General features: G+C 43.8%; 2 protein-coding genes across 2 annotated transcripts; one reads left to right on the top strand and one right to left on the bottom strand.

Annotated features, from left to right (window-relative positions):
• Positions 1 to 85,507: 85,507 nt before the first annotated feature.
• On the top strand, positions 85,508 to 87,410 carry LOC308610601 (leucine-rich repeat-containing protein 37A3-like; the record flags this gene model as incomplete). The annotated part of the gene is made up of 3 exons (XM_081259675.1): positions 85,508 to 85,577; positions 86,205 to 86,800; positions 87,220 to 87,410. The coding sequence occupies 3 exons, from the start codon at positions 85,508 to 85,510 to the stop codon at positions 87,364 to 87,366; spliced, it is 813 nt and encodes a 270-aa protein (XP_081115801.1). The 3' UTR covers positions 87,367 to 87,410.
• A 16,479-nt stretch (positions 87,411 to 103,889) lies between these two features.
• LOC308610600 (E3 ubiquitin ligase RNF157-like) lies at positions 103,890 to 126,403 on the bottom strand (the record flags this gene model as incomplete). The annotated part of the gene is given in 18 exon segments (XM_081259674.1): positions 103,890 to 104,011; positions 109,749 to 109,859; positions 111,966 to 112,014; positions 112,905 to 112,976; positions 113,263 to 113,435; positions 113,911 to 114,022; positions 116,180 to 116,288; positions 117,000 to 117,238; positions 119,500 to 119,612; positions 119,746 to 119,749; positions 119,753 to 119,905; positions 120,401 to 120,472; positions 122,374 to 122,421; positions 123,037 to 123,080; positions 123,383 to 123,449; positions 123,906 to 124,023; positions 124,876 to 125,080; positions 126,310 to 126,403. Coding segments are annotated over 18 exon segments (1,905 nt in total).
• Positions 126,404 to 144,179: the final 17,776 nt, after the last annotated feature.

Genomic DNA, 144,179 nt, shown 5'->3' with positions numbered 1-144,179 from the left:
TCTCACTCTTGTGGCCTCTCCCGTGGTGGAGCACAGGCTACGGACACGCAGGCTCAGCGGCCATGGCTCAGGGGCCTAGCCGCTCCGCGGCATGTGGGATCTTCCCGGACCGGGGCACGAAGCCATGTCCCCTGCATCGGCAGGCAGGCTCTCAACCACTGCTCCACCAGGGAAGCACGGTACACTTTTGTTTTATTTATGCAGTTGGCTCTCTTGCATTGATTTACATTTTATTGATAATAAAGCTCAACTGCTTTGGATTATGATGTGTTTACAAGGCTACACAGATAATCTTGAAGGGAAAATGAAGAAATACAAATGACAGAAAATGTTTTATAATAATAAAATTTTCTTGGCAAGCAGAAACCTTTTCTCAAAGTCAGTGTTTTAATATAATTTGCTTGCTTCATAAATATGGTTTTTTTTGTTTTTTCATATCTTTATTGATTAGTAAGCATGTTAAATGACTTGGGAGGAATCTCACTCTCTTCAAGAAATAATTTGGAATTCTTGATCTAGAATGCTGAGAATTCTCAAAAATGGGTCAGGAAAATCAATGTAATAGATGGAAAAAAAATCTCAATTTTAGCTGTTGATATAACTTTTCTTAAATTTAGGGGTTTTTTATAATTGAAGTTACTAAAACAGATGGTGGAAGGTCCATCAAGATATTTATTTTATGTAATGAAAGCATTTTACTTTGCTGTATTGAATTCCATTCATTCTGGAACTTAGGAGCATTTACCTCTTTATGAAAGAGATGATTCCAAGTAGAAAATGATTGATGACCTTCGCTTCCAGTTTTCTTCTCAATAGACTTAGTCTCTCTTCTAATGCTTCTTGCATACTCAGTAATTGTATAAGTTTTAGAGAAAACTGCAGGTCTGGCTGAATATTAAGCACAGTACGATAAATAAAGCTTTTTGACTTTGCAGAATATTTTACATGTGTGTCCCATAGATTCATCAGAGATTCTAGTTTTGGATAAAGGCAAGTACATTTCAAGACAATACAACATCCCTGTGTATGACATTGGCATTCGAATGAGAAGTGAATTTGGTTCAGGACGGTTCTTGGAATGCTTGGCATTTAGGTTATTTTAGGTCAACTCTTTGGGAAACTCAATTAGAGTGTTTATTGAATGGTTTTAGTGTGCTGAATGGTTGCCATGTCATGTCATAGATGGTCTAAAACATGACTCTTATTTCTAAACTAGTTGTGTTGGTCAGATAAGGCATCTTACATGATGTATTTAATCCAAGATAATGATGGATGAGTAAGAGGCAGATCATTCTAGAGGAAGAAATTTTGGTTTTGAGAGAGGCATTCTTAGGGAAATAGGCCTTGGTGTGTTCATTTAGAGCTGGGCAGGATTGAGTTCCGGAGAGAGGAGGGAAAGGATATTTGGGTAGGGGGAAGGGCATTGGCAGAGCCTCAGAGGCCTGACGGTTCCTGGGGCCTTTGTGGGAATGGTGGGAAAGTTGGGTTGCAGTCAGCCTGTGGGTAGCCTGGACGTTGGGTAATGAGCGTGGCCATCAGTTGATGGGCGCCCTCTCTAGAGTGGTCTGTAACTTGCTTCCTCCCTGAGGAAGTGTGACACGCTTCTGCTAGCTGCAGTGTCTTCCCCACAGCTGTGCTGTCCATTGAGGAGAAGGGGGCCTGCTCTGCCATGGCTTCCTTACTCCTCAGGGTATGGCGTGTGAGTTATTTTAATAATGTATCAACCTGCCTTTTCTTTCTTTTGTCACGATGCATTTGCTTTCTAAAGTGGTCTTGTTTTCAGGATAATAACTGGGTTTCCACAGGGAAAATCATAATGTATGAGGCAAATTACTGACTAAAGGCAAATTCCTGACTTAAAAAATGAATCTCTAATATTTTTCTAGTAGTTCTTCTTTTGTTTCAATTTTTGTTTTGTTAGTTTTGTAAAGAAACTTATGGATAGTAATTTCTGCTCAGGTGGATAGTGGTACTGTTTAGCACAGCTCATTGGTCTTATGAAATTTTACAAATGCAGTCTGATTCATTCCAGCCAAGTTAATGATGAGGTACGTAATTTTTTGCCCCAATGGAGACAAATGTAAAAGACAGAGATACAGAAATCATCTTCAGTTTAGATTGAAGAAATTTTAGTTACTACTGTTTGTTCCTGCTATTTGATCACAGTTTATTTTTATTTTTTGAAGCCTGTCTCTAATCAAATAAGATTTAATGATTTAGAAGTAATAGAGGACCCTGACTAAACTGACAAGAAAAGTTAATTTAAGGACAAGAATTGATTTTTAAAACTATAAAAGTACATTTCATGACTTGATTTCAAGATGATCTGGTGGTATCCTTATACTGTCGCAGAAGGAAGTCCACAGTGGGACGAGAATGATGCTTACAAATCAGCACCCTTATTATCTATTACTGAAGATGTCTTAGTCCAGGCCAGTCTGCCTACCACCTGTGTGGTACACTGTTGATTTCATTTTTCTTCCAGTATTTACTTTTGGTTCGGGACCAATTATCTAGCTGTGATGGGATTCTTGAAAAGTATCCTACATCTTGTACTTAGTGAACTAGTGATTGTCCTGTTTGCAGACATTCTTTCTGAGGCTCTACTCTTGCCTCGAAAACCTACATTTGCAGAAAGGGAAATGTATAGGTTTTCCTTTTAAATGTACTTATTTTTATTTATTTTTTAATTTATTTTTGGCTGTGTTGGGTCTTCGTTTCTGTGCGAGGGCCTTCTCTAGTTGCGGCGAGCAGGGGCCACTCCTCATCGTGGTGCGTGGGCCTGTCACTGCCGCGGCCCCTCTTGTTGCGGAGCGCAGGCTCCTGACGCGCAGGCTGAGTAGTTGTGGCTCATGGGCTTAGTTGCTCTGCAGCATGTGGGATCTTCCCGGACCAGGGCTCAAACCCGTGTCTCCTGCACTGGCTGACGGACTCTTAACCACTGCTCCACCAGTTATTGTTTTTTGAAAACATTATTTCCTCTTTTGTTTTTATGTGAGGATGCCTTTATTTATTTATTTTTATTATTGTTTATATTTGGCTGTGTTGGGTCTTTGTTGCTGCGCGCGGGCTTTCCCTGGTTGTGGCAAGTGGGGGCTACTCTTTGTTGTGGTGCGTGGACTGCTGATTGTTGTGGTTTCTCTTGTTGCGGAGCACGGGCTCTAAGTGTGCGGGCTTCAGTAATTGCAGCAGCTGGGCTCAGTAGTTGCGGCACACAGGCCCTAGAGTGCGTGGGCTTCAGTAGTTGCGGCGTGTGGCCTCAGCAGTTGTGGCTCGCGGGCTCTAGGGCGCAGGCTCAGTAGTCGTGACGTACGGGCTTAGTTGCTCTGCGGCATGTGGGATCTTCCCAGACCAGGGCTGGAACCCGTGTCCCCTGCATTGGCAGACGGATTCTTAACCACTGCACCACCAGGAAAGTCCCAGACTTTCCTTTTCTTAATGACAATTTTGCAGAGTCCTGGTTCACGTATTTCATAGACTGTCCCTCAGCTTGGGTTTGTGTGATGTTCTCCTCGTGACTGGAAGGGAGTTAGGGTTTTGGGGAAGGAGATGTTTACTTTTAATATTTTGTTTCATCTCTATCTCTTGGCTTTTTATATAAGATATTCAATGCATTTAGATATATAGTTTAAAAAGCAGGCTTGTAGACTATTATTTTATAATCTGCTTGCTATATTGTAGTCTGCTTGGGATGATGCTGGTATGCTTTCTTTTTTTCGGTACACGGGCCTCTCACTCTTGTGGCCTCTCCCGTGGTGGAGCACAGGCTACGGACACGCAGGCTCAGCGGCCATGGCTCAGGGGCCTAGCCGCTCCGCGGCATGTGGGATCTTCCCGGACCGGGGCACGAAGCCGTGTCCCCTGCATCGGCAGGCAGGCTCTCAACCACTGCTCCACCAGGGAAGCACGGTACACTTTTGTTTTATTTATGCAGTTGGCTCTCTTGCATTGATTTACATTTTATTGATAATAAAGCTCAACTGCTTTGGATTATGATGTGTTTACAAGGCTACACAGATAATCTGGAAGGGAAAATGAAGAAATACAAATGACAGAAAATGTTTTATAATAATAAAATTTTCTTGGCAAGCAGAAACCTTTTCTCAAAGTCAGTGTTTTAATATAATTTGCTTGCTTCATAAATACGGTTTTTTTTGTTTTTTCATATCTTTATTGATTAGTAAGCATGTTAAATGACTTGGGAGGAATCTCACTCTCTTCAAGAAATAATTTGGAATTCTTGATCTAGAATGCTGAGAATTCTCAAAAATGGGTCAGGAAAATCAATGTAATAGATGGAAAAAAAATCTCAATTTTAGCTGTTGATATAACTTTTCTTAAATTTAGGGGTTTTTTTATAATTGAAGTTACTAAAACAGATGGTGGAAGGTCCATCAAGATATTTATTTTATGTAATGAAAGCATTTTACTTTGCTGTATTGAATTCCATTCATTCTAGAACTTAGGAGCATTTACCTCTTTATGAAAGAGATGATTCCAAGTAGAAAATGATTGATGACCTTCGCTTCCAGTTTTCTTCTCAATAGACTTAGTCTCTCTTCTAATGCTTCTTGCATACTCAGTAATTGTATAAGTTTTAGAGAAAACTGCAGGTCTGGCTGAATATTAAGCACAGTACGATAAATAAAGCTTTTTGACTTTGCAGAATATTTTACATGTGTGTCCCATAGATTCATCAGAGATTCTAGTTTTGGATAAAGGCAAGTACATTTCAAGACAATACAACATCCCTGTGTATGACATTGGCATTCGAATGAGAAGTGAATTTGGTTCAGGACGGTTCTTGGAATGCTTGGCATTTAGGTTATTTTAGGTCAACTCTTTGGGAAATTCAATTAGAGTGTTTATTGAATGGTTTTAGTGAGCTGAATGGTTGCCATGTCATGTCATAGATGGTCTAAAACATGACTCTTATTTCTAAACTAGTTGTGTTGGTCAGATAAGGCGTCTTACATGATGTATTTAATCCAAGATAATGAAGGATGAGTAAGAGGCAGATCATTCTAGAGGAAGTAATTTTGGTTTTGAGAGAGGCATTCTTAGGGAAATAGGCCTTGGTGTGTTCATTTAGAGCTGGGCAGGATTGAGTTCCGGAGAGAGGAGGGAAAGGATATTTGGGTAGGGGGAAGGGCATTGGCAGAGCCTCAGAGGCCTGACGGTTCCTGGGGCCTTTGTGGGAATGGTGGGAAAGTTGGGTTGCAGTCAGCCTGTGGGTAGCCTGGACGTTGGGTAATGAGCGTGGCCATCAGTTGATGGGCGCCCTCTCTAGAGTGGTCTGTAACTTGCTTCCTCCCTGAGGAAGTGTGACACGCTTCTGCTAGCTGCAGTGTCTTCCCCACAGCTGTGCTGTCCATTGAGGAGAAGGGGGCCTGCTCTGCCATGGCTTCCTTACTCCTCAGGGTATGGCGTGTGAGTTATTTTAATAATGTATCAACCTGCCTTTTCTTTCTTTTGTCACGATGCATTTGCTTTCTAAAGTGGTCTTGTTTTCAGGATAATAATTGGGTTTCCACAGGGAAAATCATAATGTATGAGGCAAATTACTGACTAAAGGCAAATTCCTGACTTAAAAAATGAATCTCTAATATTTTTCTAGTAGTTCTTCTTTTGTTTCAATTTTTGTTTTCTTAGTTATGTAAAGAAACTTATGGATAGTAATTTCTGCTCAGGTGGATAGTGGTACTGTTTAGCACAGCTCATTGGTCTTATGAAATTTTACAAATGCAGTCTGATTCATTCCAGCCAAGTTAATGATGAGGTACGTAATTTTTTGCCCCAATGGAGACAAATGTAAAAGACAGAGATACAGAAATCATCTTCAGTTTAGATTGAAGAAATTTTAGTTACTACTGTTTGTTCCTGCTATTTGATCACAGTTTATTTTTATTTTTTGAAGCCTGTCTCTAATCAAATAAGATTTAATGATTTAGAAGTAATAGAGGACCCTGACTAAACTGACAAGAAAAGTTAATTTAAGGACAAGAATTGATTTTTAAAACTATAAAAGTACATTTCATGACTTGATTTCAAGATGATCTGGTGGTATCCTTATACTGTCGCAGAAGGAAGTCCACAGTGGGACGAGAATGATGCTTACAAATCAGCACCCTTATTATCTATTACTGAAGATGTCTTAGTCCAGGCCAGTCTGCCTACCACCTGTGTGGTACACTGTTGATTTCATTTTTCTTCCAGTATTTACTTTTGGTTCGGGACCAATTATCTAGCTGTGATGGGATTCTTGAAAAGTATCCTACATCTTGTACTTAGTGAACTAGTGATTGTCCTGTTTGCAGACATTCTTTCTGAGGCTCTACTCTTGCCTCGAAAACCTACATTTGCAGAAAGGGAAATGTATAGGTTTTCCTTTTAAATGTACTTATTTTTATTTATTTTTTAATTTATTTTTGGCTGTGTTGGGTCTTCGTTTCTGTGCGAGGGCCTTCTCTAGTTGCGGCGAGCAGGGGCCACTCCTCATCGTGGTGCGTGGGCCTGTCACTGCCGCGGCCCCTCTTGTTGCGGAGCGCAGGCTCCTGACGCGCAGGCTGAGTAGTTGTGGCTCATGGGCTTAGTTGCTCTGCAGCATGTGGGATCTTCCCGGACCAGGGCTCAAACCCGTGTCTCCTGCACTGGCTGACGGACTCTTAACCACTGCTCCACCAGTTATTGTTTTTTGAAAACATTATTTCCTCTTTTGTTTTTATGTGAGGATGCCTTTATTTATTTATCTTTATTATTGTTTATATTTGGCTGTGTTGGGTCTTTGTTGCTGCGCGCGGGCTTTCCCTGGTTGTGGCAAGTGGGGGCTACTCTTTGTTGTGGTGCGTGGACTGCTGATTGTTGTGGTTTCTCTTGTTGCGGAGCACGGGCTCTAAGTGTGCGGGCTTCAGTAATTGCAGCAGCTGGGCTCAGTAGTTGCGGCACACAGGCCCTAGAGTGCGTGGGCTTCAGTAGTTGCGGCGTGTGGCCTCAGCAGTTGTGGCTCGCGGGCTCTAGGGCGCAGGCTCAGTAGTCGTGACGTACGGGCTTAGTTGCTCTGCGGCATGTGGGATCTTCCCAGACCAGGGCTGGAACCCGTGTCCCCTGCATTGGCAGACGGATTCTTAACCACTGCACCACCAGGAAAGTCCCAGACTTTCCTTTTCTTAATGACAATTTTGCAGAGTCCTGGTTCACGTATTTCATAGACTGTCCCTCAGCTTGGGTTTGTGTGATGTTCTCCTCGTGACTGGAAGGGAGTTAGGGTTTTGGGGAAGGAGATGTTTACTTTTAATATTTTGTTTCATCTCTATCTCTTGGCTTTTTATATAAGATATTCAATGCATTTAGATATATAGTTTAAAAAGCAGGCTTGTAGACTATTATTTTATAATCTGCTTGCTATATTGTAGTCTGCTTGGGATGATGCTGGTATGCTTTCTTTTTTTCGGTACACGGGCCTCTCACTCTTGTGGCCTCTCCCGTGGTGGAGCACAGGCTACGGACACGCAGGCTCAGCGGCCATGGCTCAGGGGCCTAGCCGCTCCGCGGCATGTGGGATCTTCCCGGACCGGGGCACGAAGCCGTGTCCCCTGCATCGGCAGGCAGGCTCTCAACCACTGCTCCACCAGGGAAGCACGGTACACTTTTGTTTTATTTATGCAGTTGGCTCTCTTGCATTGATTTACATTTTATTGATAATAAAGCTCAACTGCTTTGGATTATGATGTGTTTACAAGGCTACACAGATAATCTGGAAGGGAAAATGAAGAAATACAAATGACAGAAAATGTTTTATAATAATAAAATTTTCTTGGCAAGCAGAAACCTTTTCTCAAAGTCAGTGTTTTAATATAATTTGCTTGCTTCATAAATACGGTTTTTTTTGTTTTTTCATATCTTTATTGATTAGTAAGCATGTTAAATGACTTGGGAGGAATCTCACTCTCTTCAAGAAATAATTTGGAATTCTTGATCTAGAATGCTGAGAATTCTCAAAAATGGGTCAGGAAAATCAATGTAATAGATGGAAAAAAAATCTCAATTTTAGCTGTTGATATAACTTTTCTTAAATTTAGGGGTTTTTTTATAATTGAAGTTACTAAAACAGATGGTGGAAGGTCCATCAAGATATTTATTTTATGTAATGAAAGCATTTTACTTTGCTGTATTGAATTCCATTCATTCTAGAACTTAGGAGCATTTACCTCTTTATGAAAGAGATGATTCCAAGTAGAAAATGATTGATGACCTTCGCTTCCAGTTTTCTTCTCAATAGACTTAGTCTCTCTTCTAATGCTTCTTGCATACTCAGTAATTGTATAAGTTTTAGAGAAAACTGCAGGTCTGGCTGAATATTAAGCACAGTACGATAAATAAAGCTTTTTGACTTTGCAGAATATTTTACATGTGTGTCCCATAGATTCATCAGAGATTCTAGTTTTGGATAAAGGCAAGTACATTTCAAGACAATACAACATCCCTGTGTATGACATTGGCATTCGAATGAGAAGTGAATTTGGTTCAGGACGGTTCTTGGAATGCTTGGCATTTAGGTTATTTTAGGTCAACTCTTTGGGAAATTCAATTAGAGTGTTTATTGAATGGTTTTAGTGAGCTGAATGGTTGCCATGTCATGTCATAGATGGTCTAAAACATGACTCTTATTTCTAAACTAGTTGTGTTGGTCAGATAAGGCGTCTTACATGATGTATTTAATCCAAGATAATGAAGGATGAGTAAGAGGCAGATCATTCTAGAGGAAGTAATTTTGGTTTTGAGAGAGGCATTCTTAGGGAAATAGGCCTTGGTGTGTTCATTTAGAGCTGGGCAGGATTGAGTTCCGGAGAGAGGAGGGAAAGGATATTTGGGTAGGGGGAAGGGCATTGGCAGAGCCTCAGAGGCCTGACGGTTCCTGGGGCCTTTGTGGGAATGGTGGGAAAGTTGGGTTGCAGTCAGCCTGTGGGTAGCCTGGACGTTGGGTAATGAGCGTGGCCATCAGTTGATGGGCGCCCTCTCTAGAGTGGTCTGTAACTTGCTTCCTCCCTGAGGAAGTGTGACACGCTTCTGCTAGCTGCAGTGTCTTCCCCACAGCTGTGCTGTCCATTGAGGAGAAGGGGGCCTGCTCTGCCATGGCTTCCTTACTCCTCAGGGTATGGCGTGTGAGTTATTTTAATAATGTATCAACCTGCCTTTTCTTTCTTTTGTCACGATGCATTTGCTTTCTAAAGTGGTCTTGTTTTCAGGATAATAATTGGGTTTCCACAGGGAAAATCATAATGTATGAGGCAAATTACTGACTAAAGGCAAATTCCTGACTTAAAAAATGAATCTCTAATATTTTTCTAGTAGTTCTTCTTTTGTTTCAATTTTTGTTTTCTTAGTTATGTAAAGAAACTTATGGATAGTAATTTCTGCTCAGGTGGATAGTGGTACTGTTTAGCACAGCTCATTGGTCTTATGAAATTTTACAAATGCAGTCTGATTCATTCCAGCCAAGTTAATGATGAGGTACGTAATTTTTTTCCCCAATGGAGACAAATGTAAAAGACAGAGATACAGAAATCATCTTCAGTTTAGATTGAAGCAATTTTAGTTACTACTGTTTGTTCCTGCTATTTGATCACAGTTTATTTTTATTTTTTGAAGCCTGTCTCTAATCAAATAAGATTTAATGATTTAGAAGTAATAGAGGACCCTGACTAAACTGACAAGAAAAGTTAATTTAAGGACAAGAATTGATTTTTAAAACTATAAAAGTACATTTCATGACTTGATTTCCAGATGATCTGGTGGTATCCTTATACTGTCGCAGAAGGAAGTCCACAGTGGGACGAGAATGATGCTTACAAATCAGCACCCTTATTATCTATTACTGAAGATGTCTTAGTCCAGGCCAGTCTGCCTACCACCTGTGTGGTACACTGTTGATTTCATTTTTCTTCCAGTATTTACTTTTGGTTCGGGACCAATTATCTAGCTGTGATGGGATTCTTGAAAAGTATCCTACATCTGGTACTTAGTGAACTAGTGATTGTCCTGTTTGCAGACATTCTTTCTGAGGCTCTACTCTTGCCTCGAAAACCTACATTTGCAGAAAGGGAAATGTATAGGTTTTCCTTTTAAATGTACTTATTTTTATTTATTTATTTATTTATTTTTGGCTGTGTTGGGTCTTCGTTTCTGTGCGAGGGCCTTCTCTAGTTGCGGCGAGCAGGGGCCACTCCTCATCGTGGTGCGTGGGCCTGTCACTGCCGCGGCCCCTCTTGTTGCGGAGCACAGGCTCCTGACGCGCAGGCTGAGTAGTTGTGGCTCATGGGCTTAGTTGCTCTGCAGCATGTGGGATCTTCCCGGACCAGGGCTCAAACCCGTGTCTCCTGCACTGGCTGACGGACTCTTAACCACTGCCCCACCAGTTACTGTTTTTTGAAAACATTATTTCCTCTTTTGTTTTTATGTGAGGATGCCTTTATTTATTTATCTTTATTATTGTTTATATTTGGCTGTGTTGGGTCTTTGTTGCTGCGCGCGGGCTTTCTCTGGTTGTGGCAAGTGGGGGCTACTCTTTGTTGTGGTGCGTGGACTGCTGATTGTTGTGGTTTCTCTTGTTGCGGAGCACGGGCTCTAAGTGTGCGGGCTTCAGTAATTGCAGCAGCTGGGCTCAGTAGTTGCGGCACACAGGCCCTAGAGTGCGTGGGCTTCAGTAGTTGCGGCGTGTGGCCTCAGCAGTTGTGGCTCGCGGGCTCTAGGGCGCAGGCTCAGTAGTTGTGACGTACGGGCTTAGTTGCTCTGCACCATGTGGGATCTTCCCAGACCAGGGCTGGAACCCGTGTCCCCTGCATTGGCAGACGGTTTCTTAAGCACTGCACCACCAGGAAAGTCCCAGACTTTCCTTTTCTTAATGACAATTTTGAAGAGTCCTGGTTCACGTATTTCATAGACTGTCCCTCAGCTTGGGTTTGTGTGATGTTCTCCTCGTGACAGGAAGGGAGTTAGGGTTTTGGGGAAGGAGATGTTTACTTTTAATATTTTGTTTCATCTCTATCTCTTGGCTTTTTATATAAGATATTCAATGCATTTAGATATATATTTTAAAAAGCAGGCTTGTAGACTCTTATTTTATAATCTGCTTGCTATATTGTAGTCTGCTTGGGATGATGCTGGTATGCTTTCTTTTTTTCGGTACACGGGCCTCTCACTCTTGTGGCCTCTCCCGTGGTGGAGCACAGGCTACGGACACGCAGGCTCAGCGGCCATGGCTCAGGGGCCTAGCCGCTCCGCGGCATGTGGGATCTTCCCGGACCGGGGCACGAAGCCGTGTCCCCTGCATCGGCAGGCAGGCTCTCAACCACTGCTCCACCAGGGAAGCACGGTACACTTTTGTTTTATTTATGCAGTTGGCTCTCTTGCATTGATTTACATTTTATTGATAATAAAGCTCAACTGCTTTGGATTATGATGTGTTTACAAGGCTACACAGATAAGCTGGAAGGGAAAATGAAGAAATACAAACGGCAGAAAATGTTTTATAATAATAAAGTTTTCTTGGCAAGCAGCAACCTTTTCTCAAAGTCAGTGTTTTAATATAATTTGCTTGCTTCATAAATATGGTTTTTTTTTGTTTTTTCATATCTTTATTGATTAGTAAGCATGTTAAATGACTTGGGAGGAATCTCACTCTCTTCAAGAAATAATTTGGAATTCTTGATGTAGAATGCTGACAGTTCTCAAAAATGGGTCAGGAAAATCAAAGTAATAGATGGAAAAAAAATCTCAATTTTAGCTGTTGATATAACTTTTCTTAAATTTACGGGGTTTTTTTATAATTGAAGTTACTAAAACAGATGGTGGAAGGTCCATCAAGATATTTATTTTATGTAATGAAAGCATTTTACTTTGCTGTATTGAATTCCATTCATTCTAGAACTTAGGAGCATTTACCTCTTTATGAAAGAGATGATTCCAAGTAGAAAATGATTGATGACCTTCGCTTCCAGTTTTCTTCTCAATAGACTTAGTCTCTCTTCTAATGCTTCTTGCATACTCAGTAATTGTATAAGTTTTAGAGAAAACTGCAGGTCTGGCTGAATATTAAGCACAGTACGATAAATAAAGCTTTTTGACTTTGCAGAATATTTTACATGTGTGTCCCATAGATTCATCAGAGATTCTAGTTTTGGATAAAGGCAAGTACATTTCAAGACAATACAACATCCCTGTGTATGACATTGGCATTCGAATGAGAAGTGAATTTGGTTCAGGACGGTTCTTGGAATGCTTGGCATTTAGGTTATTTTAGGTCAACTCTTTGGGAAATTCAATTAGAGTGTTTATTGAATGGTTTTAGTGAGCTGAATGGTTGCCATGTCATGTCATAGATGGTCTAAAACATGACTCTTATTTCTAAACTAGTTGTGTTGGTCAGATAAGGCGTCTTACATGATGTATTTAATCCAAGATAATGAAGGATGAGTAAGAGGCAGATCATTCTAGAGGAAGTAATTTTGGTTTTGAGAGAGGCATTCTTAGGGAAATAGGCCTTGGTGTGTTCATTTAGAGCTGGGCAGGATTGAGTTCCGGAGAGAGGAGGGAAAGGATATTTGGGTAGGGGGAAGGGCATTGGCAGAGCCTCAGAGGCCTGACGGTTCCTGGGGCCTTTGTGGGAATGGTGGGAAAGTTGGGTTGCAGTCAGCCTGTGGGTAGCCTGGACGTTGGGTAATGAGCGTGGCCATCAGTTGATGGGCGCCCTCTCTAGAGTGGTCTGTAACTTGCTTCCTCCCTGAGGAAGTGTGACACGCTTCTGCTAGCTGCAGTGTCTTCCCCACAGCTGTGCTGTCCATTGAGGAGAAGGGGGCCTGCTCTGCCATGGCTTCCTTACTCCTCAGGGTATGGCGTGTGAGTTATTTTAATAATGTATCAACCTGCCTTTTCTTTCTTTTGTCACGATGCATTTGCTTTCTAAAGTGGTCTTGTTTTCAGGATAATAACTGGGTTTCCACAGGGAAAATCATAATGTATGAGGCAAATTACTGACTAAAGGCAAATTCCTGACTTAAAAAATGAATCTCTAATATTTTTCTAGTAGTTCTTCTTTTGTTTCAATTTTTGTTTTCTTAGTTATGTAAAGAAACTTATGGATAGTAATTTCTGCTCAGGTGGATAGTGGTACTGTTTAGCACAGCTCATTGGTCTTATGAAATTTTACAAATGCAGTCTGATTCATTCCAGCCAAGTTAATGATGAGGTACGTAATTTTTTTCCCCAATGGAGACAAATGTAAAAGACAGAGATACAGAAATCATCTTCAGTTTAGATTGAAGAAATTTCACTTACTACTGTTTGTTCCTGCTATTTGATCACAGTTTATTTTTATTTTTTGAAGCCTGTCTCTAATCAAATAAGATTTAATGATTTAGAAGTAATAGAGGACCCTGACTAAACTGACAAGAAAAGTTAATTTAAGGACAAGCATTGATTTTTAAAACTATAAAAGTACATTTCATGACTTGATTTCAAGATGATCTGGTGGTATCCTTATACTGTCGCAGAAGGAAGTCCACAGTGGGACGAGAATGATGCTTACAAATCAGCACCCTTATTATCTATTACTGAAGATGTCTTAGTCCAGGCCAGTCTGCCTACCACCTGTGTGGTACACTGTTGATTTCATTTTTCTTCCAGTATTTACTTTTGGTTCGGGACCAATTATCTAGCTGTGATGGGATTCTTGAAAAGTATCCTACATCTGGTACTTAGTGAACTAGTGATTGTCCTGTTTGCAGACATTCTTTCTGAGGCTCTACTCTTGCCTCGAAAACCTACATTTGCAGAAAGGGAAATGTATAGGTTTTCCTTTTAAATGTACTTATTTTTATTTATTTATTTATTTATTTTTGGCTGTGTTGGGTCTTCGTTTCTGTGCGAGGGCCTTCTCTAGTTGCGGCGAGCAGGGGCCACTCCTCATCGTGGTGCGTGGGCCTGTCACTGCCGCGGCCCCTCTTGTTGCGGAGCACAGGCTCCTGACGCGCAGGCTGAGTAGTTGTGGCTCATGGGCTTAGTTGCTCTGCAGCATGTGGGATCTTCCCGGACCAGGGCTCAAACCCGTGTCTCCTGCACTGGCTGACGGACTCTTAACCACTGCCCCACCAGTTACTGTTTTTTGAAAACATTATTTCCTCTTTTGTTTTTATGTGAGGATGCCTTTATTTATTTATCTTTATTATTGTTTATATTTGGCTGCGTTGGGTCTTTGTTGCTGCGCGCGGGCTTTCTCTGGTTGTGGCAAGTGGGGGCTACTCTTTGTTGTGGTGCGTGGACTGCTGATTGTTGTGGTTTCTCTTGTTGCGGAGCACGGGCTCTAAGTGTGCGGGCTTCAGTAATTGCAGCAGCTGGGCTCAGTAGTTGCGGCACACAGGCCCTAGAGTGCGTGGGCTTCAGTAGTTGCGGCGTGTGGCCTCAGCAGTTGTGGCTCGCGGGCTCTAGGGCGCAGGCTCAGTAGTTGTGACGTACGGGCTTAGTTGCTCTGCGGCATGTGGGATCTTCCCAGACCAGGGCTGGAACCCGTGTCCCCTGCATTGGCAGACGGTTTCTTAAGCACTGCACCACCAGGAAAGTCCCAGACTTTCCTTTTCTTAATGACAATTTTGAAGAGTCCTGGTTCACGTATTTCATAGACTGTCCCTCAGCTTGGGTTTGTGTGATGTTCTCCTCGTGACAGGAAGGGAGTTAGGGTTTTGGGGAAGGAGATGTTTACTTTTAATATTTTGTTTCATCTCTATCTCTTGGCTTTTTATATAAGATATTCAATGCATTTAGATATATATTTTAAAAAGCAGGCTTGTAGACTCTTATTTTATAATCTGCTTGCTATATTGTAGTCTGCTTGGGATGATGCTGGTATGCTTTCTTTTTTTCGGTACACGGGCCTCTCACTCTTGTGGCCTCTCCCGTGGTGGAGCACAGGCTACGGACACGCAGGCTCAGCGGCCATGGCTCAGGGGCCTAGCCGCTCCGCGGCATGTGGGATCTTCCCGGACCGGGGCACGAAGCCGTGTCCCCTGCATCGGCAGGCAGGCTCTCAACCACTGCTCCACCAGGGAAGCACGGTACACTTTTGTTTTATTTATGCAGTTGGCTCTCTTGCATTGATTTACATTTTATTGATAATAAAGCTCAACTGCTTTGGATTATGATGTGTTTACAAGGCTACACAGATAAGCTGGAAGGGAAAATGAAGAAATACAAACGGCAGAAAATGTTTTATAATAATAAAGTTTTCTTGGCAAGCAGCAACCTTTTCTCAAAGTCAGTGTTTTAATATAATTTGCTTGCTTCATAAATATGGTTTTTTTTTGTTTTTTCATATCTTTATTGATTAGTAAGCATGTTAAATGACTTGGGAGGAATCTCACTCTCTTCAAGAAATAATTTGGAATTCTTGATGTAGAATGCTGACAGTTCTCAAAAATGGGTCAGGAAAATCAAAGTAATAGATGGAAAAAAAATCTCAATTTTAGCTGTTGATATAACTTTTCTTAAATTTACGGGTTTTTTTTATAATTGAAGTTACTAAAACAGATGGTGGAAGGTCCATCAAGATATTTATTTTATGTAATGAAAGCATTTTACTTTGCTGTATTGAATTCCATTCATTCTGGAACTTAGGAGCATTTACCTCTTTATGAAAGAGATGATTCCAAGTAGAAAATGATTGATGACCTTCGCTTCCAGTTTTCTTCTCAATAGACTTAGTCTCTCTTCTAATGCTTCTTGCATACTCAGTAATTGTATAAGTTTTAGAGAAAACTGCAGGTCTGGCTGAATATTAAGCACAGTACGATAAATAAAGCTTTTTGACTTTGCAGAATATTTTACATGTGTGTCCCATAGATTCATCAGAGATTCTAGTTTTGGATAAAGGCAAGTACATTTCAAGACAATACAACATCCCTGTGTATGACATTGGCATTCGAATGAGAAGTGAATTTGGTTCAGGACGGCTCTTGGAATGCTTGGCATTTAGGTTATTTTAGGTCAACTCTTTGGGAAACTCAATTAGAGTGTTTATTGAATGGTTTTAGTGTGCTGAATGGTTGCCATGTCATGTCATAGATGGTCTAAAACATGACTCTTATTTCTAAACTAGTTGTGTTGGTCAGATAAGGCATCTTACATGATGTATTTAATCCAAGATAATGATGGATGAGTAAGAGGCAGATCATTCTAGAGGAAGAAATTTTGGTTTTGAGAGAGGCATTCTTAGGGAAATAGGCCTTGGTGTGTTCATTTAGAGCTGGGCAGGATTGAGTTCCGGAGAGAGGAGGGAAAGGATATTTGGGTAGGGGGAAGGGCATTGGCAGAGCCTCAGAGGCCTGACGGTTCCTGGGGCCTTTGTGGGAATGGTGGGAAAGTTGGGTTGCAGTCAGCCTGTGGGTAGCCTGGACGTTGGGTAATGAGCGTGGCCATCAGTTTATGGGCGCCCTCTCTAGAGTGGTCTGTAACTTGCTTCCTCCCTGAGGAAGTGTGACACGCTTCTGCTAGCTGCAGTGTCTTCCCCACAGCTGTGCTGTCCATTGAGGAGAAGGGGGCCTGCTCTGCCATGGCTTCCTTACTCCTCAGGGTATGGCGTGTGAGTTATTTTAATAATGTATCAACCTGCCTTTTCTTTCTTTTGTCACGATGCATTTGCTTTCTAAAGTGGTCTTGTTTTCAGGATAATAACTGGTTTTCCACAGGGAAAATCATAATGTATGAGGCAAATTACTGACTAAAGGCAAATTCCTGACTTAAAAAATGAATCTCTAATATTTTTCTAGTAGTTCTTCTTTTGTTTCAATTTTTGTTTTGTTAGTTTTGTAAAGAAACTTATGGATAGTAATTTCTGCTCAGGTGGATAGTGGTACTGTTTAGCACAGCTCATTGGTCTTATGAAATTTTACAAATGCAGTCTGATTCATTCCAGCCAAGTTAATGATGAGGTACGTAATTTTTTGCCCCAATGGAGACAAATGTAAAAGACAGAGATACAGAAATCATCTTCAGTTTAGATTGAGGAAATTTTAGTTACTACTGTTTGTTCCTGCTATTTGATCACAGTTTATTTTTATTTTTTGAAGCCTGTCTCTAATCAAATAAGATTGAATGATATAGGAGTAATAGAGGACCCTGACTAAACTGACAAGAAAAGTTAATTTAAGGACAAGAATTGATTTTTAAAACTATAAAAGTACATTTCATGACTTGATTTCAAGATGATCTGGTGGTATCCTTATACGGTCGCAGAAGGAAGTCCACAGTGGGACGAGAATGATGCTTACAAATCAGCACCCTTATTATCTATTACTGAAGATGTCTTAGTCCAGGCCAGTCTGCCTACCACCTGTGTGGTACACTGTTGATTTCATTTTTCTTCCAGTATTTACTTTTGGTTCGGGACCAATTATCTAGCTGTGATGGGATTCTTGAAAAGTATCCTACATCTTGTACTTAGTGAACTAGTGATTGTCCTGTTTGCAGACATTCTTTCTGAGGCTCTACTCTTGCCTCGAAAACCTACATTTGCAGAAAGGGAAATGTATAGGTTTTCCTTTTAAATGTACTTATTTTTATTTATTTATTTATTTATTTTTGGCTGTGTTGGGTCTTCGTTTCTGTGCGAGGGCCTTCTCTAGTTGCGGCGAGCAGGGGCCACTCCTCATCGTGGTGCGTGGGCCTGTCACTGCCGCGGCCCCTCTTGTTGCGGAGCACAGGCTCCTGACGCGCAGGCTGAGTAGTTGTGGCTCATGGGCTTAGTTGCTCTGCAGCATGTGGGATCTTCCCGGACCAGGGCTCAAACCCGTGTCTCCTGCACTGGCTGACGGACTCTTAACCACTGCCCCACCAGTTATTGTTTTTTGAAAACATTATTTCCTCTTTTGTTTTTATGTGAGGATGCCTTTATTTATTTATTTTTATTATTGTTTATATTTGGCTGTGTTGGGTCTTTGTTGCTGCGCGCGGGCTTTCTCTGGTTGTGGCAAGTGGGGGCTACTCTTGGTTGTGGTGCGTGGACTGCTGATTGTTGTGGTTTCTCTTGTTGCGGAGCACGGGCTCTAAGTGTGTGGGCTTCAGTAATTGCAGCAGCTGGGCTCACTAGTTGCGGCACACAGGCCCTAGAGTGCGTGGGCTTCAGTAGTTGCGGCGTGTGGCCTCAGCAGTTGTGGCTCGCGGGCTCTAGGGCGCAGGCTCAGTAGTCGTGACGTACGGGCTTAGTTGCTCTCGCATGTGCGATCTTCCCAAACCAGGGCTGGAACCCGTGTCCCCTGCATTGGCAGACGGATTCTTAACCACTGCACCACCAGGAAAGTCCCAGACTTTCCTTTTCTTAATGACAATTTTGCAGAGTCCTGGTTCACGTATTTCATAGACTGTCCCTCAGCTTGGGTTTGTGTGATGTTCTCCTCGTGACTGGAAGGGAGTTAGGGTTTTGGGGAAGGAGATGTTTACTTTTAATATTTTGTTTCATCTCTATCTCTTGGCTTTTTATATAAGATATTCAATGCATTTAGATATATATTTTAAAAAGCAGGCTTGTAGACTATTATTTTATAATCTGCTTGCTATATTGTAGTCTGCTTGGGATGATGCTGGTATGCTTTCTTTTTTTCGGTACACGGGCCTCTCCCTCTTGTGGCCTCTCCCGTGGTGGAGCACAGGCTACGGACACGCAGGCTCAGCGGCCATGGCTCAGGGGCCTAGCCGCTCCGCGGCATGTGGGATCTTCCCGGACCGGGGCACGAAGCCGTGTCCCCTGCATCGGCAGGCAGGCTCTCAACCACTGCTCCACCAGGGAAGCACGGTACACTTTTGTTTTATTTATGCAGTTGGCTCTCTTGCATTGATTTACATTTTATTGATAATAAAGCTCAACTGCTTTGGATTATGATGTGTTTACAAGGCTACACAGATAATCTTGAAGGGAAAATGAAGAAATACAAATGACAGAAAATGTTTTATAATAATAAAATTTTCTTGGCAAGCAGAAACATTTTCTCAAAGTCAGTGTTTTAATATAATTTGCTTGCTTCATAAATATGGTTTTTTTTGTTTTTTCATATCTTTATTGATTAGTAAGCATGTTAAATGACTTGGGAGGAATCTCACTCTCTTCAAGAAATAATTTGGAATTCTTGATCTAGAATGCTGAGAATTCTCAAAAATGGGTCAGGAAAATCAATGTAATAGATGGAAAAAAAATCTCAATTTTAGCTGTTGATATAACTTTTCTTAAATTTAGGGGTTTTTTTATAATTGAAGTTACTAAAACAGATGGTGGAAGGTCCATCAAGATATTTATTTTATGTAATGAAAGCATTTTACTTTGCTGTATTGAATTCCATTCATTCTGGAACTTAGGAGCATTTACCTCTTTATGAAAGAGATGATTCCAAGTAGAAAATGATTGATGACCTTCGCTTCCAGTTTTCTTCTCAATAGACTTAGTCTCTCTTCTAATGCTTCTTGCATACTCAGTAATTGTATAAGTTTTAGAGAAAACTGCAGGTCTGGCTGAATATTAAGCACAGTACGATAAATAAAGCTTTTTGACTTTGCAGAATATTTTACATGTGTGTCCCATAGATTCATCAGAGATTCTAGTTTTGGATAAAGGCAAGTACATTTCAAGACAATACAACATCCCTGTGTATGACATTGGCATTCGAATGAGAAGTGAATTTGGTTCAGGACGGTTCTTGGAATGCTTGGCATTTAGGTTATTTTAGGTCAACTCTTTGGGAAACTCAATTAGAGTGTTTATTGAATGGTTTTAGTGTGCTGAATGGTTGCCATGTCATGTCATAGATGGTCTAAAACATGACTCTTATTTCTAAACTAGTTGTGTTGGTCAGATAAGGCATCTTACATGATGTATTTAATCCAAGATAATGATGGATGAGTAAGAGGCAGATCATTCTAGAGGAAGAAATTTTGGTTTTGAGAGAGGCATTCTTAGGGAAATAGGCCTTGGTGTGTTCATTTAGAGCTGGGCAGGATTGAGTTCCGGAGAGAGGAGGGAAAGGATATTTGGGTAGGGGGAAGGGCATTGGCAGAGCCTCAGAGGCCTGACGGTTCCTGGGGCCTTTGTGGGAATGGTGGGAAAGTTGGGTTGCAGTCAGCCTGTGGGTAGCCTGGACGTTGGGTAATGAGCGTGGCCATCAGTTGATGGGCGCCCTCTCTAGAGTGGTCTGTAACTTGCTTCCTCCCTGAGGAAGTGTGACACGCTTCTGCTAGCTGCAGTGTCTTCCCCACAGCTGTGCTGTCCATTGAGGAGAAGGGGGCCTGCTCTGCCATGGCTTCCTTACTCCTCAGGGTATGGCGTGTGAGTTATTTTAATAATGTATCAACCTGCCTTTTCTTTCTTTTGTCACGATGCATTTGCTTTCTAAAGTGGTCTTGTTTTCAGGATAATAACTGGGTTTCCACAGGGAAAATCATAATGTATGAGGCAAATTACTGACTAAAGGCAAATTCCTGACTTAAAAAATGAATCTCTAATATTTTTCTAGTAGTTCTTCTTTTGTTTCAATTTTTGTTTTGTTAGTTTTGTAAAGAAACTTATGGATAGTAATTTCTGCTCAGGTGGATAGTGGTACTGTTTAGCACAGCTCATTGGTCTTATGAAATTTTACAAATGCAGTCTGATTCATTCCAGCCAAGTTAATGATGAGGTACGTAATTTTTTGCCCCAATGGAGACAAATGTAAAAGACAGAGATACAGAAATCATCTTCAGTTTAGATTGAGGAAATTTTAGTTACTACTGTTTGTTCCTGCTATTTGATCACAGTTTATTTTTATTTTTTGAAGCCTGTCTCTAATCAAATAAGATTGAATGATATAGGAGTAATAGAGGACCCTGACTAAACTGACAAGAAAAGTTAATTTAAGGACAAGAATTGATTTTTAAAACTATAAAAGTACATTTCATGACTTGATTTCAAGATGATCTGGTGGTATCCTTATACGGTCGCAGAAGGAAGTCCACAGTGGGACGAGAATGATGCTTACAAATCAGCACCCTTATTATCTATTACTGAAGATGTCTTAGTCCAGGCCAGTCTGCCTACCACCTGTGTGGTACACTGTTGATTTCATTTTTCTTCCAGTATTTACTTTTGGTTCGGGACCAATTATCTAGCTGTGATGGGATTCTTGAAAAGTATCCTACATCTTGTACTTAGTGAACTAGTGATTGTCCTGTTTGCAGACATTCTTTCTGAGGCTCTACTCTTGCCTCGAAAACCTACATTTGCAGAAAGGGAAATGTATAGGTTTTCCTTTTAAATGTACTTATTTTTATTTATTTATTTATTTATTTTTGGCTGTGTTGGGTCTTCGTTTCTGTGCGAGGGCCTTCTCTAGTTGCGGCGAGCAGGGGCCACTCCTCATCGTGGTGCGTGGGCCTGTCACTGCCGCGGCCCCTCTTGTTGCGGAGCACAGGCTCCTGACGCGCAGGCTGAGTAGTTGTGGCTCATGGGCTTAGTTGCTCTGCAGCATGTGGGATCTTCCCGGACGAGGGCTCAAACCCGTGTCTCCTGCACTGGCTGACGGACTCTTAACCACTGCCCCACCAGTTATTGTTTTTTGAAAACATTATTTCCTCTTTTGTTTTTATGTGAGGATGCCTTTATTTATTTATTTTTATTATTGTTTATATTTGGCTGTGTTGGGTCTTTGTTGCTGCGCGCGGGCTTTCTCTGGTTGTGGCAAGTGGGGGCTACTCTTGGTTGTGGTGCGTGGACTGCTGATTGTTGTGGTTTCTCTTGTTGCGGAGCACGGGCTCTAAGTGTGTGGGCTTCAGTAATTGCAGCAGCTGGGCTCACTAGTTGCGGCACACAGGCCCTAGAGTGCGTGGGCTTCAGTAGTTGCGGCGTGTGGCCTCAGCAGTTGTGGCTCGCGGGCTCTAGGGCGCAGGCTCAGTAGTCGTGACGTACGGGCTTAGTTGCTCTCGCATGTGCGATCTTCCCAAACCAGGGCTGGAACCCGTGTCCCCTGCATTGGCAGACGGATTCTTAACCACTGCACCACCAGGAAAGTCCCAGACTTTCCTTTTCTTAATGACAATTTTGCAGAGTCCTGGTTCACGTATTTCATAGACTGTCCCTCAGCTTGGGTTTGTGTGATGTTCTCCTCGTGACTGGAAGGGAGTTAGGGTTTTGGGGAAGGAGATGTTTACTTTTAATATTTTGTTTCATCTCTATCTCTTGGCTTTTTATATAAGATATTCAATGCATTTAGATATATATTTTAAAAAGCAGGCTTGTAGACTATTATTTTATAATCTGCTTGCTATATTGTAGTCTGCTTGGGATGATGCTGGTATGCTTTCTTTTTTTCGGTACACGGGCCTCTCCCTCTTGTGGCCTCTCCCGTGGTGGAGCACAGGCTACGGACACGCAGGCTCAGCGGCCATGGCTCAGGGGCCTAGCCGCTCCGCGGCATGTGGGATCTTCCCGGACCGGGGCACGAAGCCGTGTCCCCTGCATCGGCAGGCAGGCTCTCAACCACTGCTCCACCAGGGAAGCACGGTACACTTTTGTTTTATTTATGCAGTTGGCTCTCTTGCATTGATTTACATTTTATTGATAATAAAGCTCAACTGCTTTGGATTATGATGTGTTTACAAGGCTACACAGATAATCTTGAAGGGAAAATGAAGAAATACAAATGACAGAAAATGTTTTATAATAATAAAATTTTCTTGGCAAGCAGAAACATTTTCTCAAAGTCAGTGTTTTAATATAATTTGCTTGCTTCATAAATATGGTTTTTTTTGTTTTTTCATATCTTTATTGATTAGTAAGCATGTTAAATGACTTGGGAGGAATCTCACTCTCTTCAAGAAATAATTTGGAATTCTTGATCTAGAATGCTGAGAATTCTCAAAAATGGGTCAGGAAAATCAATGTAATAGATGGAAAAAAAATCTCAATTTTAGCTGTTGATATAACTTTTCTTAAATTTAGGGGTTTTTTTATAATTGAAGTTACTAAAACAGATGGTGGAAGGTCCATCAAGATATTTATTTTATGTAATGAAAGCATTTTACTTTGCTGTATTGAATTCCATTCATTCTGGAACTTAGGAGCATTTACCTCTTTATGAAAGAGATGATTCCAAGTAGAAAATGATTGATGACCTTCGCTTCCAGTTTTCTTCTCAATAGACTTAGTCTCTCTTCTAATGCTTCTTGCATACTCAGTAATTGTATAAGTTTTAGAGAAAACTGCAGGTCTGGCTGAATATTAAGCACAGTACGATAAATAAAGCTTTTTGACTTTGCAGAATATTTTACATGTGTGTCCCATAGATTCATCAGAGATTCTAGTTTTGGATAAAGGCAAGTACATTTCAAGACAATACAACATCCCTGTGTATGACATTGGCATTCGAATGAGAAGTGAATTTGGTTCAGGACGGTTCTTGGAATGCTTGGCATTTAGGTTATTTTAGGTCAACTCTTTGGGAAACTCAATTAGAGTGTTTATTGAATGGTTTTAGTGTGCTGAATGGTTGCCATGTCATGTCATAGATGGTCTAAAACATGACTCTTATTTCTAAACTAGTTGTGTTGGTCAGATAAGGCATCTTACATGATGTATTTAATCCAAGATAATGATGGATGAGTAAGAGGCAGATCATTCTAGAGGAAGAAATTTTGGTTTTGAGAGAGGCATTCTTAGGGAAATAGGCCTTGGTGTGTTCATTTAGAGCTGGGCAGGATTGAGTTCCGGAGAGAGGAGGGAAAGGATATTTGGGTAGGGGGAAGGGCATTGGCAGAGCCTCAGAGGCCTGACGGTTCCTGGGGCCTTTGTGGGAATGGTGGGAAAGTTGGGTTGCAGTCAGCCTGTGGGTAGCCTGGACGTTGGGTAATGAGCGTGGCCATCAGTTGATGGGCGCCCTCTCTAGAGTGGTCTGTAACTTGCTTCCTCCCTGAGGAAGTGTGACACGCTTCTGCTAGCTGCAGTGTCTTCCCCACAGCTGTGCTGTCCATTGAGGAGAAGGGGGCCTGCTCTGCCATGGCTTCCTTACTCCTCAGGGTATGGCGTGTGAGTTATTTTAATAATGTATCAACCTGCCTTTTCTTTCTTTTGTCACGATGCATTTGCTTTCTAAAGTGGTCTTGTTTTCAGGATAATAACTGGGTTTCCACAGGGAAAATCATAATGTATGAGGCAAATTACTGACTAAAGGCAAATTCCTGACTTAAAAAATGAATCTCTAATATTTTTCTAGTAGTTCTTCTTTTGTTTCAATTTTTGTTTTGTTAGTTTTGTAAAGAAACTTATGGATAGTAATTTCTGCTCAGGTGGATAGTGGTACTGTTTAGCACAGCTCATTGGTCTTATGAAATTTTACAAATGCAGTCTGATTCATTCCAGCCAAGTTAATGATGAGGTACGTAATTTTTTGCCCCAATGGAGACAAATGTAAAAGACAGAGATACAGAAATCATCTTCAGTATAGATTGAAGAAATTTTAGTTACTACTGTTTGTTCCTGCTATTTGATCACAGTTTATTTTTATTTTTTGAAGCCTGTCTCTAATCAAATAAGATTTAATGATTTAGAAGTAATAGAGGACCCTGACTAAACTGACAAGAAAAGTTAATTTAAGGACAAGAATTGATTTTTAAAACTATAAAAGTACATTTCATGACTTGATTTCAAGATGATCTGGTGGTATCCTTATACTGTCGCAGAAGGAAGTCCACAGTGGGACGAGAATGATGCTTACAAATCAGCACCCTTATTATCTATTACTGAAGATGTCTTAGTCCAGGCCAGTCTGCCTACCACCTGTGTGGTACACTGTTGATTTCATTTTTCTTCCAGTATTTACTTTTGGTTCGGGACCAATTATCTAGCTGTGATGGGATTCTTGAAAAGTATCCTACATCTTGTACTTAGTGAACTAGTGATTGTCCTGTTTGCAGACATTCTTTCTGAGGCTCTACTCTTGCCTCGAAAACCTACATTTGCAGAAAGGGAAATGTATAGGTTTTCCTTTTAAATGTACTTATTTTTATTTATTTATTTATTTATTTTTGGCTGTGTTGGGTCTTCGTTTCTGTGCGAGGGCCTTCTCTAGTTGCGGCGAGCAGGGGCCACTCCTCATCGTGGTGCGTGGGCCTGTCACTGCCGCGGCCCCTCTTGTTGCGGAGCACAGGCTCCTGACGCGCAGGCTGAGTAGTTGTGGCTCATGGGCTTAGTTGCTCTGCAGCATGTGGGATCTTCCCGGACGAGGGCTCAAACCCGTGTCTCCTGCACTGGCTGACGGACTCTTAACCACTGCCCCACCAGTTACTGTTTTTTGAAAACATTATTTCCTCTTTTGTTTTTATGTGAGGATGCCTTTATTTATTTATCTTTATTATTGTTTATATTTGGCTGTGTTGGGTCTTTGTTGCTGCGCGCGGGCTTTCTCTGGTTGTGGCAAGTGGGGGCTACTCTTTGTTGTGGTGCGTGGACTGCTGATTGTTGTGGTTTCTCTTGTTGCGGAGCACGGGCTCTAAGTGTGCGGCCTTCAGTAATTGCAGCAGCTGGGCTCAGTAGTTGCGGCACACAGGCCCTAGAGTGCGTGGGCTTCAGTAGTTGCGGCGTGTGGCCTCAGCAGTTGTGGCTCGCGGGCTCTAGGGCGCAGGCTCAGTAGTTGTGACGTACGGGCTTAGTTGCTCTGCACCATGTGGGATCTTCCCAGACCAGGGCTGGAACCCGTGTCCCCTGCATTGGCAGACGGTTTCTTAAGCACTGCACCACCAGGAAAGTCCCAGACTTTCCTTTTCTTAATGACAATTTTGAAGAGTCCTGGTTCACGTATTTCATAGACTGTCCCTCAGCTTGGGTTTGTGTGATGTTCTCCTCGTGACAGGAAGGGAGTTAGGGTTTTGGGGAAGGAGATGTTTACTTTTAATATTTTGTTTCATCTCTATCTCTTGGCTTTTTATATAAGATATTCAATGCATTTAGATATATATTTTAAAAAGCAGGCTTGTAGACTCTTATTTTATAATCTGCTTGCTATATTGTAGTCTGCTTGGGATGATGCTGGTATGCTTTCTTTTTTTCGGTACACGGGCCTCTCACTCTTGTGGCCTCTCCCGTGGTGGAGCACAGGCTACGGACACGCAGGCTCAGCGGCCATGGCTCAGGGGCCTAGCCGCTCCGCGGCATGTGGGATCTTCCCGGACCGGGGCACGAAGCCGTGTCCCCTGCATCGGCAGGCAGGCTCTCAACCACTGCTCCACCAGGGAAGCACGGTACACTTTTGTTTTATTTATGCAGTTGGCTCTCTTGCATTGATTTACATTTTATTGATAATAAAGCTCAACTGCTTTGGATTATGATGTGTTTACAAGGCTACACAGATAAGCTGGAAGGGAAAATGAAGAAATACAAACGGCAGAAAATGTTTTATAATAATAAAGTTTTCTTGGCAAGCAGCAACCTTTTCTCAAAGTCAGTGTTTTAATATAATTTGCTTGCTTCATAAATATGGTTTTTTTTGTTTTTTCATATCTTTATTGATTAGTAAGCATGTTAAATGACTTGGGAGGAATCTCACTCTCTTCAAGAAATAATTTGGAATTCTTGATGTAGAATGCTGACAGTTCTCAAAAATGGGTCAGGAAAATCAAAGTAATAGATGGAAAAAAAATCTCAATTTTAGCTGTTGATATAACTTTTCTTAAATTTACGCGTTTTTTTTATAATTGAAGTTACTAAAACAGATGGTGGAAGGTCCATCAAGATATTTATTTTATGTAATGAAAGCATTTTACTTTGCTGTATTGAATTCCATTCATTCTGGAACTTAGGAGCATTTACCTCTTTATGAAAGAGATGATTCCAAGTAGAAAATGATTGATGACCTTCGCTTCCAGTTTTCTTCTCAATAGACTTAGTCTCTCTTCTAATGCTTCTTGCATACTCAGTAATTGTATAAGTTTTAGAGAAAACTGCAGGTCTGGCTGAATATTAAGCACAGTACGATAAATAAAGCTTTTTGACTTTGCAGAATATTTTACATGTGTGTCCCATAGATTCATCAGAGATTCTAGTTTTGGATAAAGGCAAGTACATTTCAAGACAATACAACATCCCTGTGTATGACATTGGCATTCGAATGAGAAGTGAATTTGGTTCAGGACGGTTCTTGGAATGCTTGGCATTTAGGTTATTTTAGGTCAACTCTTTGGGAAACTCAATTAGAGTGTTTATTGAATGGTTTTACTGTGCTGAATGGTTGCCATGTCATGTCATAGATGGTCTAAAACATGACTCTTATTTCTAAACTAGTTGTGTTGGTCAGATAAGGCATCTTACATGATGTATTTAATCCAAGATAATGAAGGATGAGTAAGAGGCAGATCATTCTAGATGAAGAAATTTTGGTTTTGAGAGAGGCATTCTTAGGGAAATAGGCCTTGGTGTGTTCATTTAGAGCTGGGCAGGATTGAGTTCCGGAGAGAGGAGGGAAAGGATATTTGGGTAGGGGGAAGGGCATTGGCAGAGCCTCAGAGGCCTGACGGTTCCTGGGGCCTTTGTGGGAATGGTGGGAAAGTTGGGTTGCAGTCAGCCTGTGGGTAGCCTGGACGTTGGGTAATGAGCGTGGCCATCAGTTGATGGGCGCCCTCTCTAGAGTGGTCTGTAACTTGCTTCCTCCCTGAGGAAGTGTGACACGCTTCTGCTAGCTGCAGTGTCTTCCCCACAGCTGTGCTGTCCATTGAGGAGAAGGGGGCCTGCTCTGCCATGGCTTCCTTACTCCTCAGGGTAGGACGTGTGAGTTATTTTAATAATGTATCAACCTGCCTTTTCTTTCTTTTGTCACGATGCATTTGCTTTCTAAAGTGGTCTTGTTTTCAGGATAATAACTGGGTTTCCACAGGGAAAATCATAATGTATGATGCAAATTACTGACTAAAGGCAAATTCCTGACTTAAAAAATGAATCTCTAATATTTTTCTAGTAGTTCTTCTTTTGTTTCAATTTTTGTTTTGTTAGTTTTGTAAAGAAACTTATGGATAGTAATTTCTGCTCAGGTGGATAGTGGTACTGTTTAGCACAGCTCATTGGTCTTATGAAATTTTACAAATGCAGTCTGATTCATTCCAGCCAAGTTAATGATGAGGTACGTAATTTTTTGCCCCAATGGAGACAAATGTAAAAGACAGAGATACAGAAATCATCTTCAGTTTAGATTGAGGAAATTTTAGTTACTACTGTTTGTTCCTGCTATTTGATCACAGTTTATTTTTATTTTTTGAAGCCTGTCTCTAATCAAATAAGATTTAATGATTTAGAAGTAATAGAGGACCCTGACTAAACTGACAAGAAAAGTTAATTTAAGGACAAGAATTGATTTTTAAAACTATAAAAGTACATTTCATGACTTGATTTCAAGATGATCTGGTGGTATCCTTATACTGTCGCAGAAGGAAGTCCACAGTGGGACGAGAATGATGCTTACAAATCAGCACCCTTATTATCTATTACTGAAGATGTCTTAGTCCAGGCCAGTCTGCCTACCACCTGTGTGGTACACTGTTGATTTCATTTTTCTTCCAGTATTTACTTTTGGTTCGGGACCAATTATCTAGCTGTGATGGGATTCTTGAAAAGTATCCTACATCTGGTACTTAGTGAACTAGTGATTGTCCTGTTTGCAGACATTCTTTCTGAGGCTCTACTCTTGCCTCGAAAACCTACATTTGCAGAAAGGGAAATGTATAGGTTTTCCTTTTAAATGTACTTATTTTTATTTATTTTTTTATTTATTTTTGGCTGTGTTGGGTCTTCGTTTCTGTGCGAGGGCCTTCTCTAGTTGCGGTGAGCAGGGGCCACTCCTCATCGTGGTGCGTGGGCCTGTCACTGCCGCGGCCCCTCTTGTTGCGGAGCGCAGGCTCCTGACGCGCAGGCTGAGTAGTTGTGGCTCATGGGCTTAGTTGCTCTGCAGCATGTGGGATCTTCCCGGACCAGGGCTCAAACCCGTGTCTCCTGCACTGGCTGACGGACTCTTAACCACTGCCCCACCAGTTAATGTTTTTTGAAAAAATTATTTCCTCTTTTGTTTTTATGTGAGGATGCCTTTATTTATTTATTTTTATTATTGTTTATATTTGGCTGTGTTGGGTCTTTGTTGCTGCGCGCGGGCTTTCTCTGGTTGTGGCAAGTGGGGGCTACTCTTTGTTGTGGTGCGTGGACTGCTGATTGTTGTGGTTTCTCTTGTTGCGGAGCACGGGCTCTAAGTGTGCGGGCTTCAGTAATTGCAGCAGCTGGGCTCAGTAGTTGCGGCACACAGGCCCTAGAGTGCGTGGGCTTCAGTAGTTGCGGCGTGTGGCCTCAGCAGTTGTGGCTCGCGGGCTCTAGGGCGCAGGCTCAGTAGTCGTGACGTACGGGCTTAGTTGCTCTGCGGCATGTGGGATCTTCCCAGACCAGGGCTGGAACCCGTGTCCCCTGCATTGGCAGACGGATTCTTAAGCACTGCACCACCAGGAAAGTCCCAGACTTTCCTTTTCTTAATGACAATTTTGCAGAGTCCTGGTTCACGTTTTTCATAGACTGTCCCTCAGCTTGGGTTTGTGTGATGTTCTCCTCGTGACTGGAAGGGAGTTAGGGTTTTGGGGAAGGAGATGTTTACTTTTAATATTTTGTTTCATCTCTATCTCTTGGCTTTTTATATAAGATATTCAATGCATTTAGATATATAGTTTAAAAAGCAGGCTTGTAGACTATTATTTTATAATCTGCTTGCTATATTGTAGTCTGTTTGGGATGATGCTGGTATGCTTTCTTTTTTTCGGTACACGGGCCTCTCACTCTTGTGGCCTCTCCCGTGGTGGAGCACAGGCTACGGACACGCAGGCTCAGCGGCCATGGCTCAGGGGCCTAGCCGCTCCGCGGCATGTGGGATCTTCCCGGACCGGGGCACGAAGCCGTGTCCCCTGCATCGGCAGGCAGGCTCTCAACCACTGCTCCACCAGGGAAGCACGGTACACTTTTGTTTTATTTATGCAGTTGGCTCTCTTGCATTGATTTACATTTTATTGATAATAAAGCTCAACTGCTTTGGATTATGATGTGTTTACAAGGCTACACAGATAATCTGGAAGGGAAAATGAAGAAATACAAATGACAGAAAATGTTTTATAATAATAAAATTTTCTTGGCAAGCAGAAACCTTTTCTCAAAGTCAGTGTTTTAATATAATTTGCTTGCTTCATAAATATGGTTTTTTTTTTGTTTTTTCATATCTTTATTGATTAGTAAGCATGTTAAATGACTTGGGAGTAATCTCACTCTCTTCAAGAAATAATTTGGAATTCTTGATCTAGAATGCTGAGAATTCTCAAAAATGGGTCAGGAAAATCAATGAAATAGATGGAAAAAAAATCTCAATTTTAGCTGTTGATATAACTTTTCTTAAATTTAGGGGTTTTTTTATAATTGAAGTTACTAAAACAGATGGTGGAAGGTCCATCAAGATATTTATTTTATGTAATGAAAGCATTTTACTTTGCTGTATTGAATTCCATTCATTCTGGAATTTAGGAGCATTTACCTCTTTATGAAAGAGATGATTCCAAGTAGAAAATGATTGATGACCTTCGCTTCCAGTTTTCTTCTCAATAGACTTAGTCTCTCTTCTAATGCTTCTTGCATACTCAGTAATTGTATAAGTTTTAGAGAAAACTGCAGGTCTGGCTGAATATTAAGCACAGTACGATAAATAAAGCTTTTTGACTTTGCAGAATATTTTACATGTGTGTCCCATAGATTCATCAGAGATTCTAGTTTTGGATAAAGGCAAGTACATTTCAAGACAATACAACATCCCTGTGTATGACATTGGCATTCGAATGAGAAGTGAATTTGGTTCAGGACGGTTCTTGGAATGCTTGGCATTTAGGTTATTTTAGGTCAACTCTTTGGGAAATTCAATTAGAGTGTTTATTGAATGGTTTTAGTGAGCTGAATGGTTGCCATGTCATGTCATAGATGGTCTAAAACATGACTCTTATTTCTAAACTAGTTGTGTTGGTCAGATAAGGCGTCTTACATGATGTATTTAATCCAAGATAATGAAGGATGAGTAAGAGGCAGATCATTCTAGAGGAAGTAATTTTGGTTTTGAGAGAGGCATTCTTAGGGAAATAGGCCTTGGTGTGTTCATTTAGAGCTGGGCAGGATTGAGTTCCGGAGAGAGGAGGGAAAGGATATTTGGGTAGGGGGAAGGGCATTGGCAGAGCCTCAGAGGCCTGAGGGTTCCTGGGGCCTTTGTGGGAATGGTGGGAAAGTTGGGTTGCAGTCAGCCTGTGGGTAGCCTGGACGTTGGGTAATGAGCGTGGCCATCAGTTTATGGGCGCCCTCTCTAGAGTGGTCTGTAACTTGCTTCCTCCCTGAGGAAGTGTGACACACTTCTGCTAGCTGCAGTGTCTTCCCCACAGCTGTGCTGTCCATTGAGGAGAAGGGGGCCTGCTCTGCCATGGCTTCCTTACTCCTCAGGGTATGGCGTGTGAGTTATTTTAATAATGTATCAACCTGCCTTTTCTTTCTTTTGTCACGATGCATTTGCTTTCTAAAGTGGTCTTGTTTTCAGGATAATAATTTGGTTTCCACAGGGAAAATCATAATGTATGATGCAAATTACTGACTAAAGGCAAATTCCTGACTTAAAAAATGAATCTCTAATATTTTTCTAGTAGTTCTTCTTTTGTTTCAATTTTTGTTTTGTTAGTTTTGTAAAGAAACTTATGGATAGTAATTTCTGCTCAGGTGGATAGTGGTACTGTTTAGCACAGCTCATTGGTCTTATGAAATTTTACAAATGCAGTCTGATTCATTCCAGCCAAGTTAATTATGAGGTACGTAATTTTTTGCCCCAATGGAGACAAATGTAAAAGACAGAGATACAGAAATCATCTTCAGTTTAGATTGAAGAAATTTTAGTTACTACTGTTTGTTCCTGCTATTTGATCACAGTTTATTTTTATTTTTTGAAGCCTGTCTCTAATCAAATAAGATTTAATGATTTAGAAGTAATAGAGGACCCTGACTAAACTGACAAGAAAAGTTAATTTAAGGACAAGAATTGATTTTTAAAAATATAAAAGTACATTTCATGACTTGATTTCAAGATGATCTGGTGGTATCCTTATACTGTCGCAGAAGGAAGTCCACAGTGGGACGAGAATGATGCTTACAAATCAGCACCCTTATTATCTATTACTGAAGATGTCTTAGTCCAGGCCAGTCTGCCTACCACCTGTGTGGTACACTGTTGATTTCATTTTTCTTCCAGTATTTACTTTTGGTTCGGGACCAATTATCTAGCTGTCATGGGATTCTTGAAAAGTATCCTACATCTGGTACTTAGTGAACTAGTGATTGTCCTGTTTGCAGACATTCTTTCTGAGGCTCTACTCTTGCCTCGAAAACCTACATTTGCAGAAAGGGAAATGTATAGGTTTTCCTTTTAAACGTACTTATTTTTATTTATTTTTTAATTTATTTTTGGCTGTGTTGGGTCTTCGTTTCTGTGCGAGGGCCTTCTCTAGTTGCGGCGAGCAGGGGCCACTCCTCATCGTGGTGCGTGGGCCTGTCACTGCCGCGGCCCCTCTTGTTGCGGAGCGCAGGCTCCTGACGCGCAGGCTGAGTAGTTGTGGCTCATGGGCTTAGTTGCTCTGCAGCATGTGGGATCTTCCCGGACCAGGGCTCAAACCCGTGTCTCCTGCACTGGCTAACGGACTCTTAACAACTGCCCCACCAGTTATTGTTTTTTGAAAACATTATTTCCTCTTTTGTTTTTATGTGAGGATGCCTTTATTTATTTATTTTTATTATTGTTTATATTTGGCTGTGTTGGGTCTTTGTTGCTGCGCGCGGGCTTTCCCTGGTTGTGGCAAGTGGGGGCTACTCTTTGTTGTGGTACGTGGACTGCTGATTGTTGTGGTTTCTCTTGTTGCGGAGCACGGGCTCTAAGTGTGCGGGCTTCAGTAATTGCAGCAGCTGGGCTCAGTAGTTGCGGCACACAGGCCCTAGAGTGCGTGGGCTTCAGTAGTTGCGGCGTGTGGCCTCAGCAGTTGTGGCTCGCGGGCTCTAGGGCGCAGGCTCAGTAGTCGTGACGTACGGGCTTAGTTGCTCTGCGGCATGTGGGATCTTCCCAGACCAGGGCTGGAACCCGTGTCCCCTGCATTGGCAGACGGATTCTTAACCACTGCACCACCAGGAAAGTCCCAGACTTTCCTTTTCTTAATGACAATTTTGCAGAGTCCTGGTTCACGTATTTCATAGACTGTCCCTCAGCTTGGGTTTGTGTGATGTTCTCCTCGTGACTGGAAGGGAGTTAGGGTTTTGGGGAAGGAGATGTTTACTTTTAATATTTTGTTTCATCTCTATCTCTTGGCTTTTTATATAAGATATTCAATGCATTTAGATATATAGTTTAAAAAGCAGGCTTGTAGACTATTATTTTATAATCTGCTTGCTATATTGTAGTCTGCTTGGGATGATGGTGGTATGCTTTCTTTTTTTCGGTACACGGGCCTCTCCCTCTTGTGGCCTCTCCCGTGGTGGAGCACAGGCTACGGACACGCAGGCTCAGCGGCCATGGCTCAGGGGCCTAGCCGCTCCGCGGCATGTGGGATCTTCCCGGACCGGGGCACGAAGCCGTGTCCCCTGCATCGGCAGGCAGGCTCTCAACCACTGCTCCACCAGGGAAGCACGGTACACTTTTGTTTTATTTATGCAGTTGGCTCTCTTGCATTGATTTACATTTTATTGATAATAAAGCTCAACTGCTTTGGATTATGATGTGTTTACAAGGCTACACAGATAATCTGGAAGGGAAAATGAAGAAATACAAATGACAGAAAATGTTTTATAATAATAAAATTTTCTTGGCAAGCAGAAACCTTTTCTCAAAGTCAGTGTTTTAATATAATTTGCTTGCTTCATAAATATGGTTTTTTTTGTTTTTTCATATCTTTATTGATTAGTAAGCATGTTAAATGACTTGGGAGGAATCTCACTCTCTTCAAGAAATAATTTGGAATTCTTGATCTAGAATGCTGAGAATTCTCAAAAATGGGTCAGGAAAATCAATGTAATAGATGGAAAAAAAATCTCAATTTTAGCTGTTGATATAACTTTTCTTAAATTTAGGGGTTTTTTTATAATTGAAGTTACTAAAACAGATGGTGGAAGGTCCATCAAGATATTTATTTTATGTAATGAAAGCATTTTACTTTGCTGTATTGAATTCCATTCATTCTGGAACTTAGGAGCATTTACCTCTTTATGAAAGAGATGATTCCAAGTAGAAAATGATTGATGACCTTCGCTTCCAGTTTTCTTCTCAATAGACTTAGTCTCTCTTCTAATGCTTCTTGCATACTCAGTAATTGTATAAGTTTTAGAGAAAACTGCAGGTCTGGCTGAATATTAAGCACAGTACGATAAATAAAGCTTTTTGACTTTGCAGAATATTTTACATGTGTGTCCCATAGATTCATCAGAGATTCTAGTTTTGGATAAAGGCAAGTACATTTCAAGACAATACAACATCCCTGTGTATGACATTGGCATTCGAATGAGAAGTGAATTTGGTTCAGGACGGTTCTTGGAATGCTTGGCATTTAGGTTATTTTAGGTCAACTCTTTGGGAAACTCAATTAGAGTGTTTATTGAATGGTTTTAGTGTGCTGAATGGTTGCCATGTCATGTCATAGATGGTCTAAAACATGACTCTTATTTCTAAACTAGTTGTGTTGGTCAGATAAGGCGTCTTACATGATGTATTTAATCCAAGATAATGAAGGATGAGTAAGAGGCAGATCATTCTAGAGGAAGTAATTTTGGTTTTGAGAGAGGCATTCTTAGGGAAATAGGCCTTGGTGTGTTCATTTAGAGCTGGGCAGGATTGAGTTCCGGAGAGAGGAGGGAAAGGATATTTGGGTAGGGGGAAGGGCATTGGCAGAGCCTCAGAGGCCTGACGGTTCCTGGGGCCTTTGTGGGAATGGTGGGAAAGTAGGGTTGCAGTCAGCCTGTGGGTAGCCTGGACGTTGGGTAATGAGCGTGGCCATCAGTTGATGGGCGCCCTCTCTAGAGTGGTCTGTAACTTGCTTCCTCCCTGAGGAAGTGTGACACGCTTCTGCTAGCTGCAGTGTCTTCCCCACAGCTGTGCTGTCCATTGAGGAGAAGGGGGCCTGCTCTGCCATGGCTTCCTTACTCCTCAGGGTATGGCGTGTGAGTTATTTTAATAATGTATCAACCTGCCTTTTCTTTCTTTTGTCACGATGCATTTGCTTTCTAAAGTGGTCTTGTTTCCAGGATAATAATTGTGTTTCCACAGGGAAAATCATAATGTATGAGGCAAATTACTGACTAAAGGCAAATTCCTGACTTAAAAAATGAATCTCTAATATTTTTCTAGGAGTTCTTCTTTTGTTTCAATTTTTGTTTTGTTAGTTTTGTAAAGAAACTTATGGATAGTAATTTCTGCTCAGGTGGATAGTGGTACTGTTTAGCACAGCTCATTGGTCTTATGAAATTTTACAAATGCAGTCTGATTCATTCCAGCCAAGTTAATGATGAGGTACGTAATTTTTTTTCCCCAATGGAGACAAATATAAAAGACAGAGATACAGAAATCATCTTCAGTTTAGATTGAAGAAATTTTAGTTACTACTGTTTGTTCCTGCTATTTGATCACAGTTTATTTTTATTTTTTGAAGCCTGTCTCTAATCAAATAAGATTTAATGTTTTAGAAGTAATAGAGGACCCTGACTAAACTGACAAGAAAAGTTAATTTAAGGACAAGAATTGATTTTTAAAAATATAAAAGTACATTTCATGACTTGATTTCAAGATGATCTGGTGGTATCCTTATACGGTCGCAGAAGGAAGTCCACAGTGGGACGAGAATGATGCTTACAAATCAGCACCCTTATTATCTATTACTGAAGATGTCTTAGTCCAGGCCAGTCTGCCTACCACCTGTGTGGTACACTGTTGATTTCATTTTTCTTCCAGTATTTACTTTTGGTTCGGGACCAATTATCTAGCTGTGATGGGATTCTTGAAAAGTATCCTACATCTTGTACTTAGTGAACTAGTGATTGTCCTGTTTGCAGACATTCTTTCTGAGGCTCTACTCTTGCCTCGAAAACCTACATTTGCAGAAAGGGAAATGTATAGGTTTTCCTTTTAAATGTACTTATTTTTCTTTATTTTTTATTTATTTTTGGCTGTGTTGGGTCTTCGTTTCTGTGCGAGGGCCTTCTCTAGTTGCGGCGAGCAGGGGCCACTCCTCATCGTGGTGCGTGGGCCTGTCACTGCCGCGGCCCCTCTTGTTGCGGAGCGCAGGCTCCTGAAGCGCAGGCTGAGTAGTTGTGGCTCATGGGCTTAGTTGCTCTGCAGCATGTTGGATCTTCCCGGACCAGGGCTCAAACCCGTGTCTCCTGCACTGGCTGACGGACTCTTAACCACTGCCCCACCAGTTATTGTTTTTTGAAAACATTATTTCCTCTTTTGTTTTTTAATGTGAGGATGCCTTTATTTATTTATTTTTATTATTGTTTATATTTGGCTGTGTTGGGTCTTTGTTGCTGCGCGCGGGCTTTCTCTGGTTGTGGCAAGTGGGGGCTACTCTTTGTTGTGGTGCGTGGACTGCTGATTGTTGTGGTTTCTCTTGTTGCGGAGCACGGGCTCTAAGGTGCGGGCTTCAGTAATTGCAGCAGCTGGGCTCAGTAGTTGCGGCACACAGGCCCTAGAGTGCGTGGGCTTCACTAGTTGCGGCGTGTGGCCTAAGCAGTTGTGGCTCGCGGGCTCTAGGGCGCAGGCTCAGTAGTCGTGACGTACGGGCTTAGTTGCTCTGCGGCATGTGGGATCTTCCCAGACCAGGGCTGGAACCCGTGTCCCCTGCATTGGCAGACGGATTCTTAAGCACTGCACCACCAGGAAAGTCCCAGACTTTCCTTTTCTTAATGACAATTTTGCAGAGTCCTGGTTCACGTATTTCATAGACTGTCCCTCAGCTTGGGTTTGTGTGATGTTCTCCTCGTGACTGGAAGGGAGTTAGGGTTTTGGGGAAGGAGATGTTTACTTTTAATATTTTGTTTCATCTCTATCTCTTGGCTTTTTATATAAGATATTCAATGCATTTAGATATATATTTTAAAAAGCAGTCTTGTAGACTATTATTTTATAATCTGCTTGCTATATTGTAGTCTGCTTGGGATGAGGCTGGTATGCTTTCTTTTTTTCGGTACACGGGCCTCTCACTCTTGTGGCCTCTCCCGTGGTGGAGCACAGGCTACGGACACGCAGGCTCAGCGGCCATGGCTCAGGGGCCTAGCCGCTCCGCGGCATGTGGGATCTTCCCGGACCGGGGCACGAAGCCGTGTCCCCTGCATCGGCAGGCAGGCTCTCAACCACTGCTCCACCAGGGAAGCACGGTACACTTTTGTTTTATTTATGCAGTTGGCTCTCTTGCATTGATTTACATTTTATTGATAATAAAGCTCAACTGCTTTGGATTATGATGTGTTTACAAGGCTACACAGATAATCTGGAAGGGAAAATGTAGAAATACAAATGGCAGAAAATGTTTTATAATAATAAAGTTTTCTTGGCAAGCAGCAACCTTTTCTCAAAGTCAGTGTTTTAATATAATTTGCTTGCTTCATAAATATGGTTTTTTTTTGTTTTTTCATATCTTTATTGATTAGTAAGCATGTTAAATGACTTGGGAGGAATCTCACTCTCTTCAAGAAATAATTTGGAATTCTTGATGTAGAATGCTGACAGTTCTCAAAAATGGGTCAGGAAAATCAAAGTAATAGATGGAAAAAAAATCTCAATTTTAGCTGTTGATATAACTTTTCTTAAATTTACGGGGTTTTTTTATAATTGAAGTTACTAAAACAGATGGTGGAAGGTCCATCAAGATATTTATTTTATGTAATGAAAGCATTTTACTTTGCTGTACTGAATTCCATTCATTCTGGAACTTAGGAGCATTTACCTCTTTATGAAAGAGATGATTCCAAGTAGAAAATGATTGATGACCTTCGCTTCCAGTTTTCTTCTCAATAGACTTAGTCTCTCTTCTAATGCTTCTTGCATACTCAGTAATTGTATAAGTTTTAGAGAAAACTGCAGGTCTGGCTGAATATTAAGCACAGTACGATAAATAAAGCTTTTTGACTTTGCAGAATATTTTACATGTGTGTCCCATAGATTCATCGGAGATTCTAGTTTTGGATAAAGGAAATTACATTTCAAGACAATACAACATCCCTGTGTATGACATTGGCATTCAAATGAGAAGTGAATTTGGTTCAGGACGGTTCTTGGAATGCTTGGCATTTAGGTTATTTTAGGTCAACTCTTTGGGAAATTCAATTAGAGTGTTTATTGAATGGTTTTAGTGAGCTGAATGGTTGCCATGTCATGTCATAGATGGTCTAAAACATGACTCTTATTTCTAAACTAGTTGTGTTGGTCAGATAAGGCGTCTTACATGATGTATTTAATCCAAGATAATGAAGGATGAGTAAGAGGCAGATCATTCTAGAGGAAGTAATTTTGGTTTTCAGAGAGGCATTCTTAGGGAAATAGGCCTTGGTGTGTTCATTTAGAGCTGGGCAGGATTGAGTTCCGGAGAGAGGAGGGAAAGGATATTTGGGTAGGGGGAAGGGCATTGGCAGAGCCTCAGAGGCCTGACGGTTCCTGGGGCCTTTGTGGGAATGGTGGGAAAGTAGGGTTGCAGTCAGCCTGTGGGTAGCCTGGACGTTGGGTAATGAGCGTGGCCATCAGTTTATGGGCGCCCTCTCTAGAGTGGTCTGTAACTTGCTTCCTCCCTGAGGAAGTGTGACACGCTTCTGCTAGCTGCAGTGTCTTCCCCACAGCTGTGCTGTCCATTGAGGAGAAGGGGGCCTGCTCTGCCATGGCTTCCTTACTCCTCAGGGTATGGCGTGTGAGTTATTTTAATAATGTATCAACCTGCCTTTTCTTTCTTTTGTCACGATGCATTTGCTTTCTAAAGTGGTCTTGTTTTCAGGATAATAACTGGGTTTCCACAGGGAAAATCATAATGTATGATGCAAATTACTGACTAAAGGCAAATTCCTGACTTAAAAAATGAATCTCTAATATTTTTCTAGTAGTTCTTCTTTTGTTTCAATTTTTGTTTTGTTAGTTTTGTAAAGAAACTTATGGATAGTAATTTCTGCTCAGGTGGATAGTGGTACTGTTTAGCACAGCTCATTGGTCTTATGAAATTTTACAAATGCAGTCTGATTCATTCCAGCCAAGTTAATTATGAGGTACGTAATTTTTTGCCCCAATGGAGACAAATGTAAAAGACAGAGATACAGAAATCATCTTCAGTTTAGATTGAAGAAATTTTAGTTACTACTGTTTGTTCCTGCTATTTGATCACAGTTTATTTTTATTTTTTGAAGCCTGTCTCTAATCAAATAAGATTGAATGATATAGGAGTAATAGAGGACCCTGACTAAACTGACAAGAAAAGTTAATTTAAGGACAAGAATTGATTTTTAAAACTATAAAAGTACATTTCATGACTTGATTTCAAGATGATCTGGTGGTATCCTTATACTGTCGCAGAAGGAAGTCCACAGTGGGACGAGAATGATGCTTACAAATCAGCACCCTTATTATCTATTACTGAAGATGTCTTAGTCCAGGCCAGTCTGCCTACCACCTGTGTGGTACACTGTTGATTTCATTTTTCTTCCAGTATTTACTTTTGGTTCGGGACCAATTATCTAGCTGTGATGGGATTCTTGAAAAGTATCCTACATCTGGTACTTAGTGAACTAGTGATTGTCCTGTTTGCAGACATTCTTTCTGAGGCTCTACTCTTGCCTCGAAAACCTACATTTGCACAAAGGGAAATGTATAGGTTTTCCTTTTAAATGTACTTATTTTTATTTATTTTTTTATTTATTTTTGGCTGTGTTGGGTCTTCGTTTCTGTGCGAGGGCCTTCTCTAGTTGCGGCGAGCAGGGGCCACTCCTCATCGGGGTGCGTGGGCCTGTCACTGCCGCGGCCCCTCTTGTTGCGGAGCACAGGCTCCTGACGCGCAGGCTGAGTAGTTGTGGCTCATGGGCTTAGTTGCTCTGCAGCATGTGGGATCTTCCCGGACCAGGGCTCAAACCCGTGTCTCCTGCACTGGCTGACGGACTCTTAACCACTGCCCCACCAGTTATTGTTTTTTGAAAACATTATTTCCTCTTTTGTTTTTATGTGAGGATGCCTTTATTTATTTATTTTTATTATTGTTTATATTTGGCTGTGTTGGGTCTTTGTTGCTGCGCGCGGGCTTTCTCTGGTTGTGGCAAGTGGGGGCTACTCTTGGTTGTGGTGCGTGGACTGCTGATTGTTGTGGTTTCTCTTGTTGCGGAGCACGGGCTCTAAGTGTGCGGGCTTCAGTAATTGCAGCAGCTGGGCTCACTAGTTGCGGCACACAGGCCCTAGAGTGCGTGGGCTTCAGTAGTTGCGGCGTGTGGCCTCAGCAGTTGTGGCTCGCGGGCTCTAGGGCGCAGGCTCAGTAGTCGTGACGTACGGGCTTAGTTGCTCTGCGGCATGTGGGATCTTCCCAGACCAGGGCTGGAACCCGTGTCCCCTGCATTGGCAGACGGATTCTTAAGCACTGCACCACCAGGAAAGTCCCAGACTTTCCTTTTCTTAATGACAATTTTGCAGAGTCCTGGTTCACGTATTTCATAGACTGTCCCTCAGCTTGGGTTTGTGTGATGTTCTCCTCGTGACTGGAAGAGAGTTAGGGTTTTGGGGAAGGAGATGTTTACTTTTAATATTTTCTTTCATCTCTATCTCTTGGCTTTTTATATAAGATATTCAATGCATTTAGATATATATTTTAAAAAGCAGGCTTGTAGACTATTATTTTATAATCTGCTTGCTATATTGTAGTCTGCTTGGGATGATGCTGGTATGCTTTCTTTTTTTCGGTACACGGGCCTCTCACTCTTGTGGCCTCTCCCGTGGTGGAGCACAGGCTACGGACACGCAGGCTCAGCGGCCATGGCTCAGGGGCCTAGCCGCTCCGCGGCATGTGGGATCTTCCCGGACCGGGGCACGAAGCCGTGTCCCCTGCATCGGCAGGCAGGCTCTCAACCACTGCTCCACCAGGGAAGCACGGTACACTTTTGTTTTATTTATGCAGTTGGCTCTCTTGCATTGATTTACATTTTATTGATAATAAAGCTCAACTGCTTTGGATTATGATGTGTTTACAAGGCTACACAGATAATCTGGAAGGGAAAATGAAGAAATACAAATGACAGAAAATATTTTATAATAATAAAGTTTTCTTGGCAAGCAGCAACCTTTTCTCAAAGTCAGTGTTTTAATATAATTTGCTTGCTTCATAAATATGGTTTTTTTTGTTTTTTCATATCTTTATTGATTAGTAAGCATGTTAAATGACTTGGGAGGAATCTCACTCTCTTCAAGAAATAATTTGGAATTCTTGATGTAGAATGCTGACAGTTCTCAAAAATGGGTCAGGAAAATCAAAGTAATAGATGGAAAAAAAATCTCAATTTTAGCTGTTGATATAACTTTTCTTAAATTTACGGGTTTTTTTTATAATTGAAGTTACTAAAACAGATGGTGGAAGGTCCATCAAGATATTTATTTTATGTAATGAAAGCATTTTACTTTGCTGTATTGAATTCCATTCATTCTGGAACTTAGGAGCATTTACCTCTTTATGAAAGAGATGATTCAAAGTAGAAAATGATTGATGACCTTCGCTTCCAGTTTTCTTCTCAATAGACTTAGTCTCTCTTCTAATGCTTCTTGCATACTCAGTAATTGTATAAGTTTTAGAGAAAACTGCAGGTCTGGCTGAATATTAAGCACAGTACGATAAATAAAGCTTTTTGACTTTGCAGAATATTTTACATGTGTGTCCCATAGATTCATCAGAGATTCTAGTTTTGGATAAAGGCAAGTACATTTCAAGACAATACAACATCCCTGTGTATGACATTGGCATTCGAATGAGAAGTGAATTTGGTTCAGGACGGTTCTTGGAATGCTTGGCATTTAGGTTATTTTAGGTCAACTCTTTGGGAAACTCAATTAGAGTGTTTATTGAATGGTTTTAGTGTGCTGAATGGTTGCCATGTCATGTCATAGATGGTCTAAAACATGACTCTTATTTCTAAACTAGTTGTGTTGGTCAGATAACGCATCTTACATGATGTATTTAATCCAAGATAATGATGGATGAGTAACAGGCAGATCATTCTAGATGAAGAAATTTTGGTTTTGAGAGAGGCATTCTTAGGGAAATAGACCTTGGTGTGTTCATTTAGAGCTGGGCAGGATTGAGTTCCAGAGAGAGGAGGGAAAGGATATTTGGGTAGGGGGAAGGGCATTGGCAGAGCCTCAGAGGCCTGACGGTTCCTGGGGCCTTTGTTGGAGTGGTGGGAACGTTGGGTTGCAGTCAGCCTGTGGGTAGCCTGGACGTTGGGTAATGAGCGTGGCCATCAGTTGATGGGCGCCCTCTCTAGAGTGGTCTGTAACTTGCTTCCTCCCTGAGGAAGTGTGACACGCTTCTGCTAGCTGCAGTGTCTTCCCCACAGCTGTGCTGTCCATTGAGGAGAAGGGGGCCTGCTCTGCCATGGCTTCCTTACTCCTCAGGGTATGGCGTGTGAGTTATTTTAATAATGTATCAACCTGCCTTTTCTTTCTTTTGTCACGATGCATTTGCTTTCTAAAGTGGTCTTGTTTTCAGGATAATAACTGGGTTTCCACAGGGAAAATCATAATGTATGAGGCAAATTACTGACTAAAGGCAAATTCCTGACTTAAAAAATGAATCTCTAATATTTTTCTAGTAGTTCTTCTTTTGTTTCAATTTTTGTTTTGTTAGTTTTGTAAAGAAACTTATGGATAGTAATTTCTGCTCAGGTGGATAGTGGTACTGTTTAGCACAGCTCATTGGTCTTATGAAATTTTACAAATGCAGTCTGATTCATTCCAGCCAAGTTAATGATGAGGTACGTAATTTTTTGCCCCAATGGAGACAAATGTAAAAGACAGAGATACAGAAATCATCTTCAGTTTAGATTGAAGAAATTTTAGTTACTACTGTTTGTTCCTGCTATTTGATCACAGTTTATTTTTATTTTTTGAAGCCTGTCTCTAATCAAATAAGATTTAATGATTTAGAAGTAATAGAGGACCCTGACTAAACTGACAAGAAAAGTTAATTTAAGGACAAGAATTGATTTTTAAAACTATAAAAGTACATTTCATGACTTGATTTCAAGATGATCTGGTGGTATCCTTATACTGTCGCAGAAGGAAGTCCACAGTGGGACGAGAATGATGCTTACAAATCAGCACCCTTATTATCTATTACTGAAGATGTCTTAGTCCAGGCCAGTCTGCCTACCACCTGTGTGGTACACTGTTGATTTCATTTTTCTTCCAGTATTTACTTTTGGTTCGGGACCAATTACCTAGCTGTGATGGGATTCTTGAAAAGTATCCTACATCTTGTGCTTAGTGAACTAGTGATTGTCCTGTTTGCAGACATTCTTTCTGAGGCTCTACTCTTGCCTCGAAAACCTACATTTGCAGAAAGGGAAATGTATCGGTTTTCCTTTTAAATGTACTTATTTTTCGTTATTTTTTATTTATTTTTGGCTGTGTTGGGTCTTCGTTTCTGTGCGAGGGCCTTCTCTAGTTGCGGTGAGCAGGGGCCACTCCTCATCGTGGTGCGTGGGCCTGTCACTGCCGCAGCCCCTCTTGTTGCGGAGCACAGGCTCCTGACGCGCAGGCTGAGTAGTTGTGGCTCATGGGCTTAGTTGCTGTAGAGCATGTGGGATCTTCCCGGACCAGGGCTCAAACCCGTGTCTCCTGCACTGGCTGACGGACTCTTAACCACTGCCCCACCAGTTATTGTTTTTTGAAAACATTATTTCCTCTTTTGTTTTTATGTGAGGATGCCTTTATTTATTTATCTTTATTATTGTTTATATTTGGCTGTGTTGGGTCTTTGTTGCTGCGCGCGGGCTTTCTCTGGTTGTGGCAAGTGGGGGCTACTCTTTGTTGTGGTGCGTGGACTGCTGATTGTTGTGGTTTCTCTTGTTGCGGAGCACGGGCTCTAAGTGTGCGGGCTTCAGTAATTGCAGCAGCTGGGCTCAGTAGTTGCGGCACACAGGCCCTAGAGTGCGTGGGCTTCACTAGTTGCGGCGTGTGGCCTCAGCAGTTGTGGCTCTCGGGCTCTAGAGCACAGGCTCAGTAGTCGTGACGTACGGGCTTAGTTGCTGTGCGGCATCTGGGATCTTCCCATACCAGGGCTGGAACCCGTGTCCCCTGCATTGGCAGACGGATTCTTAAGCACTGCACCACCAGGAAAGTCCCAGACTTTCCTTTTCTTAATGACAATTTTGAAGAGTCCTGGTTCACGTATTTCATAGACTGTCCCTCAGCTTGGGTTTGTGTGATGTTCTCCTCGTGACAGGAAGGGAGTAAGGGTTTTGGGGAAGGAGATGTTTACTTTTAATATTTTGTTTCATCTCTATCTCTTGGCTTTTTATATAAGATATTCAATGCATTTAGATATATATTTTAAAAAGCAGGCTTGTAGACTATTATTTTATAATCTGCTTGCTATATTGTAGTCTGCTTGGGATGATGCTGGTATGCTTTCTTTATTTCGGTACACGGGCCTCTCACTCTTGTGGCCTCTCCCGTGGTGGAGCACAGGCTACGGACACGCAGGCTCAGCGGCCATGGCTCAGGGGCCTAGCCGCTCCGCGGCATGTGGGATCTTCCCGGACCGGGGCACGAAGCCGTGTCCCCTGCATCGGCAGGCAGGCTCTCAACCACTGCTCCACCAGGGAAGCACGGTACACTTTTGTTTTATTTATGCAGTTGGCTCTCTTGCATTGATTTACATTTTATTGATAATAAAGCTCAACTGCTTTGGATTATGATGTGTTTACAAGGCTACACAGATAATCTGGAAGGGAAAATGAAGAAATACAAATGACAGAAAATGTTTTATAATAATAAAATTTTCTTGGCAAGCAGCAACCTTTTCTCAAAGTCAGTGTTTTAATATAATTTGCTTGCTTCATAAATATGGTTTTTTTTGTTTTTTCATATCTTTATTGATTAGTAAGCATGTTAAATGACTTGGGAGGAATCTCACTCTCTTCAAGAAATAATTTGGAATTCTTGATCTAGAATGCTGAGAATTCTCAAAAATGGGTCAGGAAAATCAATGTAATAGATGGAAAAAAAATCTCAATTTTAGCTGTTGATATAACTTTTCTTAAATTTAGGGGTTTTTTTATAATTGAAGTTACTAAAACAGATGGTGGAAGGTCCATCAAGATATTTATTTTATGTAATGAAAGCATTTTACTTTGCTGTATTGAATTCCATTCATTCTGGAATTTAGGAGCATTTACCTCTTTATGAAAGAGATGATTCCAAGTAGAAAATGATTGATGACCTTCGCTTCCAGTTTTCTTCTCAATAGACTTAGTCTCTCTTCTAATGCTTCTTGCATACTCAGTAATTGTATAAGTTTTAGAGAAAACTGCAGGTCTGGCTGAATATTAAGCACAGTACGATAAATAAAGCTTTTTGACTTTGCAGAATATTTTACATGTGTGTCCCATAGATTCATCAGAGATTCTAGTTTTGGATAAAGGCAAGTACATTTCAAGACAATACAACATCCCTGTGTATGACATTGGCATTCGAATGAGAAGTGAATTTGGTTCAGGACGGTTCTTGGAATGCTTGGCATTTAGGTTATTTTAGGTCAACTCTTTGGGAAATTCAATTAGAGTGTTTATTGAATGGTTTTAGTGAGCTGAATGGTTGCCATGTCATGTCATAGATGGTCTAAAACATGACTCTTATTTCTAAACTAGTTGTGTTGGTCAGATAAGGCGTCTTACATGATGTATTTAATCCAAGATAATGAAGGATGAGTAAGAGGCAGATCATTCTAGAGGAAGTAATTTTGGTTTTGAGAGAGGCATTCTTAGGGAAATAGGCCTTGGTGTGTTCATTTAGAGCTGGGCAGGATTGAGTTCCGGAGAGAGGAGGGAAAGGATATTTGGGTAGGGGGAAGGGCATTGGCAGATCCTCAGAGGCCTGAGGGTTCCTGGGGCCTTTGTGGGAATGGTGGGAATGTTGGGTTGCAGTCAGCCTGTGGGTAGCCTGGACGTTGGGTAATGAGCGTGGCCATCAGTTGATGGGCGCCCTCTCTAGAGTGGTCTGTAACTTGCTTCCTCCCTGAGGAAGTGTGACACGCTTCTGCTAGCTGCAGTGTCTTCCCCACAGCTGTGCTGTCCATTGAGGAGAAGGGGGCCTGCTCTGCCATGGCTTCCTTACTCCTCAGGGTATGGCGTGTGAGTTATTTTAATAATGTATCAACCTGCCTTTTCTTTCTTTTGTCACGATGCATTTGCTTTCTAAAGTGGTCTTGTTTCCAGGATAATAATTGTGTTTTCACAGGGAAAATCATAATGTATGAGGCAAATTACTGACTAAAGGCAAATTCCTGACTTAAAAAATGAATCTCTAATATTTTTCTAGGAGTTCTTCTTTTGTTTCAATTTTTGTTTTGTTAGTTTTGTAAAGAAACTTATGGATAGTAATTTCTGCTCAGGTGGATAGTGGTACTGTTTAGCACAGCTCATTGGTCTTATGAAATTTTACAAATGCAGTCTGATTCATTCCAGCCAAGTTAATTATGAGGTACATAGTTTTGTCCCCTAATGGAGACAAATGTAAAAGTCAGAGACACAGGAATCATCTTCAGTTTAGATTGAAGAAATTTTAGTTGCTACTGTTTGTTCCTGCTATTTGATCACAGTTTATTTTTATTTTTTGAAGCCTGTCTCTAATCAAATTAGATTTAATGTTTTAGAAGTAATAGAGGACCCTGACTAAACTGATAAGAAAAGTTAATTTAAGGACAAGAATTGATTTTTTAAAATATAAAAGTACATTTCATGACTTCATTTCCAGATGATCTGGTGGTATCCTTATACTGTTGCAGAAGGAAGTCCACAGTGGGACGAGAATGATGCTTACAAATCAGCACCCTTATTATCTATTACTGAAGATGTCTTAGTCCAGGCCAGTCTGCCTACCACCTGTGTGGTACACTGTTGATTTCATTTTTCTTCCAGTATTTACTTTTGGTTCGGGACCAATTATCTAGCTGTGATGGGATTCTTCAAAAGTATCCTACATCTTGTACTTATTGAACTAGTGATTGTCCTGTTTGCAGACATTCTTTCTGAGGCTCTACTCTTGCCTCGAAAACCTACATTTGCAGGAAGGGAAATGTATAGCTTTTCCTTTTAAATGTATTTATTTTTATTTATTTTTTATTTATTTTTGGGTGTGTTCGGTCTTCTTTTCTGTGCGAAGGCCTTCTCTATTTGTGGCCAGCTGGGGCACTCCTCATCATTGTGCCTGGGCCTCTCACTGTCGTGGTCCCTCTTGTTGCGGAGCACAGGCTCCAGACGCACAGCTTGAGTAGTTGTTGCTCACGGGCTTAGTTGCTATGAAGCATGTGGGATCTTACCGGACCAGGGTTCAAACCCGTGTCTCCTGCACTGGCAGGCGGACTCTTAACCACTGCCCCACCAGTTATTCTTTTTTGAAAAATTTTATTTCCTCATTTGTTTTTATGTGATGATGCCTTTATTTATTTATCTTTATTATTGTTTATATTTGGCTGTGTTGGGTCTTTGTTGTTGCCCGCGGGCTTTCTCTGGTTTTGGCAAGTGGCGGCTCCTCTTTGTTGTGCTGTGCAGACTTCTCATTGAGGTGGCTTCTCTTGTTGTGGAACATGGGCTCTAAGTGTGCGGGCTTCAGTAATTGCAGCACCTGGGGTCAGTAGTTGCGGCACACAGGCCCTAGCATGTGCAGGCTTCTGTAGTTGGTACGTGTGGCCTCAGTAGTTGTGGCTCGCGGGCTCTAAGGCGCAGGCTCAGTTGTTGTGACGTACGGTCTTAGTTGCTCTGCAACGTGTGGGATCTTCCCATACCAGGGCTGGAACCCATGTCCCCTGCCTTGGCAGACGGATTCTTAACCACTGCACCAACAGAAAAGTCAAAGACTTTCCTTTTCTTAATGACAATTTTGAAGAGTCCTGGTTCACGTATTTCATAGACTGTCCCTCAACTTGGGTTTGTGTGATGTTCTCATCATGACTGGAATGGAGTTAGGATTTTGGGGAAGGAGATGTTTACTTTTAATATTTTGTTTCATCTCTATCTCTTGTCTTTTTATATAAGATATTCAATGCATATAGATAGATATTTTGAAAAGCAGGCTTCTAGACTACTATTTTATAATGTGCTTTCCTTTTTGTAATCTGCTTGGGATGATGCTTTTTTTTTTTTCACTACGTGGTCCTCTGACTGTTGTTGCTTCTCCCGTTGTGGAGCACAGGCTCCGGATGCACAGGCTCAGCGGCCTTGTCTCATGGGCCTAGCCACTCCACGGCATGTGGAATCTTTCTGCACCAGTGCACGAACCCGTGTCCCCTGCATCGGCAGGCAGACTCTCAATCCCTGTGCCACGATGGAAGACCAGTATACTTTTGTTTTAATTATGCAGTTTGCTGTCTTGTGATGATTTGCATTTTATTTATAAAGGTTAACTTCTTTGGATTATGATATGTTTACAAGGCTACACAGATAACCTGGAAGGGAAAATGAAGAAATACAAATGACAGAAAATGTTTTATAATAATAAAATTTTCTTGGCAATCAGCATAATTTTCTCAAAGTCAGTCTTGTAATATAATTTGCTTTCTTCATAAATATGGGTTTTTTGTTTTTTTCATTTCTTTATTGATTAGTAAGCATGTTAAATGACTTAGGAGGAATCTCACTCTATTCAAGAAATAATTTGGAATTATTGATCCAGAATGCTGACAATTCTCAAAAATGGGTCAGGAAACTCAAACTAATAGGTGGAAAATAATTTTCAATTTTAGCTCTTGATATAACTTTTCTTAAATTTATGGTGTTTTTAAATAATTGAAGTTACTAAAATAGTTGGTAGAAGGTCCGTCAATATATATATTTTATGTATTAAAAATATTATACTTTGCTGTATTTAATTCCATTCTTTCTGGGATTCAGGAGAATTTACTTCTTTATGAAGGAGATTATTCAAAGTAGAAAATGATTGATGACCTTAGCTTCCAGTTTTCTTCTCAATAGATTTACTCTCTCTTCTAATGCTTCTTGCATACTCCGTAATTGTATATATTTTAGAGAAAAATGCATGTCTGGCTGAATATTAAGCACAATACAATAAATGAATCTTTTTTACTTTGCAGAATATTTTACATGTGTGTCCCATAAATTCATCAGAGATTCTAGTTTTGGATAAAGGCAAGTATATTTAAAGACAATACAACATCCCTGTCTATGACATTGGCATTCGAATGAGAAGTGAATTTGGTTCAGGACGGTTCTTGGGATGCTTGGCATTTAGGTTATTTTAGGTTAACTCTTTGGGAAATTCAATTAGAGTGTTTATTGAATGGTTTTAGTGAGCTGAATGGTTGTCATGTCATGTCATAGATGGTCTAAAACATGACTCTTATTTCTAAACTAGTTGTGTTGGTCAGATAAGGCATCTTACATGATGTATTTAATCCAAGATAATGATGGATGAGTAAGAGGCAGATCATTCTAGATGAAGAAATTTTGGTTTTGAGAGAGGCATTCTTAGAAAAATAGCCCTTGAAGTGTTCATTTATAGCTTGGCAGGACTCAGGCCCAGAAAGAGGAGGGAAAGGATATTTGGGTAGAGGGAAGGGCATTGGCAGAGCCTCAGAGGCCTAACGGTTCCTGGGGCCTTTGTGGCAATGGTGGGAAGGTTGGGTTGCAGTCTTCCTGTGGGTGGCCTGGACGCTGGGTAATTAGTGTGGCCATCAGTTTATGGGCACCCTCTTAGACTGTTCTGTAACTTGCTTCCTCCCTGAGGAAGTGTGACACGCTTCTGCTAGCTGCAGTGTCTTCCCTACAGCTGTGCTGTCCATTGAGGAGAAGGGGGCCTACTCTGCCATGGCTTCTTTACTCCTTAGGGTATGGCGTGTGAGTTATTTTAGTAATGCATCAATCTGCCTTTTCTTTCTTTTGTCACAATGCATTTGCTTTCTAAAGTGGTCTTGTTTTCAGGATAATAATTGTGTTTCCACAGGGAAAATCATAATGTATGAGGCAAATTAGTGACTAAAGGCAAATTACTGACTTAAAAAAATGAATCTCTAATTTTTTTTCTAGTAGTTCTTCGTTAGTTTAAATTTTTGTTTTGTCAGTTATGTAAACAAACTTAAGTATAGTAATTTCTGCTCAGGTGGATAGTGGTACTGTTTAGCATAGCTCATTGGTCTTATGAAACCTTTACAAATGCAGTCTGATTCATTCCAGACAAGTTAATTATGAGGTACATAATTTTTTCCCCTAATGGAGACAAATGTAAAAGACAGAGATACAGAAATCATCTTCAGTTTAGATTGAAGAAATTTTAGTTACTACTCTTTGTTCCTGCTATTTGATCACAGTTTATTTTTATTTTTTGATGTCTGTCTCTAATCAATTCAGATTTAATGTTTTAGAAGTAATAGAGGACCATGACGAAACTGACAAGAAAAGTTAATTTAAGGACAAGAATTGATTTTTAAAAATATAAAAGTACATTTCATGACTTGATTTCCGGATGATCTGGTGGTATCCTTATACTGTCACAGAAGGAAGTCCCCGTTGGGACAAGAATGATGCTTACAAATCACCACGCTTATTATCTATTACTGAACATGTCTTTGTCCAGGCCAGTCTGCCTACCACCTCTGTGTTACACTGTTGATTTCATTTTTCTTCTAGTATTTACTTTTGGTTCTGGACCAGTTGTCTAGCTGTGATTGGATTCTTCAAAAGTATCCTACATTTTGTACTTAGTCAACTAGTTATTGTTCTGTTTGCAGACATTCTTTCTGAGGCTCTACTCTTGTCTCGAAAACCTACATTTGCAGAAAAGGAAATGTATAGGTTTTCCTTTTAAATGTATTTATTTTTATTTATTTTTTATTTATTTTTGGCTGTGTTGGGTCTCCGTTTCTGTGTGAGGGCCTTCTGTAGTTGCGGCGAGCGTGGGCCACTCTTCATCGTGGTGCGTGGGCCTATCACTGCCGTGGACCCTGTTGTTGCAAAGCACAGCCTCCAGACACACATGCTCAATATTTGTGGTCCCGGCCCCTGTTGCCCCGTGACCCGTGGTATCCTTCCAGACTAGGTCTCGAACCCGTTTACCCCCCATCGGCAGGCAGACTCTCAACCACTGCACCACCAGGGAAGCCCAGGTTTTCCTTTTATTAACAAAGTTATCCTTCTTTATTTCTTTCCAGTGTTTAATAACCGTGTCCATTGTGACATTGAGTTTCATATTTAAAAATAATTTTAAAATTTTATTCTTAAAATTATCGGACGGTAAAACTAACTTTTTCTTTTATTCTGTTAATTTAGAACGTGTAGTTTGTGCAACCATCACTTCAGTCAGAATACAGAATAATGTCACCCCGCAGAATTCCCTGATGCTATCCTTTTATAGTTAACTGTCCCCATCCTATAACCTCTGCAACCACTGACCTTTTCTCCATCCCTATATTTTTGTCTTTTTGAGAATGTTCTATAAATGGAATCATACATGTAACCTTTTGAGATTGGGTTCTTTTACTGTGTTTTTGATATTCCTCTACGTTATTGCATGTATTTTAAGTTTATTCCTTTTTATTACTGAGTAGTTTTCCATTGTCACTCATTAAAGGACATATGGGTTGTTTCCTATTTTTAGCATTTAGGAATAGAGACGCTGTAAACATTTGTGTACAGACATTTGTGCAAACATAGTTTTCATTTCTCTATATCTAGGGTAGCTGTCTCTGGGGAGAGGGGATTGCTGGGTGATATAGTGAGTATATTTTTAACTTTATGAGAAACTGTCAACCCTTTTTCCAGAGTGTCTGTACCATTTTTTATTCTCCCACTAGCAATGTATGAGAATTACACCTGTTCCACATCACTGACACTATCAGTGATTTTAATTTAGCCATTCTAATAGGTATGTGGTAATATCTTATCATGGTTTTAATTTGCATTTCTCTGATGACTAATGCCATTGGACATCTTTTCATGTGCTTATTTGCCATCATTAGGTCCTCTTAGTGAAGTGCCATTGAAATCTTTTGCGCAGCTTTTAATTGGGTTGTTTTCCTACTGTTGAGTTTTGAGCATTCTTTATGTATTTGGATACAAATCCTTTTTCAGGTATGTGATTTGCAGTTGGTTTTTTCTGTCTTTAGCTTGGCTTCGTATCCTTCTAACATAATAGTGTCTTTCAAAGAGGAAAAAGGTTTAATTTTGAGAAAGTCCAATGCATACATTTTTTCTTTTTTTGTATTATACTAAGATGGGTAGATTTTAAAATAAGTTTCTGTTCTACAAAAGTGGTGAAATGTAACTTAGTGATGGGAATGTCCTCATAAAGTTGACTTTGTGGAAGGTGCAAATGTTATTTTCTGGAAAGGTAGTACTAATTAATATACCTCTTAGTCTTGGGAACATCTAGGACTTTTGTTTAACCGAAGGATGCAATTGGTTGAGGTTTGTGAGGGTTTTCACACTTTTTAAAAAAATGATAATCACTAATGTGGTTAAATATGTATACTTTCATAATGCAGAACTATGTAGGAATTAGTCCTTAAGACTCTTCCAGGGTTAAAATAGTGGTATATTACATTCCCATTTGATGCTTTGGGGAGTGCCTGAGTTTGAGTTTCTGCTTCACTGGAACAGCATTAGAGCTCTGAGTGTAGGTTCAGACTCAGTGTCATGGCTAAAAGCACGAGCTGCATCAGAATGTCTGCATTTGAATCCTGCCTTTTATTTACAGTGTAACTGTTGGGTGAGTAAGTTAAATTGTCTGTGCTTCAGTTTCCTTATCTGTTAGTGGGAATGATAATAATAACATCCACCTTGTAAGGTCATTATGAGGACTCAAGCAGATTACATAATAATAGTCATTTCAAGGGCCTCTGGCCCACAGGAAGCATTCAACAAATGGCTCTTGTTATTCTTCGTCTTATTATTGCTGAAATAGCTTTATGATAAAATTGTTTAAACAAATGTTTTGGAATATTTTCAAGAGTCAGAATAACCACATATCACACTAAGTCATTTCTCTCCCATGCCCACTTTTTTCTCTTTGCACTTGTTATTATTAATCAATACCTGTGACCAGTGTTTTTAATAATCATGTATATATACACTGTTTTACAAGCCAGCTATCAGTTCATTCCATTTTTCACATCTTGTGAGGTACTAATCAGATATACACATATACATCAGTTTGCTTCAGCTGCCTGAAATATCAACCTAAATTGGCTTAAGCTGGAAAGAAATTTGAGTTAGGCTCACCTAACTGCAAAGTCAGGCACAGCTAGCTGGATTCAGGGCTCAAGTAAAGTCATCAGGACTCAGGTTCTCCCCACGAGTCAACTCTGCCTTTTCCTGTATGGACTTCAGTTGTAGGAACTGTATGTTAGAAAATTGGCTGTAGCATATCCACCCCCTGTAGCCTGTCAGCGTTTAGATTCAGCCGGAAGGAGCACCTGTCTCTTTCCCAGAAGCCTCAGGAAGGGTCTCATGATGTCTCATTGGCTCTTATGGTGTCACATGTCTGACCTGGAGCCAATCGCTGTTTGAGGCTGTGAGACTGGGATTGGCCAGTTCTGGTCACGTGTCACCCGTGGCTCTTTGGCGGAGTGGATCCTACCGTAGCCACGCTGACTGAGAGGTGGGGAGAGGTGCCTACTCTGAGGAAATGTGTGGGCTTTTATTACCAGAAAAAGGGATGGATGCTGGCTGGTCAAACTACTAATGTGCTGTTAGGCTCTTTTTGTAGATCGGCAACGGATCACAGGGGTTAATGGATTTGAATTAGACCGGATTTGAATTAGAACCTTGGTTACTGATTCCAGCTTTTTTGTGTGTGAAGTTACATCCTCCAGTAATGCCGTTCCCCACAGGGGCAGGAGTTTGCAGAAAGTTAGTGTTGTGTATTCTTTTGGTGAAAGTTGGATAATTTTTAACAGGAAGAGAAAGAGTCAAGGCAAATAGGGATGGCCTTCTCAATGGGTGGACGTGGTGCTTCTTCCCACACTGGTGGGTTTAAGCGACTCAGCGCCCTTCTCCGGGCCTTTCTGTCCCCATGGCAGAGGCTGTACAAGACCCAGCTTGGTCAGTGTCTGTCCGCCACGTGGCAGGGTTGCGTGCTGTAGACACGGGTGTACCCGTGTATCCTGGCCAAGAGTGTCGGCTACATGGTGAGGTGTGTCTGGGAGCTGGTGTCGTGTAGAGGTAGTTTCTAGATCTCTGTGTTTTTTATAGTCCATTTTAGCGTGGCTTGAGACATTGTCTCACTTTGACTTCGGCTGGCAGTTTTTATTTTATGTTTTTCCAGAAGACGCTTGAAATTCTTCAGGAGTATGTGTAGCCAGGTCATGCTGTTTTCTGAAGAACCAGGGAAGACAGTTACCAGAGACCTGCCTTGTATGGAGAGCTACGCTACAGAAGTACCCGCACTGAGGTTCAGGGAGACCGCAGTTAGAAATGAGCTGTTGGGACCTGATTAATTGTGGTAGGCATCTTCATATCCAGTGCTGAGGTGGGCACCTGAGCCTACATATCAGAGACATTAACTCTTGAAATTAAGTCACTTCCCCCCATAGCTCCCGGAGTTAGTAATTCTGTCCCTAATCTCTACTTCTGTGTTACTTTTATTGAGATGTCCCTGGCTAATATGTTTGGTGATTAATGCTGATGGTAGGCTTTGTGATCTCCCCTCAGAGCCAGTTTTAGGGGTTAGCTTGTCTTTGTCAGCTACGTACAAGTACACTTGTTTCTCCAGTGGCTATTGGAGAGCATAATCATTATTATGATTGCATAATCATAACCATTATTATTTTACCGAGATGGTGAAAATGGGTGAAAATAATTCCTCTGTCAAGTAGATAAAGTAGTTACATAGCATGATATTTTATTTTCTAAAAATAGGGTGTTGTATGTTGAAATCTGTAAAGTGATTTCCACTTTGTGTAAATTGGAAATATGGAATTTTAGTGAAATAACAATAGCTAACACTTACTGAGCACTCACTGTATGCCAGGCATTCTTTTAAGCACTTTACACGTATTATTTCGCTTAATTAAGTGAAAATAAATAACCATAGGAGGTAGGTATTAGTTGTCTCCTTGCCACTTTAGAGGTGAGCAAGTTGAGATACTTGAGGCTAAGTCATTTGCTCCAGGTCACACAGCTGGTGAGTGACACAGTTGGTGAGTGACAGCTGGTGAGTTCTGAATGTAAGTCCTCTGGCTCCAAGTCTGTGCTTTGGATCACTGTGCTGTGTTCTGTCCCTAGTAAAGATTTTAGCTCATGTGTTGTTAGTTTTTCTTTTCATTTTGCTTCCTTTTGTAATATTTTCTAGATGTGGGCTAGGAGTTGTATAGAGAAGATTTGCTAATTCTAGGACCTTTGGAATCCATGGATTTATCCATCTTCTGTTGCTGTTATTTGGCAAGCAAACACTATATGCTTGTTTATATCAGTAGGTGTCAACCAGGAATGATTTTGCCCCCCAGGGGACATTTGCTGATGTCTGGAGACAGACATCTTTAGTTGTCGTAAGTCAGGAGACGTGCTCCTGGCACCTAGTGGTCGGAGGCCGGGATGCTGCTGAAAGATTTATGAGGCACAGGACAGCCTTCTGCAACAAAGAACTGTTCAGCCCAAAGTGTCAATAGCATCAACTCTGGCCTATAGAATAAGTCACTGATGATCTTGTAATGCCATTCTGATCTCTAATGGGCAAAGTCACATTAGTAATGTAGAAATGATTACTTTTGATGTTTGTTTGATAATTGATTTCCCCAAATTAATGCATGTTTGTATAAGGGACATAAACACCAACCATAACTTAAATATTGAAGTTCCCTTAAAGTAAACTGGGAATTATAGCCCACTGAGGGAGAGCTGAGGAAGTTTAAAGGGAGGCCATGTAATGCCTGAGGATACAATACTCTAAATATTTGTTGGATTACCTTGTGAATTACACAATTAGAGTTCATTTTTTGTGTTGTGTTAACTTGTCAAATGTATAAACATTTTAAATATCCTGTAATTTTCAAAACCGTGTTTTGGTATATTTTTAATTAAAAATTTCATACTGAGAAAAGTGGAGAATATTACATTGTACCCCGTGTATGTACCACCCATATTTAACAAATGCTAACAAATACTGAAGTCCATTTTGAGCTCTTTCTCATGCCATCCCTTAGGTGTTTCGACATTTTTTGTTATACCAAACATCTCAAAAGTTGAAGGGGCCTGGAACTCTTCCAATGTCTGTCACCAGGCCTCACTCACTGCTGCTTCCTTTTGTCTGCCTGTCAGCTTCTCCCCTCATCTTTCACTGCAGTATATAGGCTGTAGAGGGCGGAGCCAGGTTGTCTTTTCAAAGCTGGAAAGGCCAGGCCGAGAGTGGATGCGTAGGCTGGAGGGAGGCGGGAGGACAATAAGTATGGGTTCCCCCCAATGACTGAAAGCAGAGCGTTCCCATGAAACCTTTCATAAGCCGAAGTGGTGTAAAGTGAAGAAGCAGTGACCATAGGACACATCTTGCTAACGGATGCACAAAATAAATTGAGCTAAAGTACAGAAGCTCAGTGACAGTTCAAAGCTATGGTGGCTTGACACTGAGGTGCTGAGTGTGGTTCCCGGGAAGGAGCTGGGTGGTGCCCCTTGCACCCGCTTTTGCAGCGCACAGTGCGAGTTGCCTCTGTATGGGCTGCTGCACAACACATGCCAGACACTGTCCTCATTTTCCCCCCTTTTTTGTGTAAATAGATACCTCTTTGGATTTCTTTTGGTTAGGAAAACAGGCGCTAATGTGGGTCATTCTTAAAAGCGAAGTGGCATAAATTGAGCTTTGGAAGGATGGAGGAGACCTGTACCTTGGGGCCGTTTGGTGAGGTAGAAAGTGGGGAGAGTGAGCGAGGGTGGGAAGAGGCAAGAAGAGCAGTCTCGGAACCGACAGAGATGGTGGTGGGAGGTCTGCAAGCGTGGTCCGCCGGAGCAGTGTTGTGACTGTCAGGTCAGAGGATCTTAGGTCTTCTTTGCCCAGGATTGCTGCTCCCTGCATTATGAGTGGTATAGCTCAGGAGAGGCTGCGCTTGAATTTTCAATCTCTATTACTTGGACTGCTTAGTGGTCTGTTATTAATGGCAATGCCTGCTTATCACCAGTTGTTCACAGGACTTCTACATGATAGGTTCCTTCTTTTCTTTTTTGACCACACCCTGTTGCCTGCGGTATCTTAGTTCCCCGACCAGGGATCAAACCCTCCCCCCACCCCTTTCCGCCATGGAGGAAGCGCGGAGTCCCAACCACTGGACTGCCCGATAGGTTCCTCCTTTATTTAAACACCTCCCATCATGCTCCATTGCTATGGAATAAATCCCTCACTTCTTTTGGCATTGGAGGGCATCCTTAGCTCCTTTCCCTCCTTCTCTGACATACCTGGAGTGTATCATGTGCTTTCTCTTGTCTTGGTGACTTCTTGTGCATTCTCTCTGAAAAACTCCCCTGTGCTCTCCCTATCATCTCTGCACAGTGAACTTGTGTTCTTCTGTTGAGGGCAGCTCATGCCTTTTGGCAGATGGAAGGTATTTCTTGTTATTTTTCACTAGTGCTTTGCCTTAGGTCTTCTTTGCCCAGGTTTCCTGATCCCTGCATTATGAGTGGTATAGCTCAGGAGAGGCTGCGCTTGAATTTTCAATCTCTATTACTTGGACTGCTTAGTGGTCTGTTATTAATGGCAATGCCTGCTTATCACCAGTTGTTCACAGGACTTCTACATGATAGGTTCCTTCTTTTTTTTTTTTGACCACACCCTGTTGCCTGCGGGATCTTAGTTCCCCGACCAGGGATCAAACCCTCCCCCCACCCCTTTCCGCCATGGAGGAAGCGCGGAGTCCCAACCACTGGACTGCCCGATAGGTCCCTTCTTTATTTAAACACCTCCCATCATGCTCCATTGCTATGGAATAAATCCCTCACTTCTTTTGGCATTGGAGGGCATTCTTAGCTCCTTTCCCTCCTTCTCTGACACACCTGGAGTGTATCATGTGCTTTCTCTTGTCTTGGTGACTTCTTGTGCATTCTCTCTGAAAAACTCCCCTGTGCTCTCCCTATCATCTCTGCACAGTGAACTTGTGTTCTTCTGTTGAGGGCAGCTCATGCCTTTTGGCAGATGGATGGTATTTCTTGTTATTTTTCACTAGTGCTTTGCCTGTCTTGCTAGAATCTGAGTTTCTTGAAAGCAGTGATGGCATGCTTCCTCTTTGAGTTTAGTGCTTCTAACACAGGGCCTGGCCTCAGGAAATGTTTGCTGAACTGAATTAATAGCCAGTTCGAACTTGCCCTTGAGCCAGTGTTTTGTACTGGTGGGAAAAATCCTACACGGTGTGGACTTTGATTCTCTGCAGTGTCAGTTACAGGATTGTAAGATGGAAGATAGGAGGCTGGGATAGGAAACAGTTTTGCACTTTCTGGGTTTTTTTTGTTTTTTGTTTTTTTTGCGGTACGTGGGCCTCTCACTGTTGTGGCCTCTCCCATTGTGGAGCACAGACTCCGGACGCGCAGGCACAGCAGCCATGTCTCACGGGCCCAGCTGCTCCGTGGCATGTGGGATCTTCCTGAACCAGGGCATGAAACCGTGTCCCCTGCATTGGCAGGCAGACTCTCAGGCACTGCGCCACCAGGGAAGCCCTAGATTTCTTTATTTAATTTTCGAGCCTTAGTTTACTACCCACACCCCCGAAATTGTTACCTACTTTAATTATATGTTCTTTTTAAATTTTAATTATTTATTTGTTGCACCGGGTCTTAGTTGCAGCAGGCGGGCCACTTTGGTGCGGCTCAAGGACTCCCCAGTTGCGGCATGTGGGCTCCCCAGTTGCAGCAGGCAGGCTCCTTTAGTTGTGGCTCGCAGGTTCCTTAACTGTGGTGTGAGAACTCTTAGTTGCAGCATGCATGTGAGACCTAGTTCCCTGACCAGGGATTGAACCTGGGCCCCCTGCATTGGGAGAATGGAGTCTTAACCACTGCACCAGCAGGGACGTTCCAATTATGTGTTATTTTATTCATTGGCAGGTATACATACTTCTTATCTTTTTTCCCCTGTATTTTTTATAAATACAGAAAAGAGAATAACAACTTAAAATAAAATGAAGGAAAGGCCTAATGTATCTGAGTTTTTCTCAGTAGCACGAAGGGAAATGTTTGCCAGCAAGAACTGTGGCAAGGTTATCCCAGATATCAACTGTCTCGTAGCAGGGGCTCAGAGCCCTTCTGAAGCTTCCTAATTGTCCAGGACAGCTCCATTATGACTCACCGTACAGGGCCTAGCCTCTCATGCGACACTCAACATTTAAAAATTAGTCTTCATTTCTCCTTCCCAGCAGGCAGCTTCAGTTGGAGAAAGTAATTTCATTTTCTTATGTACTCATTCATTCACTCAGTCAGCAGACCATCACTCGTCTCTTATATGCCAAGATCTATGCTTGCGTCTGGTAACAAGGAAAGAATAACATATGGTTCCTTCAAGCACTTAAGGAGCTCATAAACTAGTGACAGAGGAAGATGCACAAACCAATCAATAAAGAATTAACAATGCTTTGACTTTATTTGTATTATTTGAATTTTTATGACTATATTTATATACTACACCCTGTTCAAAGTGGAAATAGATATTTAAGAAAGAACTAGTGATGTAAAAATTCCACAGTAATATGTAAGTTATTTAGAGAGTTAAGACTGGAAATATTTGCACTCTCCAAGAAGCTTGTTAATGCAGATGAACCCCTAATTCTTTTGGTTGCTTTATTTACATTTATAGAGGTATAGGTATTCCCTCTTCTAACAGGGGTTAGTAACTTGGGGAGGGGGTGCTACAGAGTAAGGTCCTGATTCAGTGGCAGGTCCATCTTACCTCCTCTTCAGGTCATATTCTCAAGCAGGAGCTACAGGATGAGACGAGTAAAACAGTTCACTTCCTTTGCTTACCCCCAGCCCCATGATAGGCTTCTGCTGGGCTTCCTTGGTTGCTTTCATCATCTCTTTCACCCCCATAGGTAAGGGAACCTTCCGGTTAATCAGGGGACCTGGAAATGATGCAGAAAAGTCCTGACTTAAAAATAATAAATAACATTTATTTAGGGCTGACTGTGAGCTCATTGCTTAAAATGTCCTACTTAATCTTCACAACCACTCTATGAAATTGGTATTGATAAATCTCAGGTATATCCAAAATAAGTCTCTTATGTAGGATTGTGATGTTTTTCGGTCTTTTATGTCTTTAGGTTCGTCTCGGCACCAGACATAAGGCGGTTCAACATAATACGCTGGCCCTAAACAGCTCCAGATGCCAAGAATTGGCAAATCACTACTTTGGTTTCAGTGGGTGGTCAAAAAGGATCATCAAGGTAAACTCTGTAGATTTTCTTTGACTAACCAGACTCCTTTCAACATTGAACTCCTAGACTTTAGAGAGAAGAATAAAACAGGGCTATGGGGAGGAGGTGTGAGAGCCTTCCACATGGAAGTATCTGAGCATTGGCCTGCCACCTAGAATTAGTGATAATCTCAATGACTTGGATGGCGGTGTCCATAATTTTCTCCAGTATTTGTATGGTATATAATAAAAAATATTTGTCCATATCTAGTCATTCATTTGCAAGTCTCACTTGATTTTGAAGCTATTGCATACCTAAACTTTTACCTGGGATTGCTGGAGTTTAGTTTTTATTTCTAACAAGAGGATACTTTGAAGTCTAGCCTTTAATTCATAATCCTAACAGCTTCAGGATCTTTCTAACCTTGAAGAAAGGGAAAATGAAGCTATTGTGACACCACTTCAGAAGCAAAGCCTGAAGTTCTTCTGTGCTTTAGAGGTTGTGTTGCCCTCCCAGGAGTGCAGGAGTCCCAGAGTTGTCATGGCTGAGGAACCTTTGGATAAGTTGGAGGAACGTCTGTTTTCCAGTATGTTTGTGTGTGGGGAGGTGAGGGAGTGGGATTTCTCTTTTTTCCTTTCTTTCTGAAACTCACCTTTTCAGACACATCATCACTTTTCTAAGCCACTAAAGCCCTGGGCAGATTTTTTCTGCCTGACAATATAGGTTTTTATCTTAGGCAATACCTGACAGCACCTTAAACTTTAGAATTTTAGAACTGACCGCCTGCCGAGAAGCTTAGGAGGAAGGAAAATGAGTGAGTTTTTGTTGTTGTTGTTGTTAATAATTTGTTATGTGCTAAAATATTCCTTCAAATACAGATGTCTTCTGGCCTTCAGTTATCCCAAGAAAATCATTGTCTAAAGATTGAAATAAACTCTTGTGTAAATATTCAGTCCTTTGCCTCCTATAGAAGGGCCTGAGCAGAAAAAGTAAATGTAGATCCCTGGAAAGGGGATTCCGATTGGTACTGAGTTTTTTCCTAGAATCCATGGCACTTGGGCTTAGGGTTTTAACTCAGAGGCAGGGCTGTTAGCGAATGGAGTGGAGGAGGCTCCACATCCACCTGAGTGGGTGATGGTTGAGGAGAGGCCAGATCATCGGCACTACCGCCAAATCTATCTCACTGTATGAATCCAGCCCTTTACGCACAGGAGAGCAGGGTCTGTAGCAGTGCAGCCTCAGCTTGTCCATTTGAAATCTGTGAGTAGTATGAGGTTTGTGCCACGTTCTTGGTTTGCATTTCCCATTGAGTGTTTTAGGAACTTCCAGAATAGATCTGAGCAGTAAAAATGTGCCATGCCAGGGTATACCTGCAACAGAGACATTCACCCGTACCCCAGTGTTGTGCCTGCCCTTAATCACTAAGATAATGATCTAAGAATCACAGATGCATTTTTAGTTTTACACACATGACCTAGAAATCAGTTATGCAGACAGGCATTTTAAACTCATCTGTTTTGGTTGGATTTCGGGTCATTATCATTCCTTATGGAAAGGAAGGTAACCCAGAAGCTTGCTATTCAGAAGGCTATGACAGACGCATTCCAGAAACTGCTGATTGTGGCCTTAGGTAAGACCTTTTTGATTGTCCTTGAAGTACTTCAGTTTCAGTGAGCAAATGAAGTTACTTGAAAAGTTAATTGGATGAAAATAATGGTTGTCTAAAACATTACATATTCTTTCGCTCACCAGATGCTTTCACAGCAGCAGTCTTAAATGTGTTCTTTGTGGCATTTATGAGAAAAATGACAGCAAATATTATTGTCCCCAGTGTTTAGATGTAGAGTGACTTGCCTCAGTTCATACAGAAAGTGTTTGATCCAGTTCTTCCCCAATTGCTTGCTTATCTTACAGAATAGTGCAGTGATTATAAGCCTTGGGCACCTGTGTTTGAGTCCTAACTTTGTCTCTTAGATTTTGTTGTTGTTGTTGTTGTTGCAATTTTAGGTTTTTCTAGCCAGAGACATTTGAAGGTATTTAATATCTCTAAGCTGTAATTTCTTTATCTGCAAATAGGATTAGTAATACAGCTTATCACCTAATGGAGGATATTGTAAGAGTAAATGAGATGATGAATGTAAAAAGCTTAGAACTATGCCTGAAACATAGTAAGCAGAGAAAATATACTGACTATTATTATTATTGTTGTTTTCTTGTTGAAGAGTTTATTAGATTATGTTTTTTTTTTTTTTTTTTTTTTTTTTTGCTGTACGCGGGCCTCTCACTGCTGTGGCCTCTCCCGTTGCGGAGCACAGGCTCCGGACACACAGGCTCCGCGGCCATGGCTCGCGGGCCCAGCCGCTTCGCGGCATGTGGGATCTTCCGGGATAGGGGCACGAACCCGTGTCCCCTGCATCGGCAGGCGGACTCTCAACCACTGCGCCACCAGGGAAGCCCTAGATTATGTTTTTGAAATCAGTTTAATTTCAGTTTTCATTTCTGATATATTGGGTGAATATGATTCTTATATAATAACTGGCTACGTTTTTGTGGGCCTTGAAAGTGTTCATGCTATTGAATAGTGTTGATTGTGTTCCCTATCGAGTTATACAGCGGTGAGAATGTCACAGCCTGTGCCCAAAGGAAACTTCATGATGAGTAGATTCCCGGAACAGAATTGCTCCCCTGCTTCACAGCCCTTCAGGCTTAGAGAAAATCCGAGCTAAGTTGTCAGAGACCTTATTTGCTTGTAAGAGTTGACCCTGGATTGGCCTTGGCCTTCCAGCCTGGGCAGTCCTTCCAGTGAAGTTTGACTTCCCTGGTCATCAGGCAGAATCTCCATCAGCTGTCAACTCTGGGTAACAACCTTTAAGAACCAAACTAAATGTCTGGGTTGTTTGTCCCTAATAATGCCAAGGTATTCCTTATATGTACTCCAAACTCCTTAGACAAAAAGCCTGGTGGCTCTAGCTTGCCTTGAGGAAAGCTGTATTGTCCAAAAGGTACATGGGCCAGTTTCTGCCAGTAGAGTGTTCAAATGCTGTCTCTCTCTGTCTCTGTCTCCAAAGCTTTGTTCACTGTATCTGGTAGAAGTTTGGTCCCAAGGAGTAGGCCCTTGCCTTGCTTCTAATATGAAGTATCTATTATAGTCCAGTGGTATCTCTCCAGGTTTGAACTCATTTTGACCCCCACCTAATGCCTTCCTATTTCATTGTATTGTGATTGAACATTTTTGTTTCCACAGCTTTTAATTTCTATGTCATTATTCCTTAGTTCTTATTTCTAAGATCATAAAGGTTTTTGAACCAAAGTTGATACTTCTTATATATTTTTTCACAAATAATTATGATAAAAACTGGAGTGTCAGATGAGGGAACTTCTAGGAAAATGCTCTTATTTTCTGCTTTTAGAAATCAAAAGAATGTCTAATTATTGGGTGCTACCATTGTATACAGGAAGTTTTAGAACAAGAAAACTTCTGAATTGATCCTTGTTAACTTTATTTCAGAAATTGGTAAAATAGCTGTGGCCTATAGACCCTGTGAAGAGGTCACAGATGCTAGAACCGAAGAGGAACTACAGGATTTAATTCAAGTATATGGAGATACGAACTCAAGGGGTACACAGCCAGTGTAGCCATAATTCAAAACAAGCAGCAGGATTTGGAAGACTTTGGCATGTCTACTCAGCTCTGTCTTCCTTAGGAAAATGTGAAACTCTGAAACTGCTTTTGAGGCAGGGAATTTCTAGGACTTTTCCAAGTCCCGAGCCTTGCCTCTGGCCCATTATTTGAAGTATGGAGAGCAGGATTGAGGGCCATCAGTGTACGTCTACAGTTGTGGACACAGGAGAAGACACAGGCCTTTTAGAACTCCCCTCAAATAGAATTGCAGGGATTTGGGAACAAAGTAACTATGGCCTTAAGTGTGATTATGCTACAGTGTTTTAAAACTATTCATGCCTTTCAAGTAAGGTATATTACCCAGATCTCAGCATGTCATATATATCTTGTGTTAAATATTTTGCTGAAGAACCTTTCTGTAAACCAGTTATATGGATGCCTCGAATTAGGGATTAAGTTGTCAACTTAATTTCTAAAAGAAAACATTAATGTACTGTATATAGGATTTTTATTTAAAAGGAGCAAAAAAATGTGTTTCATGTCATTGAGAGCTTATTTTGGGGCTAGTTTTCTGATTATTTAACTCACCCCAACGTTGCAAAATTTGTTTTGAAGGGAAGAAAGTAGAGAAAGGAAAGGTGGTTATGTTCTGAAAAATGTAAAAATTTTGAAAGTTTTTCCTGTACGAAATAATTATTTTAATTCAATTTAAATCAGTCAAGGAAACTTCAAACGTATCCATGTTTTGGACTTTAAGAAGTCTAGCTTCCTGTGAAATGTGAGAGGAAAGGACTCCGTATTGATAGTAAAGATTTCGGAAACCTGATTATACCAACAGATCCATTCCTAAATGAGGCCAATCTTGGAATCAGTTCCATTGAGAAACCATTATGTGCTAGGCACTGGAAAAAAGATGAAGCTCCTTCTCTCTTGGAGTTTAGGTGTTACAGGTGTACCAGACAATTAAAAAGGACTAAAATTAAATAGATTATGAAAAGGACTGTGAAGAAAGTAAACTGGGTGCTAGTTATAGTATTTGAAGAAAATTACTTAACATGCTGACTTTAATTCGAAGTGTCTTCTCCATGTCTGCACACAGGGTAGACCTCTGAAAAGTGACACAGTAGTTTTTTCTAGATTAATGGCTCTGTTGAGACAACGTGGGATGAGGGAAGTCTTCCCATGCTAATATAAAGGGCCATTCACTTGGTTTTAGACACTCTTTCCCAGGATGAATTGCTCACCTGCCCCAAACCCCCCCTATAGATGTTCTGGAGTCATCACTGATTCAGTGGTAACCTCTGATAACAGAGTGGTGAATTGATAATGAGACGTGAATACTGAGAGTTTGGAGGAAATGGCAACATTTTAGAATAATTGTAAGGTGTGTTACCCTCCCGCCACCCTGACTGGTGCTCATTTTGCAGGTCAGCTACTTTTCTTGTCAGCCCTGTAGCCAAAGGGAGGAAGAATGTCTCTCAGACTTCAGCTTCGAGGAGGAAGAGTTCAGATTGCCAGAACTGGACTAGCACTTTTGAATTTCCCAGAATGCCACATCCTGTGGTTTCCTCGGGAAGCTCTGCATCCTTCCCAACTCCCCTCCACCCCTGGGCTGCTGGAGGTTGTGGCCACTGGGGTCTGCAGCCCAAATCCCGCCTCATTGTTTGGGGCCTGGGAGGGCAGGGCGGGGTTGGGAAGGGGGCCCGGAAGGAGGTAATTGTCACCTTTGCAAGGGGAAGGGTGGCTTGTGCCCTGGGGACTCTGGGAAAAAGGCTCACTCTGGTGGCGTGCATTGGATCTCCGCAGGAGCCTAATAAAGGTGGAGTAACTACAGATGTCATAAATAACGGGTGGGACATTAGGTGGGGGAGGGACACGCGGTTGCTAACGGTTGCTAACAGTGAGCCCTCGCGTTGCAGCACTGACATAACGGTTCAGTTCGGCTCTGAAGGAGGATGTGGCTCTGGCTCCTCACTGGCCTGGGTCGCTGTGCCTGGGAGCGGCCGCATGTTATGTCCTGGCTGTGCCTCTGTGTCCCTGCTGCGCCCCACGGCTCCTCCTCACATGGCAACGACTGTGGCTTCTAGTCCAGGCAGTTCAGCCTCTGGAGTGGGCCCTGGGCCCCGTCCAGGTGACCCCCTACACCCCGCGGCTCACCGAGACTTGGTCTTCATACACCTCAGACAGCCCTCCCAAATTGCCCCATGCCCTTACACCCCTGGCAGAAGCCGGGGGTTTAATTACTTGACGTCCTCGTCTCCAGTCCAGATGTTGGCCCCACCTCATCAGGAGTTGACTGAGACTGAGGCTCCATACCCGGACATGGGTTCCATTGGAGAGCTCCCTACAGGGCCAGATCAGTTTGCTGTTCCACATCAGTATCTGAATAACGAGCAAATCCAACATCAAAAGCTCCCAGAGGCGGTTCCAGTGCTAGAGTGGGATCAGAATCAGCCCTTGGTTCTGCCTCCTCGACACAAAAGTAAGACTAAACATATAGGTCTAGATCAGGCTGAAGGTCACTAATCATTTGAAATACTTGTTCCACCTCTAGGTAGTAAGAGCTCAAAACCAATGAGCTTTATTGTTTCACCCCCAAACCTGAAGAAAGATCTAGTTCAGCATCGACGGCTTGCCAAAGTTGTTGTTGGAACTATAGGCCAATTTGAAAAAAAACACTCAGGATCTAGAACAACAGTTGCAGGGTGATTATTTACATCCCAGTATGGATGCCTTTTATCCTGAGGAGAGCATACCTAGGGATTTTCTGGGGAGCCCAGATGAACCTCCAGAGTCCCCTGAGGAAGCTGAAATGTCTGCATCCCAGCAGGAGGCCCAAACTCGTCATCCAGAGTTCACTGAGGAGGCTGAATCTTTACCTCATCAAGAGGCCCCTGCTCAGCATCCACAGACCCCTGAGGACGTTGAATCTTTTTCACCCCAGGCAGAGGCCCAGGCTCAGCATGCAGAGCCCACTGAAGAGGTAGAACCACCTCCACTTCCGCAGGGGGCTCCATCTCAGCCTTCAGAGGCCCCTGAGGAACTAGAAACTTCCAGTCCTCAGGAGGCCCTCGCCCGGCCTTTGGAGACACTTAAGGAGGTTGTAGTTTGACCACGTGTTCATCATGGGGTAAATGAAGCTCAGCAGTCACACTTGTACAATGTCACTGTTAAATCTCTGGCTCTGGCACTTCCCATAAATCCACAGGTCACTAAAGAGGTTGAACCTTCTCCAGTCCAGCAGAAGCCCCCATCTCGGCCTCCAGAGCTCCTTACGGAAGTTGTAGCTCAGTCTCCATTGTATCCCGAGGTGACAGATCCAGCACAGAGCAGGACCATGCTGAGCACCCAACATCAGCCAGTATCAAGAGCAGTGGTTCTCACCCAGGGTGATTGTGCACCCAGGTGACATTTGGTAGTGTCTGGAGACAGTTTTGCTTGTCAGAACTGTATATGCTACTGGCATCTAGTGGACAGAGACCAGAGATGCTACTAAACATCCAACAGTGTACAGGAGAGCCTCCCACAGCAAAGAATTATCCAGCCCAAAGTGTCAATAGTGCTGCCTAGCTAGAGAAATAAAGATCACTTAACACAAGTATTTAATGAGCATTTAGTATTTGGTATCTAATGCACCACATATATAATCATGAAAGTATAAATCATAATATCTCCCACAGTGAGATTTCTTTAGTGTATGGAGGGAGTAGTGATGTTATGTTTCATCATATATAAATTAGAATTATTGCCAAAGGATAAATGTTCTGAAAGAATATCTATCTTTCTAATTCTTTTGCTCGTGTCTTTTTGTAGAAATCTTGGTTGCAATTTACTCCCAGAACTGAGCTTTGGAATGTTTCAGGCCTGGCATGGAATGCAGTTTTTACACAAGTTGTAAGTGAAATAGAAGATGAATACATGTAAACAACTGTGTGTAAAAACAATCATGCAGTTATTGGTTAGCTGGGTGTAAGTAAGCCGAGTATGAATTCTGGAAAGTATGTCTTGAGAGCCATTTATTTTTTTTCAAATGAGGAAACTAAGGTACAAAGAGGCCAAGAGACTTGTTTAACTCATACATTTGAAAGGCTCTGCTTTCCATAGTACTGATCTTTGGCACGGTCAATAAAAGGCACCAAACAAAAACACTCAAGATTAGCATTGTCATGGAATCCCACTGATGCCTCTCCAATATGCGAATGGTCCAGGAAGTTCCACTTTTGAATTTCACTTTGATTCCTGCTCATGTGCAAAGTTCCTAACTGCTTAAAATGTATGCAACACAGAGGTGCAGAGAACTAAGTTTAGCAGGGTATGCTTCAGGGAGCAAAAGTGTGGGTGCTTCCCCAACCATTATTAGCTCTTTTAAATGGTAAAGCAGAAAGAATTCCTGAACACCCACCACAGGGCTCTCCCCAGCCACCCAGAATATTATTTTTCAAAAAAGCATATATTGCTGAAGTGAATTATCTGTGGCCAGTAGGAACCTTTGAGGTATGGAAAAAGATGTTGTTTGTGTTCAGCTGTAGTGTAAAAAATATAAAGAAAATACTTTGCTGTGGCCTAATTCAATATATTTTCTTTGCTGACTACTCTTCAATAAGAAGTGTGGGTTTTACACCTCTTCAACTCAAAACTTCTCTGCTTTCTCATGACACAAGGAAATGATAGTGGGTACGTTCAACGGCCTGAAGGCGATTTTAGACTCAAGGTAAAGAGCTCTTCTACACCTGGCTTTGGAAAAGACTCTCTTACCTGTCTTGTGGTTCAGAAATCCAGTTTCACACAGTTCATACATTTTGGGTTAATGGAGGCATTGAGGCTGTGTCTGGAGCTGGATTAACAATTCCTGCAGATGCCTATCTTTAGCGGCCTCCTTCCTTTCCCTTGTTAGTTTGCTGATGCATACCTTGGGGAGAGAGCACCAAGGGTCGGTTTTTCTTTTGTTAGCACACCGGAGAGCAGGCTCGTGAGGTCCCTTCACCAGGAGGTTTTAGTAGCGTCAGTACAACGTCTTAAACTCACCACCTTTCCTAAACATCCTGTAACACTAAGAGTTCCTTATAAGAATTAGAGTTTCACTATAGTTATGTAGGCAACACAGGAAAATACATTGTGGAAATAAATAAATCACAGTTTAAAAATTAATGAATTCATTCCAAAACATTCACTGAGTGCCATGCCCACTGTCTGTCAGCACTGTACTAAGTGCTGGGGATACAAAGACTCATAGGGCAGGGACTTTGTCCCCAAGAAGCTTTCATACTGGAAGGAGAAATATGGATGTCGATGGGAAAACATATATGAGAGCCATTCTAGCATCTATGCAGCAGGGTAACAAGGTGAGGGAGGGGGTGATGAAGTAGAAAATGGGTGGTAGGTTAGAAAAGATTTGTAATGGAAGAGGCACCAAGTTGTTCCTTTGGAATTTGTGCTCCTCTTAAATGACAGAAAAAGGTAGTGAAAGAATCAGAACTACCTGGTGTTGTAAATAAATTAGTACTGTACTCCGAAAACTCATTCACAGTTACTTTCAAAAGATTGTCACAGTATAGTAAGTCTTTGTTTTGGACTAAGTCTTTCTAATAGACAAAGCTAATTTGCTTCAGGAAACATTTGCCATGGTGAGATATAAACTTTATTGCATCTCTTACCAAAGGCAAGCCACCAAGGGAAGATGCCACCCTGGAGTTAAATCATTTTACTACCTATAATGACATATTACTGGGGTGTTTATAAGTTGCCTGCATTAAATAAGTTTGGAAAAGGGCCCCAGCTGAGGTGGATTTATCATGAATTCAATGAACCTTAGGCTTCAGGGCTCCTCACTTGCATAGGTCCCTTCCAAGGTCTTGAGAGGGGTCCTAGCGATTTTTCTATTTATAACTTTGCATGTTTTTATTAGATAGGATTTCCCAAAGTAGATGAGGTTCAGGCCCCACAAAACCTTGATTCACATCCAGGTGTCAGGTAATTATAAGTCAGTAGGTTTCTTGAATGAAGCCTCTGTGTTATTGAGAAATATCAGGTGAAGTAGTTAGCAGTGTGGTAGTCTATTTTAAATCCGAAATCTACCTCAAAGATGAGCCAAGAGCTTATTAATTAATAAAGTACCACTTTTTGAATGGTGGTAGTAATCATATCTCTTTCAGATAAAATCAGGAATGAAATATACTATGGAAAACCGGCAGTGGTTGATAATCCTAAATGTTAAGTATGCTTTTTTTTTCTGACTGTAAAGTGTTTCCCCTTCATTCACCTATGCAGGTCCAGACTGATGGCTTATTTTTAAAAATTCTTTTAGTCACTTCATTGGATCTAACAATACAAGCTCCATGATTTTAGAAACTGAAGGACTCTACAATGTAGAAAGGCTATATAACTTAACCAGACAGAGCACATTCACATGCTGGCTTGTCCGTAGTATATCAATATTGTACCAAGAACATAAGCACGAAGAGAGAATAAGAGGAAAATCAAAGCCTTATCCCTATTGAATTATTTACCCCATTGTTGAGAATATCAGTGCGGGAGGTGTGGCCACACTATGAAGGCAAATTGAGCTGCAGTCACAGAGCCGCCCTAATGCTCCCCCAGTCAGCTAGCATTGGTTTCCTTTACATAGCTATGTACACACAAAAGCTTACACACTTGAGGGTGTTGTCCTCCCTTTTTGCTATGTACTAGAATCCTGGCAGCTTCTCAGATTTAGAAAGGCATAAACACTAAAAGCAAAAATAACTTGGGTCTGCCCTTTGGGGTGATTCAGGGTGGCTGTTTCATTTGTAATAGTTCAAAATTTTGAGATTGTCACACCTAGCAACTACTATACTTTTCTTCTCCCAACTGCATCTTATTCTTCCCACCTGTAGTATTTTCTCCCATTCCATATGTTTATTCACTTTCTTGATAGTGTCCTTTGAAGCACAAACTTTTTAGTTTTTATAAAATCCAATTCATCTATTTTTCCTTTGGTTGTTTGTGCTTCTGGTATCATATCTAAGAAACTGTTGTCTAAAGCAAGGTCATAAAGATTTACTCCTGTGTTTTCTTCTAAGAGTTTTATAGCCTCAGCTCTTACATTTGGATATTTGATCCATTTGGAGTTAATTTTCATATACGGTGTGAAGTGTAGGAGTTCAGCTTCATTATTTTGTGTGTGGATGTACAGTTGTCCCAGCATCATTTGAAAAGACTGTTCTTTCCACATTGAATTGTTTTGGCACCCTTGTTGAAAATCAATAGACCATAAATATGAGGGTTTATTTCTACATTGTCATTTCTGTTCCATTGATTTACATGTCTGTTCTTATTCCAGTACCACACTGTGATTGCAGTAGCTTTGAACTGAGTTTTGAAACCAGGATGTGTGAGTCCTCCCACTTTGTTCTTTACCAATATTGTTTTGGTTATTCTGTTTCCTTGAATTGCCATATGAATTTTAGAAACAGCTCGGCAATTTCTGGAAAGAAGTCAGCTGGGATTCTGATAGGAATTGCAATGGAACCATAGGTCGATTTGGGAAGTAGTGAAATTTTAATAAGATTATCTTCCAGTCCATGAATCCAGCATGTCTTTATATTTATTTAGATCTTCTTCAATTTCTTTCAACAGTTTTGTACTTTTCAGTGTGAATCTTGCACTTACTTGGTAAAATATTCCCCCAAGTATTATATTTGTTTTGATGCTGTTACACATGGAATTGTTTTCTAAATTCCATTTTTCGATTACTCATTGCTGGTGTGTAGAAATAATATTGATCTTATATCCTACAACCTTGCTGAACTCATATATTAATGCTAACAGTTATTTTCCTAGATGCCCAGGAATATGTCTTATGGTCTTCCAGTTTCCCAGGAATACATTGGAACATTTCAAAGTCTCTGTGGACATCTCATTCCTCAGCTTTTCTTTTAAAGCTTTGCGGTTGGGTTGTTTTTTGCCCCAAACTGTTATCCATTGCCTCATGCCACCGCCATGTTAAAATATTTGCTTGAAAATGTTTTCCAGAAATGCCACCTGAGCAGAGGCTTTTCTCACTAGACAGCCCTCAGTCAGGTCAAAGGCAAGACTTTCAAGTGTGAGGTCTTCCAGGGGACCACCAGACATGTAAAACAATGAGAGTTCTTTGGGAATGAGGCTTTGAAGGACCTCCCAGTCCATGCTGCTCATTCTGGTACCAGGGATGTGGGCTGTTTTTCAAGGCTACCGCTGGCATGGAGACCAAAGGTCAAGGGCAAGTTAAAGCAACACAGATCTCATTGTTCTTACAGAAATTAATTTGTTTTCCTTGAATAAATAGCTCCCCCATTGACTGCCAGCATGTTGGTTAAATTTCCAGAGTTCAGAAGAAGTTGATTCTGACCATTTTTGCCAGTTTTGTTGTTGTTGTTATTGTTGCTTCTGTGCAGGGATGAATTTTCAGATATCCTTCCTCCATCATTTTTACTGATTTTCCTGCAATTTTTTAAAAAAGTCTATAAAGTCTCAATGGCCATAGGCTAATTAAATATTTATCACGAGAGATGATTAAGGAAAAAATAAATAAAAAGAGAAATAAAGAAAGAAAGAAAGAAAATATAATTCACATAGAGGCTTTCCCAGATGGGTAGATGAAGTTTGAAAAGGTATTTCTATATTTAGTGCTGTCAAAATTAAGGTTAGGTGCTTCCCTGGTGGGGCAGTGGTTGAGAATCTGCCTGCCAATGCAGGGGACACGGGTTCGAGCCCTGGTCTGGGAAGATCCCACATGCCGCGGAGCAACTAGCCCCGTGAGCCACAATTACTGAGCCTGCGCGTCTGGAGCCTGTGCTCCGCAACAAGAAAGGCAGCGATAGAGGCCTGCGCACCGCGATGAGGAGGGGCCCCCACTTGCCGCAACTGGAGAAAGCCCTCGCACAGAAATGAAGAGTCAACACAGCCATAAATAAATAAATAAATAAATAAATAAATAAATAAATAAATTTTTAAAATTATAGTAACAGATGTTTTAAACCCCTCCCCCTTTTTTTCATTCAGGTTAAACACAGGCTTTAGAGTCAGAACTGAGTTCAAATTCCAGCTCTGCTTCTTACGAGCTTGATGACTTAAGACAAGTTATGTAACTTCTCTGTGCCACAGTTTCCTCATTTGTACAATTCTGTAATATATATGTCACATAAGGTTACTGTGAAGATGAAATGTTAAATGCTGATCACATATGCATGGCAACTCAAAAGATATTAGTTTTGATAATTATCTTTATAATATTCTGCAAAAGTACACTAATAATTCTTGAGTAGAGTTAACCTAAAGTCAGATATTCTTTTCTTTCTTCCTGTTTCTTTTCAGGCTTTTCCCCCTTATTTGTTTTAAAGAACTAAGGGGAAAAAAAAGAAAGAAAGAAAGAACTATGAAGAAAATCTCTTCCAACATTTTGGAATAAAATTTTGTTCCCCAAAATTAATTTGTTTATTTTATTGATATATAAACAAAATGTTATTTATTTATTCAGCAAACATTTATTAAATGCCTAGTAAATATTAGGCACTATGTCAGGCACAGGAATAATAATGACAATAAAGTGTGGTCCCTGCTCTCAAGTTGCTGACAGTCTAGGAGAGTGACAAGTAAACAGTTGATTACGTACACAGTAACAAAGGCTATGGCACAAGAATACACACGGGACTATGTGATGGGAGTATGGCTTTCACCAGTTCCTCTTGGATTTATCTCTTCTTTGGCTCCAGAACCAAGGAATTAGCCTTATTTTTGTCTTTAGCTGGGTAGTTTAAATCATGAAATTTTTCAAAATTTGTAGAGATGAAAGAAAAACACCTTGAATTATGGAGGACACTAGAAATAGTACTTTTTTACAGAGCAAGGGCTTCCTACCAGCATAGTCACTTCGAGGGTTTTTAACGTGAAAAGTACTTTGGCATATTTTTTCTTTGCTAGCCACTTTTTTTTCTATTTTATTGTTTGTTTGTTTGTTTCTCTTCTCCACTTTATCATCTAGAGACCTGGGTAGTTCCCAGTGAAAGAGTGTTTTACAGATTCTAAGGGTGATTTGTAGGTATAGACAGAAAATGATTTTTTTTAACCTTCAAGTTCCATACCAAAAAAATGACTATAAACTTTCATGGAAGTAATTGAAAATGCAGATAATTTTAATTCCATTCCATTTTTCAGAATTCTCAATCGTAATCCTTTGCCGACATTTGAAGATTCTTGTCTTTTTAAAGTGCCAGCATTAAAATATTTGTAAGTATTGTAACAGTTTCATGGCTCATGAGATAATTTCTGCTCCTTTTTACTTTCGTCAAAAATTGAGTACTTTTGCTAAACAGTCATAATTTAGATTTTAACTGGGTTATTGAAAATAAGAGTTATTGGCAAAGAAAAGGATTAAGAAAGAATATATATGGGTAAGAGAGCCAGCAGAGGATGAGAACAGTGTTGAAGAACACATATAGATAGGGAACATGAAGATGCATATAGGAATAGTATTTATCCAAGAAAGCAAAAAGGAATAAGGGGTACATTATTTTTTTAAAAAAGAGTGATCAAAAGAGGTAGATGCAATTGAAAAGGAGAAGTGAGGATAATAGAAAATGATTGTACTGTTCAGCACCAAGGTCATTAATTTGATGATGCAAATTTAAATTTCTTCCAAAAGAGCTCTTTGGAATTATCATCTATGGCAAGTAAGAAGCCAAAGTGGAAGTAATCACATGTTAAGTATCTTTTTCAGTTTAGAAATTTTGTCTTTGGGTTTTATATCATGCATGTTTGGGCTTCTCCTTCAGAGACATGGGAACAGCACAAGTGTCACAGCAATTGAAAGCATCCTCATGATGACCCTTGAATTGGAAACACTGTAAGTTGATTTTCTTACATTGATTTTCACTCAAATGTATTTTTAGGTTTGTTTGATTATTTTCTTAAGTCAGGTTTATTTATGTATAATTTTCATTTAACAAAATTCACTCTTTTCAAATATACAGTGTGATGTGTTTTGACAAACGTATAGTTCTATAGCCACCACCACATTTGAGGTAAAGAAATCTTCTGCACTCCCAAAAGACCCCTCATGTCCCTCTGTAGTCAATCCATCCTCCTGTCACTACCAGCCCCTGGCAACCACCAATCTGATTTTTGTCCGTATAATGTTGCCTTTTCCAGAATATTTGATAAATGAAATCATGTGGTATGTAGCTTTTTGTTTTTGGCTTCTTTCACTTAGCCAGTCTCTTTGGAGATTCATCTGTTTTGTTGCACCTGTCAGTAGTAGCTCATTCCTTTTGAGCGCTGAGCAGTATTCTAGTTGTGTGGATACACAGTTTGTTTACGCATTCATCGTTTGATGAACATTTGAGTTTCTTCTAGTTTTTTTGGCTGTTATGAACAAAGCCTCTGAAAACCCTCACATGTGTGTGTGAACATATGTCTTGTGTGAGCATATGTTTTCATTTCTTTGGGGTAAAATACCTCAGGGTGGGATTGCTTCATCATATGCTAAGTGCCTATTGAACTTTTTAAGAAACTGCTGAACTGTTTTCTAAAGTGCCTGTGCCATGTTGCTTTCCCACAAGCAGTCTATGAGAGTTGCGGATGCTCTACATCTTCACCTGATCCTTATATTTGTTTTTTAAAAAACATTTTAGCCTTTCTGGTAGGTGTATAGTTGAATCTCGTGGGTTTTGCCACATTTTGCATTTCTGTAATAGCTGATGATGTTGAGTGTCTATTCATGTGCAAATATCTTTTTAAATGAAGTGTCTGTTCAAATCCATTTTTAGTTGGATATTTATATTGAGATTTAAGAGTGCTTTATATAAAAAGCAATGGAAAAAGTCCTTGCTCTCAGATATGTGTTTAGTAAATATCTTCTCCCAGATTGTGACTTACCTTCATTATATTAAAGTGTCTCTGAAAACTAGAAGTGTTAAATTTTTGATGAACTCTAATTTAGCAATTTTTCTTAATTTTTCATATTTATTTAATTTATTTATTTGGTTGTGCTGGGTCTTAGTTGTGGCAGATGGGCCCCTTAGTTGCGGCTCATGGGCTTCTTAGATGTGGCATGCGAACTCATAGTTGAGGCGTGCATGTGGGACCTAGTTCCCTGACCAGGGATCGAACCCAGGCCCCCAGCATTGGGAACTCGGAGTCTTAACCACCAGGGGAGTCCCTTAGCAATTTTTCTTAGATGGTTTCTGCTTTTTTGTGTCTTAATCTAAGAAATCTTTCTCTGAGACCCCACTGTCTAACCCAAAATCACAAAGATTTTCTCCTACGTTTTCTTCCAGAAGTTGTATATCTACATTTAGGTCTATGATTCATTTTGAGTTAATTTTCATGTATGTTGTGAGGGAAGGGTCAAGCTTTATATTTTGCAGTTTAAAAAACGATTTCTGTAGGACCCTATTGTGACAGTTTATTACACAGTTTATTAACTTACTGCACCTTAAATTGTGCCATCCCCCCTCCAATATGGCAAGCTAATAGAAACTTTCTGTTACGCCAAGGCTAGTTGAGGGGATTGCATGAGATTAGTATGCGGAAACGGCCCTGCATTTAGCAGTCTGTTCCAACCGTCTTTGTCAGGTCACCTGACAAATGACTGTCTTCACCGTGCCGTCACGCATTGGTCACTGCTCTAGCCTCATCTTCCTCAGCGTCCCACAGCATCTGCCACAATTGCGATCCCTCTCTTGTCAGCTACATGCCCTCCTCTCTGGATATTAAAAATTATTTCCCTGTGTAACGATGCTACTGTTAATACACAGTATTGAAGAAATTAAATTCCTACACAATAATATTACCTAATAAAGTGTTGCTATTCAAATTTCCCCAATTGTCTCTCTTATTAATATCATTTCTTTAACAGCATTTTGAGGTATAATTGACATGCAATAATCTGTGTTCACACACACACATACATTCACACCATGAAGACATCAAGAAAATCAAAATGTCCATCACCTCAGAAAGTTTCTTAATGTCTCTTTGTAATTCTTCCTTCCCATCGTTCCTTGCACTTCCCAATCGCCATGCAACCATTGATCTGCTCTCTGTTTGCATTTTCTAGAATTTTATGTAAATGGAATCATACAGTGTATACTTTTTTCTAACTGGCTTCTAACTCAGCATGATTATTTTAATCTTCATCCATATTGTTGTATATATCAGTAATTCATTTCTGTTTATTGCTGAATAGCATTCCTTTATATGGATGTACCACCATTTATGTATTGACCATTGATGGACATTTGAGTTGTTTGAGTCTTTGTCTATTACAGATAAAGTTGCTATGAATATTTGTGTACAAGTCTTGTATGGATGTATACTTCCATTTCTCCTGGGTAAATGCCTGCCTGTAGAATGGCTGCATCATTGGTAAGTGTATGTTTAGGTTTTTAAGAAATACCTATTTTCCCTAGTGGTTTGATCATTTTACATCTCTACCAGCAGTGTATGAGAGCTGAATTTTCTTCACGTTGCGGCCAACATTTGCTATGCTCAGTATTTTTAATTTTAGATAGTTTAATAGGTGTGTAGTTGTATCTCACTGTAGCATCCCTAATGATTAATCATGTCAAACATCTTTTCATATGCTTATTTTCCATCTGTATATCTTTGAATCGTTTATCTATATTTTTCTGGAGTTTTGAGAGTTCTTTATATATTCTGGAAATTAGTCCTTTATCTAATATGTAAGTTGCTAAGTATTTTCTCCCATTCTGTGACTCATCTTTTCGTTCTCTCAGGAGTGTCTTTTGCAGGGCAGAAATTCTTAATTTCGATAGTGTCTAATTTATCTATTTTTTTCTTTTATGCATTATGCTTTTGGTGTTGTATCTAAGAAATCTTGCCGAACTCAAGATCATAAAATTTTTCACCTGTTTTGTTCTAGACGTTTTATAGTTTTATGTTTTACATTTAGATCTTTGAACCAATTTGATTTCATTTCTGTATATGGTTTAGATGGAAGTTCTTTTTTTTTTCTTTTTGCACCTGGATATTCAGTTGTTCCAGCATCATTTGTTGAAAAGACTATCATTTCTCCACTGAAATGCCTTTGAACCTGAAAGTCAGTTCTCCACATCTCTCTACTTCAGAACTTTGTATTCTGTTCCTTTGGTCTTTTTGTCTATCTTTACACTACTATCACAATGTCTTGAAGGTGTAGCTTCATAATCCTTGAAATCAGTTACTGTTAGTTCTTCAACTTTGTTCTTTCTCAAAGTTGTTTTAGTTATTCTAAATTTTATTTCCATATGAATTTTAGAATTAGCTTGTCAATGTCTATAGAAAAGCCTACTGGGGTTTTGATGTATAAATCGATTTGGGGAGAATTGATGTCTCAACAATATTGAATCTTCTGATCCATGAATACTTTATATCTCTCCATTTATTTAGGTCTTTCTTAATTTCCCCTGACAATATTTTACAGTTTTCAGTGTGCAAGTCTTTTGTCAGATTTATTCTAAGTATTTTATATGTTGGATTCTTTTATAAGTAGCATTTTAAAACTTGGATCTCTGATTGTTTGTTGAGACAAATTCATCTTTTTGTATGTTGATCTTGTACCCTGCAAACTTGATAAACTCATTTATTAGTTGCAGTAGCATTTTCGTAGATTCTATCAGGTTTTCTACATAATCATGTTATCTGCAAATAAAGATAGTTTTACTTCTTCCTTTCCATTCTGAATATGTCTTTTCTTTTTGTTGCCCTATTGCACTGGCTAGAACCTTCAGTGCAATGTCAAATAGAAACAATGAGAGCAGATATCCTTGCCTTGTTCCTGATCCTGGTGAGAAAGTACTTTGTCCTTCACCATTAAGTATGATGTTAGGTTTTTTGTAGAAGTCATTTATCAAGTTGAGGAAGTCTCCTTCCATTCCTAGTCTACTGAGGGCTGGTTTTTTTTCTTTAATCAGGAATGTATGTTAGATGTTTTCATTCTTTTCCTGCATCTATTGCAATGATTATATGCTTTTTCCCTTCTTTTCTTAATTTGTTTATTTATTTTTGGTTGAATTGGGTCTTCATTGTTGTATGTATCCAGTATTCTTAATCTTTTATATACATCCATATTCCTAATCCGGTGTCCTTTTCCTTCTGCTTAAAAATACTTCTTTTAACATTTCTTATTGTGAAAGTCTACTAGCAATGAATTCTTTCAGCTTCTGTATGTCTGAGATAGTCTTTATTTTGCTTTTGTTTTGACAGATCTGGGTATAAAATTCTAGCTTGATAGAATTCAATTCCCTACTTTAAAGATGTTATTCCACTGAGTTCTCGTTTACGATTGTTCAAGCAAGAATTCTGCTGTCATTGTTATCTTTGTTCCTCTGTATGTAGTGTATAATTTTTTCCTCTGGTTCCTTTTAAGTTCTTCTCTTTATTGCTGGTTTTGAGCAATTCGATTATTTTTTGTGCCTTGGTGTAGTTTTGTCCATGTTTCTTCTGCTTAAAGTTCATTGATCTTCTTGACTTTGTGGGTTTATAGTGTTTACCAATTTGGAAAACTTTTGGCTATTATTTCTTCAAATTTTTATATTTCTCCTCTCCTTCATGGACTCTAAGTACACATGTATTAGGCCACTTGAAGTTGTTGCACAAGTCACTGAGGCTCTATTCATTTTGTTGTTGTTTTGTTACTCCTTTTGTTTCATTTTGGATAGTTTCTGTTGCTATGCCTTAATGTTCACTGACCTTCTGCCGTGTCTAATTAGCCTTTAACCTCCTGCAATATTTTTTTTCATTTAGACATTGTTTTTAATCTCTAGAAGCTCAATTTAGGTCTGTTTTACATTTTCCATGCCTGTACTTAACATTTTCAGTGTTTAGTCTGGGTTTTTCAACATATGAAATACAGTTATAATAACTTTTCTTCATGTATAATAACTTTTTAAAAGTTCTTTTCTGCCAATTCTAACATCTGTATAGATTATGGGTTATTGTTGATTGATTGCCTTTTCTCCTCCGTATGGGTCATATTTTCCTACTTCTTTGCATGCTTGCATGCAATTTTTCATATGATCCCAGATATTGTGAGTTTTAGTTTATTGTGTGCTATGTATATTTATATTCCTGTAAAATGCCTGGGCTTTGTTTTGGGTGAAATTAGGTTACTCAAAACAATTTTATTCTTTTAGGTATAGCTTTTAAGTTTCGTTGGGTAGGAGTCCAAGTAGCCTTTAGTCTGGAGCTCATTATTTGCATCTACTGAGACAAGTCCTTTCTGAGTATCATGAGGTTTTTCAGTCTGACTTGTAGGAACAGGTACTATTGCTACAACCCTGTGATATCCAGTTATTCTTCTTATTAATCCTTTCATGTGGTTCTTTTCCTGGCATCAAGTTATTCCTCACACAGATGTACTGACCAATACTTTGTTGAATTCTCAAGAGATCCCTCTGCATATCTCCAGAGTTCTTTGTCTGTGCACTTCTTTTCTCTCTGATACTCTGCTTTGTGAACTCTAGTTACCTTGGTTCTCCCAGACTCTTATCTCCATTTCGTCTGTCAGGGAGCCCACTAGTCTCTGTCTGGACTTCTCTTCCCTGTACCATTGCGTGGATACTCTCTCAGAGAAGTAAGGGCAATTATAGGGATCACTTCATTTATTTCCCATCTCCTCGGGAATCACTGAAATTTATTGCGTGAGGTTCAGTTTCTTGAAAACTGTTGTTTCATATGTTCCATCTGATTTTTTCCTTGTTTCAGGTGGGAGGTTAAGTTGGCCCTTGTACTTCATCTTGGCCAGAAGCCAATAACATTCTTTAAGTCTGTTTTGTTTTGATACAGGATCCAATTAAAGATTAGGCATTGCATGTCATGTCTGTGTTTCCATTAATCTAGAATTTTTCCCTACTATATTTTTTGGTCTTTTATGACATTGGCTTTTTTGAAGAGTCTAAGCCAGTTGTCTTGTAAATTGCCCCACAATCTGTATTTGTCTGTTTCCTCATTAGATTCAAAGTAAACATTTTGGGGAAGAATACTATATAGGTGATGTATTCTTCATACATCATCACGTCAGGTGGCCCAGTGCTAAGTTTGATCACTTGATTAAGGTGGTCTATTCCATATCTCTCCATTGTAAAGTTATTTTTCCCCTTGGCAATTGATAAAAACTATGTGGGGTGATCCTTGGGATCAGTGAAGATCCTACTTTCAAACAACTCTTCACCCAACTGTGCATCAATGATAATCCTTGTCTGAATCGATTATTACATTGATAGTTGCAAAATAACACTTTCCTAATTCTATCCTTCCTTTTGCATTTATTAGCTGACATTATTCTATAAAGAAGAGCTCCCCCACTTTTCATTTGGAGTATCATTATGAACTCACATGCTTTTTTTTCAATTAACTATGTTATACCTTATTATAATGATAATGTTATTCTTTGGAATGTTCCTTTTGTTCAGATTTGGTCAATGCGATCTCTGTTATTGTTTAGGCACATGATTCTTTTTTATTACTAGAATAATTTCTAATATATTACTCCTCACAAATAGGAACTGAGAAAGTGACTCCAGAATGTGCAGTCTTATTCACACTCTTCTTAGAAGTCTGCCTTCTTCCTGTGTACTCTCAACCCAAAGTGAGGCTTTCAGGTTGGAAGGAGATACTTCTGAATTAAACTACAGATCAATGTCACCCAATTCTAATCCCTATTCCCATTTTTCTAGGCATATCATACCTACTGCCATCCTAATCCTTCTGTTGGGCACCTCTCTCCTCCTCTATATTTATTTACAACAGTCAAGGGCAGCAATTGGCCAACCGCCCCCTATCCAGTTCTATAGTCCATATGCCCCAAGAACTCCTTTTTGCACTGGTCTGTGGTGACCTTGGCCTACCTCTTCTACCTACTCAGGTAACTCTTCTACCACGAATTTAATTACCTGTGTTTCCATTTATAGGATCTTACCCAGCCGTAGGGCCTGCTGCCTCTGCCAATTTAAAAATACTATTGATGGGCTTCCCTGGTGGCGCAGTGGTTGACAGTTCACCTGCCGATGCAGGGGACACGGGTTCGTGCCCCGATCCGGGAAGATCCCACATGCCACAGAGCGGCTGGGCCCGTGAGCCATGGCCGCTGAGCCTGCGTGTCCGGAGCCTGTGCTCCGCAACGGGAGAGGCCACAACGGTGAGAGGCCCGCGTACCGCAAAAAAAAAAAAAAAAAAAAAATACTATTGAGGTTGTCTGTGAGACAGTCAAGCTGCGTTGTGACAGTGAACGCCTGAGGGACGTCACATGTTGTGGTGAGTCTCAATTGCGGGATAATACATTTTTAATTTTTAATTTAATTTTTTATTTTTAATCAAGGATGATACATTTTAAAACTAATGATGTAATTACATTATTTTATTTTTTTATTTTTTTATTTTTTTGCGGTACACGGGCCTCTCACTGTTGTGGCCTCTCCCGTTGCAGAGCACAGGCTCCAGACGCACAGGCTCAGCGGCCATGGCTCACGGGCCCAGCCGCTCCACAGCATGTGGGATCTTCCCGGACCGGGGCACGAACCCGTGTCCCCTGCATCGGCAGGCGAACGCTCAATCACTGCGCCATCAGGGAAGCCCTACATTATTTTAATACATTCATTCAGAGTTCCAGCTCCCTAAATTTCTAAGAATTACCCCCTTGCTAAAAATCAGATTCTTGGTTACATTATTAATCTAAGAATAGCTCAGTTACATTATTAGCTTCATAATGTAACTGATCTGCATATATAAAGGAACAAGAGAAAGGAATGGAAGGGGGAAGGGAATTCACATTAATGGCCATATATCCTATGCTGTGCTCTCTGCAAATGAGAACTTATTCACATAGTACATCACAGTTTGTAAACTGATTTTATATACATTAGGTCTCAAGTACCGTTTGTCTTATAAGACAGGTGTAAATATATTTTTGTTTATTTGGTTTGTTTCTGCAATTTTATAAAGAGTACAAGTGATGCTGTTTTATGTCCTATCTGGAGCCTGAGAGTTTCTGGTTCCATAACCAGAAGCTGCTACCAAGCCCTTCTAATGCATGGGAGAGCTAGTTATTTCTTTGACTGTCCAGCTCTGAACTTGCTCTGAATCTCAAGTTTTTCTATCCACAAAACACTCAGGGGCTTTCAACTATTATTCTATATATTAGATTTATGGGCACTAACTTGATGCCTTCCAAAATGTGCTTTCATGCCCAGGTAGCTTGAATACAGGTCTCTTTCAGTGATCTAGAGCACATCATAAATAATAACACTTTGCCACTTATATAAAGACAATATTGCTGATTTTTCAACACAGTTTTTTTTTCCTTTGGCCACAAAGCTGGTGGGATCTTAGTTCCCCCACCAGAGATTGAACCCGGGCCACAGCAGGGAAAGTGCCGGGTCCTAACCACTAGACCACCTGGGAACTCCCCCAAACATTTTTTTTACTAATTATATTACTCCCTTCTCCCCCAGAAGTGGGCAGAAAAGGCATTTTTACTCTCCTTTTACAGGTGAGAAAAAACAAGATCAGAGGTGTTAAGTGCTATGACCCTAGTGCCCCGATCTCCTGTCCCCAGTTTGGGGCTCTCTGCTAGCCTCTGCTCCTCCTTTCTCATGACCCTTCCATCCTCCTTTGACCCTCACCAAAAATACTTTTAATCCTTTTGGAAGACAAGCCCAGCTACACAATGGTACACATTACCTTCACACAGTCAGAAGATTTGGATGGTTCCCCAAGTAGAGCTGGAAACATTAGAAGTAAAATGAATTGAAAGCAAAGTAGCCATCTGACAGAAGTTGCTTTTTCCCGTCTACATTTTAGGGCCTCAAGTATTATTCCATTGATTTGTTGAACATTCCACATGGGCATACAATCTGGCAAATCTCTAAACTTATACCCGAGATTCCTGCCCAAATTTTAGCAAAGAGCCAGGGCGGACATAGTGTTTTTTTCTGTATAGAGCCTTCTGTTATGGGGACTGGGATATATAGAAGCAGGGACTAAGCAATGGACTCAGTGGGTAGTTGGAGAAGGACATGTCCAGATGACGACCTGTTAGCGGTGGTGGTTGTCGTGGAGATCTGTGATAGCAGCAAGAACACAAGCACACTGAAGAGGTGGAGAGAGGAAGCCTCACATTCCTGTGCCTCTGAGGCAGGACAGGATGGGGTATATGAATGTGAGGAGTCACAGTAGATCTGCAGAGAGTCCAGCTGATTAGGAGAATATTTGTCTTCCAGCCTTGGCTTTTCTTGAGTACTGGCCCCTGGGAACCAGTGGAGTAATCCTGAATATAGTTCCTATATTTCATGCTACAGAATTTTCTGAGTAGATAGCCCCTTTTTCAAGAGAGACCTTTCTCACATTTTGTTGTTGCCAGTCATAGGCTTAAGTGTGGGTTTCTTTTTCTCCTAAGTGGCACTCAAACTTTGACTGATTCCTAATTTCTTTGGCTGTGGACTGACAAAAGGCTGTCCCATCAGTCTTCAATGATCAAAAACACTCCCTTCTCTTTTGACAGATGAAGAAACATCTATAGAGAATGCAGGAGGATCGTTGATGAAGGTGTTACAAGCCCAGAAGAAGAACAACAGCACTGAGCGGACTATTGAGTCAGAGAGGATGTCCTCACCTAACAGTGCTGTCAGCCTGTCAGGCTTCATGAATGAGCAGCTGGACTCTAATAATAAAAGTGATATTATCAGTGCACTATGTTACATACTGCCTTATATCTCAGAGGGAACTCTAGGAGATGTGGAATCAACATTATTACCATTCATTCAACTTCTTTTTTCAAATACACAAGATGGAGATATGCCGCTGGGCCTTTTGATAAACAATACAAGGAGCCCTTCTGTTAAACCTGTCCCCAACAATTCAACTAATGAAAACAAACTGAGGGAACTCCATTTTGTGGAAAATTTGTTAGATGCAGAAACTCAAGAAAAAATTGATGAGGTAAAAAAGGAAGAAACACCTGCCACGTGTACGCGTTCCAACCTTTTAACTGCCATGTTTACACGCTACATCTTTCAAAAGAAATTAGAAACTGCCCAACCACAGAAAGACAGCCTAGCAAAGATGGAGAGTACAGAGGAAAAGCTGCTGAGAGTGAACAAGGTCCTCAAGGGGCATACATAAAATGCACCTCAAAGCAGTGGGAGATGAGAGCGTCAGGAGGAAACAGAATGCCCAACCATCTGTGGCGAACACTGCCAAAGAATGAAAGCTCAGGAGGCCATCCCCAAGAAAGCTGAAACAGCTTCTCGTGGTGTAGAGGCCCAGGAAGCTGGTAGGAAAGACCTCCAATGCAGAGTCTTCATTCATAAAGGAACACAAGGCCGCAGGCTCCTCTTCCCTGAAACCGTACTTCAAGGGCAGGCCTTGTGCCTCCATCCCGCCAAAATCCCCATCTGAGGTTAAAAGCAAATCAAAAGACTTATCCAACGCTCTTCATGTTTTCGAAGATGCAAAGGCAATTGTTAGAAATATTAAGGACTTCGCATTAATCTCACATTCTGGAAAAAAAATACATCTTCCATAAAATTAGGTCTCCTTGGGTCCACAGAAAACCCAAAGTTAAAAGGAGTTGAGGGGCTTCCCTGGTGGCACAGTGGTTGGGAGTCCGCCTGCCGATGCAGGAGACACAGGTTCGTGTCCTGGTCCAGGAAGATCCCACATGCCGTGGAGCGGCTGGGCCCGTGAGCCATGGCTGCTGAGCCTGCGCGTCCGGAGCCTGTGCTCCGCAACGGAAGAGGCCACAACGGTGAGAGGGCTGTGTACCGCAAAAAGAAAAAAAAAGGGAGTCGAAAGTTCAGAAAGAAAAGTTCACTTGATAGAATGATGCTTGCAAGCCCTCCATTCCCTGTCGTGAGGAGTCTCATAAATTCCCCTCCACGAGAGGCTGTTTCGTCTTCAGGAGAAGTGACTTCTTCTCTTTCAGACCCTTCTGCAGAAAACACTACTTCAGTAAACAATACTGCACAAAATGTTTCTGAAGCAATTATTTCTACAGGAAACGCTACTCTGCCAGGAGGAACCGGCCCTGGAAACACTAGCCATAGGAACGTCTCCACTGCACATTCTACTGTTGCTGCAGACAACAGTATGCCAGCTGTTCAACACACCAACAAAACACAATGGGAGCACCACAACATGGTCACTGAATTATCCTCTAAGCCCACAGGCTTCACTTTGCCAGGGCTCGCATCCCCGGGTGATCCAGTTGAAACTCAGCTAAACCAGCAGCTCTGGTCCCTCATCCCCAACAATGACGTGCAAAGGCTCATTTCTCATGTTATCCAGACTTTGAAAATAGACTGCTCGGACACCCACGTGCAGCTGGCCTGTGCCAACCTCATCTCTAGAACAGGCCTCCTGATGAAGCTTCTCAGCAAGCAGCAAGAAGTAAATGTGTCCAAAGCGGAATGGGATATGGACCAGTGGAAGGCTGACAGCTATATCAGTGAGAGCACAGAAGCCCAGAGTGAGCAGAAAGAGCAGGAGTCAAGTGAGGTGAGGATAACCCCTGACACATGGGACTTGGACTTTTACTCAGTTTAGGACATGCCATTAACGTGCCCAAGCGGGAATACCACGGGCTCCTAGTCAGTATCTTATCTTCAGCCATGAAACGGGCTAAGACAGTGATCTCCAACTTTGCTCATTGAGAGCGTGTGTCACTATTCCTAGGGTAGACGCAAAAAGGACATAACACAAGATAAATAAATTGTAGATAAATTGTAGAAGAAAATGCTAATCATAAGACTAATAACATTAAATTTGGCTTGTTCTTATAGAAGCTACTCGCCTGAAAGGATTGGGTTTCATAGTAGTTTAAGAATAGTTAGCTATCGTGTAGAATAGGATTAAGAATCGTAAGTTTTCATCCCTTCTATCTCCTTGTTTTTAAAAATTGTTATATATTTTTTTAGCTCACAAAAGAAGTTCCAGGGTATGGCTATAACAACAAACTCATCGTGGCAGTATCTGTACCTGTAGTAGTGATGATTTGTGTTACAATTCTCTGTCTCATTGAGGTAAGGACAATAATTAATTCAGATTCAGAACCCAGAAACTGAGAATCAAATCCACCTTTCCACCTACTACTACTTCATTCTTCCCTTTAGCCATGAGGACTGACATACACTTTGTTCTTTTACTGAAAAGTATATTCCCAGGATGTTTTTTTGTGGTTTTTTTGTTTGTTTGTTTGGCTGTGTTGGGTCTTCATTGCGTTTCACGGGCTTCTTATTGAGGTGGAATCTCTTGTTGTGGAGTACGGGCTCTAGACGCGCGGGCTCAGGAGTTGTGGCACACTGATTTAGTTGCTCTGCGGCATGTGGGACCTCCCCAGACCAGGGATCGAACCTGTGTGCCCTGTGCTGGCAGGCGGATCCTTAACCATTGCACCACCAGGGAAGTCCCCACAGGACTCTTTTAAAAGGAACTTCACTCCCAGGAGATCCCTATGGAATTGGATCCCTGATAACAAGCTATTGGACTCTTTTGACAAGTGAAGTTTATAAGAAGGCCAGAGTTGACATGATAATAAATTTTCTTCAACTCAACAAAGTATGCTGATTTGAGGTCCTCACCAGTCACTCTCATTCTACCGTTGATTCCTTTCCTTCTTGGCTGAAGTGATGAGAGATATAGGATCTCCATACTCAAGGAGCTATCAGTCACCCTGGGAGGGCTAAAAGGACATGCCTGAAAGACACAAGTGTGATCTCGTCAATTCCTCAGGTTTACTTAGCAGCTTTCTTCTCCGGTGTATTAGGAATTGTGTAGATAGGTTCCATTAAAACACTGCAAGTAAAATCTTGCAGCAGGCTACCCTCAAATATTTATAGTAGCCCATTCCTGGAGCTAGCCTGTTTACCTTTTGTTCAGTTACATAGTGGTTGATTACTTTTCCCAGCAGGCGGTTGCTAACATTAAAAGAGTGATTTTAATAGGCTGACAGTCTTGATTCTACCCTACCACTCCACATTACTTTAGTTATCTTTTCTCCTGTAATGGCAGCCCTCCATTCCAGCCAAAGCAGCTCCTCACTATACGCTAGTTACACCATACCCATTCCTACTTTTGTCTGTGCCTTTGTCCATCGAAAATTCCTTTATTTTGCTTTGCCTGTGGAACTCCTATGAATCTCTGAAAAGCCAACTCAAGTTCAGATATCTTTCTCTGTAAAGCCTTCCCTGAATACTCCAGCCCTCCTGATCCTAGTCCTGTGAGGTTTGTCACCATTTCTTAGGGGCCATAGCAAAGCAGTCCCCTCCCCTCAGAACTCACAAAAGTGGTAAGCAGTTTTTTGAAAGGCAGCCCCCCAGGAGAGAGCCACCAAGGTTAGCACATCATGGAGCTGAGCAGAGACACGTGTAAGCACCAATGGCTTCCTGGCCTATCACACTTGAATCAAACCTGACATGATGTACTAACTTCTAAAGAGAAATGTGTCTATCTGCAGGAGGGTTGGTCACTAGTGAAAGCATAGAAAAGGTGAGGAGAGACCAACATGGGCAGTGCCCATCCTCACATTGCCCAAGAGTAGAGATGGCACCTTAGGCAGCATAACTGAAGAGTCAGGCCCACTAGCCAGGCTGCCTGTTGAGGAGATGGATGGATCCAGTTACCTCAGGCCTTCCCATTAAATTCTGGATTCAGCTGATTCCTTTTCTAATTCTGTTGTCACCAAGTGGCCTTCGATTCTGTGATTGTGCTTTAGTGTGCCACGGAGGCCTGTCCCCACAGAAGGTAATTCTCTGATTGTGTAGACACAGATGCCCTGTGTGTAGAACAGATGTATTTCTCATTGTCAAGTAATAATTTGGCATTCTGATGTTTGATCCATCCTGTGATATTGCTAAAGTGAGACTGCCACAACAGGAAGACGTCAGTTCTCGCTTGGTGAGGAAGAGTGTGATTTCTGAGCCTAGGAGGCTGGGGACTAGCTTGCTAGTCATTGGCCATTGCCCAGACTGTACCCTCTACATCTCAGGTGGCATATGGCCTTTGGCATTTTTAGAATTTCTGTAAAGTCCCCTTTTTATTGTTTTTAACTTCTTGCATCTGTTTTGTTTTGTTTTGTTTGGGCCTGTGTGATCTTAGTTCCCCAAGCAGGGATTGGACCTGTTCCCTCAGCAGTGAAAGTGAGGAGTCCTAACCGTTATTTCCTCTCCCCACATATACGATAAGCTTTTGGAGGACAGGGGCCATGCAGTGTTCTTCCTTTGGTAGACAATAATGGTGTTCAACGGAAGAGAGATGAGGCGTTATGTCAATTCCACAGTGAGGAATAATGCAACCGAATATTTATTTGAAGTAGGATAGAGTCCAGCAATAGACCCCTGTGTTCTTAAGACTTTTGAAATGTCATGTTTTAATATTGCAATCAGGGGAAGAAAATGAATAAATGGTGATAGAATAGCTGCCTAACTATTTGGGGGGGGTAAATAGCAGATCCCCATGTTTCATGTTAAATAAACATATATCCATAAATGTGAAAAAAGACCACATAAAGGTATTAGAAGAAAATAAAAGCAATATTTCTATAATCTTCTGGTGGGAAAGAGCCTGCAGAGGCTGATGCCACAAGCAGAGCCTTTGATATATTCCACCATCTTGTCTGTGACACCAGCTTAGCACTGATTCATGCCAAGCATAAGATGAAGAGTTTTCCATATATTGTCTGATTTAAAGCCCACAGTCCTGTGAGGATGATATTACTATCCCTCCCTCATAGATGAAGGAGATCAGTGTAAGGCCCCAGCGGCCAAACCAAAAGCAGAAGGCAGTTTCACCCGACTGCAAAGCTGGTGCTCCCTACTCCACTCTTTTGTCTTGTCTCCTTAGAGACAAAAACACTGGAAATATTCGAAACACTGAAATTCAATGAAAGCCAGTATTTCTTTACCATAAAGAGTTTTTGTTTGTTTGTTTCGAAGTGGTGGGGTTTGGCCATGCTGTGCAGCTTGCAGGATCTTAGTCCCTTGACAAGGGATTGAACCTCAGGCCACAGCAGTGAAAGAGCCACGCCCTAACCACTGGACCACCAGGGAACTCCCAAGAGTTTTATAAGTCAACAAGAAGAAGACAAACAGTCCAGGGGAAAAGGGGGCAAGGTCTGTGAAGAGTAGGAGGTGTGTTGACAGTCTGCCACCATATCTGCCTGTCGTCTCCTCATGGCTCATGTGGGGTGGGTTTTGTTAGCCAGGCCTTTGTCACCTCGTGACGTAAAAATCATCTCTAATATTTTCTTCAAGTACTTTTATAATCTGTCCAGAATTTGTTGTATTTGTTTGTTCGTGTGGTTGAGGTAGGGGGTCTAACTTTTTCCCCCTACATGAAGATCTGATTCTTTTCAAATCTTTCACTGAATGGTTTATTCTTTCTTCCCTGGTCTAATATGCTATCTTCATCTGGATGCTGTTCTGTGATCCAGTTATCTTGTCCTGTACCAGTACTAACATCACACTGCTTAATTCCAGTTGCTCTATAACATATTTTATATCTGGTAGGGCAAGGTCCTGCTCTTTGACCTTCTTTTGCATACATTTCATAACTATTCTTACATATATTCTCTACCAAATGTCAGCTGGCCAGGTTTTATTTAAAAATTATTTTGGCTATAAAATGGATTGCATTGAATTTTTAGTTTCATTTGAAGAGAATTGACCTCTTTACAACATTCTAGGAGGATGGTATCTCATGCCATGTAAGTACTTCTTAATGTCCTTCAAAAAAGTTTTAATATTTTCATCACATAGGTCTTACAAATTTGTGGCTAAATTTATTCCTAGGTGCTTTATGCATTTTTATTGATATAGTAAATGGGAGGTTTCTTCTGTTTTTTAGTTAGTTAGTTGTGTTATATGGGAAAGCTATTGAGGCTAATATGTTGATCTCTTGATTTTGTATGGAGCCATCTTACTCATGTTACTTCCAATAAAATTTCAGTTGATTCTTTTGGTCTTTTTGGGCCCCTTGTTTCATATTCAGATATGTTTGTCTCTTCTTTCCAATACTTTGTTTTTCTTATCGTGCTGATTAAGACCTCCTCCACAATGCTCAATAGTAGCAGTAATGATTGGGCATCCTACTCTTGTTCTTGACTTTAAAACAATGCTTAGGTTTCTGCCAGATACTTTTATTTTCTTTTCCTACTTCTAAGAGTTTTTATTAGGAATTATCTGTTGAACATTATCTAAAAGAGTCAATAAAATATATCGCCAGCTGCATTGAAGACCCTGTTAGGTACTGTGGAAGAGTCAAAGGATTCTTAAACAGGGTAGAATTCCTTTCCTTGAAAGAGTTATCATCTTACTGGATAGATAAGATTTAAAGTAAAAAGGAATGAATAAGGATTTGGAAATAGTTGTAATGGATAATCATGATCCTGTTTTCTTTCAAAACAGATTTCTTCTCATAGAATTGCAGAAGAGGAAGATAGAAAAAGAAGCAGGAGGTAAATATTGGTCTTTGAAAGCAGAATTTTACAACTAGAGGAGAACTTAGAACTCATCTATTTCAGTTTCCTCACCAAAGGCAGGAAGAATGCTTAATTACCCTAATGGTTTACCCTAGTTTATTTATCAGCAGAATTAGCTCCCCAGCCCAGGCTGAGTTAGAACAGGACTGGCACACATTCATCTGCTCTCACTAGTCCTTTAAGGAAAGAGGGTGGACGGGGAGAGGTTTTGGTTGTACCTGTTCCTGCTGGGCTGATGCCTGGCTCCCAGGCATCAGGCCAGGCCAGAGGCCTTCTAGGAGGCTCTGGGGTAGGGAGGGCCACATGGTTGGGGATTTAGGGGCTGGCCTCACTCAAAGCTGACGAAAGGTAGAACATATGAGTCCCTCCTGGAAAGTGGCAAGAAAACTTCCCTTCTCATCCTACTGTTTTTCAGGCCCCTAGTCTCTATTCCCTTTATCCAAACCTCATAGAATTTTAACCGGGAGAAACTTTAGACACTAGTTTGTCTCTTCCTTTTGTAATAAGGAACTGGAGAAAGAGAAAGGGAAACTATCTTGCCCCATGGTCATACTGCTAGTGATTACCAAGAAGAAGATGGTCCCTTTCCACTGAGGACTTCTCCACTGATCACACACTGTGCTTGGGCTGTGAGCTACGTTTTATGTCACAGTTGAGTAGACACATACTATATGGACATAAGTAGTTTCTGAAACAAACTTATTGTGCACTGTGATTTTTTTCTCTTCTATTTGTATTCGAAAAGAGTATTTTGTGCTTCCCTGCTGGTCATGGCCTTTAAACGGATTCCACAATTCACTGACACCTGAATGACAGCCTGCAGAGTGAAAGTCAGAGAACTATAGATGACTTTGCTCGTTGGGTTCAGGTGTTTACTTGGTGAGATTCAACTTATAGGATAGAGCAGCCAGGAAAATAAAATCACCTTCTCCCCACACCCACACCCCCAGCAAATGCTGCATGTGCGACTAAGTCCGAAGCAAACTGGTGTGAAGCGCTTCTAAGGGAGTAACAAGTTTCTGCCCAGTGCCGTTGTGCAGTGTTTTCACTGCACGAGGGCAGTTGGCCAAGGGCAAAGAAAGGTGAACGGGGCTGAAAATCCTGCCTATGCTCCATGCTAAGCCACATACAAACGTCTCCCCAGAGACACTTGGGGTCCATTTTGGACAGACACAGAGAACTTCTGGAAGGCCAGCATGCATGCAATGATTTTCATGATCCCGGGTCTGTGGTGATTTTGCTCATTGTGATTATGGACTGAGGTCCCCATTTAGTCCTAATGAAAGCAGAGATAGCACATTTTGAGAGAGATGAAAAGTGACATGTAACACTAACTGTGTGTGTTTTCCTCCAAGGGCCTTTTTTTGATTTCTGCTGCATAAGAGAAGCTCAGGGGAAAGTGAGAGTCAGGTAGATGTGAGGAGGATAAAGTAGTGTGGCCAGAGAAAGCAGAGGAGATGCAGAATTAATATTTCCCTTTCTGTGTTCTAGGAGGGCTTTTTCGGGAGAAGGCGGCCACTTTGGCTTAGGGATATGTATAGGCCTCTCAGCGCCACATGCAAGGAAAACATGGCCCAAAAGCTACACGACAGGGAGTCTTCTGATGAGGATGAGATATTTCTGCATCCCAGCAGGAGGCCCAAACTCCTCATCCAGAGCTCACTGAGGAGGCTGAATCTTTACCTCATCAAGAGGCCCCTGCTCAGCATCCACAGACCCCTGAGGACGTTGAATCTTTTTCACCCCAGGCAGAGGCCCAGGCTCAGCATGCAGAGCCCACTCAAGAGGTAGAACCACCTCCACTTCCGCAGGAGGCTCCATCTCAGCCTTCAGAGGCCCCTGAGGAACTAGAAACTTCAAGTCCTCAGGAGGCCCTCGCCCGGCCTTTGGAGACACTTAAGGAGGTTGTAGTTCGACTAGAAGCACATCACGGGGTAAATGAAGCTCAGCAGTCACACTTGTACAATGGCACTGTTAAGTCTCTGGATCTGTCACTTCCCATAAATCCACAGGTCACTAAAGAGGTTGAACCTTCTCCAGTCCAGGAGGAGACCCCATCTCAGCCTCCAGAGCACCCTGAGGAGATTGATCCTTCTCTACTCCATCAAGAGGCCCCAAGTGCGGCTCCAGCTTTCCCTACTGAGTATGTACTTCAAATTCCAGTGACTGATGAGGTAGCGTCTCTACCTGGCGTTCAGCGTCACGCTCCTTCAAACTTGCCCCGTGTTCCACTGCAACCTCTGGATTTGGAATTTACCATGAATCCAGAGGCCACTACGGAAGCTGAGTTTCCTACAGCTCAGCAGGAGGCCCTGGCTCCACCTCCTGAGCATCCTGAGGAGACAGAATTAGAAGATTCTTAATGTCCTTCAAAAAAGTTTTAATATTTTCATCACATAGGTCTTACAAATTTGTGGCTAAACTTATTCCTAGGTGCTTTATGCATTTTTATTGATATAGTAAATGGGAGGTTTCTTCTGTTTTTTAGTTAGTTAGTTGTGTTATATGGGAAAGCTATTGAGGCTAATATGTTGATCTCTTGATTTTGTATGGAGCCATCTTACTCATGTTACTTCCAATAAAATTTCAGTTGATTCTTTTGGTCTTTTTGGGCCCCTTGGGCCCCAACAAGAGACCACAGCTAGGCCTCCAGAGCCTCCTGGAGAGGATGAGACGTCAAGGGAGCAGTAGCAGCCAGCTCAGCCTTCTGAGCCTCCTGGGGAAGTTGAACCTTCTCCAACCCAGCAGGAGCCCACAGGTCAGCCTCCAGAGCCTCTTGTGGAAGCTGAGCCTTCTCCAAGGGAACAGGAACAACCGACTCAGCCTTCGGAACCTACAGAGCCTCCTGAGGAGGTGAAAGCAGCAACCCAGCAGGAGACCCCAGCTCAGCTTTCAGAGTCTTTTGGAGAAGCTGACACTTCTGCAACCCAGGAGGAAGCCTCAGCTCCGTCTCTAGAGCCTCCTAATGAGGCAGAATCTTCTCCAACCCAGCAGGAGATCCCAGCTCTGTCTCCTCCGGAGATAGGACCTTCTGCAACCCTGCAGGAGCAACCAGCTCAGCCTCCAGAGCCTTCTTCAGGGGAGGTGGAACCTTCTCCAACTCAACAGGAACAGCCAGCTCAAGCTCCAGAGCATCAGGAAATGACAGTTTCACCTCCTAGTCACCCTCATGCTCAGCATTCAAAGTTATCCAGTGTCGCTGTCAAACCTGCAGATGTGGAGCTTACCATCACAGAAGAACCCACTCCAGAGGTGGGACCTTGTCCAAATCAGCACAAGCCTACAGCTCAGCCCTCAGTGCCCCTTACTAATGCAGAATTTTCTACAACCCAGCTTGAGGCCCTCACGCTGCCTTCACAGCCATCTGAGGAGGTTGAACCTTTGCCAGTTCAACAGGAGGATTCAGCCCAATCTCCAGCAGTCGGTACACATAATAAACCTTCAGTACAAGAGGAGACCCCAGCTCAGTATCCAGAGCATCCTGGAGAAGAAGTTATACCTGCCACAAGCCAGCAGGAGACCCCAGCTCAGCTTTCAGTCTTTTGGAGAAGCTGAAACTTCTGCAACCCAGGAGGAAGCCTCAGGTGGAGCAAGACACTCCCCCGCAGGAGTGCAAGCAAGGGCAAGGGGCCATCCCCCCTTCCTGGTCCCAGTGGTTCTAGCAAGCACTGCGTCCCTCCCAGTTAAGCCTCAGCTGTAGCTACACTCACTACATTAGTCTGTCTGTCCCCTTTCCTTCTGCAGCTTGGCTGCCCCAACCCCTAACCCCCAGATCCCCAACTCCCCGCTACTCTCAGCCTCAAGATGGGCTCAAAGATTAGGGACACATACCCTCTGCCCCACCTCTAGGGATGAAGCCAGAAGATCCCAGAGGCCTTAGAAAATCTCCTGGCTCCACCCGGCACCCCGGCCTCCTTTCTGTCTCCTCTCTCTTCGCCCCTCCGCCTAGCTCCTCCTCACAGACTGCCGGCCCCAGCCCCAGGGAAGCTCTGCCGGGAGAGGCCTCTAGGGTGTTAATTTGCAGTCACCTAATCAGCATTTGTTGTACCTGGGAACTTTCTCTGGATAGAAACCTGGGGAGGAGAGCGGGAGAGAGAGAAGCTTCGAAGCTAAGATGTTCTGGTGCGTGCCCTGTACTGATGTTTCCAGCTTGGCCAGGACACCTCCAAGCCACATCTCTCATAGTGCAGGGCCCTTAGCGTGTCTCTGGGGCAGGGAAGAAGTGGATCAATGAAACACTGTGTGTATGGGGGGCTGGGGAGCAGAGGCAGCAATTTTTGTCCTGGGCCCCAATTCTCAGCCTCCTGGACTAGAATCTGAGGATGGCCTGGGCTGGGGGCCGTGTGGCCTGGTGGGGTGACCTGGCCCAGCCCCTGCCTGGGCGGTAGGGTGTCCATGGGCCTGCACTGGCAGGGAGGGGGCCACTCTGGGCCCAGACTTTGGTGCTGTCTGGAGGTGGGGCAGGGCCTGGATTCTTACAAGAAGGCACACAGGCTGGCCCAGTCATGCAGGTCAGAGGCCAGTGTGGCATCCCCGGCCTCAAAGAGGGGCTTGGGGGGCAGGGAGCTATGGGTGCTCTCGTCCCAGGGGTGCTGCAGGAAGGCTGTGGCCAGGAAGGTCTCATCAAAGTCCACGCTGTTGGTAGCCTGCTCCACTGGAGGCCCCCAGGTAACAGGGCACTCGATGTGGTGGCCATGGATGGTGAGGTCCACGTCCCCGTGTGAGGCAGTGCTCAGCGGTGGGCTCAGCTCCGAGGTCTCCAGCGTGCCCAGCTCCCCGTCCAGTGTGCCAGCGTCCAAGATGGCCTCCCAGTCAAACTTGCCCTTGAGGGGTTCTAGCTCACCCTGCTCCTCCTGGGTCCACAGCAGGGGGCTGGAGGGCCACGGGACCTTGGCCACCTGCTTGGGCAGAGACTGTTTACGCTTACGCCCCAGCCTGCCCTCGCCTGCAACCCAGCCCGGCTCCCCAGTGGCCTCCTTGAACTCCCGCAGCAGCTGCTGGGCCTCGGTGTTCACGGTCAGTGGCCCGGCCCATGGGGCGGCGCTGGGCTCCGGCGCGGCCTGGTGGGCAAAGGCCGGGTGGATGTGAACTGGGGGCAGCCGCCGCTTCTTGAAGGCCCCACTCAGATGCCGCTTGGCGTACTGGGGTTCGATGTGCCGGAAGCCCCCCTTGCCTGGCTCGTCCTTCTCCTGAGGCACCTTGATGAAGCCCTTGTTCAGGGACAAGTTGTGGCGGATGGAGTTCTGGACACAGGGAGATAGGAGAGAAGGAAGACAGCTGGGTGAGTGGGTGGAGTCAGTGATGCGGGGTTCCTAGCACCACCACCACCTTCTCTCTGATGGGGGCAGGGAGACAGAGGCGCTGCTCCAACCGGGAGGCTCTGGGACACCAGCCACGGGGCACCAGGAGCTGGGAGTGCTGTTGGGGTCTTTTGTTCCCTTTTGCCAGAATATCTGCCTGCTCAGTCATCCGAGCCCTGAGACGCAGGGTGGCTCTCAGTGCCACCCTGTCCTGCCCTCCCTCCCTTACCCCACCGCTTGCAGCCTCTGACCAAAGGCCTTGGCTCCCCTAGGGCCTAGACGGCCATCTCCCTCTGCCTGGGCCTGGCTGGCCTTCTCTGTGAAATGAGTGAGTGGGTGTGAGGGGGTTTGTGGGTGCGGATGAAGTGTGGGAGCATCTGATGACTTTCCTTGTTTGTAGAGCTGGCTGCTGGCCTGGGCGCTCACCCACCATGTGCCCCTCCTCCCACCCCAGGCTCTGAGGCCTCAGTTGATTATTACCCAGCCAAGAGCATAGCGCTCATTCCTGGGGGCTCTCAGGCTTGGGGTAGGGTGGGGGGTGGTGGAGGGTCTCTGCTTTCTCACCAAGGTTACAAATGGTACCTGCCCCAGGGTCAGGGCCCAAGCAAACGTGGAATAGCTGTGATCACAGGAACTCTGATCCTGTGACCTGTGCCACAGGGAAGGATCTGTGCGTCCTCAGGGTCTCTGTCCCCAAGTAGCCCCTGATCCTGATGGTCAAAGATGCTCAGGGCAGTGTGTGCCCAGCCTGAACAACCATGCTGCTATGTTCATGCCTGGGTGCACAGTCCAAACCACGCTGGGGCACAGGTGTCTGGGGCCTGGTGGGTGGGGCCGGCAGGTGAGTAGTGCCCCCTGGCAAGACTGGGATGTTTACATGGTGGCCTGGGCCCCTTGGCTGCTCTGTGCCAGGTTCGGGAGACTTGGAACATGAAGCCAGTGTGGGAGGAAAGAGCCCCTGTGGAAAGCACGTGGCTGAGGTATTTGTCCCCCCAGGGAGGTTGATGAGAAGATGGGGAGGAGTGTAGGCAGGAAACTAGGGAGGGCTTTGGGTGGGGGCTGGCACAGCAGCTTTCGGAAGGCCCCGGAGCCCTTCCACTGGGACACAGATGGCCTTCACACCCCGCAGCACGCCCCTCTCCCCTCCCAGAGCCCCTCCAGCCAACTGAAAGCAGGCAGGATGCAGAGCCTGGCAGCAACGATGCTCTGCTTCCAGTCAGGCCCTGACAAACTGACCTTGAGGATGGTAGTGTCAAGGAATTCCAGGACTTGGGACAAAAATGTGTCCCTCAGTCCATCAGCCGACCCTGGGGGGCTGTGTCCACGCATAGTTCAGCCCTGGTCTTTGGCTGAGCCTGCCGGATGAGTGACAAGTTCTTTCCACTTGAACCTCTATGTCGGCACCCCTACAGCCCTCTGAACATCCTCCCTCCTCCGTCTCTGAAGTCAAAGGGGCAGCAGTCCAAGCACTGGGCTCCTTTGAGGTCCTTCCTGGACGGCCTTCCTCTCTCGGGCCCCTGGCCGTACCGCGCCTACTTGGCCTGCGGATCTGGGATGTGAGTCGAGTCCGCGCGGGCATGCGGAGGGTGGGAGGGAGTGCCTCCCTACCTGCCAGGTGGGATCAGCGTGGCGGAAGTAAGAGAAGTTGTCCGTGATCCACTTGTAGATGGCCGACAGGGTGATCTTGGTGGCCTTGCTGGCCTGCATGGCCATGCAGATGAGCGTGGCATACGAGTAGGGTGGCTTCACGTGCGGGTTGGTGGCATAGTCCACGTCGTCGGGAGGCGAGGCCTGCAGCCGCGAGGGGGCGCTCCGCGGCGTGCATGAGGACGTGGGCTTGCCGGGTGTGTGTGGCTGCCCCAGGCAGGCGGGGTCCGCCGCCAGGGGAGACCCCAGCTCGGCCGAGCCTGAGAGCTCGTGGTAGCCGTGGGGGTCGGTGTCCCCCGAAGGCAGGGCGGGGACCTCGGCGTTGAGAATGGAGAATTCCTGCAGCCACTGCAGGCTGGTCAGGCTGTCATTCAGGGCGTTGGACTCCTCCAGGCCGCCTTCTGGTCCGGCCTCCTCCACTGCCCCTGCTCCCGAGACGCGTAGCCAGCGCTCCGCCATATCTGCGGGGACTCTCCGAGGGGGCTGTCAATATCCACGAGCCGAGCCGAGGGTGGCCGCCGAGCTCTTCGGCCCGCTGACTCCTGTGGATTTAGTTACGCAGCCTCCCGGAAGCGTGCTCCTATCCCGCGATCCGGGGGTATCCTCCTCCAAACGGAATGTGGTGCCTGCGGGGACCAGAGCGGGAACTGAGCCCTCTTTCCCCACCCCCGAGGGGAGAGTGTGTGCGAGGGGGGAGGCTGTTACTAAAATGAGTCCTGCAGCTGGGGAGGATCTTTTACTGCCGAGGTCTGGGAAACGGAAGCTGTGCCCGGGTGTCTGACCCACACGGGGTTTGCCTCGCTCTTTTCCTCTTTGATCTTGCAGAGGAGACAATTAGCCAAACGAGGGAATAGTGTAGGGGCATGCGAGGCCACCCCTTTCTCCCTCAAAGCGGGAAATTAACCCCCCTCTCTCCCTCCACAACGAATGGAAATGGGGCGAGAGTCCAGGAGGGCAGTACGACGGGTTGGGGGGCGGGGGAGGTCGTCTGATTTTGAAAGGGGATATTAGGATGGGGATCAAGGGGAAGGAAGGTAACAAAACAGAGAGTTATAAGGGGGCGGGAAGTGAGTGTCCCCCAGACGCCTCTGATGTCAGTCCCCGGGCCCACCACTTCCGTCAGGGACCGATGGGAGAACGGGCTGGTACCGACGCCCTCCCTTCCCACGGCCTGCAGCCCTCCCCATCCCTTACCTGGCTCAGAGCGCAGCCCGGGCCAAAGGAAGGTTTTCAAAGAAATTCCTCCCACCGCCCACCCTCACCGCGGCTGTCTGCTCCCAGCTCGAGGGCCCAGCCAGCAATCCTCGTCGCCACTCACGCCTGATGGAGCCTCTCTGAAAGCCAGCGGCCCGGGGACCCGCACTCAGTAGTCGCTCGCAAGGCGTCTCCTGCTGCCATGGCGACGCCCCGCCCATATAAACAGCTTCCGCTTCCGCCATTGGCCAGGGCATCTCCAAAGAGACCGCGGGCTCTTAACCGCTCTCTCACGCGGTAACTCTCTTCAGACACCCTCCTGCCGCTCTCTCCAGTGCGACCCAGCCCCCTACCCGCAGAGGAGAGGCGCGCGGCTCGGCGCGCCCGCAGAGGCCCTGGGGCCCTCAGCGAGCAGTTCGCCATGGGAACCGTACTCCGCCCCACCCCCTTCCCATCTGGCCTGCTCAGAGGTGTCGATGGTTCCTGGGACGCAGCCCGTGGCGCGGAGGCCAGGGCTGGGTGCATGCTTGGGGATTTCCTCTCCTCTGGGCTGCGAGTGGCACTTCCTCACGTTTCTGTGGCCTGTCCCTGTCTCCCGACCGAGTGTCATCTTGGTGCCCGCAAGCAGGTCTGACTCTCCGATGCCACCTGCCGCTCAGGTCCGCAGAAACCGCAGCCCTGGTTGCAGACACCCCAAGGTAGCTAGGGTAATCCAGTGTTTCCCAGTAAGCGCTCCCTCCCCGCTGCGTCCTCAGCAAGATTCCCAGAAGCTGACATTCCAGAGGCTTCTTCGGAAGGGCTCTCCATCCTTTCCAGATAGCCGAGGAAACAGAGCCGGTGGGTGAAACCCAGGAAAGCCGTGGACTTGCCAAATTCTTCTACTGGGGTCATTAATTTCACCAACATTTAAGTGAGGGACTAACGGTGGACTGTGGTCCTTCCTCCTCCCTTCCCCCAGCCTCCCTCCAGTCACCAGCTTTCCTGCTCTTCAGTTATTGAGGAGCTGCAGTTGGAAGTTCTCTGGTTGAAGGGGGTGGGTGGAGGTGAGGGCTCCTTATCAGGCCTCTGCGCAGGAGCTGTGCCCGGGGGATGGTACACCAGCTCCCACCCAGAAACGTCTTTCCCTCTACCCCTTGCCCTCTCTCATTCCTCCATGTCCAGCTTGTCTTGAGTCAAATTATTAAAAGCGTGCTGGGGAAAGTTGGACAAAAACTTTCACAAATAAGCCAACTGCGCAGTTAACAGCTCTCCTTCCTTTGTGAACAGTTTTATTCATTTCTAAGAATCATGCAGCAATCCACAAATTTTGCATCCTTGATGTCCCCACTGTAGTGTGCCCATGAGTGTACGCGAGGGAGTGAGGGGTACACAGATGGCACAACAGTACACACATACACACACTAGGGGTGAAGATCCTGAAGCAAAGTGAGCAACCAGCATGCCAAGGTCAGGTGAACAGGACACACACTCTCCCCAGGTGAGATGGCTTAACGTGTGTGGATCCGTGCCCAGGAGATGCCCCAGCGTGGGCATGACCTCTGGTGGGATGGGACTGGGGAGGAGAAGGAAAAAGGGCTCTGTGAGAAGGCTGGGATCACCACACAACCCGGAAGTGAGCTCATAGGTGAGGTCCGACCTGAGTGTGGCAGGAAGGAGCCCCAGGCCTCCGGTTAGTCTGTGTCCTTGTGTGAGAAACCAGGCCCCGTCATATTCTCTGGGTCAACTGCTAACAACATGACCATCTCCAGATGATGACTCGGGCAGCTGCCCTGTCCCCCGACCAGGCTCTGTGCCCTGTTCCCTGATCCCAGCCCTTTTGGATGGGATATTTCTGCTCACCAAAGAGCTAAATGAGGGCAAAGAGGTGAGGGGATGGGGGAGAGAGCAGGAACTGTCTGAGAAACAGGAGTGAAGGGCCACTTCTCACCCGGGTATGTCTTGGTTATGGAATCAAAGCCTTGAGGAATCTCTCTGAGCCTCTTCCTGAGAGAAGACAAACCCTCCATAAAGGGTGAAGACAATGGCTTCTTCTTAGGGTTCCTGGCCACTGTGGCGAATGTTTACCTGCATCTCCTTCATCTCAGGTAACACCACACTGTGAATACTATCTGCTGGGAGAGTAGGTGGATCTGTATGCCACCACCCCAGGCTAAGGGAGTGCCCTCTTCCCTAGTGCTTCTCAGGCTCAGACTTCAAGGAAATCAGGAAGTGTGGTTATTGCTCGAATCTTCAATATGAAAGGGGCTGTAAGAATGTTTTGGGGAAAGGAAGGACATTAAATGGGGCCTGAAACAGCAGAGCCCACTGCAGGATTTCAGAGCGGGTGGACACGGGAACTCAAGGCAGAAGCTGAGATTCAGGCTTGGCTCATGTAGTGTCTGTCAGGACCACAGGCCTCCCCCTGCCCACCCCCAGGACAGGATGTGAACCACAACCACCAGGCAGTGAGGGTCACCACGCACCTGGTGGCGCAAAGAAGCCACACAGGAGGTGTAAATGATCCCCTGGCACTGGGCTCTCTTTGAGGCCTTGGGAAGGACCCTGAAAAGCTCTTCTAGGGCAACAATTCCAACTACTAATTCAGGCCATCATGGTGGGCATAGCCTAGGGCTCAGTCACATCTCAGCCTCACAAACTGTTGGATCCCACTTTGCTTCTCAATCTCATGCTCCACTAAACAACCACCTCTTCCAAAAGCCAGCAGACAATGCATCTAACAGAGAGCTATGAGGAATCCATTGATAACACTAGTGTTGAGAGACGAACAGCCAACAGCTTACGGTCTTGCTGTTTCTGGCTGTTATTTATATGACCTACACTGGACTGACGTGGGGTGGACATGTGATTTGAACAATATCTCTAAATCTCTGATGAGCCTATGGAAGGCAGTACCTCCCCCTCCCCCCATCAGGCTCAGCTGATCTGGAGGACAGGGGAGGAAAACCGGTGGGGTGGGGAGCCTCCCAGACCACCACTGACACCAGCTCAGCCCTTCCCCCAACCTCCTTTGGGGTTCCTGGGCACCAAATGAGAACCACCGGTCCACCCCTCTCTCAGCCTATTGAACTATTTCAGAAAAGCGGGGTGGAGACGGGGGCAGCAGGGATAAGAATGCCACCTGACAGGGCGGTAGTGATGAAACGTGATAATATATGACAGTCCCTAACAAGTGCCTGGTACATAGAGGGGGTCAAAAATGCCTTTGCAGTGTCACCTTAGGTTGTAGCCCCAGGCCTTCCTGAGTGCACCTGATCATAAATAACTCCCCGGTACGTCATCATTTAACTGAGGGGTTCTCAAGATTCAAGGCCTCCTTCCTAAGCAGACACACGAGGCATAGCCTCTGCTACCAGAAGCAAGAACTGTTTTCCCAACCAACCTTCTGGTGGTTGCTGCTGCTTCTTGTCCTTGAGAAAGGAGCTCCTAATGCATTTTGAGGGAAACCCCACTTGCAGTGCAATATGGCTTTCCCTTCTCACAGGGGTCATCCCCCAACGCCACCCCAAACTGCAGGTTTCAGATTGGTTATGATGTCCCAGAGACTAGAAAATGCCACATGGGTGTTTGTAATGAAGTCACCCAAACTCTTGAGTCTTCTTGGTCTACCTCCTAAGGAGAAAAGAAAAGATGCACAAGAAATAACCAATCTGTAGACCACAGCTCCACCTGAAGATCAAGATAGAGTGGAAACATTCCAGAGACTCTGCAAAGGGTCTCACGAGCTGCAGTTCGAGTGGCTTTAGCCCACAAGGAGAAAGAGGTTTCCAGTCCCTTCTGAGAGGGGAAGGATCACGGTTGCAGAAGAAGATGAATCTGGGATAAGGGTCAGGTGCCCTCAGCATCCAGCTTTCACGTGGGTCTAAAAAGTCTCCGTTTGTCTTGCTGAGGATGCCCAGGAGGTCAGTGGTGCCATGAGGCCAGGATGGGATGTGAGAAAGGGAGGAGAGCCCTCGTACAGGGGCTAAGGCTCTCAGATGACCAAGGGACCCCACACGCAGTGCCTGTTCTCGGGGTCCTCCAGGCTGCCAGAAGATAAGCGTCGGCGCTGCGTGTTCCGACGACTGACCACGTTGTCGTCAGCCTGCCAGGCACCTGAGAAGAAGAAGGTTACCGGACCTTTGGTTTGGTGCAGATGGTGTCTCTGGCAGGACAGTCCGGGAGTTTCGCATGAAAACTGGCAAGATGTGCATTACCTGGAACTCCCACAGGGTACAAACCACAGCACGTGAAACTTGGGAGCAGTGGCACCCACTGGGATAGGGACAGTCTTGGCCACTGTGGCCCACTGATGGAGGGACATGCAGGATGGTCCTTGTTTTGTGAGCTTGCCGTAGGCTCCACCTTTGTATCTTTATTTGGTCTTGAAGTTTGCCTAAGTGTTACAGTGGACCAGGAAAAGAAACTGAGTCTGGCTGAGACTTTCATGAGAGCAGGAGGAGGTGAAGGGGAGGGAGAAGAGTGTGTTAATTAGGGCTCAGAGTTAGTGTTTGCTGTGGGGGCCAGGGTGGGGCAGGAAGGGACTGGCTGCCCAGCAGGGTGCCAGGGACTAAATGGCATGGCAGAGAACAGAGTGACGGCTCTTCCTCTCCTTAGGCGCCCGAGCAGCCCACCGAGATTTGCTATCAGCTGGTGCCACCAACCCCAGGAGACATTACTCCAGAGCCTTGGGGTTCCCCGGGTACCATCCACGAAACTCATCAACTTCCCCCTTGTACTGCAGTTCCTGCACAAGAAGCACCCGCTGCCCATGCTGGAAACCCACTCTTGGTGCTTCTCTCTCCTTTGTGCTCTGTATCCAATCCATCATGACCTCCTGCTTGTTCAAGCTCTAGTAAGGTCTAAATGTGTAGTCAGAAAACCGGGGTACAGCCCCAGCTTCTAACGTACTGACTGTGTGACCTTGGGCAGGTCACTGTACTTGGAGCCCTGGTTTTCCCATCCATCAAATGGGAGACGATTACTTACCCCCCAGGGATGCTGTGAGGCTAAGCGAGGCGACATGGGAGAGTGGTGAGCAGGGCGCCTGACTCACAGAATGTGTGCGACAACCAGCCGCCCCCCAGGCCTTGTTTGGGCTACACTCATCTCCCCCAAGTCGTCCTCCCATCCCACAGACTGGCTCCATCTGATTCATTCCCCCCAGTGAAGCGAGATGCCCCTTCTGAAGGGAGAGGATGAAGCCCTAACCCCCTGAGTTTGGGGAAAGCCTTCCATTCTCTGGCCGTGGACTGCTGAGCTGCCTCTTCCAGCACCTGCCCCCAGAAGGACCCCCTGAAGCCAGATGGGGTCCAGCGTGCTCCGAAGTGCTCCCCCACTGGCCCGTACCACCTCCCCATTTCTCGTGCTGTGTGGAAATTGCTGGATACTGCAGCACACGGTGATCTCCTTCAGGGCAGAGCTGAGAGCCATGCCCATCAGAGTGCTCAGTTCGTGGATGGAGCCGGCTGACCCTGGAGGGTGGGCATGAGGCTCACTGTGTCACGTTTGAGGGAGGCCACTCACAAATGTCTGGGGTCAGCTTCAGGTTAGGCCAACAAAGACACGAAACCCTTTAATTGCAGAAACACTAGGATTAAGCAGGTATAAACTGTGTATACCCATATATGTCCTGGTGTGTTAATCCGCCCTAAGGCTCTAATAATAATCTTGTGGAGGTGGACCCCAGAGGAAGGGGAGTGAGTGGGACAGGAAATGTTTAGGTATCTCTCACAGCCAGACGGAATGCGGGGATCTGTACTCCCTGGGGTAACTGGAATCTGGCACATGGGTCCACAGTGCTTTTCCCCTCTAAGGGTGACAGGATGAAGAGCAGGCAAGATTGCCCTTTTAAGTTAGGAACCCCCAGATGAAATAAGTTGTTCCTTCATTTTATATAATTTGGTAGATCTCATACTTATTCCTCTGTGTTTATGGGGCAGGACTCCGGAACTGCGGCTGTTTGGTAGGAAAGACCAAAAGCAACTGGTAAACGGGAGAGAAGAGACACACACACACACACACACACGCATGCACACACACACACAAAGTCAAATCAAAACACTGCCGCAGCCTCGCTGCCACCACCACTGGCTGCCAGGCTGCCAGGCTCTAAATTCTTGAGCCCTTGCTACAAACACCACTGGTCCAGATTCTGAGACATGGCTGAAAACTGGCTCCTTCTGAAACAGCCTCAAGACTCAGACCTGAAGTCTCTGTTCTCCCCGGCTTCTTGGTACAGTCGGTGGTGCTCTTTTCTCTAAAAATGCTCTGCCAGACCCTCGGTGAAACCCTGCTGCTCCGTGCATCCTGGATGCAGAAGGTAAGCCTGGAAGGCGCAGGAGGACTTCCTGAGCGAGTGCTACCATTCTGTCCAGCCCTCAGCCAGAAAAGGGAGCCTGGAGATTCAAAATCCTTCACAGGAGGTAGAGAAGGTGGTTTCCACTTAATTCCATCCTCAGGCTCAGAAACGGGGGAGTGAAGAGACCTCTAGAGGCAGATTTGGGGAGCACATCTAGGGGGATTCCAGACACCTCCTTCCTGCCTCTACCCAGCCACTAATTAAATTTAAGGTCTGTAACAGTTCCACCATCTTCTAGAGTTTCTCTCCAGGAAAAGAGAAAATTAAATCAGATTTTTGCTTAGTATCTGAGAAGCATAGCCCTTCCTAGTGGCGTCTACGTCTTGGGTTATTTCAGATCTCCATAGGTACTTTTGTTTTTGGCTGTGCAGTGGCTTGGAGGATCTTAGTTCTCCGACCAGGGATTGAACCAGGCCACTGCAGTGAAAGTGCTGAGTCCTAACCACTGGACTGCCAGGGAATTCCCTCCATAAGTACTTGTAGATTTCATCAGTATGCCCACTCCTGTCCAATGTCATCATTTAAAAACATCTGTATTGGGCTTGCCTGATGGCACAGTGGTTGAGAGTCTGTCTGACGATGCAGGGGACACGGGTTCATGCCCCGGTCTGGGAAAATCCCAAATGCCACGGAGCATCTGGGCCCGTGAGCCATGGCCGCTGAGCCTGCGTGTCCGGAGCCTGTGCTCCGCAACGGGAGAGGCCACAACAGTGAGAGGCCCGCGTACCACAAAAAAAAAAAAAATTGTATTTCCACTAATAAACTCAAATTTCCTTTGCTCTTTCCCATCACACTCCCCAGAGCCTTTTCACAGAATTGTCACTGGTCCCCTGACCACTATCCTGCCACCTGTGTGATACTCCATCAGATTCCTTGGAGCCCCTTCACCTAGCACGGCCTCGCGATTCTAATAGGCTCATCACCTACAATGGTCAACTCAGATTTCCTCCCTTTGAGAACCTTGCAGAACAATCTCAGAACATACCACCTCCCCCACCCCTTGGTCTTGGGGCCAAAGAAGACCCAGAGGCTTCTTAAGGGAAGAGGTGCTGGAATGACACAGGTACTTTCTCAGCATCACTCCCACAAGGGTGATGAGAGCAGCGAGGATGGGAACCTGAGCCATCCTTGCCAGCAGCTGGGGCTCCTGGCAGAGCACCTGTGGGCCTGGGGAGGGTGGACCATGGGATGCTCCCCGGGCTCCCTCTTTGTGGGTGCACCATGAGGGGAGTGGCATCCGTGTGGGGAGGGAAACAGCGTGGAGAGGGGGACCAAGTGCCTGAGTAGCTGTCCTGATGGCCAAGCCAGCCTGAGGCACCTCAGTCATAGGATGGAACTTTGAACTTACAGCTGAGCGTGCTGAGGCCTGTTGATTCCACGGGACCTACCACAGTGGATGCTCCTGTCATTAACCTGACATTAACCCGACAGATGCTTCCGGAGAGTTCCCCAGCTCTTTACTACCAGTGTGACGCTAACAGCAGAACCTGAGAAACATTTTACCAAGAGAGCAGATGCACTTTCCTTCTCCTGTAAGAGCCCTTGAGACCTCGGGGTGAGGCTACGATGCGACCCTCAACTCCCTCCTCCGGCAGCCGCCACTGTCATTCGGTTTCATGTCTGGCCTGAACCGTGAAGCCAGTTTAATCTGAGAATGGCTGGCTCCCGAGATCACCGTAAAGAAGCCCAGGCATTGTTTTCCTTCCAGGTCTCGCTCCCCTGCCGCAATCCCAGAGTGGAATAAACATCCACCAGCAGGTTGGCCCGAAGGAGTTAGGGAGAGGAGGAAGCAGAAAGCCTGGGGTCAGTTTCCACCAGCATGGGTGGCTGAAACAATTCCCAGGAGCTCTCTCTGCCAAACACGGGGGTTGCTGGGGAGCCACTGTGGGGAGGCAGGAGCCTAGATTCCTCTCTTGAAACCCAGTGAGCGGCTGGCCGGCACAGCTGCCACAGACTCAGGGCGGAGTGAGGGCAGAGATGTTATCTTCCCCAACTAGTGACCAAAACAAATCCTGCCTGTAACCTTTGCCACAGAAGCATCCCCGCTTTTGTGAACAGGGATTAATCTAGTCTCACAAATATGTTTTTTCCTGGAAAATCTCAGCATATTTAATACAGGCTCTTGCCAGTTAGGAATGGAAGCCTCAGCGAGGGCCCCTCAGATGTGCGAGTGCCCAGCAAGCTTGGGGTTGGGTGTGGGTGAACATGAACTTTCACACGAAGTCTGGATAACCTAAATGAGTTTCAAAATAAACAAACTGGACAGACAGACGTACATTTGGCAAAAAGACATGAGAAACAAATGGACAGACAGAAGCCAGGTAAAGAGTGGGAAGGCAGGAAGTGAAGTGTACCCTGGACCTCAGCTGCTCTGGCCCAGGCCTGGCTGGGTCAATGCTAAGTGGGAAGGGACCGGAGAGCCCCTGGGAAGGCCGTGGTAGTAGTCTCTGGGGATTATGGCTTCTTCCACCACAAGCCTGCATGGGGCCAGAGGGGTTAGGACCTGGGTCTTTTGCAATCTGATGGAGAGTGGCAACCACAGGAGTTTGTGTCTCTGCAGCACCGGTAGCCACATCACCAAGAGAGTAAAGCACTGGACCTATGACGGGACGTGGCTGTCCTGAAGCTTAAACATATCCAGGGCATGTTTAAGAGTTTACAAACCATGCAACATGAAGGCAGTCTCTGCCGTGAACCCAGGAGGGGCAATATCGACCTAGTCCACCGGGCAAGACGTGGCTTTAGAGCCATGGTTGGTGAAGCCCTTGGTGAGCACGGAGCAGAGGGACATCAGTGCCCAGAGTGTGACTGACAGGTGGGTTCCTCCTGAGAACTCATCCCGGATTCAGTTTAGTGTCATGAGAAGGAATAAGGGGCATGTTGATGGCCCTGATTGAATTTATAGAGTTAGGGCTCCAGGGAGAAGAGTCACCCTCGACCCCTGATCGTTCCTTTGGGATCCAAATCTAGGGAGCACAAGGCAACTGGTGGTAGCCCAGGGCTCACTGGGTCACAGAGCTAGTCTATAAAATGCTGGCTTTGAAATTCCTCTCTGATCCTAACTAACCACTCTCCTCTGAGGGGCTACAGGTTCCCTTTTCAAGGGCTCAGGCTCTCTTTCCAAGACCTTATCACAGAGGCCGTGTCTGCCTTAAACTGCCTGTTGATGGAAACAAGACCAGGCCCCCTGCCATGGGATCTGCAAGATCATGATGGAGGCGGAAAGGTCAGGCCAAATCGAAAGGCTTTGGAGGTATTTTTGCGCCTTTCTCCATGCCCAAATAGTTTCGCTTAGAGCAGAGTCGCTCTTTGCCGAAGGACTCTCCCGTGGCCGCCTCACTTCCTTTCAGCAACTGGCTCCCAGCACCTTAGCAAAGCCCATGCCTTCTTGCAGGAACTGCAGGGCAGGAGATGGGTGTCCCAGGGTGAGAGCAGGGGTGTGAGCACGGGAGCGTCTCCCACCAAGATCATGTTCAGCAGACTGCCACTCACCGGGTAAGCAGACCGCAGAGCACAGCTTATTGTCCAGTGCTTTCATGCTGGCGATGTCAAAGTCATTGTTATTGTCACACTCCATACCTAGAAATGCGAATGTCCTCTGGCCTGTAATGGAGTTAAGGCAGTTAGAGAGGACCTGGCTGTGTTTTTCTCTGCTTTGCTGTCCTTAAAATAAAAATGTTAAGGATGGAGACAAAAAACATCAAATCATATGTTAAAAAAAAGACAATAATTAAGTGGGGAGAGTGGACAATAAAGGAAACTGTGTGGGTACGTTTGTGTTCTCGCTCTGTTCTGCTCTGTTTCCTTAACTGGCCCCTTTCCAGCCTTTGTTCCTGGGAAATCAGAAACTGGGGAGGTCTGTGGGATTTGGACACGCAGACCTGGGCCCAGAGCAGAGCTAAGCCAGGCTGGAAGAGCTAGGAGAGCCACGGGGGAAGTGACCCCGGGCTGCGGCCTTTGTCTGTCAGTGCACGTGGTATGTGTTTATGACCACAAGGCTCTACGAAATGTCTAATATATAAAATGGCAATTAAAGCTCTTCAGTCCCGTAATTTTGAACCTCAAATCAAAGAATCGCTTCATTCACAAAATTATGATTTATTTTCTTTGAGAGTTAATTTGCTATTCTGAGTATGTTTTAAGGGGCTGACCAGAAACCTACAGTCGTGTAAGATGGGAAGGGCACAGTTTTAGATGTTATTTTTTCAAGCCCCCCACCCGGTTGTTTTTTCCTTGGTGAAAGGGAGAGGAAGAAACATACATCTACTGTGTACAGCATGTCAGGTGGAAACCACATATGGAATGTCAGGCGGAAACCACGTATGGCCCTGTGCCTTTTAGAAGCAAATATTCTACTGGGGACGACAATCACAATGGAGAACTCGGAGTCTTGCGCCCTGAAGACATCAACCGAAGGGAGGTAGCGCCCAACCCCAGCTTGGTTGGTGTGTGCGTGCGGCAGAGGCACAGCCTGGGCGACCACCCATCCTCCGGCACTACTTGGCCAGGAGAGAGTGGTCAAGTGCACATGCGCAACCCCTGCACACCACACCGCCCCCCAAGCAACTGCCATGGCCAAAGCAGAAGTGACTAGCATGACATCTGCATCCAGGCTGGGATCCAGGTTTGATCTGAAGGTTGCCCTTCTGTGGAGGCACCTCAGAGGAGCAGAGGGAAGAGACACCGGTTCCTGGGATGCCTGGTCCTACACTCCCAGGTGGGATTCCAAGCTCGCCTTCCCCCCCACCTGCTTCCTTGCTCTATATGTAGGTCGTTCCTTTGCTTCTTGGCTTACTAGAAACAAAACTCTTCCGACTGAAGATATAATTGACCTTATTTACAAAATAGGAGTAGAGTCACAGATGTAGAAAACCAACTTATGGTTACGGCGTGGGGGATGGGAGGGGAGGGATAAATTGGGAGATTGGGATTGACATATACACACTACTATATCTAAAATAGATAACTAATAAGGACCTGCTGTAGAGCACAGGGGACTCTACTCAGTACCCTGTAATGGCCTATATGGGAAAAGAATCTAAAAAAAGAGTGGATATATGTATATGTATAATTGATTCACGTGGCTGTACAGCAGAAACTAACACAACATTGTAAACCAACTCTTCCAATTAAAAAAAAAATCTACTTGAGGCCTGAACGATGGTAAAGAGACTCGTTCCAATAGCCTACAAACACTAGTGCACGCTGAGCTGCTAACGTCTCTTCACCTCACCTTTGCTGTGCCGCCAGGGCTGTGATCCTTCTGCTACTGTAACATCAGCCGTTTTCTTCACTAAAGCAGGAAAACCTACTGCCTAACAGTCGGTTCCCCCAAGGGGAGGAAGCTGTTCTCCTGCTGCAGATGAACTTTGGGGCTGCTAGAGCAGTTCTGTGAGACTCAGCTGAGAAGCTGAAGCAGGAAGGAAGGTGATGGCAGTTGCCCAAGAAGCTTCAGAATCTACTCAACGTAGACGGAGAACTCCATGTATCTTCTGCAGCCTTGGCTCAGAGGCCCAGAAAGAGCCAGGAAGGCTGCTGAGGTCCTCAGATACCCTGCTTGCTTTGATATTCCATCAAGAAGACAACCTTTCCCCAAAGCCACACCCTTGAGCAGTGCCACCAAGTCACACCAGTGCCCCTTTCTGTACCCTTTAGAGAATACCCGTGAAAGAAATATAATAAAAGGGAGCAAAAGACCAGGTCTTTTACGATCTTCTTGTGTGGGTGATCCGTCCTCTTCTTCTAGAACATCATTTCCCTAGGACAGAAGGAAGGCACTGTCAGTCCATAATGCAGTGAAATGAGTCTACTGATTGTCAGAAGACAGAACTAATCACCCTCATGGTAACCATACGTTTCCAGTCTGTGTGAGATGGCTGGGAGGCCCAGCAGAGGCAGATTTTGCTTGGCGAGGCAGGATCGGCCCGTAGGGACCAGGTCTGATGCACGTTACAGAGGGACCAGGTCTGAGGCACCTTACAGAGGGACCGTGGGACTGTCAGGAATAGCCTTGGTAATAGTTTAGCTCACACTGTTTCTCTCAGGTGGAAATAAAAGTTGTCAAATGAGAAAGCAAACCGTGAGATCATAAAACTTTCAGAAACCCTTTACGATCCCCACCCCCATCCAGATACTCCTTTGAGAATATCTGGCTCAAAAGGAAGTTGTAGAGTCCCCACTGGGAGCTGGGCATTCCATATACTTCGGTCACATCTCCGTCAGAGCACTTCTCACGCTGAGTTATAACTCTGATTCCTCCATCAGATGGAGCTCCGGGATGGGTGGGATGGGTGGATTGGGGGCGTGGGCAGGCAAAAGCCATGTCACTCTGTCTTTGTGTCCCCCAGTGCCAGGAAGATGTGAGATGCCTGTGCCAGGTAAATACTCAGTGAATTGGAGGACAAACATCCTCTCAAGGTTCTGGCCTGGAAGACTTCCCTCTCGAACTCACTCCACGCCTATTACGCTGAGACCAGCGCCCTCTGCTAATCGGACAGTCCCTCTGCTCTGCACCCTTCCTCTAACAGATCCAAGTGCACCACCTTGGAAGGCTTCTTCCAGAACAACCCCCATCCTATTTGCATCCTCTGCCAGCGCCAGCAGTCCCTCTGACCGCGGAGGGGGCACCAGCGTCCATCTTGCTCTTACCTCTGCATCCTGCTCTTTGGCGGCGGTGGCGAGGCCTGCAAAGTTGCAGTCCGGAGACGCCACTGGTGTCACCTGCAAAGGAGCAACAAAAGTCAAGGTGCAGATGCCACTGGCTCTCCTACCCAGCTCGCCTGGCAGCAAACCCAAACCAAGTCCTCAGGCCCGAAGTGGTGCCACACGAAAGATCACATCTGAGGGATTCTTGGATTCAAAGACAAGTTACCCTGTTTTTCAGGGCTCCCCTGTCGAGCACTGGGGGGCTTTGCCAATCTCCCTTGCAGGCCCTGGAGTGAGCTCCTTGGGACTCGAGTACAGAGCATAGCAGAGCAGCGAGGGCGATCCCATGCTCCTCTCTTACCTCTGCTTCTTCTGAGGGTATCCTGCTGGCAGCCCGGGGCCAGGGGAGAGCCTCCCCGTCCTCTTCCGTGCCAGGGGCAATGTAGGAACCGGACATGTAGTAGGCGGTGTCGGTGCTGATCTGGGAGGACACCATGGACATGACCGACTGGGCCAGACTGCTGCTGGCAGGGTCTTTGGAGACAGGAGTTGGAGGAAGGACATGGAGGTCAGGCCCGGCTGCTGTGAGTGCACTGGGAGCAGAGCTCTCTCGCTGCACCCGGGCAGTGAGGACACCAGCGGCCTGGCCTTGCCCTCACCAAATAGGGTTTAGATGGAAGGTTTTCCAAGGTTTGGCTCCTTTATGTTTTAGAGCTCCAAACTCAACCTCAAGGATGAGGGATTTGCTTTTCCCTGTCATAATGTTAAAGAAACCCTTACGACAGCAGGACTGGGAGTGAGATACCAGCTTCTCCCCCAGCTCAGCCGCTAGACCACCCTCTCATTGCAAGGGAGCGAGTCTCACTTCCTCTCAAGCTGGGGCCTATTTTGTCTGCCACTTAGGTATTAGTTTGCTGCTCCCTAGTCCATCCGGGAGGAAATATTAGCAGCACTATGGACTCGGCTGACGGGGAAGGACCTGCAGTTGTTCCCATCCACCATCATATACCTTCTGGGGAGGAAATTGTGGAGGAGAGAGGCGTCCCTGTGCAGGACGACTGGTCAATAGCTCCTTTCGGTGACAAGGTCAGGTTCTCACTTTCTGGGGTGATGCCACATTCCTGGGTGGGAAAGAAGTAAGCGCCAGTCAAACATGTTAGAGGGGAGGAGACAGGGCAGGGCACCCGTGCGAGGAGGAGGAAAGGGGATCTGGGAAGGGCGGCAGGAGGCGACATGCAGAGGGAGGGCTGGTCTCTCCTCTCATCACTCCTGTGCACCCCTGACCCGGACTGGCTGTCTCCCGAGGGGAGGTGCCAGCACATCCTGCCCGAGGCCCAGCAGCTGCTGGAGCCACACAAAGACCGCAGCTCAGGTGACACTGGTCACCCAGCAGCTGTGACACGGGAACACCCCAGGTTTCCCCAGGATTACTAACAGCTCTCCTTTTTTTTGTTTTGTTTTGTTTTTTTGTTTTTTTGTGGTACGTGGACAAACAGCTCTTCTTCTGAAGGGAGAGAACACAGAACCAGCGGAGGCCCCGGTACCTGCTGGGCTTCTCCTCTGGGATGGAGGGTTAGTTCCAGCTTGATGGATCTAATACAAACACCGCCTGTCCCTCAGCCCACGCCCGGCACCCCCATCAGTCACCTGGGCTCGCAACCTCGGTGCACCCCAGGGCAGATGCAAAGGCCTACTGATTCTCTTTCTACAGCCTGTGTTCTCTCTTCCAGGTCTTCTTTTCTTAAAACCTTGGATCATGGGCTTCCCTGGTGCAGCAGTCGTTAAGGATCCGCCTACCAATGCAGCGGATACGGGTTCAAGCTCTGGTCTGGGAAAATCCCACATGCCACAGAGAAACTAGGCCCATGAGCCACAACTACTGAGCCCGTGTGCCACAACTACTGAGCCCGCATGCCACAACTACTGAAGCCCGCGTGCCCAGAGCCCGTGCTCTGCCACAAGGGAAGCCGCCGCAATGAGAAGCCCACGCTCCACGATGAAGAGTAGCCCCCACCCGCCACAACTAGAGAAAGCCTGTGCGCAGCAACGGAGACCCAGCGCAGCCAAAAAAATAAATAAATAAAATAAATAAATTTAAAAAAAAAACCTTGGTTCAGGCAACCCTCCTGCCTGGCTTGGTCTGTCTCCTGCGTAATCCAGTCTGCACACCTCCGCCATGTGGGCCCTCGTGAAGCCACGTTCCCACCGTACCACTGGCCTGCTCAGGGCCCCCACTTCTGCTCCGTGCTTCACGTGTACTGTCCCTGCCACCAGGAATGTTTCTCTCACCTATCTCTTCGTGTCTAAGAAATTTTGATATTCAGCTCAAACGCTGGTCCGCCATCACTGCTTCTGGTTCCCTTCACTTGACGTGATCCTCCACAGCACGTCAGTGTCTCTGTTTTGGGAGCCCTTCCTTTCTCTGGTTAAAGTTTATTTACTCATTCAACAAACACTTACTAACACCTATGTGCCAGATGTGGTGTTGTTATTCATGTACATGTCCTGTCTCCTACTGGACCATGAGCTCCTCAGGACAGGAACCACTTTACACCTTCCTATGCTCCACTGCACCCTGCCCACCGCCTTGCCAGGGGTGGGCTCGACAGCCCGCTGACCTCTGTTACATAAAGCCTGTGAGGGTGCACAGGGTAGAGGATCCCATCTTCCACTCAGCTGCCCGGCTTTTCCACCAGCTGAGCCTGCATCCAGAACTTGCCCTCCTCAGACATCTGCCCAGTTCGTCTCACCTCCTCTGTCCATGGACCACTTTTTTTTTTTGCCTGCAACTGTGTGGCATGTGCGATCTTAGTTCCCCAACCAGGGATTGAACCCACAGCCCTTGCAGTGGAAGCACGGAGTCCTAACCACTGGACAGCCAGGGGAGTCCCCTTGTCCATGGACCACTTTTTAAAGCAAGCCTCCCCACCCTTACGTGACACACGGATCCCCGGTAACACCTGACACAATTGTTTTGTACTGACTGTCTTTTGTGTACACCCCCACCCCAATCACGAAGACTGTAAGCGCCAGGAGGGCAGGACTTTTGTGTCTCCCCACTGCTGCTGTTCTCAGCATAAAAGATCATGCCTGGTCAGTAACGCAGGCCCCGTACACTGAGAAAAGACTGAGTCTGGTGACGCCCTTGCTGCTGTCTCAGAGAGTGCTCAAAAGGCATTTGATGAATGAATGAGACCAGACGGGCCGGCAGAGGCCAGCAGGCAGGAAAGAGAGCACCTGGAGTCCAAAACCAAACAAGGAAGGACAATGCACATTACCTCTCTGAGATGTTGGGCTGACGGTCTCTGAGACAGGGGCGTCTCAGATTCGCTGCATGAACGCTCATCTTCCTCTTCGTGCAGCACAGAAGAATTCTGGGAGATGGACCTGCATAAGCCCGGAGGGAGAAGCAGCTGCAGCCAATGCCCCTTAAAGAACAGAACTCGCCTGCACTCCCATTAACCAGATGTCACAGGGAGAAGAGGGCCCTGAGGGGAACCGGAGGGAACCTAAATCTTAGGAAGGAGTGGGGACGTGAGAAAGGGCACCAGAGGGTCTGAGGCCTCTTCTGGGCATGGGAAAATCGGAGTTTTACCTTTAGCTCTTTCAAACAATTGTGTCTGAACTGGGGGAAATCCACTGACATTTTGAGGGTTTCAATATTTTCATCTGTAAAATTATCCTCCTTTCCTCTGCCGTGGAAACTTATTATGACTTGCTCCTAGTTGGATGTAAACGCCTAAGAAACACAGATCACAAGGTTCCTTCGGTCCTCAGACTAAGTGATGCTCCCAGGGGCCTGAATGACCCTAATGATGTCATCATCCCTATACCCCATACTCTCCTCCCACAACAGAATACGTGAGAGGTTCGTCCGTCTGGATCCTCCTAAGTACCCATGTACCATCTTATTTTCCTCTCCCAAGGGATGGGTGCTAGCCCAGGTCATAAGTGGAATGAGCAGCTCTGGGAGCAGCCCAGAGGGTCTACACTGCCCTGGGACTTGGGACTCAAGCCAGCACCGAGGAGGTGAAAGATGGATTGAGAGCATCTCATCAAGGACCCCAGGGCCAACGCTATTGCATGCAGACTACTCACTTGGAGAGACTATTTCTGAGCTTGAGTCCTGGGCTGCTGCAGTCGGACAGGCGGTCGAGGGGGGAGAGCATCCGGACAGGAGGCAGGTGGCCGTCACTGCTGTAGGAAGGCAGCATTCCCAACAGGTGTCTGTCTCCAAGCACGTGGAGTGCGGGGACTGCCGGGGATGGGGTAAGGGGCCCGTTGAGGGCCTCCAGAAGAGACACCACTTCATAACCCGGTGGAATGTTCTCCGAGGACTAGGGGAATCAGAGACAGGTTGGGAAATTAATTAAATACTCTTCGTTTTATGGTACGAGCGTGTTTCTTCCTCTACGTTGGAAAAACACTGTCTTTTATATCTAGTCTGGGACTCTGGGAAAGGAAAGCTGTATCAGAAGCGGAAGAAAGATAAAATAACAGAGAACCACATGTTCCTTGACTCTGCTTACCGATGGACTTCTTCTTAATACTGTTGATTTTTTCCGATTATAGTAGAAATATATGTTCATTACAGGAAATTTGGAAAATACATAAAGGTGTAAAGAAGGAAAAAAGTCATTAACCATCAAATCACCCAAAGTGATAACTGTTGTTAGCATTCTAGTGTTATTTTCTTCCAATGTTTTTTCCTCTGTACTGTTTACACAGTTGTGATCAATGTGTTAATGATAATTTTATACCCCGCTTACCTCACAGAACATAAATATTTTCCTTCACATGCATCCCTTTTCATAGATACCATACATTTCCTTACTCTTCCATTGGTGCTGGCTATTTAGTTGTGTCCATTTCCTACTGTAAACAACACTTTGATGAACATCTGTTCATCTATTGGGCATAAATCTCTTTTTTTCAGATCATTTTCTGGGTATTAAATTCTAAGACCTTAGATTACCAAGTACAAATGTTTTTAAGGCTCTTAATATATACAGCTGTTTTGTTTTGTTTATTTTCAGTGATCTTTCTAGTTACACCCTTACAAGCAGTACAGATTACCTGTTTTAATTGCTTCTTGGCCAGCATGGAGTATTTTAAAAAAGGAAGTTTTTAAATGTGAAAGGTGAAAAATGGTCTCTCACCTTAATTTGCATGTTGTTGATTTTTCACGTGGTTGACTTTTTAAAAAATGACAGTTGACCAGCTATGTTTCCTCTTCTGAGAAATTTTTTATATCCTTTGCCCCATTTATCTACTATTTCATTCAAGTGGGTTATGATAAAGATACTAGCCTTTCCTCTGATGCAAACGTTGTGAGTACATTTTTTTTTCTTTAGATGATTTGCTGTTTGTTTTTAACTTTGGTAATCTTTTACACATCTAAAGTTTAAACATTTTTATGCGATAAAATCTACATGTTCGGGGTGCTTCCCTGGTGGCACAGTGGTTGAGAGTCCGCCTGCTGATGTAGGGGACACGGGTTCGTGACCCCCCCGGTCCGGGAGGATCCCACATGCCACGGAGCGGCTGGGCCCATGAGCCATGGCCACTGAGCCTGTGTGTCCGGAGCCTGTGTTCTGCAATGGAAGAGGACACAACAGTGAGAGGCCCGCGTATTGCAAAACAAACAAACAAACACACAAACAAAAAAAAACATTAAAAAAAATCTACATGTTCGGGACTTCACTGGCAGTCCAGCGGTTAAGACTCCGCACTTCCACTGCAGCGGGTGAGCGTTTGATTTCTGGTTGGGGAACTAAGATCCCACATGCCATGCGGCGTGGCCAAAAAAAAAAAATCTACAGTTTCTTTTTTTGGTAGCATTCCATTGTTTTCAAGCTTAGAGAGCCCTCTCCCATCCATAGTCAACTAAAGAATCATCTATAATTTATTCTAGGTTTTTAATGTTTGGCTTGCTCTGTTTTTAGTGCAGTTAACTAGTTACCCTGCCTGGAATTTGTTATCTGGTAAGGAGTGAAGTGCTAAACTGATTGTTCCTCCCTAAAGCACTACCTCATCGTTCCAATACCATTTACTGAATAATTGATAATTAATCTCTTCCACTAGCATGTTAACCTAAAGACAAGACCTTCTGGTCTACAACTACAAAGCGTGGAGTCTTGACACCATCACTTACACCACGAGACAGAGGTGAATTATATCATCTACGTGGCTCCCAGTCCCTGAAGCCACAAAATAAGACAAAGAAAAACAGTTACCTTCTCAGAGGATTCAGATTAAAAAATGGTAAATTGTATCTAAATCCCAAACAATCATCCCCTTGTTTCTGCTTGGGGACGTTCCAGAGCAGGACCCCATCCCCACCCCCATCTGCTCAGACACTGGAGTGAAACAGCAAGCTGACAGCTCTAGGGATGGTAAATGTTAACTGGACGCTGAGCCCCCAAGGTGGAAAGTGGAGGTTTTAATGATCAGAACCTCATTTTCCACTGTACTATTGGCTGGTGTTTAACACAACATGATCTCTGCCAGCTTACTCAGTACTTGAGAATGCCAAGGTTTTATTACTTGCCACAAAGTCACGTGAAGAAGGACAAAAGGTGAAAAAAGCCCAACTTACTGAATGCTCTTCTGAGTCGGATGTCTGGGATGAGAGGATGGGGTTAAAGCTGGTTGGGGACAGAGGGCCCAGTTTCTTCCTCATGGCTCTTATCTGAAGCTGTGCCCGGAAAGCTGTGAAGAAGAAAACAGGCCATCAGGACACGGTGATGCAGGAGTCAAGATGGACAAGGGCACGCACAGAAGCCACGACCCCTTCTCCCCCGAGGGCTGACCTCGGCGACCCAGCAGGGCCTCCGGGGCTTATGCAGTCAGCAGATGGGGCAGTTGTTGGCCTGGTAGCGCAGGGTGTCGGCGCACGTGTTACACAGGCAGAGGTGATGACATGGCAGAATCAAGGTGTCCCGCACGTCTGAGAGACACACCACACATTTGGCACTGTTATCACTCACTTCATCCTCAGCCACCTGGCCGGGGGACAGAAATTTAGCCAGTGTCACAAAGACCCTCACGTCACATACTTTCTTTAGAAGGCGGCCTGCCTTCAGAGCTGAGACAATGCACTTGGTAAACTACATTGAACTTGGAAGTTTACCAAGTGCATTGGCACACTGAGTTTCACTTCTTCGGGCAACTGTTTGTCTCAAGCCCATCCTCTGAGGTTGAGATCTGGTCCTGTCTGAAAGTCAGAGCTGAAGAGGCCCAGGAGGCCACCCAGGGAAGTGGGGAGCAATGAACTGAGTGAGCAGAGCCCTGCCAAAGAACCGATCCAAACCAGCCTATGTTCTCATTTCCAAAGTTATATAAGTATAGTCATCTGAAACGAGGAAGAAGAAATACCCTTCTAGGACCAAATGGATTCCAGAGTCTGGCATGCTAAGTTCCTAGATCCTGGCTGGATCAGAGAAGTTCTCACTCTGCCTCCTGGGAAGAGTGCATTCAGAACGGTGGATGGAAATTGCCTTAGACTCTTGCGTGTTGTACTTGTTTTCAATTCCATAGATCTCCTGAAGGAGGTAGCTGACCCCATCCACCTGAAGAGCAAATGGAAAAGTTCAAGGGCAGGCTGGTTCTCCGAGAGATGAGTGGGAACTCACCCCCCACCCCCCTACCTCCTTCGGTAACCAAGGACTACTGATTCACAATGAAAAAAAGTCAAAGGCCTAGGAGAGTAAAGGAGGCTCTTATTTACTTATGTGTTCTCTTTGGGAGGGGAACGAAAATCAAATGCTTAATTCACCCGCCCTTATCCCCAACAGGGAACGTGCGCAAATACAACAGTAACACTCCTACTGCAGGTTGCTATAACGACAGTCAAGGAAGGCAGAAACTAGGAAAAGGATGGAAGACCATGTGTCAGAAGCATTGGCTATGTAATAAAAGCTAAGTTTAGACATTATAAACGGGAAGCAATGGAAATGGGAAAGAAAGAGAAGAAATGGGCAAGGAAAAGAGGGGAAGGGAAAATGCAGAAGCAAAGAGAGAGCAGGACCTTGAAGGGGGGTCCGATTGCGCCCCCTCCCTGGCCACGGAGCCACCCCGTCTCCAACACGCGGAAAATGTGAACTCTCTTGGCCCTGCTCCTTAAAACCTCAACTTGGGAACTGCCTGGAGGTCCAGTGGTTAGGACTCAGCGTTCTCACCACCAGGGGGCCTGGGTTCAATACCTGGTCAGGGAACTAAGATCCCGCAAGCCCCAAGGCAGAGACAACACCCCCCACCAAAAAACCCAAAAAACATTAGAACCTCAACTTCAATGCCCAGTTTGACTCCCACTAGCTTGGGCCATGTTGGTGCCAAAGCTGGCCCCTCCCTTGTTTCTTTATGCCTGCCCACTCCTCTCCCCTGCCCCCCACCCTGTCCCAGTGATCCCCGTCCCTAAGGCCCACCCTGTCACCGATTTCACATCCCACTCTCCAGTCTGACAAAGGCTGTTGCTGATGCCAATCTAGCAACAGAAGAAGAGATAAACCATTTCCCTTGAGCTACCCTAGCCTTTCCATCCCATCCAGGAGTCCTGGGGAACCAGGCCTTCCCAAGAGGCAACTCACGGAGGCCAGGCCTTTCCAGGCTGTACCCTGGGCTCAGGATCTGTTATCTCCTCTGCCTCTCTTAAAACTTGCTTTAACACAGTGATTATGTTGGAAAGGACATTATCAACAAATTTATACTAAAGTATTACTGACTACTATTGACCTCATTAAGGGTGGATGGCACTTGATAACTGAAAGAATGAATGATGTAGAATTTAAGATATCTGTCATCCATCTGCGGGGGGCGCCTTTCTTTTCATCTCAACCCGAGGCCTACCCTGCCCCCCACCCGACTGCTCCACACCCTCCGTGTGATGACACACCTTCCCTTGGCAATGACACACCTCCTTGTCTTCCATGACCCTGCTCCTGCCTCTGCAAGTGTGGAAGGAAAGTGTTGGCACACAGTGGGGCTTAGGACTTCCAGCACACATATGCTTAACTTGTCTGATCATTCTGGAAGGGGGCAGATAGCCAGCAAACTTGGAATGTGAGAAAAGGAGTGTTGGGATAAATTAATCCAAGAGCTCCAATTGGCCTTGAACTGGACCCCAATACTTTGATCCTTTAGCTGGAAATGTTTCTCACCCTGGCATTTTAAATAACAACATTCTTCTTAAAACTAAAGTCAGGAGATAAATCTTGCCCTTTCATTTTCTAAAGTCCTCTGCTCAGATAATGGCTGCCTCACCACCAACAATTCTGGAACAACAGAGATACCAAAAATCAGTATTCCTTTCAGGACACCCAAGTAGTTTCCAACACAGAAAAGCATTCCCTGCTTGCTTTTGTTCTTTGATTTAAAAAAAGGGGGGGGGTGGAAGGGAAAGAAGAGTGCTTTAGCAAAGGAGTGGAGAGAGAGAAGGGGGTACACCACCCATCCCTGGCCCTCTAATACTTACTACTTGTTTCTGCTTGAGGGGCTTGACACAGAAAGTCCCATCTGTGTGCTGGAGCGAAAATACACAGTTATGAAGGAAGGCAATGAGGATCAGCTGATCTTTTGTTACTTCTCTCAATTACACACCTCCTGGAGGCACCCCACCCAAGGCCCCACACCCTGCCAGTGTGGAATGACAGACTCCTAATACAGGAAGGGTTTTCAAGCACATAATCTAGCCCTTCTGCTTTAAGAAGAGGAAATGATGGACTTCCCTGGTGGTTTAGTGGCTAAGAATCGGTCAGAGAACTAAGATCCCACATGCTGTGGGACAACTAAGCCCGAGCACCGCAACTACTGAGCCCATGCACTACAACTAGAGAGAAGCCCTGGCAGCACAAAGAAGATCCTGAGTGCCATAAATAAGACCTGACGCAGCCAATACATAAATAAATAAATATTTTAAAAAAAGAAGAAGAGGAAACGGGGCCTAAGGAGTTGAAGGTCATGCAGCAAGTTGGTGGCGTAGCCCCCGGTGTGGTGCTTCCCCCAGCTCCCTGCGCAGCCTGCGAGCCGGACCCACTCTGCTGAGCCCAGGCAGCCAGCGAACAGGGCTCCACGTGTCCTCACAGGAAAGACAGAGCAACATGTACCAAAGTGAGGCCCTATAACATTACCCACTGACCTTTTCAAAAGTGCCCAGCAGGACGTGGCAATGGCCAAAATACTCTGAAACAAATAAAGGCACAAGGATGAAGAAGAAGAAAGCCAACAACACACGTCGATTCCACTCACCTTCTCCGGGTCCCACAGTCTGGCAAAATGAACCCTCTGGCTGTCACAGGAAGGGGCAGGTTACGTCACCCAATAGGACTCTCCCCCGAGGAGCGTGGGAGCAAGAGTGTGTGGGGATGTGGGAACTGCCTGATACCCACGGGGGAGGCGTGTTTTTCTGAGGCTGCAGGCGCTGCCAGGCCTGCACGATACATACGGGCACGTGTGCAGCCAAAGAAGACAGGAAGCACCCGTACCATCTCCTTCATCCACCACAGCATGGACCACTAACGGGTAAACCTCTCTATCCAGGTCAAAGCCAAGCTGAAAGAAAAGGGAAAAAAAAAGGGCTTAACACATTTAAAGGGCACAGTAATCTGTCAGAAAGGGAGGTCTCATCAGGAAGCCTGAACCTCATCTCTGCTCTTCATCCATCAACCTGGTTAACTACCTAAGTCCGTGGAATTGAAGGCCACCAGCCTCTTTGTAAAAAATCTCATAGATGTAAAGGCTTCTAACCTGCAGGTCTTGCCTTTGGGCATGGCTTTCTCAAAATATCCTGGGTTAATGGGCTACTTTGGGACAGAAAAGTTAGATGTACCCTTCCCAGGGCATGAAGACGTTACAAGGCTGAAGGGGAGCATGGCCTTCGAGTACCCGGGCCTATCCTTTGCTGCTGGCCAGGGTCCTGAGTAGCTCCCACGCCCTGCGGGTCTGTGGGCAGAACCTGCCCTGCACTTCCTCCCAGCGGCCGGTCCCCTCCGCCAGCCGGCAGCTCACCTCCTCTTCAGCCCACTCGGAGGGATCCACGGTGTGGGAGGGCAGGCAGAACTGCTGGCACACCCCACGCTTGTAGTGCACCGTCTCTGACTGCAGGCTGTTGTCCTTGGGGATGTAGCTGTTGGCCAAAGTGGGAAGCAAAGCAAAGGTTACTATCTGACAGTTTCCTCTGTCTCATGCCTGTTCTCAACAGGTTCTCAGTATAGACTGGAAGAGAAAAGAGAAGAAAAGATCTTTATAATCTCTTTCCTTTGCCCTTGCTTGGTAATGCTATTAAAGTTATCTCTTCAGGGCTTCCCTGGTGGCGCAGTGGTTGAGAGTCCGCCCGCTGATGCAGGGGACACGGGTTCTTGCCCTGGTCCGGGAGGATCCCACATGCCATGGAGCGGCTGGGCCCGTGAGCCATGGCTGCTGAGCCTGTGCATCCGGAGCCTGAGCTCCTCAACGGGAGAGGCCACAACAGTGAGAGGCCCGCGTAACGCAAAAAAAAAAAAATCTATTAAGCTACCTTTCTGTGGATATGTGGGCTGAATAGATAACTTTTATTTTATTCTTTTGTGTGTGTGGTATGCAGGCCTCTCACTGTTGTGGCCTCTCCCGTTTTGGAGCACAGGTTCCGGACACGCAGGCTCAGCGGCCATGGCTCACGGGCCCAGCCGCTCCACGGCACATGGGATCCTCCCGGACTGGGGCACGAACCCATGTCTCCTGCGTCGGTGGGCGGACTCTCAACCACTGCACCACCAGGGAAGCCCTTAACATGTATTGATCACCAGGTGCTTTCCCTTTCATTATCCCCTTTAATTTTGACAACAGCCATGAAAGGTAAGGTTGGTTCACTATTTTACAGATGAGAACCAGAAGCTCAGAGCAGTTGCCTCATTTTATTCTAGAGCTGCAGCCAGGCTGCCACGTCCGAGGCCAGGACCTCAAGGGGCCTCAGACCCTTGAATCCATCTCCATCAAATACGCGAGCAGACCATATGTGATGAGAGAAACAAGTGGCCGGAGCAGCTGACAGCTGGCAGGCTCCCGAGGCCTCAGTAGCCTCCATCTATCCTGCTGCATCAGGAACTCCCCGGTGGAGAGGTGACTCCCGGCTGCAGACTCTTCTGCAGCTAAGAGTTTCCCCTTGGCTGTGCCATCCCCAGGGTTGACCCCGGGGGTGCGAGTGGCTGGGGAGGCAGTTGAAAACCTCAGGGACAAATAAAATCTTAAAAAACTGAGACAAAACAGATTAGTGGCTGCTTAGGCCAGGAAGAGGGGTTTCCGGGGGAAATGGGGGATGATTAATAATGAGTATCGGGTAATAATAAGTATCGGGTTTCTTTTCGAGGTGATGAAAATGTTCTAAAATTAGATAGTAGTGATGGTTGCACAACTCTGTGAATAACTAAAAATCACTGAATCGGGGGACCTCCCTGGTGGCACAGCGTATAAGAGTCCGCGATCCCAATGTAGGGGACCCGGGTTTGATCCCCACTCAGGGAAGTAGATTCCACATGCATGTCGCAACTAAGACTTCACATGCTGCAATTAAGAGTTTGCATGCCACAACTAAGGAGCCTGCCTGCCGCAACTAAGACCCAGTGCAACCAAATAAAAAATAAATACTTAAAAAAATCACTGAATTGTACACTTTAAATGAATGAACTGTATGGTATATGAACTATATCTCAATGAAGTGGTTATATTTTATTCCTAAAAATTTATTTTTTAAGATTTTTTTGATGTGGACCATTTTTAAAGTCTTTATTGAATTTGTTACCATATTGCTTCTGTTTTATGTTTTGGTTTTTTGGCCTCGAGGCACGTGGGATCTTAGCTCCCCGAGCAGAGATCGAACCCACACCCCCTGCATTGGAAGGTGAAGTCTTAATCACTGGACCGCCAGGGAAGTCCCTGAAGTGGTTATATTTTAAAAAGATGATCAGAGAGAAATAAACTCCCTGATCTATACAAGCATAAAATGGTCTCTGAGTCATCTTCCTTTGTCAATTGAGAAAAATGTGGGACCTCTGGTTTGCCCTAACCAAATCTGTCTCCCCAGGGAACCAGTGAGTCTTAGTAGACAGACTTGCTCTCTGGAGAGCAGCATCTGTTTAAAAATCACATTATCTCTGGGACTTCCCTGGTGATCCAGGGTTAGAACTCTGTGCTTCCACTGCAGGGGGCCCGGGTTCAATCCCCAGTCAGGAAACTAAGATCTCACAAGCCTCGCCAGGCAGTCAAAAAAAAAAAAATCGTGCTATCTCAGGGACAGCACAAAGAAGGCAAACGTTGATGATAATTAGTACTGACAGTGGTGATTAAACAACAAACCCAGTGCACCAGAGGAAGGGAACATGAGATTAAGAATAAATTAAAAAGGAAATATAGGCAATAAAATAAGGATTTCCTGCACCAAGTTCAAACATCCCATCTTCACACAGGCTTGTCGAGGTATCTGCAGAATTCACTTTCTCCTCCAACTGTTCTTTTTCTGGAAGGTTCACCATACCGGGGTAATCATGACAGCTTCCAGGAGAGTGAAAGTTCTTCCCAAACACTGACTCTCAGAGAAAGTTCTGAAGAATCTAGGTGCGGAGACCCTTCATGCAAGCAGCCCACGGCCCGGAGGCCTAGATGCTGGGCTCTGGGTCTGGCAGAAACTGTTCTGTGGGTCCCCTGGGGAGTTGGCTGTCCCTTCACGAAGAAGGGCCCCTGGAACATGGCCCCTGCTGGCTGGGAACTTGAACTTACTTGACGAGTCTTAGTGTATCCTTTCGGATGTTGATCAGGCTTCTCAGAGTCTTCACTGGTTCTTGGGGAGGAGGGGCAGCGTAAGGAAACTGTGTCGGAAACAAAGTGGGAGAAGACTGTGTTTAGAAAGACGGATAACCATAGTAAGTGGACCTGCTCGAGGTCCCAGCTAGTGGGAGAGCTGGGATTCGACTTGGTGTCCAAAGCGCTACATTTATCTGCTTTTCCCAGTAGATGAAGCTTATGTGAGTCAGCATTCAAAATGCGGACACCTAATAAAAACTCCCACTGAAGTTCCAAATACCAAGGGACACACAGTGGCCGAGTTAATCACAAAAGGCTTTTCCACCTGACCTTACACAATGGGGAGTCGGACCTGCAAGGATTTTCCTTCAGTGAAGCCACATGGTGTCTGAAGAATTTAGGAACTGCAAACACAAGAGAACCCCATCATGTGTACAGGTGGAGGCCTGCAAACAGTGAAGAACAAATTTCCTCTGCAGTTGATCATATAAAGCAGAGTTAAAAAAAAAAGTGAGCCAAAGAGCTCTTTTGGGGTCGTCAAAGGTTTGTGGTTGTCCATCATTTACCTTATGCTTTCACTCTCTTTCCCTGTTTAAACATGTGGGTTTGGAGTAGTGAGTTGATGACAACGAGGAGATAAGAAAGGGGACACAGTAAAACATTTCATTGGGAACTGCTTTGAGAAGATTAAGAGTGATTTAAAATGTTCCCACTATTCTTCTAATGTCATTTGGGCAGTAAATATTTTTTACATGTGATTCCCAGAAGACCCACTAGTATTTGGAGCTTTGCAAAACCATGGTCCTCCTAGCTCTGAAGAGTCTACCTCCTCATGCTGGTCTCAGAAAACAGGACGTCCACATGAAACTGTGTCTTCACAGATTTTTGCTGTTTTACTTGGGAAACATAATTGAACCTATGGTATGTTTGATTTTGTGTATTCAGTGTGATCCCTGATACTTCATGTGTATGAATGTGACCCTTAAGAAAATACATTTAATCCAAACTATCAGCTGTGCATTCAGATGATCGCTTTGTGGGTATTGTCTAGCAATATTTTATTTTTTCATTGATACCTTAAACATATATTCTTCTTTTTTTTTTTTTTTTTTGGCCATGTGGAGCATCTTGCAGGATCTTAGTTCCCCGACCAGGGATCGAACCCGGGCCCTCTGCAGTGGAAGTGTGGAGTCCTAACCACTGGACTGCCAGGGAATTCTCACCTTAAACATATATTCTTTTAAAATATATGATAGGTGGTTTTTCTGATTACAAAGCAATACACGTTCAAGCAGAAAACTTGAAAAACACAAAAAAGTACAAAGTCAGCCATAATTTCACCACTCAGTGATACCAAAGTTAACATTTGCAGAATGTGTCTTTTTGGATAGGCATCCATCCACCCACCCACCCACCCACCTCCTCCCTCCCTCCCCCCCCTCTATTTCTCTGCACTGTTTCAAACTGTACCTTCTATTTTATTGTCTCTCTTTCACTTAGAAAGATGTGGCAAATGTTTTAAAGCCTATAATTTGACAATATAACTACACACATTAGAGACTGGGGCCTACTTTAATCAATTCCACATTATTCAGTGTTTTCAGTTGGTTTTACTTTTTTTTCCTGATATAAATGTCGTGGTGAATGCTTTGTCCCTACATTTCTGCGTGCCTCTTTGATTATATCCTTAAGACATTCCTAGAAGTGGAATTACTGGATCAAAGAGTAAGCATATTTTTAAGACTTTTAAAACTATTTTGCCAAATTGTTCTCCGGAAAGCTGATTCCAACTTTGCTCTCCTGCTTGCAGTGTATCAGGAGGCTTTTATACAGGAAAGCTGAAATCCTAGTTCAGATCCCATCTGTGGCCCATTTCTCCACACACCCCCCACCCCCTTTGCTGGGCTGTCACACTAAAGGAATTTTAAACAATTTTTAAATAAGCTTAATCAAAAAGTAATTAGGCAGGAAAACCCAACACAAATGCTTGTCTATTCTAAAGCCAAAATAAATGACTTTGGGATTAAAATTTTTTTCTGGAGTAGCGAATTTAATCATATTCATTTGCACAGGTACTTGGGAGTTATCCTTAACTCCTGCCTGAGTCCAAAAAAAAAATAGAGGCTTTCCCTTCACTCTTTGCCCTTTCCCCTCTAGATCCTCCCCACCCCCGCAAAAAGAAAAAGAAAAACAAAAGGAAGGTGGGGGGAGTTAGTGTTCTTCACCTTCCATTTAGAATATTACATTTGATGATAACTGGAATGGAACACAAGTTATTCACTGCTCAGGGAAAGGCATCGTGGGATCAATTGTTTACATATATAAACTATCCTTATAGTATAATAAATCCACACTTACATTTTTAGCTCTTTACCCTCTGCCTCGCCAAAAGAAAACCATTGAAAATCTGTTTAGGAGAAACTAATCCTGTTTGTAGGCTCTTACCTACCTAAGCTTCAGCCTTAGTGGCCGTTCATGTACCCAACCAGAGTCTACCGGCAACACTCAGTGCTGGGTGTAAAGAGAGACTTAAAGTGGAAAAGATAAGGTCCTGCTCTTTCAGAAGCAGCATTATAAGAAAGATGATACAGTCACACAAATAACTGTGACACTAAACAGAAATGCCACAGAAAGGGCAACGATACAGGGAGTGATCACTTCTGGCTGAGGTAATCTGGAAGGCTTCATGGAGGAGGTGGTATTTGATCTGGGATCTTGAAGGATAAAGGTAATTTGTAAATTCAGAGATGACAGGGAAGACAGAGGAAACAGCAGGAACAGAGGCAAACTAAAGAAAATATTCTGCTCTTAGAGTCGGCTCCCCTACCTCTCTAGGCCAGGTTAGCCCACCGTGACTCTAAGCGTCTTTGTGATCTTCGCTTTTAAAACGATCATTTATTGAGCACTTACTAGGTGCCAGGCACTATGCTAAGCTCTTTACATACATTATCTTAGTGATCCTTGGAACAATCCTGGGAGGGAGAGATGGTTGTTCCCTTTTTGCAGATAAGGACATTGACATAGCAACAGGTTCAGTAACACCTTCCAAAGTTCCACAAGTTTTAAGGAGAAGAGTTGGAGTTTGAACACATTCTACCTCCATCTTTCTCTAAGATGCTCCTGGATACAGCTGCTTAACCTAGAGATGACGAAGGGATTGAAGTACTAGTTATTAAAAGCTCTGAAAACACTAACCTATGTCTTTGTTCATTCTTTTTTCTTAGCAAGGCACTGATGAACTTTTTTGTTTGCCTACAGTACCTCTTTAACACACGCACCATTACTGTATTATATTTAGAGCAAAAAAAAAGTATCTTAGTTCAATTCAAGGCCAGAGATTTCACTCCTATGCTAACAGATATGTGTGACATGAAAGCAAAGTAACATCTTCTTGGGACCGAAGGAGATGAAGGTCAGGATGGACTCCGGTCCACGCACTGCCCTGAAGGAGCCGCTCACCGGTCATTCACTGTGCTCAGAACAGCATCAATAACCGTTTCTCAGTTCACATCCACAGTTTCCACTTGCTTTCTTATGACCTTGGAACCGTAATTTTCTCAGCCCCAGTTGTACGTCATTAGGGAGTGAGTGATGAAAAGAAAGATCAGACAGAATTTATTTTTCTCAGATGCAAGCGCCCTGGCACAACTAGGTCAGTAAACGGGAAGAAGTGGCCTTTTCTGTCTTGCACACAACATGCCACCAGGCGCACAGATGGAGGGGGACCCACAGGCCTTCTGCAAGCCGTATCCTCACTTCTTGCCTCAAGCTCAGTATGGGCTTAGGAGACGTCTTCCTGTTTCTCAGACAACATCCTGGAGTAAATAAACTCTCAGCACCTTATGAAGGACCTTAAAAACAGCTTCCAGGATTCTCTTTCATTTTTCATAATGAAGACAGGCTTATAAAGACTAGTGTGCAAAGAATGAAATCGGGTCTGCTCAGGGACTTGTGGCCCAAACCTGCCGGGTCAGTAATGTGTTGACAGAGAATTAAGGCTCAGGTCCCTCTACTCTATTCATCTAAGTAGAAATGCTGCCAGAAGAAAGCCCTCTTAATGGGGTAAAATTTGGGTAACTGTTGCAACGACAGCTTGCCAACGCCCATCCATGAAAAAAGAGAACATAGGGAAACGTTTACTGAGTACGTACTATGGGCCGGGCATCATGCTGGGTTCTTTAGATTTTTTTTCATTTTACTTCATTTAATTTATAAAATATACATAACATGAAATGTATCACCTTCACCAGTTTTAAGCACACAGTCCAGCGGCAGCAAATGCATTCACATGTCCTGTGCTGTCATGACTCCCGTGGAGTTCTGGTGTAGATACATTCTTACTTAATATTCTAGACACTAATAGACATGTGGGCCATGCCCACCACACTGTAAGCTCTTGGAGGAGAGTCTGAAGAGAAATATGTTGGTTGACTGGATAAATGAAGAATATCAGTTTTAACACCCCCACTTTGCAGATAAAGAAACTGAGACTCAAAAGATTCATGTAATTATTCAAGGTCTCAGGGCTAATGAGTAGCAGAACCAGGATCTGAATCCAAAAGCCACACTGTTTGTCCTGCAGCTGCCTTGGCTACAGCAGGGCAAGGCTACATGTTCTGATGCCAGGAGTGTTCCAGGTACCTGAGTTGAGTGTGGAGAGAGTCTGAACGTTAAATGATCACTGCAAAAGGTACCGAATCCTGTTCAGGTTCTAGAGGCTGGTCGAAACTCTCTGGATTACACCCTTATGCTTAGGCAGCAGTACATACAAAAGCCTACCTAATGCCACACTCCTTTTAAATTTTAACAGGAGTATCTAAGGTCTCCTCAGAGGAAAGCTTTCTTGGAGCACTGCATGACAAATTCCTTTTGTCTGTAAGAGCTAACAGCACCTGTAGAAGACACAAAGGTATATTCAGGGTGTGACATCAGAGAACACTGCCAGCAGAAGCAGGGGAGATGTTCATCGCTGTTTACCTTCTGCCCAAGATGCTCCAATATGTGTTACTGATAGATATTCCTAAAGCACGGTGGTTTCTCCTCTAAATTATTTTCAAAGAACAAAGACATCTACCAATTCATTCAACACGTTCACTATGCCCTGAGCGCTATGCTAGCCTGGATTCGGGGATGGACCAGGCACGCCTCTCTTAGTTCCACCTGTAAGGGGCCCACAACAGAGCGTGCATCTGGCGCCCTGCACTCAGGTACCAGCAGCGCACTACCCCCACCACCACCGCCGCGCCCCCGCCCAGGACCGGCCTGCTTGTGTCCACGCCAAAATAAGCCTAAATCTCAGAATAATTTAAATCCCAAACACCTCAAGCCCAGGATGGGAGTATAGTACCCACTCGGCCAGAGAAACTCTCTCAATGGGCCCCAGGGGGTTGGCGATCAAGGCTCATATGAATACAGAGCAAGTGCCTCTTTGACCATTTATCCTGGTGCTCATCAGGTTCCTTGTTCGTTTTCCTTACACAAGCAAAGCGCCACTTGGCGGCCAAATGTGGAACTGCCGGTTTAGATAGACCGGATATGGGTATGGGTGTGTGTGTGTGTGTGTGTGTGTGTGTGTGTGTGTGTAGGGGTACACATACGTATATATTCATATACACACATATATGTATGTATATATCAACTATGTATCCTAGATTTTCTAACCATTCTAATTTTAAGTATTTTGTTAAACTACCCCCATGTCTGCACTCACATTTTTGCTGTAGAAAATATGGTCCCAGTGCATACGAGATTAAAGGATCTTACTTCAATTGTAAATTATTGGGTAATTCCCAGTAGTCTGTAAAAGGGACTATAATCCATTCATAAAAATAAATAATTAATTTCAACAAAAAGTTTTTTTAAGGTACATAATTTGCTAACATTTGCTATTAAATTCAGGCCTGATCATATACACACATCGCATCCTGGATTTGGCCACTGGGAACTCCCTCAGTTGGCTCCTGTGTCCTTTTGATTTGCCCCATCACTTTTCTGAGCACTTCCTCCTTACTTTCTGGCACCACAAGATATTCCAAGTTCATGCTGTGTTTTTCTGTCCCCTCCCTGGAACTGATCATGTCTCCAAGGATCCCTGGTTCCTTTTTAGAGACGTCTACCTCAGACCATCATGTATTCACTAATCTTTTACCAATGAACACTTGTTCTGCTTCCAGTTTTCAATATTACAAACAATGATGCAATAAACATTCCCTGAAAGGAAACTTAATAGGAAAAAGGAGGGGGGGGTGATGTAAAAGAAAAACAAATGAATATGACCTAATGCAGTCTTTACTTAAGAAGAAAAAAGCCCCAAATGCCAAAAATCTGCCTCTGAAGAGAAAGGAAATTATTTCTAGGCAATTTATGACTAAAAGAGAAAAGTACTCATTTTACACATAGACATGTAATATTTGTGTCAGAGAAATAAATAATAGTTAATATGGAAATCAACATCTGGGATCATATGAAGAGCTCATTTACAGCACTCATTTACATAAGCTCTTGCTTTTATAGATTTTAGGGGTTTTATATTTAAAATTCAGTTCCTTTTTTATTTGATGCCTGGTTATTTTCTCAGCTTTCTCTACTTCTCCTCTTCTCAGCTATGTAGTGTGTCCAAGACTTACCAGTGGATATATTTAGACTTGTGATACTTTATAACCTTTTCTTAGATCCACATCAGGGAGAACAGTTTACCCTGGTTGAATGATGTGAAATGAATACAAATTTGCCTATTTAACCAGCTGTAGCCCTGGGACAGACTGTATTGTGCCTGCTGTCCACCAAAACATCAATGAGCTATATTTACAGCAGTCAAACTCCTTTTCACTAATTTTCCATCCAATCCTCATGGGGAGTCAATCACCCATGTAGAAAGACTGGTGACCACAAAGCTGACAAGATGTGAAAAGACATTTTTTTCACTCAAATCAAAGACGTGAGGGAGATACCACGAGGGCGTCACATGATGACCTTAACTCAAAGATGCTCTGTGTCCAGGTTTGGTTACCAAAGGAATCCATCCAAGATGGCAGTCTATTTATAGTCTGTTAACTCCTCCGCTGGGTCCCCTGGCAGGGTGCACATGGGACCAATGTCCTGGCTATATGACATCACCTCTAAGGTTGATCTTTCCAAAATATTTAAACCCTACTACGAGTGTGCCCACTTAACCAGTTCTCTTTGATAACAAGAGCATGAAAGATCCACTGCAGAGAAAAGCACCCATCACAAAATCGCCCTGGTCTTTGTTGACAACCATCACAGACCCATTTTCTCCCTCTACTTATGGTTTGGGTCTTGACTCATATTGTTCAGGAGTACTCAGACCGGGCAACAGGTTGCTCACACTCTGACATCAAATGTACCTCCAGGGCTGTGTGTGCGGATTTGATGACAAGTGAAACCTACTCAACTTCCGGTTCCCCTGATTGAAAGCCCCTCCCATCGGGATAAAACACTACCCAATCATCCTGTGCTTCTACAATAAAAGTATCTTTCTGAAGATGAGCTGCTTTTAGATACAGAGGGTTCTGCCTAACACCAGCTAATTTTAAGGAGAGTTAAAAGGGAAAAAAGTGCTTTTAGTAAAGCAGACACTGTCACCTTTTCCCTCCAGCAAGTTGGTAAATAATGACTAAGGGTCAGAGAAACGACTCCTTTCAGACCAGCACCCCATTCTAGACGCCTGACTTCCAGATTTCATCTGGTCAGGAGACTGGTAACCCAGCTCACAAATAAGAATCCAGTTTTAAGTAAGAGATTTTGAGATGCTTAATACTGTAGGTAAAGAATATGCCCAAAGCACCAGTATCAGCCAAAACAGGTATTTTAAAATACACAGAAATAAAGCAGAAACTAACACACCATTGTAAAGCAATTATACTCCAATAAACATGTTAAAAAATTAAAAAATAATTAAAAAAATAAAATACACAACATATACATTTTTTCCAAAGAAGCATATGAATGTTCTAATGCCACCAAGTATTAGTTTTCCAGTCATTTTATTTAACAGAGGTGTTTTTAGTAGGCCAGTTATTAAGAAGAGCAAGTGGACCGAAGTCTTCCCCAGTCTGTATTTTAAAAACTAAAAACTGTAAGCTGGTCTTCAAGTTGAAAACCTCCAAGCTGCCCACCTGTGCCCCTCCTGAAATATACTGACCCTAAAACGATCTCTGTAAGAGCCAAGATCAATTACAAGAGTTTCAAGTCTCCATGTCTCATATTTCTGGAAGGAAATATGCTCTGAGGGACTTCCCTGGTGGTCCAGCGGTAAAGAATCCACATTACAATGCAGGGGACGGGTGTTCGATCCCTGGTCAGGGAACTAAGATCCCACATGCCACGGGGCAATTAACCCCATGCGTCACAACTACTGAGCTCACGTGCCTCAACTAGAGCCCACGTGCCGCAAACTACAGAGCCCACGTGCTCTGGAACCCATGCACCACAACTAATGAAGGGGAAAACCCGCACACCACAAATAGAGAGAAGCCCACGTGCCAGAATGAAGAGCCCACACGCCTCAACGAAGATCCCGTGTGCCGCAGCTGAGACTCAATGCAGCCAAAAATAAATAAAATAAATAAATAATTAATAAATCTTAAAAAATATGCTCTGAAGTCTGCTATGTTAGGAACCTCAGCTTCAGAAAAAGAATAGTATGAAATACAGAAACAGTTAAGTTTATAAGCCAATCAAATACAGAATTCTAAGCCCAGGTAAGGTCAGTTTCTTTGGCTAAGCTACCTATTTTCAGATACAGCCCTAGGCCCAGAAAGAAGGCCATTAGTAATTCAAACACCCTAATGAGATTTTATTTTGCTTAGCTCATCATGAGATATGGAAACCCCATATAATTGGAACAAAATAGCGTAAAATAAAAACCTATAAGTTATACAGCAGAAACTAACACACCATTGTATTTTTTTTTGCGGTATGCAGGCCTCTCACTGTTGTGGCCACTCCCTTTGTGGAGCACAGGCTCCGGATACGCAGGCTCAGCGGCCATGGCTCACAGGTCCAGCCGCTCCGCCGCATGTGGGATCTTCCCAGACTGGGGCACGAACCCGTGTCCCCTGCATCGGCAGGCGGACTCTCAACCACTGTGCCACCAGGGAAGCCCTAACACACCATTGTTAAGCAATTATACTCCAATAAAGATGTAAAAAAAAAGACTCAACACAGTCAAAAAATAAATATATAAAAAGAAAATAAAAATAAAAAAATTACTCCTGTTTATAAACCAAAAAAAAACCCTACAGCATATGTATGATAGTTTTAATTTCTAAATTGTTAATATTAAGCTCTGTAGGGTCTTCCCTGGTGGTCCAGTGGTTAAGAGCCTGCCTTCCATTTCAGGGGACGGGTGTTCGATCCCTGGTCAGGGAACTAGGATTCCACATGCTGCAGGGCAACTAAGCCAGCACACCACAACTCCAGAGCCAATGCGCCACAACTAGAGAGAAGCCCACATGCCTCAATGAAAGATTCTGCATGCCACAACTAAGACCCAACACAGCCAAAAATAAATAAATAAATATTTAATTTAAAAAAATCTGTAATTTGCAGCTAATTTAACAAGGTAACAATCTGTTTCACTTTGCCCTGCTAAGCTTCCAAAAGTCTTGAGAGCTCTGATTATTTTTCACTCACTCCTTAATAGCAGTGCGTAGGACTGGTCAAGAATCCGCCTGCCTGTACGGGGCACACAGGTTTGAGCCCTGGTCTGGGAAGATCCCACATGTCAGGGAAGAGCTAAGCCTCTGTGCCACAACTACTGAGCCTGCACTCTAGAACCCGTGAGCCACAACTACTGAGCCCGCACGCCACAACTGCTGAAGCCTGCATGCCTAGAGCCTGTGCTCTGCAACAATAGAAGCCACAGCAATGAGAAGCCTGTGCACCGCAATGAAGAGTAGGCCCCGCTCGCCGCAACTAGAGGAAGCCCACGTGCAGCAACAAAGACCCAACGCAGCCAAAATAAATTTAAAAAACAGCAGTGAGTAGCCAAGGTTATATAAACCAACTGAACTAATTTCTTAGGCTCACATATTAAATATATATTAAATATATTAAAGTCTAAGCTCACTTAAAGTCTGTCTGTAATGAAATCTAGAGCTAGAAGTATAACTCTGATGTTCTAGATGGTGAATCTCAGAGACAAAATATAATTATTTACAATATATCATGCACAGAGTCCAATCCCAAGGCTGATTCACGTCACTGGCTTCTCTCGCATCCTGTGTTCCATCCTCATCCCTTTCTTGACCTCCTACCTGACATCTCTGTGTCCCTCCACCAATCACCTATCACCTCTCAGTCCATCCTCATAAATCTTCACTCCTTTAACCACATCCTTCAACACCTCCAATTTTCCTATTCTCAGCAAACACTTCTTTATGGCTCTTCCTCTTTTTACTGATTTCCTGCATGCTATTAAGACCCTGGGCTTCTGATCATCTTTCCAGGCTTGTCAGAAGTGATTCCAGTTCATCAAGAAAAAAGCAGGTGTCCTAGCCTTAACCATAAGCTTTCTGAGACTAAAAAGAGCCAAGTTCCAAGTTTAAACGTAGTGCAAAACAAAGATGGCACAACAGATAATAATTTCCCAAGGAGCAATACATGGTCATATCTCCTAACACAGTCTTGCTCCTGGGTTTATAATGCTCAGTCTGGCCAATTCAAAGATTCTTTAAGCACTACTTAATAACCCACCAAGAAAGCACAGCCCCAGGATTAAGTGGGAAGTCAAAAGTTCAACAAGAGGATTTAGTGACTGGCTTCTAAACAAATAAATTATGGAAAAGGAAAGATTCGTAGTGGGTAAACCTGACAGACACCACCTTCACTAAGTGATCAAGGTTGCCATCACTGGGAGTATGTCATGAACTGTTATATGCCTCTGATATGATGTAATAAGTGCACTTAACCTCTGTGGTATTCTTTCTGCAAATCCATAACCTTAGTCTAATCACAAGAAAACATCAGAAAACCCAAATTGATGAGAGTTCTACAAAATATCTAACTAGTACATCTCAAAACTGTCACGGTCATGAAAAACAAGGAAAAACTGAGAAACTGTTAAAGATTGGAAGAAATGAAGGAGACATGACAACCAAAGGTAACCGGGATGAAAAAAAGACATTAGTGGAAACACCGGTGTAGTACTAATAAAATCTGTAGTTTTGAAAAATAGTAATGTACCTATGCTAACTTTTAGTTTGGATAAATGCTCCATGGTTGTGTAAGACGTTAACATCAGAGATAGATGGGTGGAGGGCATACGGGAATTCCCTACTACCTTTGCAATTCTTCTGTAAAGTATTAAAAAAAAAGTTCAGCAAGAGAAGTGCTGAGAGGAAATGAAGAGCAAAGGATCCCAAAGTGGAAGGTGTAGGTCTTGGCCCTTGTATTAGTGGTTGTGCAATTTTACACAAATTGCTGTACCCTACTAACTCTCTATTTCCTCACCAGTAAAATGTGCTTGATAATAGCTACCTTATAATTTGTGAGATTAAAGGTTGTATTAGGGACTTCCCTGGTGGCAAAGTGGTTAAGAATCTGCCTGCAAGGGGAAACGGGTTCAAGCCCTGGTCCGGGAAGATCCCACATGCCACGGAGCAACTAAGCCCTCAAGCCACAACCTCTGAGCCCTCCCGGCACAACTACTGAAGCCCGGAGGCCTAGAGCCCATGCTCCGCAACAAAGAGAAGCCACCGCAGTGAGAAGCCCGCACACCACAATGAAGAGTAGCCCCTGCTCGCCACAACTAGAGAAAGCCCGCACTGCAACGAAGACCCAATGAAGACAATAAATAAATAAAAATAAAGGTTGTATTAGTCCAGTCAGGAAAACAAACCACCCCAGGTATTTTAACAGAGAATTTAATCGAACTGGTTAAACAGGCACCAGAGAACCAAAACACAAAAAGGGGACACTGAGCTGACACAGTGTCACCTCAGGAAGGGGCTACAACCCCTGGGGCTGAGGGAATCAAGGGGAGAGGTGGGGGCTATCAGCCTAGAGGCCCCTGGGGGTGGGACTCTGGTCTCTGGGTACCACCCTTTCTCTTCCTCCAGCCCTGCAGACCCTCTGGCGCCCTCCATCGGCAGAGCCTGGAAGTGGAGAAACCTGGCCGAAGAGTCCCTGCCCCAGAATTACCCAGCCCAGGTTAGAGGGTGGTTTGGGGCTGGGAGACAACAGCTGAACTGTGAACTATGAAGCAGCTTTGTAGACTGTAAATGTTACCCACTAGTACTTATTAATTTCATTACTTCCATTAAGTGCCTGAGATAACTCTCCCTCTTTTTTTTTTTGCCACGCCACGCATCTTGCGGGGATCTTAGTTCCCGGACCAGGGGGTCGAACCCATGACCTCTGCAGTGGAGGCACGGAGTCTTACCCACTGGACCCCCAGGGAAGTCCTCTCCCCTTCTTTCTTTTAAAAATATCTAACAGTATGGATTAACAGAGGATATGCACCTTTGGTGTTAAAAGCATTTAAAATTTTAATAAATGGAAAATATGGGACTACATTCTATTCTATAATTATAGCAAGCTTTACCACAAAGCTTGCTTTGTCAGAGCTGTCTTCTAAAGATAAAGCATATGTCTGATTCATTTCTGTAATAGTCAGGGCTACTATTTTAGTTGAGTGGAATATGTGTGTTGCTCAGGGATGCTATTTACATGTAACCAGGCTATTTGACCCAGACGTCTTTGACTTTTATAGACTTTTGTAAAAACACTTTCATTACAATTTAAGGCCATTATGCATCTCTTTAAAAGCTGAAAAAAGTTAACCAAATTTTTCTTTGAAATGCAACTCCAATACATATAGTTTCCCATAAGCTGGGGTGGACCTTGACAACAGGAAACAGAGGTGAGAGTGTGCACACTTAGTTTCAGTAGGTTTCAAAGAAATGTCGAGGGACTTCCTACAACACAGATGTTTTCGTTTCACTGTTGAAAACTGCAGCAATTCTTGTGCTCTGGTTTGTTAAGAAACACAGCCTTAAACAACAAACCAAAAGTTCAAGCATTTAGTGGCACTTTCCAAGTCAGCAAAACTTATGTCACAAAGCAAGGTTCCTTTGTCAGAGCTTCTGGAAGTTCTGTCTACACTTCATTTATCACTTCCCTCCTTGTGTGTATATAGTGTCTGAGCTTCCTGCGAGATTATAAACTTGAGGGCAAAGTCTAGGTTAGAGATATCTTTGTATCACCCAGAGTGATTAGACCAGCACACATAAAAGATAAAAATAGGTATGTGTAGAATGAATATATGAATAAGGTCTTCAGAAGAGCACAGCATGTGCCCATGGTGACCATCTGGATTGTGGATATTTGCCCTAAATGGCAGGTTGGCACAATTAATTCTCACAAAATAACTAAAAAACAGATCGCCATGTGTTTTTTGGTTTTTATTTTCTTACCTTTTTATTGAAGTGTAGTTGATTTACAATGCTGTGCCAATCTCTGTACAGCAAAGTGACTCCGTTTTACGCAAATAGACAATCATTTTTTAATATTCTTTTCCATTATAGTTTTTCCCTGCTGCTGGGGTACTAGGATTAACCCCTCTGGCTGAGGGCTGCTGATGCAGAAGCAATGCTGACCCGCCCCCTGCCCCACCCCACTGCTACGTGCACACATGGCATCTTGGGCACACGTCCACTGCCTCTTGTTGGTACATGGCCATAAGCAGGGGCTCCCTGGGCCACATGGACACCAGGCCACAGAGAGCACTGGCATGTCTGTGAACCACTCCTTCTTTCCAAGACATTCCTTTTTTTTTAAGTCAGGTTTATCGAGGTGTATTTTACATCCAGCAAAATTCACCCATTTTAGTGTACAGTTCTATGAATTTTGACAAATGCATACAGCTCTGTAACCACCATTGTAATCAAGGTACAGCACACTCCATTCCCCCACAGTGTTCCTTCATTCCCTTCTGCAGGCAACCCTGCCCTGCACCCCCAGTGCTTAGCAACCATTCATCTGTTTCCCATCCCCACAGTTTTGTCCTTTCCAGAATGACAAGACACATTCTTTACATGCTTAAATAAAATAGCCAAAGGCCTCACTGAACTCTGCACAGATCACCATATGTTCAGCTGCCCTAGGAGCCTCTCGTGTACATCTGGAGGGGAGAACACAGGGGCTGGTGTGTGCGAAGGGCAGCACCATTCACTGTGGCATGGATGACATCACAAGCTCTACAGGGAGCAGGACGTGTCCTCGTGAGCTGGGAAGCAGCTCTTCTCCATCCAAAGACAAAGACCTCTTATTTTAAAGTGCCTCTCTATGAAATATCCGGGTTCCTTCTTCCATGGTCATATGGTACAAGACACAACCAGATTTCCTTCTGGTTTGGTTGAGCTTTTGGTATTAAAAGAAAACAAAAATTACTGTAGCTGAAATAGAATATACATTAATAAGAAAATTCTGTTAAGCTAAAAAGCTTGAGTTCCAGTAGAATGTTCTTCCAGCCTATCAGATTTGGCTTGACCACACAGTGAGTTATTTTGTGCCTAGCAAAATACTGAACTTTTACTGAATTCTTTAAGAATCACTCAAGAGCTTCCTACGCAACTTCAGGCTAACATGAAGCAGAGTACAAAGAACGTATAAATGCAAAACAAGGGACAATGACGAGCTCCCTGGCAAATCGAGACTGAGGGAAATTGCAAATTACCTTCTAGCACAACACAAGGTCACATTACAGCTTTTTTTTAATTTAAAATTTTTACATAGAAAATCCTTGCCCTGTAATTTCAAAGCCCCAATTATATTGTTTACACATTCCCTTTCTACTCTATGTAATAAATAATTTTATATTATATCTTATATTTCATATTAGATATATAAGGGGTTATCTATCAAATTTTGAGATGTATGGGGCTTCCCTCGTGGCGCAGTGGTTAAGAATCACCTGCCAATGCAGGGGACGCAGGTTCAAGCCCTGGCCCGGGAAGATACAACATGCCGTGGAGCAACTAAGCCCGTGCGCCACAACTACTGAGCCTGTGCTCTAGAGCTCGAGCGCCACAACTACTGAGCCCGCATGCCACAACAACTGAAGCCCGTGCGCCTAGAGCCCTTGCTCTGCAACAAGAGAAGCCATCGCCATGAGAAGCCTACACACTGCAACAAAGAGTAGCTCCCTCTCGCTGTAATTAGAGAAAGCCCGCATGCAGCAATAAAGATCCAATGCAGCCAAAAACAAAAATAAAAAATAAATAAATTTATAAAAAATTTTGAGATGTAGTTTGAAGAAATGTTAGGGAATTTAAAGTCAAACAGTGCTTCCCAGCTCCCATCAGCACAGATTTGAAAATTTGAAGAAATGAAGGCAAAAGTTTAGGATAGGCCTCCCAGTGCCCACAACAGATTCAGTACTTGTACTGACTTCTGTTCCCTTCTGAATTCCCACTGAAATGACAGCAAAGGGCTTGAAAAAGAAGAAAAAAAGTGTAAAACCACAAGAACAGAGAGAATAGGAGAGGAAATAAACAATTGGAAGCTGTATCACACACAGACAAGTAGAAACTGATTTAGGAGAACAGAAAAAGGCTGAAATTCGAAATGGCAGAAACATATTTATGCCCAGAGTCCCAGAAAGGCTTAGGAATTGGAGGCAACAGGTCGTCCTAAAAGTGGGGTACACTGAGGTTTGAAAGAGGAGACTGGGAAGGTCTGAATGAAGAGCATTTCGACTCTGAGATCTTTTCCCAGATGCCACGTGGCCAGGAGGCCACCTGTCCTCTCTCTAAGAGAAGACGTTTACCAATCAGAGGATTTGACAATCCCAGGGACACAGGGCACAGCCAAGGGCAAGGGAGCTCTTTGAAAACACAGGGCTAACTCAAGGTCTCCACACGGAGGCTTGCTGAGACCACACAGCCCCTTCCCCGCTCATCTCCTGGAACCTGGCCGTCAGACTTTCAACCCTTTCCCCTCTGTCCCCCACCCCCAGGTTGGACATGAGTGGATTCTTCACTGGAGAAACTAGTTACTGTCACTTGATTTATGACAAAGGCGATCCTGCAGTGCCATGAGAAAGGATGGATGGTCTTTTCCACGGTCGGTGCTGGGTCAATTTAAACAAAAGGAAAAGGAGGAAAAGAACCTTGGCCCCTACTTCACAGCACACCCCAAAATCAATTCCAGATGGAGGACAAGCCTAAGTGTGAAAGGTTAAACAAAGCTATTAGAGGAAAACCAGAGCATCTTCATGATTTGGGTATTTGAAAGATTTCTTAAATAGGATACAAAAAGTGCTACCATATAAGCAAAAAACAGATAAATTGGACTATATTACATTTAGAACTTCTGTTCAACTAAAGATACTGGGAAGAGAGTGAAAAGGCATAAGCTTCAAAGTTGCTAAGAGACTAGATCTTAAATGTTCTCACCACAAAAAGAAATAATAATTACGGGCCCTGATGCTGGTGTTAGCTAACACATTGGTGGTAATCATATTGCAATATATAAATCTATCAAATCAACACATTGTACACCTCACACTAACACAATGTTCTATGTCAATTATATCTCAATAAAAATAAATTAATTCTTATTTATTTTTTATTTTTGGCTACACTGTGTGGCTTGTGGGATCTCAGCTCCCCAACCAGGGATTGAACCTTGGCCACGGCAGTGAAACCACTGAGTCCTAACCACTGATCCGTCAGGGAACTCCATAAATAAATTATTTTTAAAAAGAGAGAGTAAAAAGGAGTTGTGAAGATGGTACCTGAGGCTAGAGTGATGTACTTTGAAGACAGAGGAAGGGACCATGTGTCAAGGAATGCAGGAAATCTCTAGGAAAGGAAAATTAAAGGAAATGGATTCTCTTCTAAAGCCTCCAGAAGGTCCTGCCAACACCTTAATTTTAGACCTCTAGAACTATAAGAAAATAAATTCATGTTCTTTTAAGCTACTAAGTTTATAACAATTTGTTAGAGCAGCATTTGAAAACTAATAAATTACGGTTGTTAAATAGAACTTCTCACATTTTTACCTCTGGCCAAGATTTACCAAAAGTTTGTTTTAAGCAAAAACAAGCAAACCGACATACTGAATACAAAAATAAAAACAAAATAAAAAGAGCGAGTGAAAAGCAAGCAGAGACTAGGAGAAGATATTTGCAATATATTTATCTGAGAAAGGGCTCATGTTTTTCTTATTATTTCCTTACTAATAAAGGAAAAGCAGCTCAGCTAAGAGAAGAGATTTGAAGTGACACTTCGCAAAGGAGGGATCCAAATCGCCAGTAAATATATGTCAAGGTGATCAACCTCATGGGTCATCAGGAAAATGGAAGTTAATTCTGCACTCCCACCAGAATGGCTATGATGAAAAAGATGGAAAATACTAGGTGCTGGGGACTCCAAACACTCCTGACAGGAGTAAAATTGGCATAGTTGCTTTGGAAAACCATTTGGCAGTATCTTCTCCAGTATACTGTGTGCCCAGCAATGCCAGCTGCGGGCGTACTCC

Source organism: Mesoplodon bidens (assembly GCF_964165515.1).
Source record: "Mesoplodon bidens genome assembly, contig: HAP1_SCAFFOLD_304, whole genome shotgun sequence".
NCBI lineage: Eukaryota > Metazoa > Chordata > Mammalia > Artiodactyla > Ziphiidae > Mesoplodon > Mesoplodon bidens.
This window is presented reverse-complemented; position numbering and strand designations above follow the sequence as displayed.